This window comes from Pelodiscus sinensis, chromosome 2 (genome assembly GCF_049634645.1).
Source record: "Pelodiscus sinensis isolate JC-2024 chromosome 2, ASM4963464v1, whole genome shotgun sequence".
NCBI lineage: Eukaryota > Metazoa > Chordata > Testudines > Trionychidae > Pelodiscus > Pelodiscus sinensis.
Genome location: NC_134712.1, coordinates 136,020,054 through 136,123,586, shown reverse-complemented (window position 1 = coordinate 136,123,586; position 103,533 = coordinate 136,020,054). Strand labels below are relative to the sequence as shown.

Below are 103,533 nucleotides of genomic sequence, written 5' to 3'. Positions count from 1 at the left end.
ATACAGAATTTGAATTTTAGTTTCAGGCCTGACTCTTATAGTTTACAGAATGGGTTACATCTAGAGCAATAAAAACACAGATGGCCCAACACAGCCATACTATAAAATATGCGAGTCTTCCTTGACTATTAATGAGGCATTTCAAAAAATACAACTGTCCAGGCTCCAGTTGGGACAGCATGTGCGAGCAGCACAGATCCCAGGAATTAGTAAGGAAGCCCATCTCTGTAGGAGTGAAACATTCTGCAGATTTTATAGTGAACTCTATAAATTCCAAAGAATTAATGAGGAAATAGATGTTTCCTTTTCACTAGCAAGAAGAGGTTCTGAAAAGAGATGAACATATATATAGCAGCAGTAATGATTTTTGGCTCTTGTATAGCACCATCTATCAGAGGCTGTCAAAGTGCTTTACCAACACTATGTATCACAACTGTAACCCTTCTGCTGGGTAGGCCTGGCAGTAACTAGGGCTGCGTTCAATATCTTGGGATCCATCTCACACAGAACCGGCTCAAGCCCCCACCCAGTAATCTGGGAAATTCACACACCCCTGGGTGCCTCTGAGAGGCAATGCTTCCCCACTCGCAAGCACTGAGTCTGAGTGTAGGAAAGAAACATTTAATGAAACAGAGAGAGAAGTCATCCGGCATTAACTTGGGGGAAACACCACAAACAGAGTTCATAACCCAAACATGAGCTAAGCCACCCCCCCCCCCCAAGATTCACCTGAAGTCCAAAGAGTCCGACCACCCAAAAGTCTCTGTCACTGGTCCGTGCCACCCAGAGTCCCAAAGCTCACCCGCAGGGTTTCACCTCCCAACCTGGGTAGAAATGGGGATGGTGGGATAGATAGGGGGCACCTTACAACACTCCGCCATGCTCCACCAGCTGTCTCATCCCACGCCACTGGACACTCCGCTGGGAGCTTGCCGCCACTCCTCATCTGCTGCTGCTCTGCACCATGCCACTGGTCGCTGTGCCACGCTGCTGGTCACCGCTCCTTGTCTGCCGCTGCTCCATGCCACGTTATGCCACCAGCCAGTGATTCCCACCAGCCACTCTGCTGGTCACTGCCACTCCACTGGCTGCAATGGGTCTGGATCTCAGTGATTTCAGCTCTCCCTGATTTCAACTCTTTAGCCACCAGCTGGACTAGCAAAAGAAAAGACTCCTCAGGGAGTCTGCTTTAGGTCTGTCCTTAAAACAAAGGGGGAAAGGGGCAGGTTGGGCCAGTCTTATAGCTCACGCCTGGCAGCTGACTCAAGCCCTTTAACCCTTCCCCCCAGATCAGTTCACTCAACTCTGGAAGGGGGGAGGCCTGTTCCTACGAGACCTCTTACCATGATGGTGGTGTCTCTCCTGCAAGCACTGGTGGCATGTTTTACAGTTTCCACATTTATGGATAGCATGATTAGTGACCCCCACAACAGTCCCAAATTATTTACAATTCTCCACATTCCAGTCCAACACTGACCCTCCATCAGCCCTGGCTGAATGGGATTTACATAGCCACATCTTGTATTCTCTCCTGAGCTGTATTTACATGTCAACAGTTAACAGTTAATTACCTTGCAGAGCTAAACAATTGTAGTGGGCACACCCACCCCTCCTTTTAGCTGGCTGATAGCAAGCAGCAGCTCAGCCCCTGCTTACACAACATTAAAGGACAGATGGATCACTTTTCCCACCATTCTAATGCATTCACCTGGGCTACATCTAGACTGGCATGATTTTCGGCAAATGCTTTTAATGGAAACGTTTTTCCGTTAAAAGCATTTGCGGAAAAGAGCGTCTAGATTGGCACGGACACTTTTCCGCAAAAGCACGTTTTGCGGGAAAGTGTCCATGCCAATCTAGACGCGGTTTTGCACAAGAAAGCCCCGATCGCCATTTTTGCCATCTGAGCTTTTTTGCGCAAAACAGTTTTTAGCTGTCTACACTGGCCCTCTTGTGCAAAAACATTTCCGGAAAAGGGCTTTTGCCCTAACGGGAATGTCAAAGCATTTGCGCAAGAAGCACTGATTTCGGACAGTAGAATGTTAGTGCTTTTGCGCAAAATCAAGCAGACAGTGTAGACAGCTGGAAAGTTTTGCGCAAAAGCAACTGCTTTTACTGAAAAACTTTCCAGTCTTGACGCAGCCCTGGAGTACATTACAACCCTTCAGTAATACCACAGAGCAATCTTGCAGAAAAGCCTCATGAATATATATATTCAGGTGGAATTAAAAGGGAATTTACATGAGCAGATTGGAGTTACCTGAACTGGAATTTGGACAGGACTTGAGTGTTAACACCCTCTCTTTTACAGTATATATTGTACTATGGTGGCAGACACACAGTACATCATTGTATTTTGATCAATGAGCTTTTTTCTCTACGTAGATCTGTCCCAGTTGAGCCATGTAATAGCTTCCTAGGGATGTCACTTTGCTTTTTTGTGTCATGTTCATGGTCTTTAAAAGTGCTTGAGCTGTCCAGACGCAGGTGATAGTTTTAGCAGCTAAGGACTAGGCAGAAAAGGTGAGGACAGGGATTGATTGTTCATGGTGCTGCCTCTCTCACTTTCCCAAGAGGAATAATAATCTTTGCCCTATAGCTCAGTATTCAGACACTCATAAAGGATATTCACAATACTAAAAAGGAAACCCTGAAATCTCCTAATGTGGTTAATTATACTCATTAAATTATGATGTATCTGTTCAGATTACATTTTCCCTCAACCCTACCTTTGTTCTAGAAGCCCCTTCTCTTATTTACTAATATTTTGTAGTTTTAGCTAAACATAGAAGGCTAGTGAATGCATTAAACGACAGTTAGGAATGCTTTAAAATTTGGGGGCTTTATGACAGGGCATACTCTCTGCCCACTGAGCAGGACAGGGTTAACTCAGCCCTGAGAGCAGAGAAGGCCACACCCCCTTTATCTTACTGGGCATGCTCAGGCTGCACTGCTATAAAAGAAAGCAGCTCATCTCAGTTAGGGCTGGCAGCTGGAGGGAGAAGATGTACCTAGCCAGCTCCCTGCAAACCCCAATGAGTGCCCAAATGCTACCACATAGGCTGGAGACCCGACACATCTAGAGGCTGCACAGGTTCCAGAAGCAAGTGGAAATAGCCAGATCCCAGAAGAAGTGGGGGAGCCAGAGAACCACCAGCAAAAGAAGACATTTGAATCAGGAAACAGTCCAGGGATGGTGACAGCTACAGGGTGAGTGAGTTGATGTTGGAGAGTCAGCGTGTTGTGGCTGGAATTTCCCCATTGACCCAGTGGCTAGAGCAATCCCCTAACAAGACCCTGGGCTGGAGTCCAGTGGAGTGAGAGGGCCTGGATCCCCTAGCTGGGGATGTAAGCCTTTCCTCTATCTACTGCCCCTTAAATAGACTCTGACCATTAGGTTACATTGGGACTATTGAACTGTGCTGCCGTGCCAATAGGGGCTAGATATAGATTCTGACCAGGGGACTAGAGGCAAGGAGCAGACAGATTTTAGTATGTGAGATTAGAGACACCGGCTGAGGAGAAATGGGAGTGAACACAAGTGTGACAGATGTGAGAAGGGCACCCTCACCCCACCCTGGATGGGGGTCTTCACCTCAGTTGTGTGACAGGGCTTGAACTCAATTTCCTACTCCCAAAACCTTTAGCAACCAGTCACCCAGGGCTGGCCCACAACATTTTGGCACCTGAGGTGGGGAGCTCAAATGATGACCCCATGTCCCCTCACTTGGGCCAAAACTTTGAAAGGTCTCAGTTCTGCCTTCTTCCTGTTCTATTCCTTTCGTGGTACTGCAGAGAGAATACATATGCACCAGCAACAGACACAATTTTCTACACTCTGGATCCTAGTGGTGCGCGCACACACAGTCTGGCACCTGAGGCGGCCACCTCAGTTCACCTCATGGTAAGGCCAGCCCTGAAGTCACCCCATTGGCCACCATCCAAATATCCATCTCTCTGAATAAATCTATTAGCTGGATGTTTTTGCTGAATAATCAGCAGTGAAACAATAAACAAAATGTTGATATTGCCATGCCAGCATTAGAATTCAGAGTTCACATTTCTTAGAGACGAATGGGGCAGGTCATGCTTCACAACAACTAGTGTTACATGGGGGGTGCCTACGTTCAGAAAGATAATATTGCATCATTTTACATTTGGTTTAGATTTGGAAGGTTACCTTTGTAATCACTAGACTAAATTTTTAATTGAAGCATTAATTAGGGTCCCAATTCTGTGATGAGGAACTGAGCCTGTGACAAATTTTGCAGCTGCAAAACATCTGGACGTATTAATGCCAGCTGTTATAATGGTGATTTTGTGTGTGACCACTGATTACCCTCAGAAGACAGACTGACTCAGTTAATAGAGGCCACTGAACATCCATTAGCTAGTTATTACTTTGGTCATTCCCGATCTGAATTGAATTTAAACAAGCAACCTAGAAATGACTGGTTCCATAGCCCATTAACCACTCCTAACAACATCATGGAAAAAATAGTATATAGTGTAATGAGAAAGTAGAAAACCTGGCATGTCAGGTAAGAAACTGAAATATCAGCATTCTGATGATTACTGGAAAATAAAGTGCTCTTGTACATTGATATATTCATCAAAACCCTTATTCCAGCACTTCTAGACCAATTTACACAGTGAAGGATGGTCAAGGACATTGGGTATTTGGGGCAGCTATTATCAAGCTGTTGTCAGAGGCATAAGGTCGCTAGAGAATCATGAAGACAGAAAAAGTCAAAATCTATAGGTAGTGTAAGCAGGATCTGAAGGAATGCTTCCATTATATCCAGCTGGCATGGGAGAGAAACCTTGGGTGTGTCTATGTAAATACAGTTTGCTCCTGCTCTGCTTAGATTTGTTAGATATTCTGCTGATGGAGTGGTATTTAGCTCATGGAATCAACTTAATTTGTGATGGAGGGATAGCTAAAATATGGTTATGAATGTTTGTAATTTTGTGGGACTACAGAAAAGTAGGACTGTGCTAAATTGTTCTAAATGAAAGCGTTCACTTAGCAGAAGGACTCTTGCAAATGCAGGGAATCTAATTTCAGAGTTCTATGAGAGGTAAGGGGTGAGAGAAGGTTATTCTGGACTGAAGACTAAATGGCTTCCCCAGCTTGGATTGGTTTGACCTGTTTCACGCTCCCTCCTCCAACATACACACGCACACTATTCAAAAGAACAGAGCTAAATAGGCATCATTAGGTGCCTTTTTTGTTATGTTAATTATGTTGGAGTTGTGTTTCTGCTTTCTGCCTGCTGAGAGTGAAATCACTGGGAGCTGAAATCATCTGAGACTGATGGGCAGAAGTCAGAGCCAAGAAGTGGATGGCAGAGGATGGTGACTGAGAGCCAGCTGGGTGGTGGTGGAGAGATGCATTGAGCAGTTAGCAGAGTGGCAGTGGCACAACAATTTACCAGGGGAGTAGCCATGGAGAAGTATAATGAGTGGCCAGCAGGGTGGTGGCACAGAGGTGATATGAATGGTCAGCAGGGCAGCAGCAGAAAGCAGTGAGCATCTGGATGGCAAGTACCAGTGGATGCTTTTTTTTACTTCTCCCCACTCAGGATGCACCTCTGAACTCTGGGTCTTCCCTGACCAAGGGCAGCAGCTGTGCGTGGGGTGCAGAGAAGGGTTGGGCATGTGAAAGGGACATTTACATGGCTGGACTTGAGAACCTGAGAGGAAAAGGACATTGCCCAACCTACCTGGGGTGGAACTGTTACTCGTGGGTCTGGTTATGATTTGTGTGTGGTGTTTTCCCAAACTGATGCCACGTTACTTCCCTCCTTTTCATTACAAGTTTCTTTTCTACGCTCAGACTCTGTGCTTGCGCGTGGGGAAGCATTGCCTCTCAGAGGTGCCCAGGGCGGTGTTTGAATTTCCCAGGTTACTAGGTGGAGGTCTTAAGCCAGTTCTGTGTTGGACGGATGGAGAGGAACCCCTAAATATTGAACCTGGCCCTGGCTGCTGCTGGGTCCCTGAGGCAGGAAGATTACAGTAGAATCAGCCTTTTCTGTGTGGCCCAGCAGGAATGTGCTTTCTTCGGAAAGGCCAATCTTTGCAGGTAAACAAATAACTGTTTCTAAAGAGATGGGGACTTGAGCATTGCAGCGAAATTTTCACCTTCTGCTAGATCTTTCAAGCATCTACTGGAGAAAAGGAGGAAGAAACTGAAATTATTGTGGAGGATCCAGATAGTAAAAGAAGAAGGATGCAGACACTTAATTAGGGACATTTGCTTTACAATGGGCCCAACAAAGAGTGCTTCATTGTTTGTGTGCAGAAGACTTTCAACCGGATAGTGTAAAATACTTTGAAACACCTCACTTTGTATGTGAGCATGTTTCAAACATTATCATTACAACCTTGCTTAAAAGCTAAGGGCTATATTATGACTTTAAAGCACAAGCCTACATGGGAGCAGGAGCTCTCATGGGGACTGCACATGATTCTTAGTAACTCTGAAGGCAGAGTTGAGTTTCATGGGCCAAAGATGACCTGAAGCCACCCTTGTGCCTGTTGTATTCTGAGGGGGGTTGCCTAGCCCCCAATGCAAGTAAGGATTGACATCGGTTAGGTCTAACTTATGCTTGGCTTCCCATGAAACTCTCTGGGCCCTGAGAGTCAGAGAATAAATGAAGTGCCATGCACTCCAGCCACACTCCTGACACATTTTCTCTGCTGGGGCAGAGAAAAATGGGAATCGAATAGTTTAATATGAAGTTTACACTTCATTTTTTTTCTGTATCTTTCCATGTTAAATCTTGGCAAAACCAGTGGTAGGAACTGATTCTTTATGGTTGCTTTGGTCTGCCAATTTGGGTATGCTCTTCTTGTTGTAGCAATAAAGGGGGCACAACCACACTGGGATGAATGGCTTGCGGATGGCTTTCTGTTCATTTGCATTGATGATCTCCTCATCCCTTCAGATATGTATCTGACCACTAAAACAAAGCAATACAAAGTATTACTTTTACCATTCCAAAATATAGACATAGTGCCAAAGAAGAGATCTCTCCCCAGACTTCTGTTCTGTTTTGCATTGGTTTGATAAGTGTAGACAAGGCCTAAGTTAATCAGGAGACTGGCACTGCAGGGATTGATCCCCTGAGGTTGATTTACCGGATCTAGTAAAGACCCATTAAATTAACCACTGATTGTGCTCTCAGACTCTGGTACTGCACTGGATCAAAAAGTATAAGGGGAGTCAACTGGAGTGTTTCTCCCATCCACCTCCTACAGTGGAGATGCTGTGGTAACTCCGTCTCAGGTATATCAACGTTAGCTACGCTATTCAAATAACTGGAGTTGTGTACCTTAGTTCGATGTTGCCCCCTAGTGTAGAACTGTCTTTAGAAGGTGTTTACTGAAGTAGCCCATTCCCTTTGTCTTTTCTGAGAAGCATGCCTTTTCATTTAATCATTTGGGTCACATGTTGAAGAAAAACAATTTGTATTCCTTAGTCTTTGAAATTTGAGCGAGAGAAAGGAATCTTTGAGTGATATGTAAACTGAAAGTCCTTAAATGGGTTAGAATTAAAATTTACATTTAGTATGTGAAGGAAAAGGTTTGACCTTTTTGAGAGAGGATATTTTTGAACTGGAGTAATGAAAGCTATTTATTTTGGTTATCAGTGTTTCATCAGCGTATATTGAACAACATAATGATGATTTTACAGAGTATGAGATCTCCAGAAATGTGTGATGGGGCTTCAGAAGGTCAGGTGTCCTCGTTGTCCAGACCCACTGATTGGGCAAGGGGGGGCAATGGGGCCATTTGCCCTGGGGCCTGGTAATTCAAAGACACCTGGGCCTTTTAAATTGCTGTAGAGCATTATGCCAGATGCTCCGCATGGCTCTGAGGACTGGGAGGGGCACCAGGCTCTAAGTGACTGAGGACTAGCTGCTCCCGGCCCTATCCATTGCAGGGGCATGTTATCTTGCCCAGAGGTACATTGTGGCTGTAGGCCTTGCTGCCTCCAACCCTTTATCTCCCTTTAGACCTTCCTGGTGCCTGCACCCAGCCCAATGGAAAGATGAAGGTAAGAAGGACCAGAGGACAAGTTCAGTGCTCTAAGTACTAGCTTTTTTATTTTTCGATATTGAAGTTCAAACTTTGGCTTGTGTTCTAAGTACTAACTGCTCACGTGTGCCCTTCCGACCTTCCATTCTTTCCAAACAGATACCATTCAGTGAAACTAGGAGTCACTGTGCAGGTCTGTGACACAATGGCAAAGCTGCATGGGGAGCTTGCAAAGTGCCTTTTCCTGATCTCACATAGACTAGTTTAAAACTGGTAAAATTTCACTTTATACACGTATAAAGGGTGATCAAAGTCAGGACCACTGAATTTGAACAGGTGGACAGCCAGCCTGAAGAGATGTCAGAAGCACAGCTAGAGACCCCCGAATGAGGAAAAGAGGCCAGGTGTGGAGACAGAGATTAAGAGGCTACTGCATAAAGCTGATACGCAAAGCCTTGTGAGTCAATTTATGTTACTGATGGAAAAGTACAGATGGAAAAGGGAGAGGAGGGGGAGAAGGCCCAGAACAGAGCCCTGTAATTCTACAATAGATCCCATTTTGTATACATTTAGCTAGCTTAAAAGCATCTCCCTCTAACAAACATTAATTTAGAGAACAGTCAATAGCCATTTTGATTTTTCACAGTTGATGTTATAGAGCTAGAACTGCATAATAACCATCAACATATTAAGGCAATAACAGGAAGGATTATTTAATTTTGCACTTGCATAATAACTGACATTATAGAATCTAAAAGTGCTTTATTAACACAAAAGAATTAACCTCCCTAGCAAAACTGTGCAACAGGTTAAAAATTAATCCCAACTTCAGTATTGCCAACCCCAAATGTATCATAATCATGAGTCAAGCTTCAGAAAATGATGAGTTTGGATTGAAAAGCATGGAATTTTTTAAAAGAATAAATGTTAGTTTCTTTATTTCCTTTTTTATTTCTGAGCTTTGAGAGAAAATTTTTCATTTTTTTTCTCCATAACCATGAAGGCTAGATACTTTCTAAGAAAGACAGCTAAGATTCTCATATAACCAACTGAATCTATAAGCTGGGGTACCAAGTATCATGTCACAATAAAAACACAGTAACTGGTAACAATCCAACTTTACAAATGAGGGAACTGTAGGCACTGAAATACTGTGAGAATCTGGGCCTAAAGTATTTGTCCAGAAGGTCAGGGGAAAATGCATATCTCCAAAATGCCCCAACTAGTTCTCAGCTATCAAAAACCCTAACTGCATCCTGTATCCTTTTGGGTAGCAAATGCTCTTACTGTGCCAATAGTCCAGTCAGGGCCATCTTGAGGGGAGTGCGGGGCTTGGGACAACTCCCCTCAGTGCCCCAGAGGTGGGGTCCTGGGCAACCTCCCAGTGCAGCCCCCCCCCCCCCAACTCCACTTGTTTCCCAAACTCTGCCTCTGCTCCACCTGCTCTGTCCTCTTGGCCTGACCCCAAGCAACATGGCCTGGGGAATTATGGGAGGGGGTGCTGGTACTGTGGCAGTAGGGGTCCCTCTTCATCATATGGGTGGCAGGAGCTGGAGCAAGATGGGGGGGGGTGCAGGAATCAGTGCAGGGAGTGGGGTTGTGGGAGATGCAGGAGTCTGGGAAGGGGGTTGGCAGGTGTGGAGAGCTCAGGAAAGGGGGTGTAGGAGTCTAAGCAGGGTTGTGGGGCTCAAATGGGTGTGAGAAGTACAGAAGTCAAGGCAGAGGTGGGTGGGGAGTAGGTGGTGCAGAACTCAGGGCAGGAGTGTGTAGGGGCACCCAGAACAGGGAACTGGAGTATGGAGGGAGGTAGGAGGCAGGGAGTGTGTAGAGGGAACCCAGTGCTGGCTGGTGCAGCAGGGACCCCACTGTTTGGCTACAAGATCCCTGGTCCCCACCGCCCTGACCAGCCCCAGAGATCTAGTGGGCAAGCAGTGGGGACCGTGTTACCCAGCCATCCAAGCACTGGGGCTAAAGCCTGTGGCTGTACCACCAAGGGTGCTGGCAGTATCCAGACACCACCCACAACCAGCCAGTCTCTTACTGGTGGACTGCACCAGGACGCACCGACTTACATTCACCTTTGGTTGTGATACACCAAACAAATCAACCTTCTTGACAAGAATATTAATTAAATGTCTTTCACAAAATCCACCTTCCTGGCTTGACTGATGGAGCTTTTAGCTGAGGAAATACAACAGAGACATTGAGATTAACTCAAGGGAGCATCTTATTCTGGAGAGGAGAGGGTGCTTATTCATCAGATAATTAATGTCATAGCTTTCTTATATCAGATAGATTAGGGTTGTCTCTTGGCAACAGAAAAATTATGGGTCATGCTGGGAAATCTGGAAAATAGTAGAGATGCCCAAAATAATCCATTTTAAAAATAAGGCAAAGATATATTAGAACCAGGGGCCTGTTTATTAGACTAAATGGGCAATAATGCATGCTGCCTTCTCTATTATGACAAGAATCCCCTATTGTATAACAGTCACTTGGGACTTCAAAGCAGCGTTGTTTTTACATTGTGTGATGATGTAAAATAATGATGCCATCTTTCTTTGGCACTGCACACCAGGCTGTTACTATCTTTTCAAACAAAGCTATTTGTAATTTTTCTGAGCATAAAAACTTCTGAAAGTTCGTTGGCTGAACAACGTATTTTTCCTCATGCAAATAACTTCAGTACAAAACAATGGCCAAATGGGTAATTCTATTAAACTTTGCTAATGCTAATAAGATGAGAGCACATACAAGAACCTTCTGGTCTGAGGTTAATTTTCCTCAGAAAGTAAGCAATGTTTTCAAGTTGAGCAAGTGCATTTTGCCTTGCCAGCAATGGCTGTGCACTACATGCCTCAAGGCCTAGACCTGATGCCTCTTATCCCAGGATCCCAATGGCTCTGGCTGTTCCTGACCTGGCCTGCTGATAGCCACCATCTCTAAAAGGGTGATCATGGCTGGGTGAGAGACTTGCAGTTAATCACTCCCTCTGTAAACACTGGGGGCTGTGTCTAGACTGGCAAGTTTTTACGGAAAATCATCTGCTTTTCCGGAAAAACTTGCCAGCTGTCTACACTGGCCACTGAATTTCCGGAAAAGCACTGACGATTTCAGGTAAAATCATCAGTGCTTTTCCAGAAAAACTTTGCTGCTCCCGTTCGGGCAAAAGTCTTTTTCCGAAAGACTTTTTCGCAAAAGGGCCAGTGTAGACAGCACAGTACTGTTTTCCGCAAAAAAAGCCCTGATCGTGAAAAAGGCGATCGGGGCTTTTTTGCGGAAAACAGCATCCAGATTGGCCATGGACGCTTTTCCACAAAAAGTGCTTTTGCGGAAAAGCATCCTGCCAATCTAGACGCGCTTTTCCGAAAATGCTTTTAACAGAAAACTTTTCCATTAAAAGCATTTTCGGAAAATCATGCCAGTCTAGACGTAGCCGGGGAGTTTTCAAAGCTATAAATGGGAATCAGGTGCCCAACTTCTATTAGCTTTCCTATTTCAGAGAGCACCTGTACAGAGAAGTCTTGTCTCCAAGGCTACATCTAGACAGCAGAGCTAATTTGGGATACCTGAAGTGTCCTGAAATACCTATTCTGCATCTTTAAACATGCCCATTATTTTGAAATATATTTCAAAATAACGGGCACGGTATTCTGGCATCCCTGTTACTCTTGTTCCACGAGGGTTAAGGGACTTGTTGGACTAGCGCTTTATTTTAAAATTTGGCACTGTATAGACAGTGCCAAATTTTGAAATAAGCTATTTTGAAATTAGATCAAAATAAAATACTCAAATTGTGTAGCTTATTTTGAGCTACAGGTGCAGTGTAGACACATGCCCCAAGAGTCCAGATAGTAGCCATCAAAGCCCCCACAGATAAACAGTAGGTAGGGAGGGGTAACAGAAGGCAAAAATCATAGCAAGGGCTTTGTGGAGGAGATACAGATGTTTTTAGGGAAACATACAAATGCATTTTGGCAAGGGAGGCAGACCGATTCAGGAAAGAAAACATGGGGAAGTAAAAATGACTTCAGGAGAGAGGCTAAAGGGAGACAAGGAGGAAGACAAAGGACAACCTGAAGGTGAAGTCAGGTTGAAGGACAAAGGGATTTAGAGAAGGTGAAAGATGAAAGGAGGGACACTTTTGGGCACAGAAGGATGGACAGACCCAAAGAGCTGTTGGGGAGAGCGGATAGACGACAACAGGTGCAAAGAAGGCTTTACACAGAGTTCAAAACAGACTGAGAAAAGAAAGATGGGAATTGAATAGGGAAAAGTGCCATACAAAAACAGATATAATAGAAGAGATAGAAAAATGGTCTGAAAAGATGTCAAACATATTGTTATGGAGAAAAAATGGGGAAATATATTTAGAGATAGAAGGAGGGAGAAAGAGAAGAGAATAAAGTGGAAAGAGAAAAATGAAAGGAAATAAAAGACAATTTTAGTTATCATATATTATGTTAATGTACAGTAAACTTCTGATAATCCGGCACCTTTAGGACCCAGGGGGTGCCGGATTATCAGATATGCCGGACTATCAGAAGGGGGGGCTATGAGGGGTCTTGGGTGGGGTGAAGCTACCCCAGACCCCCTCATAGCCCTCCCTTCTGATAGTCCGGCTCTGCCCCAGGAGTCCCCGATTCAGCCGCTGCTGGTCAGTTTCAGCAGCAGCTGAATTGGGACGCCTGCAGCAGAGCAGCGGGGGTGCTGCTGGGTTGATCCGATAGAGCCGACCCTTGGTGCCGCAAGACCAACCCGTCAGCACCCCAGCTGCTCTTGGGGACGCCTGGGGCAGAGCAGCTGTGGTGCTGACGGGTTGGTCCCGCAGCGCCGCTCCTCGGTGCTACTGGACCAACCCAGCAGCCCCCCAGCTGCTCTGCCCCAGGTGTCCCCAAGTCAGCCACTGCTGATACTGATCAGCGGCTGACTCCAGAAAGCCAGAGGCAGAACTGCTCTGTCTCGGGCTTCCTGGAGTCAGCCGCTGGTCAATTTCAGCAGCAGCTGAATCCGGGACAGCTGGGGTGCTGCTGGGTTGGTCCCGCAGCCCCAAGGGGCAGCACTACTGGACCTACCCGGTAGCACTCCAGCTGTTCTGCCCCCTGCTTCCCGGATTCAGCGCTGGTCAGTTTTAGCAGCGGCTGAATTGGGGAAACTGGGGGCAGAGCAGCTCCAATGGTCTGGCTGCCCGGAGCACTTCCAGGTTCCTGATGGTGCTGGACCATCAGGAGTGCCGGACCGTCAGATGCTGGACCATCGGAGTTTTACTGTACTTTCTAGATTGGGATGGGCAGAGACTTTATTGGAGGGGAGTCTACTTTAAACCCTTGCACGTGTGGATTATGTTTGGGCTAAGTATGGACTGGGACTGTGGGACAGTTTTAACTGAAATCCTGATTATTAATTATGGAAAATATGAGCTATAATTAACAAAGAAAAAAGGGACTGATTGTTCTCTCAGGATGCAAGTTCACCTGTTCCCACGATGTGGTGTGCTCTGTAGCACAGTCTTTCCCTGCCTCAGGACTTGCAGCGGTTAGAAAATGAAGGGCAACAGAAAGCTGGGGGTTGGAGTGCAACGTCATCCTGGCAATCAGCAGTAAGTGTATTGAACAGCTAATGAAGTTTGAGGCAGTGGAGCTGCATTGACTGGAAACTGAAGGTAAGGTGGGGTGGGCTCTCCACACTATTGGGCCTCTGTCTCTATCAGATCCTGGGACATTTGCAGAGCTTGGGGCCAACCATTGATCACTCTGTATGGTGAGAGTGGGGGTGGGGAGCCCAGGTGGTAATGTTGGAAGTAGCAGCAGTAGCGAAGCAACCCTTCTGTTATAAGCTACCAGCATGGTAGGAAGTTAGATTTCTTTTTCTCTCAACCGCTCTTAGGGCACATCTAAACTTACCGGAAGAGTGACACTCTGGAGGTTGATCTTCTGGCATTCAATTTAGCGGGTCCAATTGAACACTGAGTAGCTCCTGACGGCATCCGGTACTCCCCACCCAGGCTTGGCTTAGGATAAGCCAACTTCAGCTACGCATTTTATGCTGCTGTAGTTGTGTATCTTAAGCTGACCTTCCTGGTCTAGTGTACAGAGGCCTTAGAGTCGCTATTCTAAGCATAGGCTTTATGGTGGGATAAGGACAGAATTTGGTCCTAAGTGCGAATGACTTCATGTATCTCAGTAGAATTGATATCTCTGAAGCCCAACAATGCTAATTTAAATCTTAACACTAGATCACATTTAGACAAGCATCTGACTATTTTGGGACTGTGGGTAGCAGGGCCAATTCTAGAAGTGGGCCAGCAGCATAGTAGCCAAGAGGGGCTCTTTCCAAAAGATGATGAATTGCAGTGCTGCTGCTGTTTTGCTTGTTCATTTGGTTGGTCTGGTTTTTTGTGTGGCCGCTCAAAAGGAGATGGTGTGTGCCAAAACATTTTCTGTGTGGCTGACTAAATGGCTGGGGCCACTCCTGATGGGTAAAACTTGTTTAAAGGATGAGTGCATTTTCACCCTTCTCCCTAAACCCTACATCTTCCCCTTTGCCCTCTCCTTAATACAGTGCTGTTCCTACAGTTTTCATAAGCTGACCAAAAAAACAAATAAGGAATGAAAACTGTGCAGTGACTAAAAAAAAAAACCCTCTAAATAATTGTATTCAAAGCACACATCCTCAGTTTCCTTGCCTAGCCTGCTGGGGCAGAAGCACAATGTATTTTCCATATCTTTGATTCAGTCTCTTCTTTAGGTAGAAACCTTTTCTTTTGTGGATTGCATACATGGCTGTTATTTGTTTTTACTTTGAATACAATCAACACACTTTTGAATATTCTATCAACAACAATCAAAAGGCTGGGTCTCACTTTCTGGAGTTCTGAGCACCTCCATTTCAGCTGAAGGCGATGGGAGACTTTTGCAGAGCTTTCAGATTCCTCAATGATTCCTATGGACTGAGATTCTAGTTACTGCAGGTACTCCTAGAGCTTGCAGCTCCCATAGGATGTGTCTACACTGCACCGTTATTTCAAGATAACTAGTGTTATTTCGAAATAACAATGCCATTCTACATAGCCATTCTGTTATTTCAAAATAATTTCAAAATAAAGGACGGCTTATTCTAAAATCTATAAACCTCATTCTACGAGGAATAATGCCTATTCCAAAATAGCTATTTCAAAATAAGGCCTGTGCAGATGCTCCACTGCTGCTATTTCAAAATAGCCCCTCCCTAGGGCCATTCTAAGTTATTCCTCCCTACTGCCTCCTGGGGCTCTAAATCGAGATAGCACGTCTACATTAGGGAAGCCTGCCTCGGACTAATTTTGAGGCTTCCCTGCAGTGCAGACATGCTATTTTGGAATAACTATTCTGGAATAGCTTATTTCGAAATAAGCGTGCAGTGTAGACATACCCATAGTGACTTCCAACTGCCCTCATGCAGGTACAGGGCTCGTGAAGAGATTCCTGTGGAACTTAAGCCACATACTATACTTTTTATTATGGTTCTAACATTCATATGTTCCCATTATAACTTCCATACTCAACATACTATTTACATACTACTCAATATAGCTTTTATTAGAAACCTTGAATGATGGGGATTCCACAGCCTCTTCCAGTGCTTCATTAGCCTGACAGTTAGAAAGATTTTCCTAAATCTAATCTAAATCTCCCTTGTTGGAAGCTAAGCTGATTACTTTGCAGCAAGGGAGGTTTAGGTTGGACATTAGGAAAATCTTCTTAACAATAGGGATAATTAAGCAGTGGAACAAGTCACCTAGGGAAGCTGTGGAATCCCCATCATTGGAGACTTTTTAGACAAACACCTGTCAAGGGTGGCCTTCGTATGCTTAATCCTACCTTAGCACCGGAGATTGAACTAGATGACCTCATGAAGTCTTTTATAGCCCTATCTTGCTATAATTCTATGACAATAAAGTATAAATAACATCCTTCCTTCATAGAAGCCATCTGTTTGGTCACAGAATCTTCTCTATTACACCATCCCTTTTATGAATCATCCAATTGACACTGCATCTTCTATGTTCTATAAACAGTTCAAATATCTCTGCCTCCCCCATACCAGAGTAGTAAAGAGGTAAGAATATTTTCTCATCTTAGTGTCTACATAATAGCACCAAAAATCTGCCACTGCCTACTATTTTCCTGTCATAAACCACACAATCAAACCACAAAGTTAAGATGGCCAAAACAGAATGAAGTCAATTGTACTAAACTAACCATTTCTACACAACAAAAACACTGCAATATTTGCTTGTTACTTCAGTTCTGCATTGTATTTATGCAGAGGAATTGATAGTGAATACAAAAATATTTTAATTAATTAACTCAGTTAAATATTAAATATATTTTTTCCATCCTGATGTGCATATGAGGCTCAGACATTTACACAGAACCAAACAGGCACTCTGGTCCCATCTACTGGCCAAATCATTATCTCTAGTGCTCTTGGAAAATAACTCTATTTAGATAAACCTTGCATATTGTTAATTCCATTTGATATGCAAATAAAATCTACAAAGAAGAAAAAATTGATGCAAAGATTTTTCTCTCTATCTCTTTAAGGAAACTGTAATGCGTCACTATTTTGTGTCAGTGATGCTCTTCCACCTTTAATATGCTCAAGGGGTCATGATAGATCATCATAAGATTTGAAAGATTAAAAACATTTTAAAATGATGATAAACCAATTAGGGAAGGGATTGTGCCAGGCTATGTATCTGTACAGAGCCTAGCACAATGGGGCCCTGATTCCACTGGAAGCTTTTACTGCTACCGTAATATGCATAGCCAAACACAAGTACATTGTTAATTCTCTTGCGTAAAGCTCTGATCCAAAACCTCTTAATATCACAGGAAACACTACCATTTACTTCAACAGACCTGGGAACAGGCCTCAAGAGAGCAAGACAGACTTGGTTGAATGGCATTAATTAAGGGCTCAAGTAAAAGCCAAAAAAGTCAATGGGACCCCTTTCCATTGACTTCCTTAGGCTTTGGCTCAGGCCCTAATGGAATACTGGTCAACATTTGCCAATAATTAGTGCACACAATCTAAGATTTCTTACTCTATTATATCTTCCGGACAAGCAGTCAACCTGTGGAATTCCTTACCAGAGGATGTTGTGAAGACCAGGACTTTAACAGGGTTCAAAAAAGAACTAGATAAATTCATGGAGGTTAGGTCCATAAATGCTTATGAGCAGGGCTCAACAAGCCACTGTTTCTACTCGCCACAGGCGAGTAGATATCAGCCGGTCACTCTGTGTGTCCCATTCGCCAGCGCTGTAGCGGTCTGGCGCATGCGCGGTGTGGGGTTGGCGAGAAGCTCTCGCCGCAGTTTGTTGAGCCCTGCTTATGAGCTAGGATGAGTAGGAATGGTATCCCTAGTCTCTGTCAGAGTTTGGCAATGCGAAGGATCACTCGGGGTGCATCTATACTGCACTGTTATTTTGAGATAACTAACCTTATTTCGAAATAACAATGCGAGCGTCTACACAGCAATTCCTTTATAGCAAAATAATTTTGAACTATCTGATGGCTTATTCCAAAATCTGTAAACCTCATTCTATGAGGAATAATGCCTATTCTGAAATAACTATTTTGAAATAAGGCATGTGTAGATGCTCCACTGCTGATATTTCAAAATAGCCCCTCACCAGGGCCATGCTAAGTTATTCCTCGCCAGTGCCTCTTGGCGCTCTAAATCAAGATAGCATGTCTACATTAGGGAAACCTGCCTCAGACTAATTTTGAGGCTTCCCTGCAGTGTAGACATGCTATTTCAGAATAATTATTCTGGAATAGTTTATTTTGAAATAGCCCTGCAGTGTAGATGTACCTTTGATTACCTGTTCTGTCTTTGCCTCTAGGACACCTAGCATTGGCCACTGTCAGAAGACAGGATACTGGGCTAGATGGACCTTTGGGCTGACCTGGTATGGCTGTTTTATGTCATGTTCTTAAGGGAAATAGTTTATTTGCTACCACTCTAGTAACTGCAGGTGGATGGAAGCTAAAAACTAGATCAAATTGCTCTAGTACATATTTTATGTTTATTTCTAAATACAGTTTTAAATGGCAATGCCATTATTTTCCTGCACTTGAAATTATAATAGACTATTTTATGATATATTAATGTTATACAGTTAAACTTTATTTTGTGCCTTTCATAATGCTGCATTGCAAAATGCTTTATAGAATGCTTTATAGAATTAAATAATGCAAGAGAATGGAAAGTAAAATGTTTTTAAGGGAACACGTATTAAGAAGCTTTTAGTTAATTACAGTCACATCAAAATGCATTAGAGGATTTGGACTGAATAGTTTATATATGTCCCATGGTCAAGGAGCCCTGCTAGCATCCATTTTATACTTAATAAAGGCATTTGAGTCAGAGCTGAGAATTTGAAGACTCAGTACAATTAGCCTACATCTACACTGTGGGTGTTTTTTGGAAGAGGAAATACAAATGGAGTGCTCATTTGCATATCTTCTTCCGATCCTTTTCATGGAAGAAGTTTTTGCGATAAAAAGCCCCCTGTAGATGGGGCCATTTGTCAGAAAAAAGATCTTTTGTGCAAGAGCCCTTATTCCTCAAAAAATGAAGTTTACAGGCTCTTGTGCAAAAGGGTTTTTTTTCCAACAAATGGTCACATCTACACAGGGCTTTTTATTGCAAAAACCTCTTCTGCAAAAAGGGTCAGAAGATATGCAAATTAGAGTGAGAGATATCCAAATGAGCGCTCCATTTGCATTTCCTCTTCTTCAAAACACCTGCAGTGTAGATGTAGCCACAGGGATTTCAATGAGCATTCAAACCAGTTCTTAAGATCCAATCAGGTGTTCAGAAGATTTACAGGAGATTACATAAGCAACCAATTGATAGTTAGAAAGGACTTCAAGGAGCAGATCTATGTACTTGCTTGTTACAGGACTAGTTGTAACCCAAGCTGGAGGGTTTCTGTTCGTTTTCTAGACTGATGAAGCAATTTTATTGTTGTTGTTACAATTACACTCCAAAACCTCAGAAGTGATGTTTGCTGACTGAAGGACTCTGGCTGCCAACTTTCTAATTGCACAAAACTGAATACCCTTGCCCAGCCCCTTCACCAAGGCCCCACCCCCTCTCCTAAGCTCCATCCCCACTCCTGCTATTGCTCGTTCTCCCCCATTTTCACTCACTTGCTCATTTTCACCAGGATGGGGTGGGTGTGTGTGTGAAATTGAGAGCATTGGTTGGGAGTGCAGGCTCTGGGGTTGGGGCTAGGGATGAGGGGCTTGGGGTGCAGGAAAAGAGTTTGCAGTGTGGGAGGTGGTCCAAGCTGAGGCAGGGGATTAGGGTATAGAGAGATGAGGGCACTGGCTTGGGGTGCAGGCTCTGCGGTGGGGTCAGGGTGTGGGCTGCAGGCAGCACTTACTTGAGGTTGCTCCTGGAGGTGGCGACACTTCCCTTCGCTCCTAGGTGGAGGCATAGACAGGAAGATCTGTGCACTGTCCACTGGCAAGCAATGCCCCTGCAGATTGCACTGGCCACAATTCCCAGCCAATGGGAGCTGCGGAGCTGGCACTTGGGGCATGACGGGGGCAGCACGTGGTGCTCCTGTGGCTATCTTTCTGCTTAGGAAACAAGGGATATAGTTAGGAAACAAGGGATATAGTGTCACTTCTGGGGAGCCATACAGAGCCAGGTAGGGAGCCTGCCAGCCACATGCCAACCAGACTTTTAATGGCCAGAGTCCATGACTGATGCTGACCAGAGTCACCCAGATCCCTTTTCAGTCTGGGGTTCCGGTCGAAGACTGGACACCTGGGAATTCTACGAAGGACTGTTCTTTTGCTGCTGCATTAGGTGATCCATTCACCAGATTGTATCATTTTTTCTGGACGCCTGTATATCAAGGCTGATTCTTTTTTATATAATGCATTCTATAGCCATGTAAAAATTCTAGGGTTCAAAAGGTAATTATAGCAACTTATTTATACTGAAGAAAATAATGTTTAAAGTACTCTAATGTTTTAGAGCAGGGGTCTCCAATCTTTTCAAGCATGAGATCACTTTTTGAATTTAAGAGCAATCCAAGGTCAACCTCAAACCCTTGCCCTGCCTCCTTTGTGCCTCTTCTCCAAGGTCTCGCCCCTGCTCACTCCTCCCTCCCCCATCCTCCCTCCCCTTCACCAGGCAGGGATAGCAGGAAGGCCTGGGTCTTGGATTAAGGGATTTGGAGAGTGAGAGGGGCTCTAAGCTGAGCTTGGGGCAGGCAGTTGAGGTGCCAGAGGGGGTTCTAGGTACAGGCTCTGGGAGGGTGTTTGGATGCAGGGGTGCTTGGGGCTAGGGCAGGAGCTTGGGGTGCAGGAGGGGAGTTCATGACTGGGGCAGGGTTTCAGAATGTGGGCTCCAGCTGGGCACTGCTTACCTCAGGTAGCTCCTGGGTGGAGGTGCAGTGGGGGTAAGGCAGGCTCACCTCTGCCCTGGCCCTGCACCACTCCCAAAAGCAGCCAGAAAACTCCATCCCAAGTCCTGTTGTTCCCCCCACTCTGCTCTGTGGAGATAGAATACAGGGAGGAACAGGGGGCACCTTACCATCAATGCCCCTCTTCTCCCTCCCCTGCCCAGCAAGCAGGAGGCTCCCAGGGGTGGGGGAGGCAGTTCTAAGGCAAAGGGCAGGGGTTGCACAGCAGTAGGGAGAGGGGCAGCTGAAGTGCTGGCACTTGATAGCCTCTGCGCCAAACCTGTCAGGATCACCTGTCAGAGGCTCCAAGATCTAGCAGTAGATCCCAATCCACTGGTTGGTGACCACTGCTCTAGAGGAATCTATGAATGCTGAAGGCTGGTTAAAAAAGTAGATTTTTAGAGATGTTAATAGAGATCTTTTCAACAATTGATTCTATCTTAACTGCACACAAACATGTTCTTAAACCCAGTCCTCGGCCAGTATTCATTTTGTTTTTTAAGGAACTGCCACAGTGGACCCTTCTTCAGCTCACACTTTTATTAGAAACCTGGGGAACAATGCAATGTAATAAAAGAAAGACATAATAGGGACATGAGACATTTTTATTCCTATTCTGTCACCCTTATTCACATCAAGTAGTGCTCACTCTCAGAAGTACCACTCAACAGGTGTAAGAGTGGCTGTAGTGGATACAAACTGAATAGTATAACCATTAAATAGTTTGTGAGACCTCTAGTGGCACTCACTGTGTCACTGCATGTCAAACGCTACCAAAACCCAGAGACAGCGGCAATGCATAAATATTATAGCTAAGCCTGGTACGTTGAATATAGTAAATGAGCCTGGTTATTTGCACAGCTTTATGCTGTAGGGATACCGTATTAATGTATTGAAAATGATTCCCCCAAATGGAAGTGACTCCCCATAATTTGTTCCCCACAACTTAAAGTGTTTAGATTTATTATTAATTCTTCTTATTATTATTTGTTAAGATTGTTAAATGTTTAGATTTATTATTATTATTGCCCCTTTAGAATATAATGTATTAGGTCATGTAACTTAGAACTGTTAAGAATATAATCCTATGTAGCCAGAAACAGCCCCCCCCCCCCCCCCCCCCCCCCGTCCCAGGGCATGCTCAAGCTTGTGCAAGGGGCTGCTTGAAATTGACATTGCAGAGATACATTGTAACAATGCATTGTCAAGCCACTAACTCTGCTATGGGAGCCAAGCCCTGTAATTGACTAAGGGCATTGTTACATAATTGAGCCTGTTCTCTTGAAAACATTGTAACTTTACTCAGCACTCAGAGAATGTTTTAAGCAATACCATCCAGAAACTTTTGTAACTACAACTCTTGAATATGTAAAGTTGTTGTTATACGAAATATTGCATGGGAAACATTAATTAGGGAATGTATGTAAGAGAGAGTGCTTGGATGATGAATGAATGGTTCTGAGAGGTGCCAGCCTGAGAATGCAGCAACAAAGGGCTGAAGAAGGCATCAGGTGCCAGTGCAACCAAAAGGTGTCAAGTGGAGAAAACCAAGTACTGGAGGTCCACCCGATGAGATCACTGACGAGCACCTGGCAGCCACTCTGAAGACATCAGCATGATGCAGCAATTCCTATAGACTGGCATAGGAAGAAATTCCTATAAGAACTGGACTAAAAAACTATGGAATCAGAGTCCAAGGTTCTGCTGCCAGCCTACCAGGAGCATCAGATGCGCATCTGATCAGGACTTCGCTCCCCACTCCCATCACTTGTGTACAGAATACCTGGCCAGTATTCTGTCACAAGCAACTTCCAGCCTGGTAACTATACACAGAACTTGGATGGATGTGTGTGTGTGTGTGTGTATATATATATATATATGTGTGTGTGTGTATAAGGGTTAAGTAGTGATAGGAATAAGTTGTTAAACAACGTTGTTTGCTTCTATCTTTTCTTTATTCTTTATTATTTTTACAATGAATGTGGCTTTTTGCTTTATCCCCCTCATAAGATCTTGCTTGCTTTTATTGGTACAACAATGCCTTTGTGGTCCCTATCTAATACATATGTAATGTAAAGAGCAAAAGACACAGCAGTGGCAGTACTGGTCCCACCAGAATTTCCTTACAGAGTCACAGAAATATTTCTAACAATTGCTATAACTGAAATAATTATTATTCTTCACATCCATGATCACTGAAGTCAAAAAGAGTCTTCAGATCGTAAATATGGTTTAAATTATTCTGATATGTACTGTATCCCGTAAAGCAGTGGTCACCCACCAGTTGATCATGATCTCAACACAGCATTCTCCCATCTTGCTCCCTCTGACCCACAAGGAGGAGCCTGCACTGGTGCTACAGCCTCCTATCCCTCACAAAATTGGTGCTAAAGCCAGCTTCCTGTGGCAGGGGAGGGAGGAGAAGTCCTGTGGCTCCTCCCCACAGGACTTCTCCTCCCTCCCCTGCCACAGCAATATGTGTGCTTTCTTTCTTTTCCAGCTTCTCAGGAAATGCATGCGTGATGCTCCTCCCCTCCTCACAGCAATATGTGTGCTTTCTTGCCTTGCCTTCCTTCCTCCATGCACTGGGGAGCTGGGGGTTTAAGATGGCAACAAAGGATCTGGAGTGACTGGATTTCTTAAAGATACCACATGTGCACTTCTTCCAGCACTGCTTGCAGATCTTTTCTGAAAGAGACTCATCCCTGGAGACCCCCAGGTACTGGTTGAGCTGCCCCTACCCCCTCTCCCCTGGCCAGACACCCACCAGCACCCTGCTCCTGCCCCCTTGCCCTGGCCAGATACCTACCCCCAGCTTGCTCCTGTACCCTACTTCCCACCCAGATTCTGCACCACCATTCTGCACCACCATCCCTATCCCACTCACTGGCAGCTCTGTCCCATACACTGGAGCCCTCATTGGCTTCACCTCAGGGCCTGGGGGGGCCACAAAATCCATTATTGCTGGAACTCCAGAAAAGTTAATCTGGCCTGAGGCCTTGAACCTCGGTCTTACCTACTCTCCCCACCACCACCATCATGTGGCTAGAGTGAGTGAGGTGTCTCAGTTGGAGCCACATCAGTGAGGGTTGGGGGTTTGTTTGTTTGTTTGGTTTTTTTGGAGGGGCTGGTTTTTTGCATCTCACTGTGTGGTCCCCAACTGATTTTTCTGTGGGTCAGTGCCCCTGATCCAAAGAAGGTTCCCATAAATAAAGACAATTTTGAAACAATTTAAGTTGGACATATTTTATTTTAAAATGAAGCCTGGTCAACAAGTCCCCAGTTGGGGCCAACCCCCCCCATCTGGCCGCAGCATCATAACAGTCCTGCGTCCTCCACATGCCCCAACCCTGAGCCCATCATACACTGGAACCCCCTGCCCTGAGTCCCCCATATCCCCAAACTCCTGCACCCTCACATCCTCAGTCTTGTGCCACAACACTCCTACACCACTGATACCCCACAATCCTGTGCCCTGAGCCCATATACACCCAACTCCCCTGCCCTGAGCCTCTCGTATAGCCCAACCAACATTCCTGCACCCCCACACTCACAAGCCTGTGGCTTGCTCAGCACCCCAACCCTCCACCTGACCCCAATACTCTCCAGCCTAGAGCCCCCTCCCCATCCCAGCATCCCCTTCTCCACCTCCTTCTGCACCCAAATTCCCTCCCAGAGCTTGCACCTCTCACCCCTTCCCACACCCAAATCCCTCATTCTCACACCAAAGCCTGCACCTCCTGTCTCAACCCAGTGAGAGTGAGTAAGGGCTGGGGACAGCAAGTAATAGAAAGGGGGAAATGAAGAGGATGGGACCTCAAGGAAGGGGTGGGGTCTTGGGGAAGAGATGGGGTAGATCTTGGCTTGCCTTGACATTTAAAAAGTGAACTTGGGTGTAAAAAGGTTGGAAACCACTGCTGTAAATTAATACCTAGAAACCCTTTTCGAGATTGAAGAAAGAGAACAAAGCACAGTTTTCAACAAAAGCCAATGAATAATGACCATATACCAGTACAGACTGAACACGTAATGTGGGGCAGAAGAAAAGCTGTATAACATGTATATTCATGGAATCATAGAACCATAAAATTTTTAGAACTGGAAGGGACCTCAAGAAGTCATTAAGTCCGGTCCTCTAAATCATCCCTGACAGATGTTTATCTAACCTGCTCTTAAATATCTCCAATGATGGAGATCCCACAATCTCCCTAGACAATTTATTCCAGAGCTGAACCACCCTGACAGGTAGGAAGATTTTTCTAATGTCTAGCCTAATATCCTCCCTTGCTGCAATTTAAGAGTATCATCAGAGGTTAAGGAGAATAATTTTTCTCCCTGCTCCTTGTAACACCCTTTTAGGTATTTGAAACCTATTCTATTGTTCCTTCTTTCAGGCTTCTCTTTTCCAAACTAAACAAATCCAATTCTTTCAGTCTTCCCTTAGTCATAGGTCATGTTTTCTTGACCTTTAATCATTTTTGTTGCTCTTCTCTGGACCTTCTCCAATTTCTCCACATCTTTCCTGAAATGTAATGCCCAGAACTGGACACAGTACTCCAGTTGAGGCTGAGTAGAGTGGAGGAATTACTTCTCATGGTTTGCTTCCAGAACCTCTGTTAATACATCTCTGAGGGTATGTCTACACTACAACATTAATTCGAACTAATTTAGTTTGAATTAGTTAATTCGAACTAAGCTAATTCGAACTAACGGATCTAGACTAAAAAACTAGTTCGAATTAGCGTTTTGCTAATCTGAACTAGCATGTCCATACAGAGTGGACCCTGAACCAGGGTTAAGGATGGCTGCAAGCAGTGCCGGCAGGGCATCAGAGGAGGACTTAGAGCGTGGAGATGCTGTCTCAGGCTAGCCGAGAGCTGCGCTTAAAGGGTCCCGACCTCCACCCCGGACAGACAGTTCTCAGGGGTGCCCCGCTTGCAAAGCAGTACTGGCTTGGAGTGCCCGGACTACCCACACTGGGCACATCACAGCACTCAGCCATCAGACCGGCTGCACTTGCCGCAGGCTGCCATCTGGGGAGAGGGGGCAATCGGGGGGCTGCAGGAGAGGTTCCACCCCAAAAGCCCGCAGAGCCAGCCCAGTCCTCCCCATCGGGGGCGCGTACCCCATTCCTCCCTCACCTCCTTCCACTTACCCCTCCCTAGCCCCTTTTCTTGGGCTATGTCTAGACTGCAGGCTTCTTTCGAAAGATGCTCTTTCGAAAGCATCTTTCGAAAGAGCATCTTTCGAAAGATCGCGTCTAGACTGCACGTGGATCTTTCGAAAGAAAAATCCGCTTTTTTGAAAGGGAGCACCCAGCGAGTCTGGATGCTCTCTTTCGAAGACGGCCTCTTTACATTGAAGAACGCCTTCCTTCGAAAGAGGAACTTTCGAAGGAAGGCGTTCTTCCTCGTGAAACGAGGTTTACCACCATCGAAAGAAAAGCCGCATTCTTTCGAAATAATTTCGAAAGAACGCGGCTTGAGTCTGGACGCAGGGGAAGTTTTTTTCAGGAAAAGGCTACTTTTCCTGAAAAAACCCCTGAGTCTGGACACGGCCTTGATGTACAAAATAAAGGACAATTGTGGTCAAAAATGGAATCTGTCTGTATTGAACAAAACTGGGGGAGACTGGGAAAAGGAGGTGGGAGAGGGGAAGAGAGAGGCTGGGAGAGGAGAGGGCAACTAAAATGATCAGGGGTTGGGAACAGGTCCCATATGAAGAGAGGCTAAAGAGACTGGGACTTCTCAGCTTAGAAAAGAGGAGATGGAGGGGGGACAGGATAGAGGTCTCTAAAAGCAGGAGTTGGGGGGAGAGGGTGCATACAGAAAAGTTCTTCATTAGTTCCCATAAAGAAGGACTAGAGGACACCAAAGGAAAGGAATGGGTAGCAGGCTTCAAACTAGTAACAGAAAGTTGTTCTTCACAAAGCAAAGAGTCAACCTGTGGAACTCCTTGCTGCAGGAGGCTGTGAAGGCTAGAACTACAACAGAGTTTAAAGGGAAGTGAGATAAAATGATGGAGGCTGGGTCCATGGAGTGGTATTAGCCAGGGGGTAGGAGTGGTGTCCCTGCCCAAGGTTTGTGGAAGGCTGGAGAGGGATGGCACGAGACAAATGGCTTGGTCACTGTCTTCGGTCCATCCCCCCCAGGGTTCCTAGGGTTGGTCGCTGTCGGCAGACAGGCTACTGGGCTAGATGGACCTTTGGTCTGACCCAGGACAGCCATTGTAAGCTCAGGGCTCAAGGTCGGGGGTCTCAGTGGACCACCTTGATTTTCATGCACACCTGCTCCTGGGTGGCCAGGCTGGCAGCTCTCCTGCCCTAGACGGCCACTTTCCTGTGCTAGTGCGGAGGTCGTGGACGAGGTCCACGATGTCCACACTAGACCAGGCGGGTGCCCGCCTCTTGCGGTCCCGGGCAAGCTCCCAGGAGCCGCCAGCCTGGTCCCGGGAAGGGGGGAGGGCTGGGGGGCATCAGGTGGCTGACTCGAGCCGTGCCAGGTGCAGGGTCTGCTAGCTGGGTGCTGGCAGGCTTGCACCTGGCACGGGCATCGTAGCCAGCCCATACCCCTTTAAGGGGTCCGGGGCCGGGAGGGGGGCAATAGAGTTTCCCTGGTGTTGGCCAGAGTGGCCACCAGGGAAAGCTGGGGAGGGCTAGCCTCCCACTAGTTCGAATTAAGGGGCTACACACCCCTTAATTTGAACTAGTAAGTTCGAACTAGGCTTAGTCCTCATAGAATGAGGTTTACCTAGTTCGAACTAAGCGCTCCGCTAGTTCGAATTAAGTTTGAACTAGCGAAGCGCTAGTGTAGCGCCTATCAAAGTTAATTCGAACTAACGTCCGTTAGTTCGAATTAACTTTGTAGCGTAGACATACCCTCAATGTTTGATTTAGCAGGTCTTACTAGACCCACTAAATTGGACACCAGAAGATGAATCTCTGTTGTGGCAAGTGAAGATGTGTCCTTAGTCTTGCTTCCTATGGGACTTTACCTAGCAACTCCCTGAGTTTACTGAAGTCTGCCTTCTTCAAATCCATTGTCTGTATTTTGCTGTTCTCCCTTCTACCACTCCATAGAATCATGAGCTTTATCATTTCACAATCACTTTCAACCAAGCTGCCTTCCACTTTCAAATTCTCAACCAGTTCCTCCCTATTTATTAAAATCAAATCTCGAACAGCTTTTCCCTAGTAGCTTTCTTCACTTTGTGAAATAAAAAATTGTCTCTATATTGTACTACTCGAATGGCTTATGTGATTCACCATTTTGACAAAGTTCACAGCTGCACTATTAGGCATATCTACAACAACTGCAACTGCTGAAATGTAGGTTTAAATATACCATGATGTTGAAACTATGGAAGTTTTACATGGAGTAAAATTACTAAAGGTATCAAAGTGAATTCAATCATTAATGGGAGGGAGGGCTTACAATATTTTCAATATTCTTTATTATAAACAATAACAAATCCCATATTCAGTCAAACTAAGTTTGTATTCCATATTTCTTGCCTAGAAGCCTGGCTTGCACAAATGGGCATTATTGAATCAGCTTCTTGTTTGCTTCATTACATTCTGATGATTCTGCATTGCTACAATTTTCAATTTGAAGGAAAATATTTTGAAAGAGCAATGCCCAGGGGATATTTGTGCTACATTTGCAGCATTTAGGGTATTTATAGAACCCTCAGAATGGGTAGTGATTCAAAATACTGTAAAAACAGTCAATGTACACGTCTCTAGTTGGCTCACAAGGAAAGCAGGTTACATCTGAATATTTGTTACTGGCATTTTAGGAGGTTGCAGCCAAACTAGAAGTTCCAGTATCAAAAAAATTTTTTTTTAAATTAAGGATTAAATTAATCCTTTGACACTGGGTACATCTTTCTTTCAGTACAATAGCAAGAGAAGGCAGACATATTGCCTCCCTCAGAGACCTATGCCTACCAACATTTGTCCAAACTAGTGATTTACTAAATGACTCTTCAATATTCCTTAGGCCCAAGTGATGAAACAGATTGTTTCATTTTAATGGGCTGGCGAATGAGTTTTAATCCAGCAGCCATGATCACATAAAAGCAGAATAAACATTATAAACTATGGTGTTACTTTTATTCTAGCACATATTGCCATTTTATAACAGCAAGAATAAACACAGAATGAACTGCGTTTTGCATATAAATAAGTTTAACATCTACTCCATCCTTACTTGGGAAAATTGTTATTGAGGGTTTGACATGAGGAGCAAAATCTGACAGTTACTCAGCTGTGGCAATGCTGTGGGAGGGAGATCAAATCATGCCAAGGGACAAGATGGGTCTGGTTGCAAAGGAAATCTTTGGGGTCGTTGATTAGAGGTTCCTAACAATCTTTTTGGCATTTTAAAGAGTAACCACTCAGGTTACAAATCTGGAGACATTTCTTCTTCTTCTTTTTTTCTAAAGCAGGCAGGCCCACTGACAAGGGAGGGACAAAGGGGACAGTTGCCTTTGGGCCCAGGAATTCAAAAGGGCCCAGGGCTCCCGGCCACTGCTGCAGAAGCAGCAGTGGCCAGGTGTCCTGGGCCCTTTAGCTATTTATTAGTAATAAATCCATCTTACTCTGTATAAAGTTTTAGACAGAGCAAGGTCATACAATGTTTGCCCCCTTTATCAACGAAATAGAGATATGCTTAGCTGTGTTCTCCCCTCCTCCTCAGATAACAATTATTTACAGTGGATTTTATTAATAAACAAAAGTGATTTTATTAAGTGTAAAAGGTAATAGTTAAGTGGTCATAAGAGATAGCAGACAGAACAATGTAGGTTACTAAACAAAATAAAAACAGAACATCTAAGCCTAGCTTAATATACTAAGAGAGCTTGTTACCAATCATCATTTCTCATCCTAGTTCTTATTTCAGATAAAGTCCTTCTCAGGCCAAAAATGTTCTTTCTCACTTGGTCCAGCAGTTGTCCTCCACCCTTACAGTCTTTTTTGTTTCCAGGTGTTTTCATGTATCCTCTTGGGGTGAGGAGGCAGTTTGTAAAGACAGCTGAGGACAATCATTGGTTACTTTCCTTGCCTCATACGGAATTTCCTTAGGGCAGGAAGCTTTTGTTTGATTTCCATCCCCACCCCACACACGTCTGTGGAAAAGTACAAAATTCAAGATGGATTTCAGCAACTGGTACATGGTTACAAGTTTACGTGAGTCAGTAGCAGTGTATCACATCTGCAGGAAGACAGTTCTCCCTGATTCAATTGTCTGGGGGCTCCTAGGGTACGTCTAGACTACATGCCTCTGTTGCCAGAGGCATGTAGATTAGGCTACCAGACATAGGAAAATGAAGCGGTGATTTAAATAATCGCTGCTTCATTTAAATTTACATGGCTGCCGCGCTGAGCCGACAAACAGCTGATCAGCTGTTTGTCGGCTCAGCGCGATAGTCTGGACGCGCGGGTGGCAACATCAAAGGTATCTGTCGACCACCCAGGTAAACCTCATCCCAGGAGGCATACCTGGGTGGTCGACAAATACCTTTGATGTCGACACCCGCACGTCCAGACTATCGCGCTGAGCCGACAAACAGCTGATCAGCTGTTTGTCGGCTCAGCACGGCAGCCATGTAAATTTAAATGAAGCGACGATTATTTAAATGGCCGCTTCATTTTCCTATGTCTGGTAGCCTAATCTACATGCCTCTGGCGACAGAGGCATGTAGTCTAGACGTACCCTTAGTTCTATGTCTGGCTCCTTCATTGTGTCTGGCTTCATTCTTCACTGAGAGCTAGCAATAGGCTTTTCCCAACATGAAAATAAATTGACAGTCAATATTCCCAATTTCAGATACAGAGATGATACACGCATACAAATAGAATATACACATTCAGTAGATTACAAGCTTTCCAATGATACCTTACAAGAATTATTTAGCATGAGGCATTTTCCAGTTATGCATATTCATAAACATATGTTCATAAAGTATAGGGAAGGCCCCATCACAGGGATCATCATTCAAAGAAGAATTTACTAATTACTGAAAAACATATCACACTGATCACTAAAATTCATTTGCTGACTATGTTCTGGGTAGTTAGAGCAGGAGAAAGGTGTCAGGAAACATGGGTTCTATTCCTAAAAATACCACAGACTCACTGTTGGATTTGCCCAAGTATAAATGTGTTTACATTTGCCAATGTCTCCCCATGTGGTTCTAGTGCATGTGTGTTGGGATTAATGCTTAGGATAACAGCTTAGCCTAATTAAAGGAAAGAGGGTTGATAGCGATGTATTTGCCTACAGACCCAGAGTCCATTAACCTTTCAGACAATTTATTTTCCAATCCCCTTTCTGGGGAGGATATACTGAAGAGTTCGTGAATGTATGCAGCCTGGGAAAGCAGAAGTCTTGATGAGTTAGCTGAGTAGGCATGGGTATGCAGACGATAAGTTTTTTGGGACAGACGCTATCTTTCACTATGGGTATGTCTACCCAGCTGGGCTACGTCTACACTGGCCCCTTTTCCGAAAGGGGCATGCTAATTTTCCAGGTCGTAATAGGGAAATCCGCAGGGGATTTAAATATCCCCCGCGGCATTTAAATAAAAATGTCCGCCGCTTTTTCCGGCTTGTAGAAAAGCCGGAAAAGAGCATCTACACTGGCCCCGATCCTCCGGAAAAAAGCCCTTTTCCGGAGGATCTCTTATTCCTCTTTGAAGTAGGAATAAGAGATCCTCCGGAAAAGGGCTTTTTTCCGGAGGATCGGAAACAGTTTTTAGCTGTCTACACTGGCCCTCTTGAATAAATACATTTGCGCAAGAGGGCTTTTTCCCGAAAGAGAGCAGCATAGTGTTTGCGGAAGAACACTGACAATCTTACATTAGATCGTCCGTGTTCTTGCGCAAATCCAAGCGGCCAGTGTAGACAGCAGTCGCTTTTGCGGAAAAACTTGCCAGTCTAGACGCAGCCCTGCAGTCTAGCCTTACCCTCACTGGGTTAAAGCAGGATGTGTAGGCTCTGGGGTGGGAATGAGGGATTTGGGTGTGGGAAGGGGTGAGAGATGCAAGCTCTGGGAAGAAATCTGGATGCAGGAGGAGGTAGAGAAGGGGATGCTGGGTCGGGGAGGGGGCTTCCGGCAGGCCAGTGTTGGGGTCAGATGTAGGGTTAGGGTACTAAGCAAGCCACAGGCTTGTGGATATGAGGGTGCAGAAATTTGGGTTTGGGTATGTGAGGGACTCAGGGAATGGGGTTCCAGTGTATGACAGGTTCAGCTTGAGGGTCTGGGGGAAGGGGGAGTGCAGGAGTGTTATGATGCTGTGGGCAGATGGGGGTTTGTTGGCCAGGCTTCATTTTTAAATAAAATACTATGTCAAACACAAAAAGTTTCTGCACTGTCTTTATTTATGAGAAGGGCAGGGAACCTGTTTTGAGTCAGGGGTCACTGACCCACAGAAAAGTCAGTTGAGGCCACACAAGTGAGATGCAAAATAAAAAACCCTCCAAACCCCCCACAAGCCTCACTAATGTGGCCCCAGCTGTACTGGTGGGAGCAGGGCAGATGGTATTGGGGGAGGGTGCCAGGGGTACCGGGACAAGGGACAGGGTGCTGGGTAGGGTGCCAATGGGTGCTGGGGCAGAGGACAGGGTGCTTGTAGGTGCTGAGGCAGGAGACTGGGTGCCAGGGCAGGGGACAGGGTGCTGGAGCAGAGTGCCAATGAGTGCTGGGGCAAGTGACAGGGGAATGGGGCAAGGGACAGAGGGCCAGTGGATTCCAGGGCAAGGGCCTGGGGCAGAGGACAGGGTGTCAGTGGAGGCAAGGGACAGGGTGCTGGGGTGGGGACAGGGTGCCACTGGGGGCAGAATGCCAGTGGGAACAGGGGACCGGGTGTTGGCTGGGGCACGGAATCCTTGGCACGTGCCTTCCCCCCAGAGGAGGGAAGCTCTGGCAAGAGCCTCTTCCCGGGACTCCTTTCCCCTCCCCTGCAAAGGAGGAACGTGCTGGTGCGTGTTTCCCCCCAGGACTCCTCCCTCCTCCCCGGCACGCGCTTGCCCTCAGGACTTCTACCTCCTCCCCTGCAGAGGAGGGAAGCCCCGGTGTGTGCCTCACTTCCCCTCCACCCCACCCCCCCGCGGAGGGAAGCCCTAGTGCGCGCTTCCCCACAGGATTCCTTCCCCCTCCCCAGCACGCACTTGCTCTCGGGACTCCTCCCTCCTTCTCCGCAGAGGAGGGGAGCCCCAGTGCATGCCTCCCCTCCCACTCTCTCCCCGCCAAGTCCCAGCACACGCCTTCCTCCAGGACTCCTACCTCCTCCCGGCACGCCATAGACCTGGAGGAGGGGAGCAGGCAACGCATTTCCGGAAACCCCCAAAGTGGCGCACAGCTGCCGGACTTCCCTCCACCCCACGGGAAGCTGGCACTACCTCCATTTTTGGAGGAAGGTAGTGGGGCTTCTTGGAGGTGGAGAGAATTGAGGGGGCCCCAAATGCCTTGCGATCGACTGGTCGAGCCCTTCCGATCGACCAGTTGATCACGATCGACGGGTTGGTGACCACGGACATAGACTACGAGAGCTGTGTGCTCATTCTGCATCCAATCAAAGCACTGCTACAGAATCAGAATACCTGGCACATTCTAGGCATGCCAGAGAGTTGCAAAACTACCCTATCCTGGGACACCATCTTGGTTATGACAATCTTGAGATACACTGAGATGAAGGAGGGTCACTCATGTGACCCATTCAATAGCTTAGGTTGCCCACTGCTGATTTAGAGGATTGGATAGGTGCATTTAATATAATGAAACAGGTAAAACCATCTGCTTTTGTCTTTTATTTAACTTTTGACTTTTTTATCAGTGACAAAAAGATAGGCTTCCTTAAACCTTTTTCATTGTGGAGAAACTAAAATTAATTCTTTGCATCAGTCTTCATGGACTTTAAATCAGCCTCTGTACCAGATGACTGGAGAATAGCTAATGTGCTAATATTTTTTTAAGGGCCCCCAGAGTGATCCTGTCAATTACAGGCTGGTAAGCCTAACTTCAGTACCAGGCAAACTGGTTGAAACTATAATAAAGAACAGAATTATCAGACACAGAGATGAGCATGATTTCTTGGGGGAAGAGTAAACAAGGCTTTTGTAATGGGAAATCATGCCTTACCAGTCTACTAGAATTCTTTAATGGAATCAACAAATATGTGGACAAGTGGGATCCAGTGGATACAGTGTACTTAGATTTTCAGAAAGCCTTTGACAACATCCCTCACCAAAGGCTCTTAAGCAAAGTAAGCTGTCATGGGATAAGAGAGAAGGTGCTCTCATGACTCAGAAACTGGTTAAAAAACAGGAAACAAAGGGTAGGAATAAATGGTCAGTTTTCATGATGGAGAGAGGTAAACAGTGGGGTCTTCTGTTTCTGTTTTACTAGAAACAGAGCTCTTCAAAGTATTTATAAATGATCTGGAAAAAGGGGTAATCAGTGAGGTGGCAAAATTTGCAGATGATACAAAACTATTCAAGACAGTTTCCTCTGAAGCAGAGTGTAAAATGTTACAAAGGGATCTCACAAAAATGGGTGACTGGGCAACAACATGGAAAAATAAATTGAATATTGATAAAAGCAAAGTAAATTGGAAAACATAATTCCAACTATACATATAAAATGATGGGGTCTAAATTAGCTGTTGCCATTCAAGAAAGATCTTGGAGTCAATATGGATCATTCTCTGAAATCATCCACTCAATTTGTAGTGGCAGTCAAAAAAAGCTAACAATGTTGGAAATCATTAGGAGAGGAATTGATAACACAGAAAATATCATATTGTCCCTATAGAAAAACATGGTATGCCCACATCTAGACTATTGGATGCAGATCTCGTTGCCCCATTTTAAAAATATATACTAAAACTGAAAAAGGTACAGAAAAGGGCATAAAATTATGGATACGGAACAGCTTCCATGTGAGGAGAGAGATTAAGATGAGTAGGACTTTTCAGCTTGGAAAAGAGAAAGCTAAGCCCAGAGGAATATGATAGACATCTATAAAATCATGACTGGTGAGGAGAAAATAGAGAAAATAACACCCTTTATATTTCTTATAGCACAAAGACTAGGGAGTCACCAAATGAAAGTAATAGGCAGCAGGTTTAAAACAAAGGGAAATATTTCTTCTTACAACGTACAGTCAGCCTGAAAAACTGTTTACCAAAGGATTTTATGAAGGCCACAACTATATCAGGATTACAAAAAAGAACTAGTAATTGCATATCTTATTTCAATTGTATTTGAAAATAGCTTATTTCAATATTTGGCGCATCTACACAGCGCCAAATTTTGAAAATGCGTTATTTCGACATATCCCTTAACCCTTGTGGAATGAGGGATACATGGGTGCCGAAGTAGTGTGCCCATTATTTCAAAAAATATTTCAAAATAACGGGCGCATTTAAAAGACGTAGAATAGCTATTTTGGGATACCTCTAGTATCCCAAAATAGCTTTGCTGTCTACACTTACCCTTATGGACAATAAGTCCATCAATGGCTCTTAGCCAGAATAGGCAGGGGTGCAAAACCATTTTCTGAAATGTCCCTAACCTCTATTTGCCAGAAGCTGGGAATGGCCACAGGAGATGGATCCCTTGATGATTACCCATTCTTTTCATTCAATCTGAAGCCCCTTGCATTGCCCACTGTCAGAAGACAGGATATTGAGCTAGACTGACCTTCCATCTGACCCATTATGTCTGTTTTTATGTTCTTATTTTCTATAGTGTTAATGCATATTCCAATTAATTTGGTAATCTCTCATTAAGGCAAAACCACCACACATAGAGCAATCCCACAGAGATCTTAAAACAAATCCATAAAACCTTTTCAGTTTTGTGCTAAAGGTAGTTCTTTGTATGCTATCAAGAAACAATATGATAAATGCTTTTTCCTTTCAATATTCGGGAATCTGGGATTACATTTATTAAAAATCTGATGTTTATTTTTAGCCATTTCCCCTCCTTCTATCCCTTTATGCTAAAGTTGTTAGTTTGAAGGTCACACAGAGTTCAGTACTACAGAGAAACTGTTAACTGCTGAACAGCTCTGTCAAACTCCTGTATTTAAGGAGACAGAATTGCATATTAGAAGAAAATGATTGTTCAGCTACCTTTTCATTAACAATTTGTCTAAAAAGAGACAGACTTAACTGCATCTATTGAAGCTTGGAAGGAACAAATTGAATGTCCTCCATAAGTATTATACCATACTTCAAACATATGGTAAGCTACAAATATTGTGAAAAATCAGTACTGAAGCAGTAAAGGACTCTGTATTGTTTTGTCACTCTTTAATTAAATGTCAATAAATAGTGCTTTTTTTTAAATACAAGATTTGCCAATGATATGAAGTTTCTCTCTGAATTATTGTAATAATTTTACTTTTCCAGCAAATTAAACTGTTGTTATTTCTAAAGGATCTCTGCTAAGCGTTGTTAAGTACAGACTGTAAACTATAGAACAGGATATTTATACCAGAGGTTTCACATTAACATCACAGAGAGAGAATACCAACATAAGAGGATGGGGGACTAGGTGGATGGGATGTCTTAAATTACCTAGATACATATGAAGCGAATAAATAGCACCACTGCAATTGTGCAATATTGATTCAGGATCTGTGTCTGCTCCTAGTTTCATTACATTCTGATGTACATAGGTGACAGTTATATACGTGCATATACCCATCTGTAAATCTGCATCTGCAAAAGCAATTCCTGGTGAGCTCAGAACTGATAATATCCAGATTTCCCACAAATCCAAACCCAAGGAAATGTTCAGACCTTTCAAGACTTACAGAGCTAAATCCAGACCAAATCAATACAGGAAGGTGCAATGGTACTGTCAGTCCCCGAAATACACAAGGTTCGAAGGGATACCGGAAAGGATGAGACCACAACTGGGGGTTTTAAAAAGCACAAACTGATTTTATTTTGATGGCGCCGGACAATCATCAGAACAAAAATTAAACAGATTGCCAGACAACACAAAACAATTCCCTGAGGCTTTTCTAAATCACAATAATTCCCAATAACTGCCCAGGGGTTAGGAACAGTTGAATTAACACTGGTATTGTCCATAGGGCTGATTATTTACACAACTTTATACAAGGAAACAGTAAAAAACCTAAACCACAACTATTTATAAACTAACTTAGTAACGTTTTAACCACTGTCACTTGACAAGCAATAAGGACAACTAAAAAATCAATTAGGATAGGGATGATGGTGGGGGGAGGGGGTTATACCAGTTCTGGAGACAGCAGGAACACAAGTACCAGTCACACGATCATAAACTGTCTCCACTCGGGTCGACCAACTCGGAGTACGCTCAGTAAGACTCAAGAGCAGGGGGTGCAAGGCATCTGGGTGATCAGGCCAGGCGCTCACTCGATGCGAATCCCCAGTGAGAGAGGGGCTGCCTGCCTGTTTTATTGCCTGTGAACTTATCACCCCATAGGTTGGTTTTTGCTGCAGTGGGTGGAGTAGCAGGCCTGAGCACAAGTCAGCCCATTGGCTGATCTTTCACTGCAATGGGTGGAGCGAGCAGGGAAAGATTATTAATTTACATGCCCTTATATGGAAAACACTCCACCTCACAGACAAAGCCCCCTATACCAGCCTTAGAGATATTACAGGCTATGGCTCCCTTCCAGGGCAGCCATTTCTGATGTTCTGTCTCGGACAGGTACAAGCTAAATCCAGACCCAATCAATACAGGGTTGTGCAAATCATGGATTTTTCAGTTCTCTGACAATTCCAAAAAATTGGGGAAAAATTATTTTTGGTCAAACTGAAAAAAAATTAATTTGAAAGTTGAGAAAATATTTTGTTTTGGGACAAATTATTTCATCCAGCCTTCAGTGTAACATTTTGTTTTAATTTATAGTATTTAAAAACAAATTTGAAGGAAATTTCTGAGCAAAGAGTCATTCTGAACCAAAACATTAAAATGTTTTACTTTAAAAAATGACAAAGTAAAACTCTGACTTTGTAAAAATTTTGCTTTGTTTCAACACAAACAACTCAGAGATGTCCACATGCATTTATGAAATATTATGGTGTTGCCAAACCTGCATTTTTCTCATAAACAAATGTTGGCAGAAAAATTTCTCCCAGCTGTACTGGAGGCCTCCGATTCTCAAGTTGGTATCCTATTAGCTACTCTTTCATAAAGACATGGATTTTTGTTTTCATGCAGAGCTCTTCTACTTTTGCAAGTACCACAGGATGCCTGCCTCTAGAGGATCAAACAAATCAAGGAGTCCCAAAGCACAGCTCAGAATAGAGGTTGAGGTAGCAATAGTCAAGAGACAGTCAATGGGCCTACGTTGTTGTTAGCCTAGGCTACTTGTAATGGCTGGCTACAACTCTGGGATGTCCATACCTGCTCAGCATGTAATGAGCTGTCTGCTTTAGCCTGCTGATGAGAGTGATAGGTGGGGCAGTGTCAATGCTTTGGTTTATGGACAGGATCTTGGGCTTTGGCTTGATGATAGAATAATGGTGTGTGGTCCAGGAATAGGAAACTCATTATGGACAGGAGCAGGAATGATTTGATGATGAAACAGCTCCGAGAAACTTTGTAGGATTCTATGGGCTTTGACAGGATTCCAGGGACTTTGTGAGATGCTGTGGATTCTGCAAATTATATCTAACATCTCGGAGACTATTTGAGCCATGTTTCCTACGGCTACTATGTATTATCTCTAGGCCATTCACAGTGGGTATGTCTACACATCACAGTTAATTCGAAATAACAGCCATTATTTCTAATTAACTTTAATAACATCTACACGGGCAAACCACTATTTCAAAATAAATTCGAAATAATGGAGCGCTTATTTTGAATTTGGTAAACCTCATTCTGTGAGGAATAACGCCAAATTCGAAATAGCTAATTCAAAATAAACACTGTGTAGACGCTTATTTTGAAATAGGGGGCGTCCAGTCCTTCCCAGTTTCCCCTGGTGGCCATTCTGGGCCAAACCAGGAAAACTCCTCTCCTCTCCCGTAGCCCTGGAGGCCTTAAAGGGGTAGACTCTGGCCACAGTGCACGTGCCAGAGCCAGGCCTGCCAGCAGCTGCTGCCCTGACCAAGTGGCTGAATAATGAGCCGGGCAGCCAGTGCCAGCCAGCTGTCCACCACCCAGTCCCCAGCTCCCAGGAGCCAACCAGGGGCCGGAGACAGCGGGCGCCCTTCTGGACTAGTGCAGAGATCATGGGCCTCATTAGCTTTGAAGGGAGGCCTCCAATGTCCATGATATCCGCACTAGACAGAGGAACGCCGCTGTTTACGGCCGCATAGCTGCCACCATGGTCACCAAAGGCCACATACGTACCCAGGAGCAGGTGCGCATGAAAATTAAAGCGCTGTGGCAGGCATACACCAGGGCCACACGGGGCAGCTCCCCAACAGAGGCAGACACCTGTCCCTATTTTGATGCCCTGGACCGCATCATGGGGGGCAGGATGGTCCGTGCCTCCCCGGGGGGCAGCGATCCGGGACCGGAGGGCCCTGACTAGGGCGCGGAGGAGGAGCAGCAGGAGCCACCACGCAGGGTGCCACGCCAACCGGACCCCCGAGCTATCCCAGCAGCGGAGTCACCAGGGTTTTCCGGGGAGGCTACACCAGGTAAGTGCCATCACTGTCCCCTTCCCAGGGTGGGGAAGTGGGAGGGAGACCAGGGACCACGCGCATGGGCCTTGCTTACCATGGATCATGCAGCAACCTGTGCACATGCGAGCATGTGCCGTGCCACCCCTGGGCAGGTGGCTCCAGTTGTGTGCCACACAGGGGCTGTGGCCTGATAGCCACACGCATGTGTGAAGAGACCTGACGTGCTCCTGACCCCGGGGTGGGACACAGCAGGATGCCCTCCCTTCACAGGCCCCCTCTACACAGAGGCAGGGGACATCTTGCCCCCACCTCGGCCGCACTATACACAGCACAGGGGCATGGGTGCGGTCTCGGGGCAGCTCCCAGCTGGACATTCCAAACATGGCCTCTGGGCAAGCACAGCGGCTCTGACGGTGCAGGGCACAGTCAATCCTCACCTCGCAGAAGGGGGCTGGGCTGCGTCCCCAGGGAGAACTGACCACTTTTCTTCTTTCTCCACAGCCGCACCAGCTGTGCGTGCAGGGCGCACCGCCCAGCCCAGGACATCCTCCCGCACCCGAGGGCTTAGCAGGTCCACCACAACACTGCAGGCCCTGCACCGCACCATGGAGCAGTGGGTGCAGGATGAACAGGAGTTCTGGCGGGAGCTGCTGGCCCAGGGTCGTGCCATCTGTGCCCATCTGCAGATCCTGGTGCAGACCGTGCTGCCTTGTGCTGCTCCAGCACCTGCTGACTCCCCAGCTCCCACTCCTCCTTCCCCTCCCGCCTCTCCCTCCTCAACCTCCACACCCTCCTCCTCAATCTTCACACCCCCCACCTCAATCTCCACACCCTCCTCCCCATCTCCCTGGGGACGCCAAGGCACCTGCACCTGCCGTGCTGGGAGACCCTCCACCCTTGAGCTTCCCCTCGCCCTTGTTCCCCTTGTGTAGGATATATTGAGGAAGTCCATGGTATCTTGCTGAGAACTGACAAACTCAAATCTCAAATGATTAGGCCAGCCCTGGGAAGCATACAGTACAGCAGTTACTGTGACCCTTGTTCCCCTGGCAACCACATTCCAAAACGGCCTCACTTTGATAAGGCCGGTACCAAACAACCACGTGGGATTGTTTTTTATTGTCTGCTTTGTTCCTAGAAAATAAGCGTGGATCCTAAAGATTACGCCAAGGCAATACCACTCCCACGGGAGATGCATTATATTTCCGGCCGACAAAATGACCATCAACATGCTTTTGTTTATGTTGGCTTATTTAGCTTGTTAGGAATAACTATTTGTATTAGTGATAACATGTTAAATTGGTAATGGGCAGAGATGCTGTGTAACTGTTGTAGACCATTGGCTTATGGGCATATCTCACTTCCGCTGCTAGACCTATCAAAGTATTTCTCCTCTGTCCATCTGCTACCTATATAATCTAAAGTATGTTTTGGTTAAGTTAGTGCTTATCAGGTTAACCCCTGATGAGTACTCCACCAGCTGTGTGAACCAATAAATCCTCTGCTTGTTTTCACCTGCACCCAGTGTGTCCAAGAATTATTCCCAACTCCTTGTTTCCCCTTTCCAGCTCCCTCCTCCCAGTTTTCCCCCTCCCCTCTTCCACCCTTTCCCACCGCCTTTATTTTTTATTAGTCTCTAAGCTGCTACTGGACTACTTTTTTTTCCCCTTTGTTAGGACTGTAAATCACCATCACTATCATTGCTCTCCTTGGCACACCTGTGCTAGGTGACACCTTGCAGCAAAATGGCATTCTGCACAAGAGAAAAACACTGAGATAGCGAAACAGTACCTTTTAAAATATCATGATGCTCGTGCTGTAATGAGATGTCTTAATTCTTCAGTCTTATCACTAGAGAAAGGAACTACTCTGCAACCCATTTTTGGGACTATTAAACTTGATTTGCAATAATATCTTCAATTATTTCTTCAATACACTTCAGACACAGAGAGCAAATTGTATATTTGAGACAACTTCCTAATTACTCTCCTCAATGACTCTCTGAATTTGCCATCCAGGGACTCTGAATTATTTTAATAAGGTTTCTCCATCTGATACTGTAGATGGGATAGATGACTTGAGGGTGACAACATGCTCTGATTTCAATTATTTTGTGCTGAGGGAGCATTTAACTCTCACAGCATCAAATATTTAAGGGACAGTGAATCTCTCATTGAACTATGATATTGGTCGGTCTAACCTTACATAAGATTTAATAACTCCTTTGATGAAGAAACTTCTTCAGTAGTCAAAGATACAGCAGGCGTGCTTCTCCTCCATTTTGTCCCTTACATAGCAATTTATACCGCTATAAAATGAGTGCTAAGGGAATGCAACATGCCAGCAGTAATGTTTAGCAATGTGTAAATGGCAACACCAGGGTATGGAGCAATGACCCAGGATATGTAATTTTGTCTTTTTTTCTCATTTGAGTTGCTTATGTGATGAACTTGAAGAGATGACGTTTTTTTGCTTCCACATGGATTTTTCATGGTTCAGCCATATGAGAAAAGAGTGGGGAAGGAAGACACATGCTAGGAAAGGGTAATATAAGAGAAATTAAAAAGTGGTAAAAGTGGCAAAAATAGACTATTTTGAATTACATAATAATGTAAAACATGGTCTCACCGCAAAATCAACAGTCCACACTTTTATTCAACAGTCCTAGGCAAGGCAACCCAAGAGCCAGGGGCAGCTGGGTTCTCATGGGGGTGCTGAGTGCCCTGACAGCTCCTCTTCGCTGTCTGGAAGCATTCCTCTGAGGACCTAAAATAGGTTGACTTAAGATTGTCATGTAGACTTGACTAAGGAAATCCAGAGTTATAAGTATACTTTACTAGCAGTCACTTATCACGTCAAGAATTATTTTTCCCCTGTGGAACTTGAAATCCACATGATTAACTACAGATGACAGGAGACTTCTTTCAGGTGTGATGAAGTTGCATCCCCTCACTACACTGTCTGAATTCACACATCCATCAGCATCTGAAGATTCAATACAAAAATGTCTGAAATTGCTGTTACATTATAATTGGACAAATTAAGACAAAAGAACTGATTGCAGATATGCCTTGCTGCAGAGAATTAATGTATAAGTGAATTGCATTTTACGTAAAAAATGTGCTAGCTCTTGAGGATTATATTTCCTTAGATTTTCTTTCTACATTTTCGCATCAAACCAGGATAATCATCTCCTTAATGTTGAGCAAACTTTTCCATTATCATAGTCAAATACCTAAGGCATGATCTAGGCATTCCATTTTGACTCAACAAAGGACACTTATTCAGTATTCCCTCTAAGATTTTCCATCCATGAGCTGAGTGAGTTTTGTCTTGTGCACCAATATTGAGGTCATGTGCACTTGTTCGGATGTGTGTCACTGTGGCACCCACCAGTTACTAACAAATGTCTCTCTCGCACGCATGCAAACACATTCACACAGGAATACAAAGAGCAAACTAAAACAAAAAAATTATAGCCCTGATTTCCAGTATCTTGTTCTACCTTCTAAACCATACTCTCTCCATTTCTCCTTGAAACAGTGTCCCTTAAGGAATGCACTTTTGAATGGTATCACGAAAGGCATTCTTTTTATACAATTTAAAGATAGCTTTTAGCTATCTTGAGTTATAAACAGGCTTGATACTCTTCTGATTTTAAAACTTTGTTGTTTGTAAAAATGTAAGTCTTATTAAAAACAATCACCAGCAAAGCAGCAAAGTCTTATTAAAAACAATCACCAGCAAATCTGAACACAGGATTTCTTTCATTTAACATCAGTGAAATTCATGAAGGGAAGTTCCCTGCGAGCCCCTGGCACAATAGGTCAGTGCCCACTTCTGCCAGCCCCAGGCTGCCCACATCCCACCCTGCTCCTGAGCTGGGAGCTGCAGGCTAGTGTCTTCCCAGCTCTGAGAGTGCAGACCGTCCCGCTACAGTTGGGAGAGCACCTTCTCTGGACTAGGAACTGGCCAGGCCACTCCCTGACACACGGCTCCAGCTCTGGCCCCAGCCTGAGCTGCCCCTGCCCAACACTCAGCAGCCCCAGGCCCGGAACAGCCTCGCTCAACCACATGGCTCCCAGCAGGGACAGCCTCACCATGGCCTGGTTCCAGCTATGGTACACTAGTAGCTGGGCTGCATGGCGTTCCGCCAAGCTGGAACCCACCACTCACTTTCCGGCAGGAAAGTGAATGGTGAGTGCTACTGCACAGCTCTGCAAATGAGGTGGACGGACCCAGAACTTTTTGTGTGCAGCTGTGAAGGCACGCACCTTAGAGGGAACTATGCTACTACTGTATTTTCATAGTAAACATTTTTGTTGGACACATTTCTCTCCTCTCAGTGAGTTATAACTATAACTTTATTCAGAATATTAACAATGTAAAGTTAGTCCAAGTGCATTACACATCAGTTTTATTGTCTGAATCTCTTGCGTGGTTAGGGAAACTCATTTCACAAGGTGGCATGCTTTCTTTTTAAAGAACATATTATTTTGATTAGTTTTTTGTCTCACTTTGTATAAACATCAAGAAAAGTTAATTAACTGGCTGGCTGTACAAGAAGATAGTTAAAGGGAAGCCAAAAGAGTATACAAGCATCTGCAAAGAAATGTAAACTTGGAATGCAGCTGTTTGTATTTTAGATGAAGTATCTATCTTGCACACAATTACAATTTAGTTGTTAGTGCTCCAAGCAGAAATAAATTTTCTGGTGAGGTGAGGCCCATCATTGACTGGACAATTTTGTGTAGATTACACACATACGAAAGTTCAAGAAATGAAACATACATAATATAATCTTTTATTAATGTGCTTGCAAAAAGGAAGTAAAAGACCAGTTTTAAATTTGTAGGATTTCAACTTCAAACACTATTCATTTTACTGAATAATTACCATACATAGTACATTTTAATCAGAAACTCGTAAAGCTTCCATTACTCTTTCTGTAACTTCTTTGAATTATTTTGTGATTTGCAACAGTAAAAATTTTCTTTGCACTAAAATAATAGTTGAATAGGTGACTCGATTTGAATGTTATTAGCAAATATTTTTTATTAATTCTAATAATAATAGTCATGACTTTTTTCCAATGAATAATTATTTAAACTAGTGTTTCTCAAAGTAGTCCATAGACCCACTCTGAGAAAGCTGCTGCCGGGCCACCCCGGTTTGTTTACTTACCAGCTCCGCAGCCACAGAGCCTCACAGCTCCCATTGGCTATGGTTCGCCATTTGAGAAACACTGATTAAAACCTTTTACTCAGCATATTCTGGCATAAAAAGTAGTGCATTCAGCTAATTTAAGTGGCAGGACTGTTTATCTGTAGATAATCCCAAAGTATGACCCTATTTGCACAAACAAATCCACAAACAAACAAACTCTTCAAAATATATAATAGGTATTTTAATGTTCTGCTTTTTAAACTATAATGGGAAAATGTGTTAATAAAGGATAGCTTGAAGAAATGGAAGATAATAAAGTGAAAATGTAATACATCTAATTTGCAGAAAGAAGACAGGAATATGAAGCATTAAATGGGACTAGTATCACTAATACTGTTTTTAAAGGCAAAATATCTGGTCCAAAGTCTCAAGATAATTGGACAAGAAAGTGAGGATGGATTTCATAGAATCACAGAAATGTAGGTCTGAAACTGTGCAATCCAGCCACTTGTGCTGAGGTAGGACTGTAAAAATTAACCATCTATGACAAGTGTTTGTCCATTTTCTTCTTGAAAACTTTCAGTGATGGCGATACTTATTCCAGCATTTATCTACTCCTATAGTTAGAAATATTTTTCTTAATGTCTAACCTAAATCTCCCTTGTTGTGGATTAAGACAATCATTTCTTGTCCTTGGGAAAAATATTAATAAAGGATAAAATGTTTAATACAATATAAGACAGGATCCGCAATTGTGCTATTACAAACCCATGTAGTTTTGAGATTAAATTATCCAAAAAGCCAATAAAGTCCTCTAGGCATGTTTCTAGAAGTGATATTTTTATATTACTCAGCACCTTCATATTTGTTAGGTGGCACTCATCTCCCTCTCTGGTGGTAATACACACTTTTGTTTTTGAAATATGCTTATTTGATTAACCTAACACAAAACTATAATGAACAATGCTGAAGCCACCTACCTACAAAGTAATCACTAAATTGATATATACGGAATCTTCTGGGATTATCAGATGTAACTAATCGATCTAGAGAAAAAAGACAATACAACAACTTGACGTTTATTTCTCTAAATATGAACTTTCCCAAAATTAAACAATTATTATTATTTTTTTACTGAGTAAGGAAGCAATGCACAACAAAAGAGGATGGTAGGGAACTGATTAGCTTCTTCATGGAAACGAAATCAATTCTCTGCCCATCACGTACACTTATAATCAGAGGTGAAAGTAACTTAAATGTCTTACGGGTACTGTCATACTGGCTTAGAGCAGCAGGTTGAGGATGTGAGATAGGACAGTACCTGTAAGAAATTTTAAGGGCACATCTTCACTCGTCATCCCAAAGGTTGTTCTCCTGGCGTTTGATTTAGCAGGTCTAGTTAAGACCTGTAAATCGACCACTGAGGGCAGCTCCAGCTGGTGCCTGTACGCCTTGCAGCCATGATGAATAAGGAAAGCTGATGGGAACATTTGCTTCTGTTGGCCTCCTGCTGTGGGGAAGGCACCAAGCTCAGCTTAAGGTAAACCAACTCCAGCTACCAATTTTATGTTGCTGGAGTTGCATACTTTAACCTGACTTTCCAGGTCTAGTGTAGACGTGGCTTAAGTGTGGGGTGGAATCCAAAAGGCTTAGGCCAGGGGATTGCGGTAGATGGGCATGTGGGAGGGGTACAGGAGTCAATACAGAGGGTTGGAGGTGTGGGGGCTCTAGGCAGGTGATTGGGATGTGTGCCTTGACCCCATTTCCCTGGCAGGAATGCGGGGGGAGGAGGGCTCCCCCCACTTGCTCTGGCCCAAGACCCCACAACACAGTAATCTGCTTCTGATAATGGCAAAGCAGAATGCTGCCAAATCTGAGTCCTGAGTTTCCTGGGTTGACAAAAGTTAGGAGTGCTGGACAGATCCATATCAGCCTCTGAAGGGGAAAAGGTGCGACCCTACTGAATGCCAGACAAACACACTTCTAGCCTATGTCACTAAAGAGGATTGCCTTGACATGCAGCATGTGAGGGAAAAGAGAGAGTAAAAGAAGGGAAAACAAGGAGACACCTTTGGAAATAATGAGGTCACTATGCCAAACATAAAGATACAGGACTATGTAGCACTTTAAAGACTAACAAGATGGTTTATTAGATGATGAGCTTTCGTGGGCCAGACCCACTTCCTCAGATCAAATAGTGGAAGAAAATAGTCACAACCATATATACCAAAGGATACAATTTAAAAAAATGAACACATATGAAAAGGACAAATCAAATTTTAGAACCGAAGGGGGATGCGGGGGGGGGGGGGGGGTAGATGTCTCTGAGCTAATGATATTAGAGGTGATAATTGGGGAAGCTATCTTTGTAATGGGTAAGATAACTAGATTGTTTGTTGAGACCAAGGCGTATATATACGCCTTGGTATATATGGTTGTAACTATTTTTTTCCACTATTTGATCTGAGGAAGTGGGTCTGGCCCACAAAAGCTCATCATCTAATAAACCATCTTGTTAGTCTTTAAAGTGCTACATAGTCCTGTATTTTGCTTCAGCTACACCAGACTAACACGGCTACATTTCTATCACTATTAAACATAAAGATGTGATTTAGTGACACGAGTTTATATATTAGGATCAAAGAACTTCCAAGTTTTAACTCTGGCTTTGCCTCTGATTTCCTTTGGCGGTCTTGGACAAGTGTCTTAAGCTCTCTGCTCCAGTTTTCCAGTTTATAAACAGGGGTGGTAACAGCTATTTACCATACAGGCATGTTGTGAGATTTAATTAAAGTTTGGAAAGTGCTCTGAAGATGGATAGTTCTATATAATTGTTAAGTACTATTGTTATGCAGCTGAGAACTAACTCTTTAGCTGCTAGCACTCCAGCTGTCTTGTTCAGCACCTATTTCCACTTAATGGTTCTATTTTCTTTCAATGCATACATGCACATACCTTTAGCATTACTGGGAATGATGCATGCTCATCTAGGGGAGAAAAGACTTGTACAGTTTTTCTTTCTTTGCTTATCAGAAATTCTAACTCAGTAACACTGGCTTATTCTCTGGCCAATGTGCTTGCATTGGATTACTTTTACATTTTCATCATATGAATGTGTTAACATAATAATCCCTTTTACATGGCAGTATCATGCATTGAAACAAGCCACAGAGAGCAAAGTCTGCTAAAAATAAAGAACAATTGTCTATAAATTCCTTGTCTTTCCTCCTGTTTACCTCTTTATCAGACCAATCGTGCAGATCAGAAGCATAAAACATGTTGACTTCATCAGTCTGATCAGTACAATTTCTAAGCTGTTTTAAAAACTAATCTATTATGAATTACAACAATGTATGCTTATCAGAATAAAACATGGATTCTAAAAGACCACGAGAGAACATTTTAAGAAACATGGCCAAGCAATGTTATTAGTGCTCTTATAACTATTAATGCAATCAATGTTCTTGTGTAGAAGTGTGAAATAATGTCAATGTCAAAAAACAAATATATGTCTAGCTACTCCCACATGTTACTGCCCATGTCAATCAAAGGAAGTACTGTCAACTCTATTGATCAAATTATGTTGCATATTGTATGGTCCATGTCATTGAACACTAAAGTAAAGTAACATGTAATGCAGAGTAAACTATATGCTTAAATACTGTGAGCACCTTGAAAAAGTTCCACTGGTTTGAAAGAGTCTACCTGATCTAAAGGATTTTCCCATTTTAAAAGCAGGGAATATGGCCAGTCCGACAAAGAATCATAGAATTGTATGAATGGAAGGGACCACAGGAGATCATCTAGTCCAGTGGTTCCCAACCTTTTAGATACTGGAGACCAGAAAACCCATTCACAAACTTTTGGCAGATCAGCAACATTTTATTGGCATATTTGCATATTCGTTATACAAATGATGAATATGCAAATAAAAAATTACCGGTCCTAACCTCTAGAGCCCTCCCACTCCTCTACTACCCCCACCCCCGCACCAGCCACTGATCCCAGAGTGCCCTGCACCCAACCCACTCAGTGCCAGCCTCCTGCCCTCAGAGTCCCGCAGTGCCAGCCCCCATCCCAAATGCCTCAGTGCCAGCCCTTCACCTGTTAAAGCCCACCAGCACCAGACCTCTCAGCACCAGTCTCCTGTTTCCAGAGCCCCACTGCACCCAACCCTCCCAGCTCACCACCCTCCAGGCCAGGCCAGTCCAGAGAGGTTACTCACCTTTGGTGCAGTAACAATGGTTCTTCGAGGTGTGTCCCCGTGGGTGCGCCATGTTTGGTGTCGGGCTGGTCCCGGCACCGCGAATCGGAGCTTGCCAGAGCTGTTATCAACCGGGTCGCACGTGCGCGAGCAGCTTTTGCGCCTTTGAACAGTCGCGCGTGACCCGGTCCCCGCCAGTTCCTCTCACTGCCCATCTGCAAGAGATAATTTAATGAGATTCCGTAGCGGGGAGGAGGGCGGGTCGTGGAGCACACATGGGGACACACCTCGAAGAACCATCGTTACTGCACCGAAGATGAGTAACCTCTCTTTCTTCTTTGGGTAGTCCCCCTGGGTGCTCCACGTTTGGTGACTCCGGAGCAGTAATCCACTAGATGTGGGCTACGGAATCACAATTCTGATGGTTTGGCAGCACTGCTGAGGCCAGGGCTGAATCGGAAGCCAGGTGCTGCACGATCGCATAATGCCTGGAGAAAGTCGTGTTGGAGGACCAAGTAGCTGCGCGGCATATGTCACGTAGAGGGACTCCTCTGACAAAGGCCGTTGACGTAGCCATTGCCCGCGTAGAGTGGGCTCTGGGCTGTGATAGAAGTGGCTTCTTACAAATGTCGTAGCAGGTCGTAATACAAGAGACGACGAGCTTCGAAATGCGTTGGGCAGATAAGGCCTGGCCCTTGGAATGCCCTGAGGTGGAAACAATAAGACGGTCCGTTTTCCTAATATCACGGGTTCTATCTATATAGAATACTAGTGCCCGACGGGCATCCAGAGTGTGCAGGAGAGCGTCATGCCGCGACGTGTGAGGTTCTGGATAAAAGCATGGTAGAACGATTGGCTCGTTGATATGAAACTCAGTGCAGACCTTTGGTAGAAAAGCTGGATGAGATCTCAATGTTACAGCGTCCTTAGTAAAAACTGTATAAGGGGGTGATGACATCAGTGCTGCGAGCTCACTCACCCTGCGTGCCAATGTTATAGCGAGGAGAAAGAGTACTTTCATTGTAAGGACGGGCATCGGTACAGTTGCTAGGGGTTCGAATGGTGGTCGTGTTAAGACATCTAAGACCAGGTCAAGACTCCATGCAGGTGGCGGGGGTCTGTATGGTAGGTTGAGGTTAATGAGACCCTTAAAGAATCTTGTCATCATGGGATGGAAAAACACTGACTTCCCTTCGATGTGGTGGTGGAAGGCTGCAATTGCTGCTGCATGAACTCTAAGCGATGATATGGACAGACCAGTAGCCTGCAGCTGGAGAATATATTCGAGTACGACATTCAGTGGTGAGATAAGAGGATCCAGGTCCTTAGGAGCGTGCCAGCGTGTGAATCTCGACCATTTAGATAGGTAGGTCTTTCTGGTAGAGTCTTTCCTGCTATATAGCAAGATGCCCTTTACCTGATCTGAGCAAAGCATCTTGGACGTGCTGAACCATCTACCATCCAGGCTGTTAGGTGTAGGGTGTCCAGCCTTGGATGAAGAAGGAAGCTGTCCCGTTGCGACAGCAGGTCTGGTAGGTGAGGAAATCGGTGCGGTGAATGCGTCGACAGCTGCAGGAGGGTTGAATACCACGGCTGTCTGGGCCAAGCAGGGGCTATGAGCAGCACTCGTGCCTTGTCTATGACAATCTTCTCTAGTACCCTGGGAATGAGTACAACAGGGGGGAATGCATATAACAGTGATGGTCCCCAGTGAAGAAGAAACGCATCTCCCAGGGAGTGAACGCCCACTCCTGCTCTGGAGCAGTAAGCTCTGCATTTCGCATTGGTGCGCGTGACAAAGAGATCTACCGCCGGGTGACCCCAGTGGTGGAAAAGAGGTAGGAGGACGTCCGTGCGAATTTCCCACTTGTGGTCTTGGTAAAAATGTCTGCTCAGCGCATCTGCGATGGTGTTGTTCGCCCCGGGTAAATATGAAGCCACGAGAAAGATGTCGTTTTGAATGCACCACTTCCATAAGCGAACCGCCTCTGCACAAAGAGACCAGTAGTGAGCACCCCCTTGCCTGTTCACATAGTACATTGTAACGATGTTGTCTGTGAGAATTCTTGTCGTTGTGCCTTTTATGTGCCTCTTGAACTGCCTGCATGCATGAAATACCGCTCGCAGCTCGAGAAGGTTGATATGCAGCAGCATCTCCGCCGAGGACCAGCGGCCTTGGGCCTTTTCGGTGCCCATGTGAGCACCCCATCCCATGAGAGACGCGTCTGTGGTTATCTCTCTTCATGTTTGAGCCGCGTGGAACGGGACTCCTGATAGCATGTTGCTGGGGTCGGTCCACCAGTGCAAGGATTCCTTGACCCGTGCGGGAAGCGCCACGGCCTTGAGAATACTGTGTCTGATGGGATTGTATACCGCGGTCAGCCAATGTTGCAGGCACCACACATGTAGTCTTGCGTGCCGCACGATGATCGTAGTAGCTGCCATATGACCCAAGAGCTGTAGGTATACACGGATTGGTATTATTGGGGACTGCAAGATTGTTCTTACTAAGTCTTTTATGGCTTAGAAACGCTCGACCGGTAGATGCGCTCGCTCCTCGAGGGAGTTCAGCCGAGCTGCTATAAAAGTAAGGGTCTGTGTCAGTTGTAGTCGGGATTTCTCCATGTTTACAACAAGGCCAAGGGATTCGAACAGAGCCCGAGTGACCGTCACCATGTGGGAGGTCTCTGCGTAAGTGTGACCTTTGATCAGGCAGTCATCTAGATAGGGGAAAATTGTGACTCCTGTTCTGCGTAGGTCGGCTGCTACGACTGCCAGCGTTTTGGAAAACACTCTCAGTGCCGAGACAAGGCCGAATGGGAGTACTTTGAACTGGAGATGGTCGTCCCCTACCACAAAGCGTAGAAATCGTCTGTGTGCTACATGTATTGAGATATGAAAGTATGCGTCCTGTAGATCTAGGACTGCGAACCAGTCTCCTTTGTTTAGTGCTGGTATGATCTTGACCAGCGTGGTCATTTTGAAGCGCTGCTTGTGGATGAAATGATTTAGACCTCTGAGGTCGAGAATCGGCCTCCAGCCCCCCCACTTTTTGGGAACCAGGAAGTACCTGGAGTAAAAGCCTCTTCCCCGAAACTCCCTTGGGACTCGTTCTATGGCACCTATGCTTAGAAGGTGGAGGACTTCTTTCCGAAGAACGGTCCTGTGAGATGGGTCCACGACACGGGCCGGAGTGGAAGGAGTATTGGGGGGAAGTGAAGTAAACAGAATCGAGAGGCCTGATGCTATCAGCTCTAAGACCCATCGGTCCGACGTAATGCTGGCCCACTGATGTAGGAAGGGCTTCAGCCGATGATTGAATATGCTGGAAACAGGCTTTTGTGTAATGACCACTGGAGGCATGTTCGAGTCCTTGACACAGGAGTCAAACCTGCTGCCTAGAAGCAGGCCGGGCTGGTGGGCGATTCTGTTGTTGGCGTTTGCGTTGCGGACACTATCAAAATTTGGGTTGGTCAGGTCCGCGTTGCTGTTGCTTATATGACGAATAATCGTACCTCCTTTGGAAAGGGTAGTATCTCCTTCGCCTGAAGGGCGGCATGTACATACCCAAAGTTCTAAGGGTAGTACGCGAGTCCTTCCCCGAGTGAAGAATTTCGTCAGTTGTGGAGGCAAACAGCTTTTGCCGATCGAAGGGCAAATCCTCGACTTTGGCCTGTAATTCCTTAGGAGCTCCTGCCGACAACAGCCATGAGGCTCTGCGCATGGCGACACCCGTTGCCATGGCTCGCGCCGCGGTGTCCGCTACATCAGCGGCGATTTGGAGAGATGTCCTGCACGCCACGAATCCTTCTTGAACTACAGCTTTCAAAAGAGGTCTCTTGCTGTCCGGAAGGTGCTGCATGAGTTCCGGGAGCTTGGAATAGTTGTCAAAATTATGGTTTGATAGGAGTGCAGCGTAGTTGGCAATTCGAAGGAGTAAGGTCGAGGAAGAATAGATCTTACGCCCGAATGAATCTAGCTTCTTAGAGTCCCTATCAGGCAAGGAGTTCTTGAAGTGAGGAGTCTTTGCCTTATGGCAGACTGCGTCGACGATCAGTGAGTTCAGCTGGGGGTGATTAAAAAGGAAGTCTAATCCTTTGGATGGTACGAAGTATTTCTTATCCACCCTTTTGTTAGTAGGTGGTACTGATGTTGGCGTTTGCCATATCTCTTCAGCCACCTCCATAATAGCTTCATCTATCGGTAGGGCAATCTTCCGCTGCTGCTAAGGGTGTAAATTTTTGAACAGTTTATGTTGCTTCCCTTGGGTCTCAGTAAATTGTACCTCTTGGGATTGTGCTACACGTCTAAAAAGGTCTTGGAACTCCTTGAGATCATCAGGGGTTGACATTTCGGCCGGAGTTACAGCTTCATCTGGTGAGGGCATGGAGGAGTGAGCATCAGGGGACATGTCTGGTTCTGTCTCAGATAGTTGTCCTTCCTCCGGGTCGGATTGCTGTGCTTGAAGGGCTGGGGATCGTGTAGGCAATGCAGGCCTGAGCGAAGACTGCTCTTGAGGTCTGGAGTGTATGGAACATGGGCTGATAGATCGGCAGGAGCATGGTGACCTATGGCGAGATCGCGACCGGCTATAGCAAGAGGACTCGCCATAGTAGCGAGTATGATAGCGCAAGTAATGTCGGTCAGAGGCTGTAGGTGACGAGTGTCTAGAAGACCTAGCGCTGCTGTGCCTGACATAGTACGTGCGCCGTGGTGAGTGCATTGGGGAATGTCTGGAAGGAGATTGAGATATGGAACACCTATGATGCGAGCAACTGCGGTCCCTATGGTAATGACGACGAGGTGATGCACTGCGGTTGTAGTGCTTCCTGCGTCCCACATTGTCGTCAGCATGAGTAGATGGGTGAGGGGATGCCTCTGGAGAGGGTGAAAGAGAGAGCTCCTGAACATCCAATCTGGATGCTGCTTTAGGAGGCTGCGGTGGTAGTTGCTCCTGGCATGAAGGCTGCAGGGTTGTAAGCTCAGCTGTGTGTAAAGAGGCAGGCATCTGCTCCGTAGCATGCATTCCCAGTGCGCACGGTGCTGAGGACAGCTCCTTGTGAGGAGGAGTGACTGCAGAGGCTGGTGGGGTCGGCACCGGGAGCGTAGGTGCCGACGGAGCTGGCCCTTTAAGAGGCTCCTCCGGTGCTTGCAGTGCCAGCGGCAGCCAAGGCTTGGATGTGCCTGATGGCTTTTTTGCTGCCGGTGCGCGGGCTGCCCTGGAACCAGAGGCACCCGGCTTGTCTCCTGCGCTCCCCCGCGATTGCGGGGCTATTGGCAGGGACTTAGTAGGAGAGGCTCTCTTCCTCTTTGGGGAAGGCACAGTCGGGGAAGGAGCCCTCCACTTTTCCATAGTGGGGTCTGAAGCAGAGGAGCCTGTTGAAGTAGAAGGCATCAGTGCCTTATCAAACAGGATTTCCTTAAGTCGCCTTTCTCGCTCTTTGCGAGCTCTAGTTGTAAGCTTTGCACAGTGGGCACATTTCTGAGGGATATGTGCCTCCCCATGGCAGCGAACACAGGCAGAGTGACCGTCAGAGAGTGGCACAGACTCTCTGCACATGCCACATTTTTTGAAACCGAGAGAACCCGGCATTTTAACAGATTGAGAGGGGTTTATTTCGCGCCTCTCTATTCTGACTTGCTCTCTTGTTCCCCGTTTCTCCTTTTTTTTTTGAAGAATGGACTTAAATGTAACAGAAACAGTAGCCATAAAGAACTAGAAAAAAACGGTAACTATATACAAATTGTAACTGTTTAACTTCCTAACGTTATTACCATGTGTCTCTTTTTTTTTTTTTTTTTGACAGGATGAGCCCGCGGGGCTGAGGGCTGTTGCGGCAGAAGTCGGAGAGCTACGCTTCCAACTATAACTCTAAGAAATTAAATATATATCATAGTTGTTTTGTTTTCTCTTTCTTTTGAAGAACGAAGCAGTAAACTGCAGAGGGTAAGAAATTATTTTGTAAGTCTTTCTTCAACTTATTGTGAGGTAAATAAGGAGATGAGGAGAGCTCCGTCCGCGACCAGGGGCGGATGAGAAGGAACTGGCGGGGACCGGGTCGCACGCGGCTGTTCAAAGGTGCGAAAGCTGCTCATGCACACGCAACCTGGTCGATAACAGCTCTGGCAAGCTCCGATTCGCGGCACCGGGACCAGCCCGACACCAAACGTGGAGCACCCATGGGGACTACCCGAAGAAGAACCAATATTAGCCCCATCTCCAGAGCCCCTCAGTGCCAGCCCAGCCCAGCCTCCATAACCCTCCCCCCTACCAGTTCAGCCTCCAGAGCCAGCCCCGCCCCCCTCACCTAACCCTGCGCTGCTGCCGTGGCTGTTGGGAGAGGTGTGTCCTGCCCCGGGGTCTCCTCCAGGCACAGAAGAGCGCTTCCCTTCATGGTGGGAGAGCCACACAGTACAGTGTCTCCTCCTGGCCATGGAAGAGTGCTTCCCTATGCAAAGGGAGGGCCACACAGAGCAGCTTCATGCAGCCCTCCCGCCACACAGGGAAGTGAACTTCTGCAGCCGGGAAGAGACCGTGCCCCAGCCTCTCCCAACAGCCGTGGCGAAAGCAATGTACCCCACCCTCCAGAGCTGTCGCAGCCAGGCAGCTAGAGGTCTGCGGCCTAGCAACGGGCCATGGCCCGACAGTTGAGAACTGCTGATCTCGTCTAGTCCCCTGCACTCACAGCAGAACTAAGTATTACCCAGACTTGATGCTGATGGGGCTACCTGCTTGCTTAAACTACACACCTGTACATAAGACCATAAGAGGATCAGGGTGTGTCTGATCTAATCAGGATCTAATCTCTGGATGTGTCTGCACAGCAAAGTAATTTTGGAATAATGGCCATGATTCCGAAATAACTATGCAAGGGTCTATACAGCAATTCTGTTATTTTGAAATAATTTTGAAATAACGGGGCCAGCTTATTCCAACTTCTGCAAACCCCATTCTACGAAGAATAACACCTATTCCAAAATAGCTATTTCAAAATAAGATGTGTGTAGACACTCCACTTCTGCTATTTTGAAATAGCCCCTCACCAGGGCCATTCTAAGTTATTCCTCCTGGGGCTCTAAATCAAGAGAGCACGTCTACATTAGGAAAGCCTGCCTCAGACTAATTCTGAGGCTTCCCTAACGTGTAGATGTGCTATTTCAGAATAACTATTCCAGAATAGCTTATTCCGAAATAACTGTGCAGTGTAGACATAGCCTCAGCAAATACTGTTACTCTGGTGGAATCTTTTAAATGTATTCCTCCCCACCACTGCACCAAAGTGATAGACATTAGAAATACCTAAGACAAGCAGAACTGATAAATCATGATGGAAAACCTAAAGTTTGGACCAAAGTAATATGTCAGATTTAATCAGCAATGTAGTGATAATGCCATAATCAGACACTTACAGAAGCAACAAAGCTTAAGCGAAGTTCATCTGGTCATTTTCTACTTATTTTAGCATGAAAAAGCGTAATTTTAAAAAAATGCTTTAAATCTTTTTTCAAGGGGTTGGAGTTGTTGGTAGGTTTTGGGTTTTGTGTTGTTCTTGTAAGTTCAAACTTAATGATACATATTTGTCTGAGGAAAGCATGGTGTGCGTACTATATCATTATTCTTATTAATTAAAGTGCACTTCAAGTGCCAAATTTTCTCAGTGGGTTGACACAGCTGTAAGTGAGGAGAATTTTGCATGAATTGATATTGCACTGCTTCTCCCCACAATGGAACGAACACATTTGCAGCCCACACACACTGAATTTATTAGAATGTTATTTTTCTTTTTAAAGTGTAAATGCAATAAATGAAGCCTATAGACTAGATTGTGCTCTGGAGCACACGACGGAGCAAGGAAAAAGAGGAACCTACTGATACCCAGGCATACTGAGCCTTAGCTCACAATGGGGACACACTCACTGTGGGGAGCAGACAGATGTTGGATGGGCTGAGTCTTGACTCTACCGACTCTACCTGCAGCCAGCACAGCTGTGCAAATGAGAGGCATGATGTAAATTGCTATTCATTTAAACAAGCAATAAAGTATCACTCCCTGAAACAAGGAGGAAACAGGAAAGGAATTGTGACTGAGAGGCACAATGCCTCTTAGTGCTATCTTTGGGCAGTTCCATTTTTTCAGGGCCTTGCCTAATGTGCAATCTAGCCTTATGTTAATACAGATATATGGATCAGATTTTACGCTGACAGGCACCATAGAGAAGTTTTTAAAAAATCTTGTAATAACTATTCCCTGGTCAAGCTGCATTTGTATCAAAGGAAAACTACTGATTTTTTCTCTAAAATTTCAGAACGATACAGTCTTGTATGAGCAACAATAGAATGGTCTTAAAGTTATCATCATCCCTGGGAACATACTAACCAAGACGGAAAGAAATTAATTGATATCTATGAGCACAGCCAGTGACTTTGAATACATTGAAAAAATGTTCAGATATTTTATGTGGATAAAATTTACTTTGCTTTAAATTCACCTTTTTATTGAGTTTGTTGTTTTAAACACTAAGCTGATGGGATCTGATATTTCTAAATAAAGATACATGAACCTCTCTTCCCCCAAGGCAACCAGAACAGAAGCTACTGTTCCAATGTTGCCTACCGCAGGTGGAGGGCTGTTCCAGCCCCACCAGTGCCACGGGCTGGAGCTCAGAGGTAGTCCGGAAGTGGTTAAGCACTTAATCGGTTAACTTGCTAGTGCTTCTGCCTCATATTATAGGGCTTTATTTTGATCTTTCAGGTACTGCAAGAGTGACATGATTTACAGTTTTTCCTTGAATGTTCCTTTAGTACCATTATCATACAGTGGCCTCGTTCCTTGTTTCCTGCTACTGATGTATTTAAATTGTTAGTTTTTGTGTCTTTTGCAAGTTGCCATTCAAACTATTTCTTGGCTGGCATTATATATATATGGTATTCCAGAGTTCATGCTTTTTTTCTATTTTCCTCACTTTTTGCATCATTTTCCTCCATACCAGCTTGATGTTCTCCTTCATGACTTTCCCCTCAACAGCTCTAGAGCGTTCTGGAAAGTTTCATCTATGTCCTTTTCTCTCTCCCTTAGCTCCTTCTGTTCACCCACTGTGTGCTCAAGACCCCATATTTGGTCTTTGAGGATCATGAGTTGCTTGCAACATGCACACATACTCTACCCGTCCACAATATAGGTAATTGTATATGCTGCATGCGGTGCAAAAAAATTGGATAGATACCACTCTGCTATTGAACCATTGCCTGCATTATTTTTACTCTTGTAAGAAGTTTTTGTCTGTTTGTTTGTTTCCTCTGGAGAGTATAGGTTATTGTCCTAAGTCGACCTATTTGCTCCTCCTGTTTACTAGCTTCTTTAGTTACTTAGGAGCTTGGGGTTTTGTACTCCTGCACTAACTGTAATGGAAAGAGATACATCAAAATCCAAAAAACATACAGCAGTAATTGCAAGGAAATGTGTTTATCGCTACCCCAAGCTAACCCAGACTTGCAGATGAAGTCTCCATAAAAGAACTAAGAGGTGACTATACTTTCTTTGGAAAGGGAAAAAAGGGGAGGAAGACAAAAAAAACATTGGCAGTGGTCTTGCCACTAAAAACAACTTCCTGAAATCCATTGAAACAATGACCTCTGGGCAAAAATTAATGCCTAATGAATTTACTCATTGGAAAAATGCTTGTTTTCCAACCATGAACAATACAGAAGAAAAAATAAGCAGTTCTATCATAATTGGGTGACATAATTAAATCTATATTCCCCGAACACATGCTCATATCTCTCGTGGACTTTAATTCCAGAACTGGAAAAAGATAGTGAGGCTTGGAGTGATCCATGGCATCAGAGAAACAGCACTGGCTACCTCTTTTCAGTACATGTGCTGAGAATTTAAACCAACAAATATAAGCCTCTTGCATGCAGCCGAGGTCAAAGCACTAATAGTTGATTGACTGTGTCATTATAAGGCAAAGGGATTTTGAGATCACCAGAGCAATGCAAGAGGCAAAGTTTTGGACTGACCATAGGATGGTCAGAAATGTTATTTCATTACATGCTGCTGCCTGTCAACAAAAACAAGACTGAACAGATTAAACCGAAATTAAACAAAGCAAAGCTAAAGTATCTATTTGTTCAAGAAAAACTGAAGGAAAACTTAGAAGAAAAAATAGTATTATATCATCATCCAATAACACAATCAAAAAATGGAATATATCCAAGTCAATCTCTTTTCAAGCCTCAGAAAAAACTCTGGGCAAAAATCAAAGACAGTGTCAGGTGTGGTTCGATGAAAGTGGCAATGAAATCAAAAAGATCTTCAAGGAAAATAATGTATTTATGTCTTGGCAAAATTACAAAGAATTAACATCAAATAAAGATAAAGTCAAATACCTGGGGACCAAAGATCAAAGAGAGGGTTGTGTCCTAGAGGGTGACTGGTGGGGAAAAAACAGAAGAAACAGTGTTGTGTGGATACTAGCAATACAAAAATATTATGATTCTCTGGAGACTATTTATATGCCCATCAATACTGGGACCAGCTTCATTAAAGAGTTCAGATGGATCTACCTTAATTCAGGATGAGAGAGGCATCTCTAAAAAATAGCTGCAGCATTGTACTGAGCTACTTAACCATCCCTCTCCTGTCAACCCACACATCTTGACACACCATCCCATATATAAAGAAATTGCCCTGCCAAGGATGTTTGGGATATAGGAGAGGTAATACCTCTGTAAATCAGAGAAATCACATTCTCAATGTGGTCTTCGTTCATTGATCCTTACTTTGCATCCTCACTTCACAATCCTCTTCTTACACAGTTTACTTGTAAAGAACTGGTCTTCATAACCATGCTGCATTATTAAGGAGTAGCAACATATAAAATGTATTTAACAATATTAATGTGCAATTTGAAACAGTGGTTTAATTTAAAGTGCTGATTAATCTACACACAATCCATTGGATTGTATTACAGTGACTAGATGTTGTTAACACAAGCTGCATAGCACATTACTATGCTAAAACTGAAACATCAGCATTGCACTTCAACAGGAAGTCTCTAAATAGACAGACACAAATTACTTTAAAAGGAAAATCGGCAAAAATCCACCTGAACAAATAACAAACCCACAAAACTACTGAATAGATAAAAATCTTGGATGAACTTGCCAACTGATAAAATATAATAATAATGTAAAATCATTAAGTACTTAAATTTCCAAAGCATTCAGAATTGCTGTAGCCTGAAGCTATTTTTTAGTCTAAATATTATGTGGGTAGATGTATTTTTCTTTCATTTACTGGAAACAAAGTGGTACTGTATCAGCATATAGAATGCTAAATGAAATAGGGAGGTAACTTAAATACATGCTAAAATACAAAAATAGGGACATTTCTAAAATGTATTTTAGCCTTTAAAAATTGCAAAAAAAGTTTGTTGGCAGAAGGAGGCAGTTGCTTTATATGAAAAAACTAAAATATTTAACAGGCATTGCTCAAATCCTTAACTCAAACAGGTTTTGTTTTTCTTCATTTAAATCATTGTTCTGGGATAGGCTGGGGATGAGGGTTTCAGTGTGCCAGCTGCTTTGGGGAGAGAAGACTCCCCCAACCACCTCTCACTGCAGCAGCTTGGGGTCAGGTGAAAAGTATCTCTCCATGGCTGTTGCAACTGCAGAGGACAAAACTTGGGAGAGGGGTGCACGACTCCCAGCTGAGGGGACAGACAGACAAACTCTGAAATATATGATAGATTGCTGTCCCTTTCTCCATGCCTACTTCTGATGGCCCAATGGGATTATAGCTTTCCTGGTCCCAATCTCTTGCTGCCCCCTGTGGTCATTCTACAGTATAATCATTCCTCCTACCAGATCCCTCCCTTTCAATTTTATGAAGAACAATCGAATTCCAGGCACATCCCATTGTCTTGGCACAATCAAACCCCTTCCTTGCTTTAAGTTATGACAAGAGAAAGCTGCATACCAAATTTGGTGGTCCTAGCTCTTACCATTTAGGAGGAGCTCTTGAACAAATGTATTCATAGATAGACAGACAGACAGATAGGCAGACGCACTTTTCTAAATATATAAGATAAAGGGGATGGATATGAGAGAGATGAGAAATTGAGATGAGTCTATGAAGAAAAAGGATCAGTTCACAGACAAAGAAGCAGTTAGAGAATCCAAATAAGATCCAAGTCAGAAATCAAATTCTAAAATAGGCATGAGAGAGAATTCAAACAAAGGATGGCATTTTAAAAACAGAAAGGTAAAAATGGAAACTGTAGTTGTAAAAAAATGAAATTCAATATAAATTAAGAGACGGAAAGAATAGAAACAAAAATAATTTCTACTGAGAAAAGTACTATTTCATCTATATAATAATTCTGTAGTTTTCACAACCCTGAAATAAAATCTCTCTAGGAAATTACTCAAGTACCGGTATTATCATTCTTCTCCTACTTCCCTCTAAAACACAAGAATCCTCTGGGCACTAAAACTAACCACTTTATGTTAAAAAAAAATGCATATAATGGCTGCAACATTAAACCACAGGCACAAAGCTTTCACTGAACTGAAAAAGTCACACAGGGCTAACTATAGAGCAGAATTGGTTCACTCAACTGGAAATGGCAACACTATATATTTTCAATGGAAACTCCCATTGTAGTAGAATTACTCATGGAAGAATCAGAATCCTGAATTTCTATGGTTGGAGAGGATAGAGGAAGGACAGCCTGCCTCAAAAAATGAAGCTACATGTCCAGCTGGCGTACCCAGAATCAGGAATGCGCTGGAATTTAAGCTGACAGTCTGGAAATAAGAATTACTCTACATGGTTGACCACACAGATTTCATTCTTGAAGTGCATATGCCCTGTGCATGCAAGATCAAATTTTGTTCAACATCAGTGTCTGTTGAGACCCCACCTGCATCCTTAAAGGAACAGCTATACTTACCGGGAGATTGACACTTTGGAGGTCGATCTTCTGGTGTTTAAGTGAGTCTGGTATAGACCTGTAAAGCAAACGCTGGGGGCAGCTCCCACTGGCGTCCAGTACTCCTCCTTTTGCGAGGAGTAAGGGAAGCCAATGTGAGCACTTGCTCCCATTGGCCTCCCACAGTGTGGACGCTGCAATGGCTCAGCCTAAGGTAAGTCGACTCCAGCTACGCATTTTACATAACTGGAGTTGCGTACTTTAAGCTGACCTTCCTGGTCTAGTGTAGACCAGGCCTGAGTGCCTTGTGTTGTTCTTTGTTGGGGATCAAGATAAGCAGTCTGGGCCTAGCAGCCACAGTGAGGCTGAGGTTCACAAATCAAATATGGTGGTCAGTAAGCAAGAGTAGGGTCAGAGTCAGGTTGGGGTCAGAGATCACAGGCAGTATCAGGCTGGAATCAGGGAAAAAGTCAGTCAGAGAACAGACATCACGAGACAAGCTGAGGTCTGGAGTAATTTCCTGAGCTTCATTTGCATATTTGCTTTATGGCGCTATTTCAAAATAGCGCTATTTCGAAAAAAGAAACGCTGTCTAGATGCGGTTATTTTGAAAGAAAACCCTTCTTCTGAAATAACTGGTAAACCTTGTTGTAGGAGGAATACGGGTTATTTCAGAAGAAGGATTTTCTTTCGAAATAAACGCATCTAGACAGTGTTTCTTTCTTTGAAATAGCACTGTTTCGAAATAGCGCCATAACGTGAATATGCAAATGAAGTGTGGGAAATTCAAATCTGTGCTTCATTTGCAATTTCGCTCAGCTGCATTTGCATCCCTCTCTCTAAAGACAGTGCAAGTGTAGACATACCCTTAGCCTATAAGGTAAATAAGTTTCCACACAGCCTACCAGCCACTGGTTAAATGCTAGCTATCCTACTTCTGGGCAATATAAGCCCATAAACACACTGGTACTACTACTACCCCTTAGAATCCAAAGGCTGTAGTAACTTTACTCTGAAGCTCTATCTGCACTAAAGAAAGCAACTAAAGCACTGTGAGGCATTACCAGCAAAGAAGCCTCTGGAAACACAGCTCTAATGCTGGGACAGTCATAGGGATTCAGAAGCCAGTACAGAAAAGCAGTGTGTCCATAAAGGAAAGCATTTGTGCCTGCAGAGATTTTCAAGGGATCTGCAGAGTGTAGAAGCAGAGAACCAAAGGTTCTTCCATGCAACGCCCCTCCTCCCACCGCAGATTTTCACATAGAAAAGTACTATTAGAGGCTGATAACTCAGTGGAGGGAGGAGTATGTCTAGCAACAGCAGACACAACTTTATCAATGTTATAGACCCTCACAATTCACAGAATTGCTATTTGAGGTTCTGCATATTCCCAGGGATCTCTTGTCCCAACTTGGGGAGTACTGGAGGCCAGGAGCTGTGGGGAACTCACTATAGATTCCCTGCAGCTCCTGGCACCTGTGATGAATTCCCTGTGGTTCTGACAACTGCAGTGAGTTCCCAGTATTTACGAATTTTACCATTTGCAGTAGATGCTGAAATGTATTCACCATAAATGGCAAGGGTTTCCTGTATTATCAATTAACCTAATTACTGAAGCTATTTACATTCATATTACTTTCTTTGCAATCATACTCCTGCCTTGCTCCTTCTACAGCCATAAGCCCGTGCAAAATGAGTGTAAAACACTAACAAATCAGAATGGTAGTATTCTGTACACATTTTGCGCAGGAGTAAATGATGCCACAAGGGGCAAGGCAATGAAAAATCAGACTCATAATATATTTTTATGTGTGACCTGGTAGCAATTGAGGGAGCAAACTGCACTAGTCAGAAGTGTCAGGTTCTTTTTCAGGAGGCATCTTAACATTAGACTAGATAGCCACAAACCTTTTTCTATTCCTTCTATATATAACAAATCATACTTGATATAGTTCTAGCCCCTGCCCAAAGACCTGTGATTTTCCTTCCATACCTACAGGAAAACCCAGTTTATAGGGAAAATCCCTATATTTGGCAGGTCTGCGAACATGGTATTCAATCCCCTCAAGAGCATATAAACTTATACCGACCACGCAGAGAAATTGAATCTGTAACATGTGCAAACTCCACCACCTGAAAACAGTTTGGGTCAAAAGAGTTCACGAACCCTGTAGTGAGACTTAAAACTTATACAACTTCCATCAGCTATACTGTCTGGACTGAAGGACTTTTGTTTAAACTTGCAACATGCTAATTTCCTGACTTTCATATGTTTGTTTTCTATATAACTATAATGTTCACGTAAATTTATTGCAAATTAATGAGTTTCTATCCACAGCCAGCTCTCTTGCCGGGATGATTTGCTTTTGACTGTGCTATAGACATAGCAAGGGTTTCTTCATTCTCCAGAAATACCATAGATTTCACTGCTATTCCTCTAGAGAAATGCTTTTGTGTCCAACAGACACATGTATGTGTAAAACCGTATTGGCATTTGAGCCTGCAACTGACATAATGTATTATCTAATTGTGGCTGTCCCTGGTGTGAGAGTAACATAAATGACTTGTATCCTTTTTTAGTTAGTGAGTGCCAAAACACTGTTCATTGCAATAACAGAGCACATCTCAGGGGATCTAATAGCTGATGAACAATTTTTTCCCAGCAATAAAAAGCTGCTGTAACTGGCTACATTATTCTTTAATCCTGCTGTAACTAGATATTTCATATATGAATATCTTTGCTTGGTTTAGTTTGAAAAATACTTTTTCCCTTAGTACAGTAAAACTCCATTAGTCCGGCATCCAATGCTCCGGCACTCCTGATGGTCCGGCACCATCGGGAACCCAGAAGTGCTCCAGACAGCCGGACAATTGGAGCTGCTCTGCGCCCAGCTTCCCCAATTCAGCGGCTGCTGAAACTGACCAGCAGCTGAATCGGGAAAGCCGGGGGCAGAGCAGCTGGGGTGCTGCCAGGTTGGTCCCATAGCGCTGCCCCTCGGGGCTGTGGGACCAACCTGGCAGCACCCCAGCTGCTCTTGGGGATGACTGAGGCAGAGCAGCTGAAGTGCTGCCAGGTTGGTCCCGCAGTGCTGAGGGGTGGCGCTTCGGGACCAACCCGGCAACACCCCAGCTGCTGTGTCCCAGGCGTCCCCGATTCAGCCGCTACTGAAACTGATCAGCGGCTGACTCCAGGAAGCCCGGGGCAGAGCTTCCAGGAAGCACATAGCTGCGGGACCAACCCAGCTGCTCTGTCCCAGGCGTCCCCAAGAGCAGCTGGGGTGCTGCCAGGTTGGTGTCTCAAGGCCAAGGGGTGGCGCTACCAGAGCAACCCAGCAGCATCCCAGCTGCTCTGCCGCAGGCGACCCTGATTCAGCCGCTGCTGAAACTGACCAGCAGCAGCTGAATCGGGGACGCCTGGGGCAGAGCCGGACTATCAGATAATCTGGCACCCCTTGGGTCCTAAAGGTGCCGGATTATTGAAAGTTTACTGTATATTCTCCAGTCACAGAACATATTACTGGCCCTTCTGATCAGGAGTTGGGGGAGGGTACCTAAATACCCTCATCAAGATCTCCACTCATTAGGCCTTCCTGTTAAGAAATTATCTTATATAGTTTGAGCATAAGAAGGGGCACAATGGATCAGACTAATGGTTCTTCTAGATCAGCATCCTGTCTTCTGAAAACGGCCACTGCCAAGTGCCTCAGAAGAACAAACAAAGCAGGGCAATTGAGTGATTCATCCACTGTTGTCCAGACCCATCTTTTGGCAATTGAAGACTGAAGCACGGAATAAATCTGTCAGTGCCAGTTCCAAGCCCAGATCACAAAGGAGGAGAGTTAGTCAATGTGGTAGCTTCCCATCATCATCAAAATATTTTCTAGCTATAAAAACTAGTCAAATACACCATATATCATAGCCTGAGGAGGACAGAAAGTGTTCAGATGCGCATATGATAGCGGATGATCAAGTCCATCAAGAAAATACCTACTTGATTATCCAGATTCTGGTGACCAAAAAGAATACGTACCTAGCTACCTGGAATGTATCAACTCTAGTGCAGAAAAATTAGCATAATCAAAGAAATGAACAGATATAAACTTGACATCCTAGGATTTCTGTGAAGTTAGATGGAAAGATCAAGGTATGATAACATCTGGAGAAAAAACAATATTATATTCAGATGGAACCAAGTAAGAGAGATGTGGGGATCATCACGAATAGTGCTGCAAAGAAATCACTTATGAATTGGCAGCCAAGATCAGATAAGCTACTAGCAGCCAATTCTCAGCACATTAAGTGCACTATAGTCCAGGCATATGCTCCAATAAATGATGCAGGTGAAGAGGATAAAGAGAGATTCTACACAAAAACAAATGATGTAATGAAAGAAATACCAAACCACGATCTTGTCTTGGTCATGGCAGATTTTAATGTCCACACTGGAAATGAAAGAAGAGGTTGGGAAACATCAGCCCACATATAACCGGAATAATGACAGAAAATGGCACAAGACTTCTTGAATTTTGTGCTGAAAAAAAGCATTGTATCTGCAATTCTTTCTTCCGACATAAAACATATACAAAAGGACATGGATTTCACCAGATGGTCATACATCAAATGAGATTGACTATATCTGTGTTAGTTAGAGGTGGAAAATATCAGTGCTAGACAACAGAGTATCCAGAAGAGCAGATATAGAGAGCGATCGTTACTTGTTGAAAGCAAACATCAAATTGAAGTTCGAAATGCACAAAAATGAAGAATGCAAACTCAGAGCTTTCAATACACATAAACTATAAGATTGCAGGATATGAAAGGAGTAACAGAGGTCAGGAACAGCTTTGAGATTCTTAAAGATCTTGAACAAAATTAAGTGGAAAAATATTGGGATCTTTTCAAAATAGATATGCTAAAAGCAGCTGAAAAGATAATTGGTAGAAAGAGAGGAAGCCACAAAGAACAGTGGATCTCAGAAAAGACATGGAATACTATAGCCAAAAAAAGAAAACAGTGAGTTCTCCTAGTACAACATGCAACTGAAGAAACATAATAAACCTACAGGCACCTTGACAAACCACTAAGGAAACAGTGCAAAAAAATATGTAAAATTAGACAGAAAGCAAGGATAGTGAATCTGAAAAAGCAGTGGAAAAAACAACATAAAACCATCTACATGATCCTGAAACAGTTAACAGGATATGGATCAAAATTCAGAAGTGTCCCAGTGAAAGGGAAATAAGGAGAAATTCTGAAAACACAGGAGGAACAAGAAAATAGATGGATGTAACATTTCAAAGAACTGCTAAACCAACCAGAACCAATTACAAGACTAGAATTTAACAATGATAAACCATCAGACCTAAATATAGATGTGTCTAAGGTAAAAATCAAAGAAGTAAAAAAAAAATCATTGCTGGAGTTTGAAAATAACAAGGCACCTGGTTTGGATGGCATTATTCCTGAGATGTTTAAATATGGAGGTGAAGATGTGAAATTAGTCATCTGTTTGCAGTACAAAATATGGACAGAGGAGAAAGTGTAGGAAATATGGACCATTGGTATCATAATCAAATCATCAAAAAACAATATGATTTAAACAACTGCTCAAATTGTAGGGGAGTAGCACTTCTATCTGCAGGAAAAAATATTAGCAATAGTCTCCTGAACATAATGAAAGGAAAAATGGATACCATCCTACATGAACAACAATCTGGATTTAAACAACGTGCTATCTTCACCCAGAGACAAATTATTGAGAATACAATTGAATTCCAAAGCAGTCTTGCCATCAATTTTGTGGACTTTCAAAAGGCATTTGATAGTGTAAATAGAGAAACAATATGGAAAACTATGGAACAATATGGAATTGCAACCAAATTAATCAACATTTATGAAGGCATTTTATGTCAACTCAAAATGTTGCTTTGAAATGGATTGCATCAACTATTCAGCATCAAGGCAGGTGCAAGGCAGGAGTGCATCCTGTCTCCTCTTCTGTTCATGCTAGTCACTGACTAGAGATTAAAGCAATGCAACACTGATGTATATGGCCTAAAATGGAACAATTCAAGGCTATTTGAACTAGACTTCGCTGATGACATCACTCTTACCAATGAAGATACCAACAGACTACAAAAATGCACACACAAAGTAAAAAATAATGGAAAAGATAGGTCTGAGATTCAATGCAAAGATATGCAAAGTCATGTTAATGGAGGCTACAGAGACAGAAATCAAAACTGAAGAGGAGAATCTGGAGAAGGTGGATAATTGTATGTATCTTAGAAGTACCATCAGCCAATATAGTTCAAGTTCCAAGGAAATAAGAAGAATTGGGAGGCAAATGCTGAATTTGGAAGACTCACAACAACGTGGCAACTCAAACATGTCTTCCACAAGAAAAATCTGAATGTGTACAAAGCAACTTTTATCACCAATCACAACAAATAGTAGTGTAATATGGCAACATACCAAGAAAGATACACAAAAGCTAGATGCATTTAATCACAAATGGCTCAGAAAAATATTCAGAATAATATATAGAGATAAGAAGACTAATGAAGAAGTTAGAAAAATTACTGGACAAGCCACCCTTTCACAAATTATCTACAAAAGAAGACATCAATTGCAGATACATATGCTGAGGATGGAAAAAGATCACTTACTAAATACTGCCCTTGAGCAGAAACCAGAAATTCACAGAGAGGAAGACCACAAATAACATGGAAACAGTTCTGAACAATATCAAGCACCTCAACATAAAATGGGAAGATTTGGAGAGAAAGGCAGTTGATAGGTAAGGATGACAAATGTGGATAGTCCAATGTACAGCAAAGCACAGTGTGGACTAAAGCCTAAGGTATGGAGCATGGGATTGCATCTTGACTAAGCCACTGATGACCTCTCCTCCATTAATGTATCTCTCTCTTTTTTAAAATCAAGGTAAACTTTTGACCTTCCCAATATCCTCTAGCAACAAGCTCTATAGGCTGACCATGTGTTGTGTAAAGGGGTAGTTCCTTTTATGTGTTTCAAAATGCTCTGCCTACTAATTTCATTGGGTTATCCCTAATTTTTGAGTTATGTGAAGGAGTAAATAAAACTTCCTTATTCTGCCTCTCTACCAGTCACGATTGTATAGATCCTCTGTAATATCGCCCTTAGTCATCTCTTTTCCAAGAGGACCAGTCCTACTCTTTTTAATCTCTGTTTAAGCTGTTCCATACCCCCTAATCATTTTTTTCATATATATATTTCTGAAGGGTGACAAAACTATCACAAAATATATGACATAGATGTACCACAGATTATTCAGTGGCATATTTTCTGTTATGTTCTCTAATCCTTTCCGGATGGCTTCTAACATTGTTGATTTTTTTGCTGCTGCACAAGGAGTGGATGGTTTTGGAAACTATCCAAAGTGACTCCAAGATTTCTTTCTTGAGTGAAAACAGCTAATTTAGACCCTATCATTTTGCATGCATAGTTGGGATTTTTTCCAGTGTGCATTACTTTGCTCTTATTATCGTTGAATTTCATCTTTCATTTTGTCATCCAATGTAGTGAGATCTTTTTGTAACTCTTTGTGATCAGCTTTGAACTTAACTATTTGATTAATGTTGTATTGGTTGCAAATTTTGCCACCTCATTGCCAGTGTTCCCTCTTTTTATGTTAATGTGTGGAATGTCTTCCATTATGTGCACCAAGATGAAGATGATGCATCACAAGTCATTCTGCACGTGGACAGTGTGTGGCAAGGATGGGGCTGAGGGCTCTAAATGGGGGTAAGGGATGTGCGAGGCCTCTGGCAGGTAGTTGAGATACTGGTAGGGGATGAGGGTTCTGGCTGAGGCTGTGGACCTTGAGTGGATAGTAGGACTGGGGATGAGGGGTTTGGGGTACAGAAGGGTGCTCCAGGCTTGAGGGGTGGGGCCAAGGGATTCCAAATGCAGGAGGAGGCTGTGAGTTGAGACATGGGTTTGGAGTGCCTGAGGTGGAACCAGGGATGAGGGGTTTGGGATGCAAGAGGGGCTTGAGATTTGGGGAGGGGCTCAGGCCTGGGAACTGTGATGTAGGAGAGGGTACAGGCTCGGACTGAGGGAGGACTTTGGGGTGGGACATGAGATGAGAGGTTTGGGGTACAAGAAGTGGCTCCAGGTTTGGGGGCAGCTCCTGGTCAGCAGCACTAAGGCAGGCAACTTGGTACCTACCTGTCCTAATATTCCATGCTGGACCCAGTTCAGAATGGGGATAAGGTGAGAGAAACAGACAATGGGAGTGTGGAGTTGGTGCTCAGAGAGGCAGTGTGTGGAGCCCTGCTGTGCCCTGCTTAGGAGCCAGACCTACTGCTGGCCACTTCCCACAAGTCCCAACACACAGCTCCCTACTGAGAGCAGCTTTGGGGCTTAGGGAAAGACATCGATCTCTGATGCAGCCGTGAGCCAATAGTCAGTGCACTGGACTTAACAGAAAGCTGCATGGTCACACAACTTCGAGCAAACTGGTCACTTACTCCTGGCCTTGGTTTCCCAATTAATAACTTATTTCTTTTATAAAAGGAAAAGTCCCAAAGTAGGTTTTCACATTTTTGTTACATTTCACAACAGGAATTCTCTGTCTTGTGTCCTCTATTCTTCAGAAACATTTTGCCTTTTCTCTGCCCACCTTAAACATCACCTGCTGTCACCAGTACTGCCTTTTCACAAAACAGTCTTATTGGTCCAGATTCTCATCTCTATTGAGCAGAGCTGTAATAGAGGGGATCACAAAGGAGCTGGTTGATCATGGTATTGATTCTAGATTGGCTCTGGTATACTTTAGAGCAAGGGTGGGCAAAAATTTTTGAAGTGGCCCCGGGCCGCCCGAAAAGGACAGGGCCAGGATGCTTCTGGGCTACCCCACCTACAGACCATGATTGGTCTAAGGGTGGGGGAGCCTCTTTGCCTCCCCTTCCCACTAGGCACACATGCCCCTGGCAGGGCGGGAAGAGGCTTCACACACTCCCCCACCTCCTGGCTAATCAGGGCCTGGGGTAGGGAGAGTGTGTGAAGCCTCCTCCCACCCTGTGAGGAGCATGTGGCACTTTGAAGTGCTGTGTGCTCCTCGCAGGAGCGGGGCAGGGCAAAGGAAGCTTCACGCAGCTCCCCCACCCTAGGCCCTGATTGGCCTGGGGAGCATGCGAAGCCTCCTCCCGCCCTACGAGGAACACTTCAAAGGCCTGGGCACAAGAGAGCTGTGCCAAGCTTCTTTCGTCCTGCCCCCACCCTGCATGAGAGTATGGCACTTTGAAGTGCCGCACACTCCCCGCGGGGCAGGGGGAGGGCAGAGGAAACTTCATGCACTCCTCCTGCCCCCCAGGCCAATCAGGGTTTGGGGGCAAAGGAGCACATGACGTCTTCTCCTGCCCAGCAAGGAGCGCATGGTGCTTCAAAGCGTTGCATGGTTATGCCAGGGCAGGAGGACGTTTTGTGCGCTCCCCCGTCCCCAAGCCCTAATTGGCCTGGGGGGCAGGGAGTGGCAGGGCCTCCATGGGCCAGATCAACCTGCTTGGTGGGCTGGATCCATTCCGCGGAGGCCCTTTTGCCCACCCCTGCTTTAGAGCATCCTTAGGCCTCTCTGATTGGCCTACTATGGCCCTTCAGGAGCTGTTATGCCAGCCCAGAAAAGCTGTAGTATTGTACCCTTCCAGCCACACTCAACTATCCCAGGGGCTGCAAGTGGTTGGTGTGGGTACCAGCTATAGAAGCTTTACTGTAACTGGGGAGTTCTTCATGTCAGAATACCAAACAGGGAAAGTCAGTAGCCTTTTCAGTGCATTTGTGCCACCAGATGTAGGCACAGAGGCTGCAGTGAAGAAAATAACTTGATTCAATATGAGACCCCTTATTTATGAGCATTACCCTTTAAATTAACCATTAGACACAATCTAACTTTTGTTTACAGTGTGGACAACAACTGCAGATTTATCTTCCAGCAGCCTGTAAATAAGAGCCCTAAGTCTGTTCCTATAGCCAAATGTCCAAGATAGTAAGAATCATGCATTGCATTTTATGAAGCTAGCTGACAATGAACTCATTGCATACAAGTAGACTGGGTCAAAAATCAAGAGCAAAGATCAAGGGCTATCACAAAACTTTGGGTGTAAAATAAATGTGTGAAATGCTAAGTAAATATTACATATGCTATTAAGAGGTTAATCTGTCCAATCATATTTGAAAAGAATAGAATATTAATATTTTTTAAAACTGTATAAGCTGGTTTCTAAAAATATTCTAAAATTACACACTCATCTAAAAGAATTAACATGCCAATGCATGGTCCTGAACAGGGATGTAAAGGAGTCGTCAACTACCCAATAAGCAGGAGCTTATCAGGAAGCACTATCAACTACTTGACTGCTCCCCCTCCCCACCCCCAGCACTCTTAAAAGAGACAGAGAGATGCCTGCGTGCAAAGACGCTGGCTCATTCTCCGGTCCCCCGCCAGATCTCAGGACAACCCTCATGCTACCACTCTGTACTTTTAAAACGGAGGCAGCAGTGGCAGCTGGCCCCCCTGCCCCCGATCCCTCGTGCTGTGTCCCTTTAAAAATGCAGAGGAGCAGCGGGAGGGTTATCCTAAGACCTGGAGGGGGACTAGAGACTGAGCCAGCGTCTTTGCACGCCAGCTCCTCTCTGTCCCTTTAAGAGTGCAGAGTGCCACACGGCAGCCTGAGCCGGAAGTGAGCACTTAAAGTGCCCTTCCTTAACGACTAGTCAATCAACTAATAAAATAATTGATACTTAATATCCTCAGTCCTGAGGGGCAGCAGAAAGAGCACTCTTTTAGGGATGGGATTTTCTTTAAAAGATGGGAAGGAGGAACAAGAAAACAGAACTGAAAATCTTTATCCAAAACCATAAGTGAGAGAATAAAAGCCTTTTTCTCTTTATAAGAACTAAAATTGCTAAGGCAAATCTATCTGGCTTAGTTTTTAAACAGAGTACAGGTTGAACCGCTGTAAACCAGGATTCTCTGGTCCGGCAACATCTGTGGTCTAGAACCAGAGAATCCTGGTGGAGTACTGGTGCCTAAGAACCCTGAGGACTGGCAGGGTTGTGGGCTGCTGGCAAGCTGCCAGTGGGACCAGGACCCTAGATCCCCACAGCTGAGAAGTCGGGGATCTTGGGCCGTGAGGCTGCTCGATGGGGTTGGGAGCCCAATGTGCCAAAGCAGGGCTGCTCAGCGTGCCCCAACTGGGCTGCCCAGAAGGGCCGGAAGTTCGGCGCACTGCAGCAGAGCTGCCTGGAAGAGCCGGGAGTTGCACACCATAGCAGGGCTCCTCAGCTGATCTGCACTGCTCAGCATGGCAGGAGCCCAGCAAGCTGCGAGCTAGGTTGCCCGGCATGGCAGGCAAAGGGTGGGGACGGGGACCTGCAGGGCAGCAGGACCTGCGGCCAATCTAGTGTTGTGGAGCCAGTAGCAGTGGGGGCCAGATATGACCTACCCTGGGCCAGCAAGTCCTGAGGGTGCCAGACTAGGGAAGTCCAACCTGTACTGTGATATGATGGACATAGATGAAAATATGACCATAAATGAGAATCATGTTTAAGGACCATAGTAACTGATATAGAAAGAGAGTCTGAATATTTTGTAGGGAGAAATGGGATGGGCTTCTGATTGTGTTTTGCATTTGCATCCAGGTCTTGTGTTCCATTCTGGCTCCAGCCTTCCTTGACCTTGGAGGACTAGAAACTAGCTGCTTGGGCCTCAAACATACAGCTTTGCCAAGTCTCTTAAAAAAAGCTCTTCTTTTAAGTGTATTATAAAAGTTTAAGTGTTAACAAAACTAAATTCAGAGTTTCAGATAGTGACTAAAATTTTTCTTTCCCCCTCAATTACAGATTTCAATCTCCTCTGGTTTCATACTAGCTCTTGTCTCCCAAAAGGCCCTTCTACAAAAATGGTGGGAGGGGCTCAGACCTTTCTGATAAGCAGAAGAACAGGGATAATTCTTTTCCTCCACGGATTACCTTTATGTTTGTTTTCTCTCATTTGTCAGCAGAGGTAGAGTGACTCTTGTGTAAAGTCAATTTGCAAACACCTATAACCAGTAGAAATCTCTCCTCAATCATTGTTTCTGCAATTCTACCTAAAAGGAGTTGATTAAAATAATTCAATTTAACGAGGCTAAGTAGCTGTGTTATCTTGCTATTATAACACAGATCCTTCCTTTTCCCTCTATGACTCTTACATGTTTGTCAATATGGCTACGTCTAGAATGGCCCCTTCTCCGGAAGAGGCATGCAAAGCAGGCAAGTCAGAATAGGGAAATCCGCGGGGGATTTAAATATCCCCCGCGGGATTTAAATAAACATGGCCGCCGCTTTTTTTCCGGCTTGGGGAAAAGCCGGAAAAGAGCGTCTAGACTGGCGAGTAGGAATAAGAGATCCTCCGGAAAAGGGCTTTATTCCGGAGGATCGCGCCAGTCTAGACGCTCTTTTCCGGCTTTTCCCCAAGCCGGAAAAAAAGCGGCGGCCATGTTTATTTAAATCCCCCGCGGATTTCCCTATTCTGACTTGCCTGCTTTGCATGCCTCTTCCGGAGAAGGGGCCAGTCTAGACGTAGCCTATGAATTTAGAATGTAAACTACTTAAGGCCAGGACTAATTCTGCACTGCCTTGAACAATGAAATACAAGTCAAAGTAAGGCAGATGCCACTGACTGACAGATCAGAATGCTATCATTTTATACTAATCTTATAGATCTATAAATGACTTCTCTGCCTTGCACTTTTGAATTTCAAGTTCCAAGTCATTACTTGTTTCTGTAAAGCAGCTTGCATACCACATCAGACTACCCAAAAGAATAAGTTTCTGAGCACAAATGTTGAAAAGTCAAAATAAGGTCAGACAAGAAACAGTCAAAACAACAACTTTAATAGAGCATTTAGTTTTTGCATGTGTCCTTAACGTTACTGTACCCTGTCTACATCTTACCACTATTCATATTAAAAGTAATTTTTAAAATATCTACTTTTTTTTTTTACTTTCTTCTTGTAATCAATGCATACAAGCTTTTTGCATGTTTCCTTTGCATACCTTTAGTTTTGCATGTTCACCAGCCTTGTCTTTGCTGTCCCATAAGATTACACTGCAATTTTGCTTAACACCACAGGACATCCTGACAATGAAACGGGTTTGAAAAACATTTAATGTTACTTACTGTTATCCTCCCACCACTTTCATAAATACTAAGAACAAAATGATAAATTTTGGTATGCTAACAACCAAATCAGATGATCACCATTTAAAGTAGCTAACAATATTTCTTTAACCTGAAATCTTACACAGGATGCGTACTTTGCACAGTTTCTGAGTATCGTTTAGAATTTCCTTTGAAAGTTTTTGAGTCATATGCCCACACCATGTCTATTCCTTCTCCAGTAGTATGATCTGGCATCCAATGCGGGAAAGGAAAACGGCAAGCAACAATTCTGGCATTGTGATCAAGTTCTTCTTCAAGCTTCTTCTCCAACTGTGGCATCTGCCGAGCAACACAAAAGCCTTTCAGATAATGTACAAGACAGAAGTGTTCACTCTTGAAACTACGTCAGGCCCCCAAAACAAATCTAAGGTTTGAAGATTGCTGTTTTATTTTTAGAAAGCTTCTATGATACATGGTCATATGTTAACTCTGATGTGCAAATACAGAGTAAATGAAGCCAAAACATAGTCTTTAATTTATTCCAAATATTGCAAAGATCAAGAACATTTTAAGTTTATATAAAACTTTTTACAACTTATATCTATCACATTTGTGGAGAGCTATATTGTACTTGAAACAGAAAATCTTGTGTAGGGAACATACTTCACAAGTTTTGACTCTTAAATTTCTCTAGATCCGTGGATCCCAAACTTTTTTATACCATAGACCAGCAAACCCATTCACAAACTTTTGGAGTACTGATAACATTATTTGCATATTCGAATTAAAGATCCTAATTCGAACTACCGTTACTCCTCATAGAATGAGGAGTAACGGTAGTTCGAATTAGGATCTTTAATCAAACTACCTACTCCATGCAGCGTGTAGCTGCGGGCACGGAGTTTGGTCTAAGGGGGATTTAAAAATGGCGGCACCCGGGAACATGCAAATGAAGCCCAGGCTATTTAAATCCCGGGCTTCATTTGCAACGCCGCTTGCCCTAAATATCCTACTACCTCAAACTAACGAGCTAGAGTAGACGTACCCTTAGAGGCTACTGCTTCTATGTTGCTTCATGCCTTTATCACAGCTCTTAAGGAAGTCAATGCATCGCTGATGGCTAATGACCCAAATCAATAGGAATGGTGCTAGAAGGTGGAGTCGCTGAATAATTTCATGATTGAAAAGGAAACAATGCTACAGAGAGGTCAGTCTCCTTGGCTCTATCCCAAAAGGATTTGACAGACCAGACCAATGATACATGTAAGTGGTTGTTTTATCTTCAATAACTTACACCAGATGCTCAAATGAACGTGAAAGAGTTCCATAAGGTATCTAGACCTGAAAAAAAAATTTCTAATCCCAAATGCTCACTGCTTTATGACCTGAAACATGAAGGCTGACAGGCCTTCTAATTTGTATCCTGGCTCAGTAAAGGGATCACAGTATGCTTATACATGTTAATGTTTAACCATTTAGATTTCTGACTCAAAAACTGCTTATGGCAGTGAATTCCACAGACTAGTTGTAAGTGTCGTATGAAGATATATTTCCTTTTGTCTACTATGATTTTTTTAAAATTCTAAATAAAAGACCATGTAATAAAGAAAAAAACTAATTTTTGCACATAAACCCATTTTAAAATAAGTCAGATATATCAAGTAACAATTCTGTTAAAAGGAACCAGAGTTTCTTAAAACTACATCAAATTGTTTATATGGGATTCTCCATGTCATCAGTGGCCTCAGACCACAAGACATTTTTTTCACTATGGCCAGAAGACAAATGTAGAGAAACATTATCAAAGGCTGCAAAATGGATTCCACTTTGAAAAATTTATCTAGTTGTACAATACTGTTACATATCATTCTATTAATAGCTATATTAAAGTTTCAAAAGGATTCCTTTTCAGATAATGAAATTACATTTTACCAAAAATAACTTTAAACTAATGAAGTGTCCAATGCTCTTAATGTTTTCCATAAAGAAAGAAAGACTGTAAATATCCACATTGATATTTCTTTATTTCTTATAGAGCCAAGATAAACCTGAAAATGAAACTAATTCTGTATAGAAATTAAATTACTAAAGCACGCATAAATAGGCATCTAATCTAATTCTTAATATACAAAACATAAAGTGGTTGTGTCTCATGTCTACATTATCAGGGATAATTACATTTGATATTTATACATGTTCATTATAATCCTGTTATAACTTTAATCCCTCAGTCGACAAACTAGAAATATAAAAAAAATCTTAAAATAAATTAGTTTACCTATAAAATTATGAGTAACAATAAATGTCTTAGACATATTGATATCCACCACAGATAAGATCCTCTCCCTTCAATCCACTCACAAAATACAGAGATCAATCCTCTCCTTCAGAGAAAGCTCCTGAGAACAAAGATCTTACAGTACGGCCTAAAAGTCAATAAATCTGGGCTCTGTCTTCGTAAATTAGTCTTAGATGTTCAATATAAAAAAGCAGAACTGTATGTTTATGGCTTCAAACTAGGCCAATGCTCTAACTGATCTTCCTACAAGTAATAAAATACATTCATCCACAGAAAAAAGGATAGAGAAAATGTGTTATAAAGCATCCTGAGGCTGAGCTCTTAAAACCACTACACTTCTGTCAATAGGCCATTCCACAAACGGAGACCTTCAAAACTTACTTAGTTTTTGGTATGGTTACAAATGTTTCCCTAAATGCAATGGGCCCAAATGTCTGAAGTATTTTATTACTAGAAGGACTCAGAAAAAAAATACCATCTCAATAATTAGATGAAGTAAAATACTTTTTCTTTGCAAAGGTTAAGACTCTTTCTTCTACCTCATCAGGATAGATAACTAATTTACCCCATCTTAGGCTGCTACTAATTCTGAAGTTTGTTCCAAACCAGTATGTCTGATCAAGTTGCTCACATTTGTTTTTCTGTGTAACCATTTACTTATTTACTTCTGCACCTTTGCCCTTGGAGATTCTGCAATGCGGCTACAGAATTTCTAACTGCATATATATCTGTATGAGCAAGTGAGCCAGAGTGTGATCATGGTATCATTCTGTTCAGAAAGGGTGGTCTAATTTCCTCACACATTAACTGCTTCAAAGAACAATTATTACATGACAGTCTTGTCAAAATCATGCAATTGAACACTTTGTTTTGTAATTACAGATATTGCTGTAACAAAGGCATCTACTGCCCTCTTCTGGAATAAAGATTGCTACACTGCAGTAAATCAACCAAAATGGTTGGTTTAATCACTGAGTCTCTTGGGAATGCATCCAATAAAACTGCTGGAACACTTGATAATGCAGACTTTCCTTCAATATACCAAATACAACAGTGTTTAATCCTACACTCTACAAGAAGAGCAAAATGAATGAAAAAAGTAAAAGGGAGCTGAGTGCATTCGTAACATACAAAAAAATCAGTTATAAATGTAAATATAATATTCTGTTTTCTTAACATGAGAAGGAAAAATGGGAAAAATATAACCAAATAACATTTGAAAAAAAGACAAAAATATTCTTTCAAAGCTTGAATAAGTCCATGTACTGTAACATTAAAAGTGATCTCTCTTGAAGTGCCGTTTTTGCAGCAATTTTAAACGGCCATACAATTTCATTTGAAAGTCACATTTTATAGGTGATACACAACTTCCTCAAAGTGAAAAACAACTTCCCTGTATGCTTTGTGAACTAGCAACTATATTAATCTTTACAAAGGCAACTGTAGATTACTGCAGTACTATGAACTGATACTAGGGATGTGAAAGTGTAACCATGTACTGTACTTGGTTAACCAATGATCCTGGGCTCATTGATTAACCCTCATAGTTACAAGCAGGCCCCCAGTACACATGGATACAGAGGCAGCAGCACAGGGGAGGGGATAGGCAAGAGCCGGTCCGCATGGGGAGCCAGCTTTAAATTTCAGCACTTCCACGGTTACGTTAAACATACTTTAACATCTCTAACTGATGTTAAACAATTCAATAGTTGAGGTATTTTCAGTTTTTAAAGAGTATATAAACAATGTTCGATACTCTATTCTTTGCCATGTAAGTCCACAAAAGTGAGTTGAAACTAGTCAATATTCATCCTCCCTATTTTACTGAAAAAATTTTTCTGAAAAACTATTTTACTGAAAATTTGCTACACATCAATTTCAGCTGAACATTCCATTAACTTTTCCAAATAATTTAAGTAAGAGTTTATAAGAGTTCACAAAATTATGGTTCTGATTATATTGGAATTGGGACTTCATGAGGCAGAGCACAAACCGAAATTTCAAAAGAACAAAATTGAGGTTTATATCTTCTCCACAAGTTTCAAGATGTGACAACAGGTTGTGTTATTTCAATGTTATTAAACTATTATCATCATTTTGTCAAACCAATGACATAAATGTCAAAAGTATTGATAAGTGGACTCACTTTATAGATCAGTATCCTAATGCTGACTACCTTGCTAATATAGTCATAAAACCACAATATAGACAATAAAATACAATGAAAAAAACTTACCATTTGAGGTACCCCAAAAACAACAACATTTGTATACTGGGAAAAACTAACCTATAAAAAAATATATATATTATTGCCATTGTGGAGAATGAACATTCACAATATGAGAGGATACTGGGAGATGTGGGGGGGGGGGGGGGGGTGTTGGTAATTGTCTTCCCTTTATTACAGCCATGCTTCCCACAACAGGAACAAGGAATGATACAGAAGCCACTTAACGCAGCCCTAGTATTAATGTAGCTTAATTTAGCTTACCAGCTTAACATAGCCCTAGTATTCCCCAACATGGGGTAGATTTGCACTGATCAAGTAGCACAAAACTGGTTCAATGTCACCAAGGCTCTGGACCCAAATTCATGAATATACTCATTTTTACTGTTCTTATGACTAAGAAAAACTTTTTTTCCCATTTAACATCCTAAACTTGCCACCTGTCAATATAGCTAGAGTTAAAATTGCCTAACCATTTCTATTATGTTTTGAGTCCTTCACAACTTTCTGGAATTCTTAATTATTGGGAAGAAAATGTCTAGGTCAGTTCTCTGCCTTAGCATGAATATTTTTAAAAACAAACCAAAAAAAGCTTTCGAACACAGCTTATCTGTTTTTGAACATAAGGAGATGGGGGGGAGGAGATATGCTTTTCTCATTATATAAAATTCTTGCCAATCTTTATCACTCAATGGCTGAAATAGCAGGAAGAAGGTAAGTTGAAATCCTGCAGAGAATTAATCATCAACAAAGTCTGATAAAAGAATATTTTGATTCATCTGCATTATGAGACTTCGGAAAACAATATCAAGCTGCACAATGTTGCTTTAAAAATTGTATGCATACATATTATACACACACACAGAATGAAAGAAGGCTACATGACATGAATGCACAATAAGGAAGCTGCATATGAACATACATATCCTGCCAATGATTTCAATTATGCAGGTTCAAACTCTGACGGAGGTAGGCTTTCTAGCACCAAGCCTCAAAGTACTCAATGAATCGGGGTTCCAAAGGAACTCTTGACTGAGTATGTTCCTTGTAAGGGGAATATATCTGAGGACCAAAAAATTAAAAGCAAAACATTTAAGCTAGTGAAGTCACAGCTAGCATATACTTGTGTACTTTGCTAGATCAGGGCTTGAAAGAGCAAATCATTCTAGCTGAATCTAAAAAAATAATTCCAATTAGGAAAATTTATTCTTTCCTTTAAAAGAAATGCATGGGACTTCCATTATTTAAAAAAAATATTGTAATAAGGCAATGCTGAGGCTGTACAGTAGCATACTCAAGAAAATAAATACTGTAATAAAGTTGAACTTGCCAGTGAAACCATAACTCTTCCCTTGAGCACATAAATCAGTTACATAACACCATAAAACCACACTAGTCTCAAATACAAAAAAAAACTAATTAAAGTTTCATGAACTATATATTTTATACACTAGCATAGTTAAAGTTGTAGAAAATGTTATATCATTATTTGAGAAAGTGTAATTATCTAATTACAGAAAACTCTAATAGTCCGGCATCCAATAGTCCAGCACTCCTGACAGTTTGGCATCAAAATGGCAAAAACCTAGTGAGTGAGCTTTGGCAAAAAATGAGTCACAAGGTAACACCGGCAGCAGCTGAACTGAGCAAAAAGCGTAAAAATACGCTTAAAAAAACTAAAACATTACAGTATACTGTATACAGTATGTACAATAAAAAGGGTTAAGAACACTTTATATATAGTATATAATGTATACAGTATATATATATAACCATCTTATAGTACCTCCTGATAGTCCGGCATATCTGATAATCCGGCACCACCTAGGTCCCATAAATTCCGGATTATCGAAAGTCTACTGTAATAGCTTCCTCATAATACATGAGCACCTCAGCTTTGCATTACCTTTGATATTTCCTGACTTTTGAATGCCTATGTGTGTAATGTTAACATTGTTTTAGTATAGTTGAGTTTTTTTAATATTATCCACAGCACTGTGTTTTAAAATTGATCACTTCTGATTCACTAGTGAAATTGTTATGTACTTTGATTTCTAGATGTGTGAAAAAAAAATCAACACATACCTTCCACAAATCTGAAATGTAAAATTTGGTATTATGATGCATCCCTTCTCTCCAGGCACAGTATCTGGAGTACCAGACTAGCCAGGGATTTAATTCATAGCCAACAGCTTTGAAGCCTTCTTTTGCAGCTGCTATCACCTACAAAAAAAGATGAAATAGTCTTCATTCAGGGCCAGAGTAAACTGTAGTATGGAACTATGAATGTGGTTACAGGAAACATGACAAAACAGTGCAATTTTATCAATGGCATAAGCCAAAAGAAAAGTGGCATATGTCTTTATTGATTAAGTTTATCCACCTTTGGCTGCTTCAACACAAAGCCCCAGTCTGCAAAACATTAGCACACATACATGCTTAACTTGAGAATCATGAGAAGTCCTACTGAAATCAACATAACTACTTACCATTAATGAAGTTAAGCACAGGAGTAAGTATTTGCAGGATCAGAGCATAAGGCCCCAATACTGCCATGACATATTAATGTGCTTAATTTTAAGCATTCAAGTAGTTTCAATGACTTACCTGTAAAATAAATGTGAAACAACTGCCTGGGGTACAGCAGTACACAACACTAAATACACCCTCTCATCTACAATCAGAAATACAAAATGACCCCCAAAATGGGTAAAGTGCCACAGTAAAAAAATTTGAGTACATGACCTTTCTGACACAGGCAAGTACAAGGTATTTTCTTAATTCATTATACAGCACTCTGCAAAGCCATATGGATATGCAATTAAGTTATGATAAAACTAACTTCAAACACACACTAGCTAATGTTTAAACAGTTTGCTTATTTTTTTAAAATAAGAGTTTTAGACAATATATTTCCAAGATTTAAATAATAATTTAGTAAATTTCTTTGAATTCTGAGTTATATCAATACACCAAGCAGTTTAAGTAATCCAACTGAACTCAGTTGGGCAAATTAATCTAGCAAAGAAAAAAAAAGTTTTGTTCCCAAATGTGTATTTATTAATCTATAGCACAAATCACTCTTACTCTCCATGTTTTTTAAATAAAGAAATAGCTTGCAAATCCCACATATAAATAAAAGTGTGCATCCACTCCTCTGTATTTCAGAAGATCATTAAAAACAATAGACTCATGAGACTACAGTATATGGTAACAAAATTAGCAACTTTCAAGATGTCAAGTAGTTTAAAACCTACAGACTGGAAAAGTATCTTTAAACAATAAAAAAATCAAATCATATAAAACTAAAATTAAAAAAAACTGTATTGGAGAAGTATAGAAAAGTAGAAAAAGGTAAAGTAAATATTTTTGTTCCTGAATAAAACTGGTCAAATATTCAAACTGTTTATACCACACATTTTGAATTTTCCATGGGAATTAATCAATGGACATGTTTTCCATTATACACTATAAGAAAAACCCTCAAACATATTCAAACAACTTCACATTAGTTGAAGAATTTTTTTTTCATTATTTGCCCAAAGGTATTCCTGAACAAGTGTTAAACATTTGAAAGCCTGAAATATATACACTTAAAAACAGCAATCCAATTGATTTTGTCTGAATTTATTCGGGGCAGGGAGGAAAACTTTTAACACAGGATAGAGAACCTACACAAATACCAAGAAAAGGGGTGAATAATGGAAAATATTTACTATTGTAGAAGTAGTTCATTTCTATAACATAGTATCATGCACATGAATTTAGAGGAGACAGCACTCACTATACGTCCATCACCGCTACCTATGTCAACTAGGGATCCACTTCTGTGTTGTAACATTTTCAAAACATTTTCAATCTGAGTTGAAGTTGCAGGTACAAAAGGCAGGCAAATTTTTCTCAGTGCTGGAGTTATGAATGGAGTGACAACAGCATATAGTACCACCAATGTCCCACCAACAATGCCTGTGACAAACAATCCCCAATTTCTTTTCCTTGGGCTGTCATTATCGAGATTGATATGCAAGATGTCCTGGGTATGGTTTTCTCCTTGAAGTACTTTTGACATTGACAAAATATGCCTGAAGAAAGGGAAACATATGTAACAATTCCTTTGAAATGCCAACTATATATCTATTTATTTCTTGCTGGTGAACAGCAAACAATAATAAAATCACATACTAAATCTCTAAGGCTTATGTTACACTTAATATATTAAGACACCTTGGAGAAAATCATCAGAAACTAACTGAATTTTAAAAAACAACAACAATTAGACTATAAAGTGCTACCAGACCAACAAAACATGCAGATTAGGGGTTCCCAAACTTTTTGATACGGGGACCAGTAAATCCATTCATGAGATTTTGGAGGACTGATAACATTTATTTGCATATTCAGTAGGCAAATGAAGAATATGTAAAGAAACTGTTTCTGGTCCTCCCAAAGCCCCCAGTGCCAGCATTAGCAAAGCTTTTGATACTCACAATATTCTTGCCAGCAAGTTAAGGGAATATGGATTGGATAAATGGACTGTAAGATGATGAGAAAAAGCTAGACCAGGGTTTCCCAACTTTTTACTTTAGTTGGAACCCGTTTTTTTAGTACTATTTTTTGCAGCCCAAAAATATAAACGCACATAAAAAAAGAATGAAAAATGAATAAATGTTCACTGTTTCACCTGGCTGCATCCTTCGCCCAGCCCGGACTTGGGGGACCTTGAGGCACAGGCACTCTGGGAGGCAGGAGCAGATTAGGGGTGGGGTGTCTGGATAGGAGGGAGGGTACAAGGAGGGGACGGTACAAGGAGGGGACTTGGGTAGGAATTGGACCTCCCTGGTCCAGCACTCTCTGGACCTGACTGGTCCCAAATGACGGATTTTTTGGACATGGGGAGATCATTTCAGGGCTCCTGGTTCCCCCCCTGGCCACTAGGCTTCTTTGCACCTCCCTCCCCTGCAACCCAACTGAGCTGCTCACCGCCACTGGTTCCCTGCGCCTCTCCCAAAAGCATTCTCTCAATCCAAGGGAGTGCAGCACCAGTTCCCTGCAGCCCCTCACAGCCCAGCTGAGCTGCCCTTCTATTCCCTATGCCTTCCCCCATTCACCTCAGCCCAGTTGAGGCCTGCACTGGTTCCCTGCATGTTCCCTGCACAGCACAGCTGAGCCCCGTTCCTGCACCTACCCCCAAGCCCCACAGAACTGCTGAGCCCAGCTCTGATTTCCTGCCCCTCCCGTGGGGCTCGTCTACACTGGCCCCTTTTCCGGAAGGGGCATGTTAATTTCACCTATTGTAGTAGGGAAATCCGCGGGGGATTTAAATATCCCCCGCGGCATTTAAATAAAAATGTCCGCCGCTTTTTTCCGGCTTTTAAAAAAGCCGGAAAAGAGCGTCTACACTGGCCCCGATCCTCCGGAAAAAGCGCCCTTTTCCGGAGGCTCTTATTCCTAGTAGGAATAAGAGCCTCCGGAATAAGAGGAATAAGAGCCTCCGGAAAAGGGCGCTTTTTCCGGAGGATCGGGGCCAGTGTAGACGCTCTTTTCCGGCTTTTTTAAAAGCTGGAAAAAAGCGGCGGACATTTTTATTTAAATGCCGCGGGGGATATTTAAATCCCCCGCGGATTTCCCTACTACGATAGGTGAAATTAACATGCCCCTTCCGGAAAAGGGGCCAGTGTAGACGTAGCCCTTGAGTCTAGCCCCAGGGTCCCGGCACCTTCCTCCTCCTGCAGCCAAACTGAGCTCTCAGCTCCTCACCTCCCACCCCCCCCACAGTTCAGCCCAGCACCCTGCACCTCCCCACTCCCACAGCCCAGTACCCCTTCACTCTCACAGCCCAGCTGAGTTCCGTTTCCCTGCACCTCCCCCCAACCTGCGCAGATATACTGAGCCGATCACTGATTCCCTGCCCTTCTCTCCCTCCCCTTGAATCTAGCACCAGGTTCCTGGCACATCCCTCCTCCTGCAGCCCAGACGAGCCCAGCGCCCCGCACCTCCCCCCTCCCCGCAGCCCAGCCTGGAACCCCCCAGCGTGGTGCCCAGGGGCAACTGTCCCTCTTGTTCCCCCCTCGCTACGCCTCTGCCAGGAGTCTGGAACATCCAGCTGAATCCTCCACCCAGCCCGGCCCAGGGCTTGGGGGACCCAGTGCCACACGGACACTCCAGGAGCCTGCAACACCCCCACAGCCACGCTAAGGCCCGTTATTTTTTCCCCGCAGACCGGTACTGGGCCATGGCCCATGGTTTGGGAAACGCTGATATAGATGGTACCATGAGCTTTCATGGGCACAGCACACTTCTTCAGAGGTTTTGTTAGTCTATAAAGTGCTACCAGACCAACTATTTGTTTTTCCTATAACAGACTAACTTGGCTACCCCCTGACGCTTCTGAATTTTAAAATTTATTCTACCATAATTGACTTTTTGGCTCATCCAAGGCCCCCATACTTGTGTTGGAGAACAAGGAATAAATACAAAAAAGCAAACAGCCTATTTTTATTGAGAAGAAATTTATATATGAATGCTCATTAATATAAACAGAAGCCAAATAAAAAAGTTGCAATAATAAATGAACATTTTTGGTGGCAGTGTCTTATTTCTCTGTATGTAGAATTTAAGTATGAATAGCTTTTCTCATCAAAACTGAACTGTTTTCAGTCCTGAAAGGAACAGCTAATCTTTTTCATTTAGAAAGAAAGTAACAAAACAAGTAGTTAAGAAACTAAAGGGCATAGCCTGCTAATAAAACTATGGTTCAATTTAAAGAATACAACACATTCTTTATGTACTTCATTTATTGGCCATCTTTGGAATACTATGGTAGTACCCTTGTCCTGAAAGAACAATTTCTGTACAAATGTTTAATTCTTTCAAATCACTATCATGTATTAACATCACAGGCACAATGTGCCTTTAAAATCTTAAAGGGAAACTGAATTTCATATTTTCATGTAAAATGAATGTAATCATTATGGAAGGCGTTGGCCTGACAGTCCTGAGTTCTTCTACTTAGACTATTATAGCAAAAGCTTCAGAGGGGTAGCCAAGTTAGTCTAACAGAAAAAACAAACGAATAATCTGGTAGTAATTTAAAGACTAACAAAACATGTACATAAAAACAAATGATCTGGCAGCACTTTATAGAGACTAACGAAACATGCAGAAGGTATCATGAGGTTTCGTGGGCACTGTTATCTGAAGAAGTGGGTTGTGCCCACGAAAGCTCAAGATACCAGCTACATATTGTGTTAGTCTTTAAAGTGCTACCAGACTATTTGTTGTTTTTAAAGTTTTTACAATAGCAAAGACAGTGCAAGTGCAAGTGCAGGTGCAGGTTTCCCTCCCTTGTTCCACTTCCGTGCTTCCATCTTGACCAACATCTTCGAGAAGACGAGCACAGCAGCTCACACGCGAAATTCGCGCACACAAGTGGCCGCTCCCCCGCCCTGCAAGTGTGACATGCACCACGCGGGATCCAGCGCCGCTGGGTGGGGCCTGGTGCCAGAGGAGCCATGTGGGCGCGAGACAAGCGCGTGGCCGTTGCGCGAGCAGCGCCCGAGACTGTTAGGACGGCCAGTGTCTAAGCGCCGCACCCGGCTGCCCAGCGCTGCTGACAGTGGTCGGGGCAGGGGGGTGGACAAGGCGACCTGCCCCAGGCCAGCGCCGCCGCCTCACTCACCAGCGCGAGCCTTCAGTAGGCGGGAAATCCCCTTTCGTCCGGAACTCGGCCCGACGCAGGCGCAATGGAGTGGACGATACCACCCGAAACGCGGGGGGCGAGGGGCTGACTTGTGGCAGGCCGTACAGCACTGTAGGGTACCGCGCCCTACATCTCACCGGTAAGTCTCGTTCTGCTCTCGCTGCCGCGCCATGGACACTGCGAATAGGATGTGTGTCGGAGTTCCGTTTAGTGGTCTCTTCCAGTCTAACTTGCGCCCTTCTTTCCGTTAGACGCTTCCAGAAGGGGTCGGCGAGGGCGCCATATTGGTCCCAACTGAGAAATCCTTCCTGCGGTAGCCTACTGCGCGTGCGCGACGCCGACAGGCGGTCACCCGTTACGTTGCGTTACGTTGGGTGTGGGAGCAGCGAGGGGCTAGTGCTCTGTCGGTTGGTGCGAGAGCGGCGCTGAGTGCTTGGCCGCTTGTGGTGGGACCATGTCGGCGATGGGGACTCTCGCGTTCGATGAGTACGGGCGGCCCTTCCTGATCCTCAAGGACCAGGATCGCAAGAGCCGCCTCATGGGGCCGGAGGCCCTCAAGGTAACTGCGCATGCGCCACTGGGGCCCGCCGGCCCCATGTGCTTCCCCCCATCCCGGGCCCGAGCCGCGCCTCCCCCCCCGCCCGCCGGTCGCTAAGCCCCCCCCCCCCGTAAGTTTGGGGCCGCCGGCCCTTCGCGCGTTTCCCTCCCGTAGTCGGGCGGGGCCGGGTCAGGCGGGCGCGGAGCTCCCCCCCCCCACTCCCTGCGCCCCATCATGGCCGCCGCGCCGGGCCCAGCTCCCCGAGCGAAGCCTTTGGTGAAGCCGGGCCAGGCTCTTGCATCGGGAGACCTGCGACGTTCGCTCCTCTGCTGGGGCAGAGACACGCGAAGCCCTTTCGTGTCGGGCCTCCCTTCGTGTCCCTCCTACTGGCTTCCTCTTCCCAGTCTCTTCAAACATCAGCTACTTCAAAGCCACATCTGCTAGCTCGCCTGCTCCTTGAACTGTCCATACTCCCCGCCAGTCAGCCCCATGGAGTCGGATTACATTGCCCACTTATTACCTATTTTAAACAAGCGCCCTTTTACTTTTGGTCATGCTGCCCCATGTTAAACTCTATCAGTTACATGGTTAAACATTTAATCTAGGTACTAGGGATGTGGGGGTATGCTACAGTATCTCTGTGTTTTACATTGGGGGAGTCCCAGCCCTATATACTGTGGATCCCAGTTGCTGGCCCTGCCATTCTGGTGCACCCGGGGTCCTCACAGTGGGCAGAAGCTCGGACCCCAAGCATAGTTGAATCATTAACAGATGTCAATAAGCATGAAGCTTACCAGTTAACTGGTTATACTTTTACATCCCTAGTTATAGCATTGCACTTAATAACTTAGGGTACGTCTAGACTACATGCCTCTGTCGCCAGAGGCATGTAGATTAGGCTACCAGACATAGAAAAATGAAGCGGCGATTTAAATAATCGCCGCTTCATTTAAATTTACATGGCTGCCACGCTGAGCCGACAAACAGCTAATCAGCTGTTTGTCGGCTCAGCGTGATACTCTGGACGCGCGGGTGTCGACATCAAAGGCATTTGTCGACCACACAGGTATGCCTCCTGGGATGAGGTATACCTGGGTGGTCGACAAATGCCTTTGATGTCAACACCCGCGCGTCCAGACTATTGCGCTGAGCCGACAAACAGCTGATCAGCTGTTTGTCAGCTCAGCGCGGCAGCCATGTAAATTTAAATGAAGCGGCGATTATTTAAATCGCCGCTTCATTTTTCTATGTCTGGTAGCCTAATCTACATGCCTCTGGCGACAGAGGCATGTAGTCTAGACGTACCCTAAGTGTAGACCAGAGGTGAGCAAAAGTCTTTCAGTGGGCCGGATTTGGCCCGTCTTGGGCTCTGACCTGGCCTGTGAGGCAATTACAGGCTCTGCCCCCAACAGGCATATGAGGGGGTATCAGGGAGAAAGAGGGCAAGGAGGTCAGGGGCAGTAAAGGAAGGGAGAGGAACCAGGAAGGTTATGGGGTAGGGGTAAGGGAAGGTGCAGGTGCCAGGGGATTGTGGGGTGAAGTTGAAGGGCAAACATGTAGAGAGTAGAGACGGGCACCAGAGAAGAGAGGTAGGGCAGGTGTGTAGTGGAAGGTGTTAGGAGAGGGGATGGGGAGGAGTAGCTACAGATGATCAAAGTGAGGCTAGAGGAGGAGTGGGCACTGGGGGAGAAGAGATGGGTGGGTGCAGAGGAGGGGGTCAGGTTCCAGAAGGACTGAGGGGAGTGGGAAGGGTGGAGCCAGGACAGCAGAGGAGGGTTGAGGGGTGGAGAGAGAGCAAGCATCAGGGGAGCAGATGGGAGGAGGAGAGGGGACATGGCAGCAGAGGGAAAAGGGAGAGGATTATAAGATATTTATTAATAGTGGCCACGCATCTGAACAAGCGCACGTGACCTCAATACTGCTGCACAGGATGAAGTTTGCTCCGCTCATGGGAGGGAAATCTTAGAAGGAACACTTTTCCCAGCTTCTCCCCCCAAGTTAATACAATGCAAATTAAATTAATGCAATTGCAGGATAGTGGCATGGGGGAGTCCTTTGGGAGCCAACCCCATCCCTATTGGTAGGACGGTGGGAGGAGTTCTTAGAGGGGTCACACAACACCCTTTACTTCTGGTCATCTGTCCACCTTGACCCCAGGAGTACTACCTCCAGGGGTGGGACATCTTGTGGCAGGGGCATGGCTAGCATGTCCCTAATTTTGGTTTGGAAAATATGGTCCCCACATCCATGTGGCTCTCCTCTCCGGGAGGGGGAAAGGCTTGCACCGCCCTTGTTCCCCAGGCCAGTCTCTCAGCTCCTATTGTCTGGTTGTTTCTGGCTAGTAGGAGTTGAGGATTGGGCGGGGAGATTACAGGAAACTTCTCCCTCCAGAGCACACAGAGAAGCCCTGCACTGCTGCATCCTGAGGGTCCCGGCAACTGTGAGACTTATCTTGCCCACCCATGACATATCTGTTTGCTGGCTCTTGTTTCATGCTTAGGCTATGTCTACATTGCGCTCTCTTGCACAAGAACATATGCAAATCAGGCATGGCAATGAATATCGCTGTGCCTCATTTGCATATGTTCTTGCTCAAGAGAGCGCAATGTAGACGTAGCCTTAGGGTATATCTTAAAATGTTATAGCAGCACAACTACCATGCTACAGTGGAGCTATGTACTGCTTAAGCATACACACACTCTACAGTAATGAGATGGGTTCTCTCATTGTAATTAATCAGTCTGCTAGAGGAGTGCAGAATTCTTCCATCAACCTAGTACTGTGTACATTGAGAGTTGGATTGGCATAACTATGTCTCTAGTGTGAAGTTTGCAGTGATCAGTCCTTAAGTTATAAATGTTTGAGAGGGGCCGTCTTTTCTTTGGTGTCTGTACATTATTAAGGCTTCTAAGCACTTCAGTAATGCAAATAATAAATGTGTTACATTTTAATAATTCACACCTTGCATCATTGGAAGAGGAGAAAATTTTAATTCTAAAAATCCAGGATTTGTAGTGTCTTTCACCAGCTGAGGTGGGATGCTCTTCTTGTATTCTTGTGGATTATTTGAGCAGTATGGATATACAGGCAGTCCCCGAGTTACGCGGATCCGCAGTTACGAACGGGGCCCGTCTCCCGCAGACCAGGGAGAGGAAGCAAAGCGGCGGAGCACGCGGGCAGCGGACATCCACCAGGGAGACGGGGAGCAAAGCAGAGCAAAGCCACGGAGCCCGAGGGCAGCAGGACAGCCACGGCGCGTCTGGGCTGTCCCGCTGCCCCCGTGCTCCGCGGCTTTGCTCCGGACGCCTGTGGTACAGCAGCTGGGGCGCTGCCGGTTGGTCCCGTAGCGCCGCTCTGGGCGCTACTGGACCAACCCGGCAGCACCCCAGCTGCTCTGCCCCAGGCGTCCCCAAGTCAGCCGCTGCTGAAACTGACCAGTGGCTGACTACAGGAAGCCCCTACTCCGGGCTGATCAGTTTCAGCAGCAGCTGACTTGGGGATGCCTGGGGCGTCCAGATTCAGCCGCTGTTGAAACTGATCAGTTTCAGCAGCAGCTGAATCTGGACGCCAGTTCCAACTTACATACAGATTCAACTTAAGAACAAACCTACAGTCCCTATCTTGTACGTAACCCGGGGACTGCCTGTAGTAGGAATGCAATGGTAGGTTATAAGGTGAACAGATTTTTAAAGAGTGGCTTAATGTCAATAATCCTTTGTCTGGTGAAAGTCCTTGCCATACCATCACTTTTATATACGAGAGCTTGTGTTCACAGGCAAAGGTCTAGCCCACTATTCAGATGCTTTTAATGTATCTGCTAGATCAGAGATGGGCAAAATACGGCCTATGGGCGGAATCCAGACTGCTCAGCTGATTATTAGAGTGTGCATACTTTACAGCCCACACCAGTGTGTTCAGCTGCCCCTTCCCCCACCTTGCTCCATTCTGTAGGCAACTTCTGCAAGGGCATTACTGCTGGGTAGCTGTGCCACAGGGGAGGGGAGACAGGAGTGCTGAAGTTAGGGTCCCCTGGCCCTTGTACCCCATCTCTGCAGAGCAGTGAGAGGGGGGAGAGAGAATGGAGTTGCTCCAGTCTAAGATCTGGTGAGTTACTGAGATGCATGCCTTGTCTTAGGAAGCTTCGGGGGGGGGGTAGCCGAGTTAGTCTGTACAGGATAAACTTAAACAACAACAAATGGTCTGGTAGCACTTTATAGACTTAACAAAACACGTAAATGGTATCATGAGCTTTCATGGGCACAGCCCACTTCTTCAGAGGACCGGAGTTAAAACACCTGTCTTAAGAGGCAGTGCACGTGTATTGCATCTCTCAGAAACTTGCCCACGGCAGCCAACACCCCCCACCCTCTATTACCCTCCTCCCTCCTTCTAGGAGTGTGGAGCTGGTCCCTGAGGATTTAACCAAAAATCATGACATCTCCCCCTCTCCCTGCAAAACTTTTTGCCCACCCCTGTGCTACAGAAAAGTCAAAAGGAAAAATTGGGCTACGTCAGTGGTGATGGCAATACACACAACATTTGCCTGATGTAGGTAATGTTATAGTATAAAATTTCACATAAGTTTAGCTTCTGTTGTTTTTTTTAAAGATGGGGAGAAGAAGCTGTTACTTTGCATTTTTCATTACCATTGCAAGTTTTATTCATATTTGCACCAATGGAAACCATTGGTGACGAGAATGGCTGATGGTTAAGCAATGACCTTCAAAGACACAACTGTGTCTATGAACAACTAGAATGAAAGGACTTTCTTTTTATTATTGATTGGCATAGTGCAGGGATGGCCAACCTGTGGCTTCAGAGCCACATGTGGCTCTTCCATAGTTAATATGAGGCTCCTTACATGGGTACCAAATCCAGGGCTGGAGCTCATGCGCCAACTTTCCACTGGGCCGGAAAGTGCTCACTGTTCAACCCCTAGTTCTGCTCTAGGCCCTTTCCTCCTAGGATCCTGCCACTTCCCACCCTCTCCACTCGGGTGTTTAATAGGGCTCACAGATCACTCACTGCCCGGACCACTGGCTGACAGCCTGTCACACTCATTCTTCCATCCTCCTGTGTCTCCTACTGAGAACTGATCACTGTGGGTAGAAGGAAAAAGAGGAGGTGGCACTGACTGGTGGGGCTGCCAGTGGGCAGGATGTGCTGAGAGCGGTGGTGGGGAGATGATATGGGCTGGTGACATACAACTGTTGCTTTTTGTCAATGTGTTTTGGTAAATTCTGGCTCCTTCTCAGGTTTAGGTTGGCCACTTGGCATAGTATTATTAACAAAGCATTGCATTTTTAAGAATACATCATAATGATTATATACTTGCATTTTTTTTGTTTCATAGTCTCACATAATGGCAGCAAAGGCTGTGGCAAATACACTGAGAACATCACTAGGGCCAAATGGTAAGTATGTATGAGCATGTTCATTTAATTCCCCCCCCCCCCTTTTTTTGGTAAGGTTTCTTTGATTATTTATAATTTGTATACTTTTTGAACACTTCTTTTAGGTCTTGATAAAATGATGGTGGACAAGGATGGTGAGGTGACTGTCACAAATGATGGGGCCACCATTCTGAGTATGATGGATGTGGATCATCAAATAGCGAAGCTTATGGTAGAATTGGCCAAATCGCAGGATGATGAGATTGGGGATGGAACTACAGGGGTTGTTGGTAAGAGACATCTCTGATCTTACCATCTCAGGTTATTTAAAAACCAAGAGTTGGCCCTACAGAAAAAGTTAGCATTTCAAACAAATTTAGTAAGTAGCTAGCATTTTAGTTCCCTTGAAGCTCCTGTATTGTGGGCTCTGTCAGAAGGATCGAGGGGGTAAGTTTGTATTTTTGTTTTTAAATTTGCAGGCAATTTTGAAACACCATCCCTTGTATTAAGTGCATCCAAATAGTTATTTGCTTGCATATGTCAAATAGTTGTCTTCCAATTCATCTAAACTCCTTAAGAAAAAGTAGTAACTGAGTTAGTTTCCTCACAAAGGGTGTGTATACTCTACAGAGACGCTATCAATCTTCCAGAGTTCCAATTAGCGGGTCTAGTGAAGAAATACTAATTCGAACTGAGAGGGGCACGCCGGTCGATGTTGGTAATCCTGCTTCCATGAGGAGTTAAGGGAAGTCAAAGAGAGAGTGTTCTCCCTTAAACTTCCTGTAGTAGGGAAGTGTCAAAAGTCAACTTAAGATACTTCACCTATGCAGTTAATGTCACTGAAGTTGCATATCTTTATTTGACCTTATCCCATAGTGTAGACATACCCTAATATTGGTTAACTTCTAAAATTGTTGGTCAATTTTAGAAACTTGTGTCTGATATAGTGTAAGCCTTCAAGGGCAAATGTGTCAAATACACTTTCTGTGCTTTAGCAAAATCTCAAATAACTTAGAAAATTGATGGAAGAAAGTAAATTCTTGTTTTTGTTTTGTAGTTCTGGCTGGTGCATTATTAGAACAGGCTGAGCAGTTGTTAGATCGTGGTATTCACCCTATGAGAATAGCAGATGGTTATGAGCAGGCTGCACGCATTGCCATTGAGAATCTAGACAAAATCAGTGACAGTTTTCCAGTTGATCCACAGAACAAGGAACCTCTCATCCAGACTGCAAAGACAACTCTAGGCTCTAAAGTGTAAGTTTATACTGGAAATAAACAAATTAATGTCGTTTTGTACTTGAAAGTGTTTCGGGGGAAAATCCTTGACAATTTGGTTTTTTTTAGGTGGACTATAAAGTGTATTGCATTCCTCAGTGAAATTGTTGCTCAAAGTTAAACATCACTTTTTTTTTAACCTGTTAAATTCTTTACTCTAACTCCCTGATATAGCAAGTTTAAGAGGAGGCATTCTCTTTACAGTTTACAGAATGGCATGATACAAGCAGCTGAATAGAAATTCTTCGCATAATTCCTTTCTTTTTCACTTCTCTTTTTCACTTCTCTTTCCTTTCTTTTTCACCTTTTATATATTTCTATGTGGCTGTTTCCCTCATTTTTAAAAGATTATCTTTTCTTTAAAAAAATTATTATACTAGGTGGATTTCACATGTGATAATTTTATTATTATAGGGCATGTCTACATAGCAGAGCTAAAGCTGAAATAAGCTACACAGCTTGAGCTATGTCAATTGTGTAGCTTAAATAAAAAAGCTTATTTCGGCTTTTGGCTCTGTCTATGCAGCAGGAAGTCTAAGACAGCACTCTTCCTCCAACTTCCCTTACTCCTTGTACAATGAGGGTTACAGGAATTGGAGTAAGAAGTCCTCCAGCTCGACATTATTTTGATGTGTCAAAATAACTGCTTGTAGTGTAGATGCAGCCTATGTTATTTCAGAATAACATCTGTTGTTTCAAAAATAACACTGCTGTGTAGACAGACCCATAGTCTTATTTTCTACCTTTATTTATTTAAACAAACTTGTTACACTAGGTGAATTTCATATGTGATAACTAATGTTGTTATAGTCTTCTACCTTTATTTCTATTAATCTGTCATGTCACTGCTCTTTTGGGGAGAGGAGTTGTAATAAAATAGCATTTAGGTAATTAATGTGCTAATCATCATGGATTAATCAATGAAATACAGTGTTGATCAGACTTACAATTAAGTCAGACATCACTAATAGTTTATCCTTTGTTCCAATAGGTACAGGATAAAACAACAGGATTACTTTTGTTTTAGAGCATCTGGCAGCCTAGCACACATGATAACTCACACCTACTATTTTAAAGGGAAATGAGAAAAATAGTCCATGATCAACTGATTTGTTGAATACTCGCTGGTCATGTGTTTAATTTGTTGGACTAGTGATTTGATGGTATAATACAGTTTCACCCTTTAGTCAGCAAACCAGCCCAAAGTGGTGCCTGCATTTTAAGCGAAAGTCTCTCAGCCTTTTCAGGTGTTCAGCCCCTTGTCTGAAGTCAGAGTTTTTTTGCTACCCCCTTACATTTAATATATGTTGATGATAAATCTATATGATTTGTGTATGTTTTGAGCGGGTGACAGATTCATTAACTTTGAAGGGTAATGGGGTGGGAAGAGTGAAATGTCCTTTGTTTTGGGCTGTTAATAAATGTTAGTGACCCCTTGATTGCTGTGTTGGACCAGCTAATTAAGACAGACTAAGGTAGACCAGCAAGTAGACCAGGATAAGGTAGACCAGCAAGTATTCAACAAATCAGTTGATCATGGACTATTTTTCTCATTTCCCTTTAAAATAGTAGGTGTGAGTTATCATGTGTGCCAGGCTGCTAGATGCTCTAAAACAAAAGTAATCCTGTTGTTCCATCCTGTCCCTATTGGTACAAGGGATAAGCTATTAGTGATGTTTGACTTAATTGTAAGTCTGATCAACACTGTATTGTTTGTTCTTAATGTAGAGTAGTTAAGAACAATGGCACTGAAAAAAAGTTTAAAAAACTGACATTTGCTCCGTATGTCAAAATTTACATATGGTCCTGCAACAGTTGTATACTGCAGCATGCTATAGACTAAGTATATGTAATTACGTTAAAAGAGGTCCTTCTCCAAGTGGAGCTTTAATGTTGTTTAGAATGCAGCTTATAGATCTCTTGCTGGTTATAACTCACTTGTAATCAATTAAGAATAGTGATAGAAATGTAGCCATGTTAGTCTGGTGTAGCTGAAACAAAATACAGGACTATGTAGCACTTTAAAGACTGACAAGATGGTTTATTAATAAAGTGCTACATAGTCCTGTATTTTGTAATCAATTAAGTGTGATGAGAACCCAAATCTGTGTCTTTGTAAGATATCCAAGAAGAGGTGTCTGTCTGTACTATACGGGCATACACATTAAATTCTTTGTTGCCTGTTTTGTAGTTTAACTGCAATTTTCGCCCATTTTCCTGCAATGAACAAACATTCAGAGCTTGTGTGTTTATTGTTCTCTGTTAATTTAGTTGCCCTCCTGGACAGATTTTGAACAATCTTAACTAATTTAATTATGTTTTGCTTAAATTTAGAATTAATCGTTGCAACAGACAAATGGCAGAAATTGCTGTGAATGCTGTACTGACAGTGGCTGATATGGAACGCAAAGATGTGGATTTTGAGCTAATCAAAGTGCAAGGCAAAGTGGGAGGAAGGCTGGAAGATACCCAGTTGGTCAAAGGAGTGATTGTGGATAAAGATTTCAGCCATCCACAGATGCCTAAAGTAAGCAAGTCTTTTCTGGTGGTGTCTGTTAGGCTTTATTTAAATGATCAGAGAACTTTCTTTGCTCCTCTAACTACTTCAGGACTACTCAGCTTTGGAAACTCCAGGGGCCACAATGATATTCGCAACATATGCGCAGTGCCGCAACTTAAATGTGGTTGCAGAGACATGCAAATAGCTTCTTTCACGCTGACCACATGAATACAAAGACTAAGGCAAGACTATACAACGCACAGGCCCCGTTTAAGTCAGTTCTGCTGATATTAATAAAATGCAATATTTACCTGACTTCTACCCTTATGACAGCACTTTTAATGAGCAATGACAGTGCATGAATTTAACTACTAAAACACATATCAACAGAAGACCATTATATTGTTTACTTGCTTGTTTTGGCTCCCAATCATGGGCCGCGTGTTGAGCCCTGCGTAAACCCAAACTTCACCGCAAGCCGCAAATTTCCCTTTCCTAGCTTGTAGGGAAAATAGTTTTATTTGAATGGTGTTGAGAGGAGTGGGGAGAGAGTGCAGATATTATTGAGGTCAAAATAATTAATTTTAATCTTTATTTTAACATGTAGGAAGTTAAAGATGCTAAAATTGCAATTCTCACTTGTCCATTTGAGCCACCTAAGCCTAAAACTAAGCACAAGCTTGATGTCACATCTGTGGAAGATTACAAGGCACTGCAGAACTATGAAAAGGATAAATTTGAAGAGATGGTGAAGCAGGTTAGAATTTTTATATGTATTTATCCCTGATTACCTTTTTCCCCGGTGTATACAAGATTGAAATATTTTGCTTTTCATATTTGGTTTGGCTAGTAATTTCGTAAGAAGCTGATCTGGTTGCATACATATACTTTTCTAAAGATTACGACTGAATGACAAACCATTCAACAAAAAATAGCTGTAATTAACAGACTCCAGTTGGCAATTCAGTGTTATTGTCTTTAGGGGTCATCTTTTGTATCTACAGTATTGGTACTTGTGATTTCAAATTAAATCTATTGTCTTGCTTTAATTGCTTTCAGATTAAAGACACTGGTGCAAACCTAGCTATTTGCCAGTGGGGTTTCGATGATGAGGCAAACCACTTACTGCTTCAGAATGAGCTGCCTGCTGTTCGTTGGGTTGGCGGACCTGAAATAGAAGTAAGTAAACTTCCCTCAGACTTCATTTTGCATCTGTCATGATTGGCTGACAAAAAATATAACACACAATTGCTGTGGAAACTCTGGCTTTCAGGAGGAGAGCAGCACAACTAATCTATATGAGTCTCAGTCACTGACTGTAAAATAGCACTTCTGAGTGGGGCCATGATCCACTATTGAATTCTCTAAACAGTACCCCAGTACAAACAAGCAAAGGATGGTAGTTGAAATTGAGCTAGAAAAGTATGATAGGTAACATAAAGGTGATCTAAGATTCCACATTTTAAAATTTCATTCCTTGCTCTGCAGATGCAACTTATTGTCTAATGTACTCTGAAGGAGGGGAAGTATCCATTTGAACCGAGGCCATAAGCTGGCTTCTTTCCACCTACGTCCCATAATTTTAAAAAGCCCATGAGGAAAAAATTCTATTCAAAATGTCTTTGATCTTTTTTATTTTTAGTTGATTGCTATTGCAACTGGAGGGCGCATCGTTCCTCGTTTTTGTGAACTGACATCTGAGAAACTAGGCTTTGCTGGCATTGTCAGGGAGATTTCATTTGGAACAACGAAGGATAAAATGCTTGTTATTGAGCAATGTAAGAATTCCAGAGCGGTGACCATCTTCATTAGAGGAGGAAATAAGATGGTGAGATGTTCAATATGTAAATGAGAGTTTGAATGAATGTGTTTTCTGCTAATTCTTAATCGGTTTGCAAAATCAAGAGGTGCATCCAAAAGAAGCCTCACCGATCTGAAGTGTGTGATTTGGTTAGGAGTGAACCAGTCAATAGCCCACTTGACTGGGACAGACTGCTGTGATTTTTTTTTTTTTTAAGAGTGACAATTTATGTAAAGTATTGCTTAGATTCACATTGATTGGTGTTGAGTAAGATTGACAATCCTTTGTTATATACTGTAAGTAACTTTACCCTTGTGCCATGTCCCTTTTACTTTTAATGGATTGCTCGTGTGAATAAAATTATATTGAATAATATGGATGATCAGACCTTTACCCATTTTCACATAGCAGTAGGTATGTACATATATAAGTCTTGGCCTGACATTTAAATAAGAAAGGTATCTTCTGTACAGAGAAACAGAATGTCAGAACTTTGCATTAAATTGGTTTGGTGTGTAGTGTGTTGCTCTTATCCCCTTGATACTTAAGTCCTATTTGTAGCCAAAAGAAGGGGAAAACAAAGAGAGTACACATAGAGTTAAAAACAGACTTGTAATATTTTAAAAATACAAAACAAAACTGTTTTTGAGTCTTGCTTAGCTGGGTTTTTTTAAAACAAGATAAAGTGGGTTTTCTGAAGTATGAACTGTAAGTATTTTAGTGTAAAAACCTTTGTATCTTCTCTCTAGACAAGTGATTTGTGTTTTTAAGTGAAAGATTGAAAATCTTTAAAAGGTGTCCATGTAATTTCTAAGTATTGAAAAGCTGCTGATTTTAAAATATAAAATTTAATGAAAACAGTGAACTTAAAATTCTAGGCCATTGCAACAATAAATTTCTATTCAGCTATTACTTGGCTAGATGGAATTTCTAATTCTGTATTAGGGGATATTGGTGATGACAGATTTTTGGCACTTTCTGAACTTTACATATTGTAACATAATTTGTATTCTAAAATTCAAGATTATCGAAGAAGCAAAACGATCTCTTCATGACGCATTGTGTGTAATTCGGAACCTGGTTCGTGATAACCGCATTGTATATGGAGGTGGTGCTGCTGAGATCTCTTGTGCTTTGGCAGTTAGTGAAACAGCAGATAAGGTGAAAAAATTTCTTCTTTTTCCCATTCAAGAAAAACATCAAGTTTAGTGTTTATAGGTATATAACAAGTGTAAAGGAACTGCATACAAGCACAGTATTATATAGTTTTAGTTTTGCACATAGTAATTGCTGCTGGTGCAGCATAGAAGAAGAAAAGCTGGTGTGCTTTAGTAATGTTTGTGCTAAGCAAAAACGTGCTATTAAAAATAATGGAAAAGTTGGGGGTTGCGTTTCAAGTGGTGGTGGCAAACTCAATTTTTTGTTAGTGCTGGGTCGTCAATGTCAACATTAGACATCTAGCAACACAAGTCGCCACAGTTTGTTAAAAACACAAAGATAAACACATGAGTGAACGGAGGAGCGCTGTGACCACGTGTATTCAACTGCTCATGCATATTACCACTGTTTTCACCAACTTATACCGCCGCGTGAAGTAGTCCACGACTTGATTATTTTCGTGTTATTTCGGGGACAGTCGTGTTATTCGAAAAACGTTCCCTAAAAAAAATTGTGCTATTGCGAAAACGAGTTAAGCGGGCACGTGTTAAATGAGTAATTACTGTACTGAAATTGTCTTTGAAAGATGAAATAGGGCAACTTAAAATACAAATCTTAGGGTATGGTTTTAAAAAGTTGTCAGCTTAGGTCAAAATCTGCAGCCTCTAGAACATAAACTATGGTTGTGGACGGGGGCGTTCAGTGGCACATGACTCCATCCCCTATCCTTAGGCCTTTGTTTCAATATGGTAATTAAATTGCAGTCACTCCTATCACTTCATGCCAGGATTTTTACTGCATTGTAGCAGCTCTATGTGGTGAGCTACTGAGCAGCCAGCTGATGATTTGTAGATTCACACTGAAATCTACATGGCTGGCTTGTCCTTAGGACTGATGTAATATATTGGGTAGGGTTGAGCCATGTTTTTAAGGAACACTTGCAACTCTATTATTTAGATAAATTTTCTTACTATTTCAGTGTGATACCTTGGTTCTGCCTACAGACTAATATAATCCTGTACTCTCCTAGTGCCCCTCTTTGGAACAGTATGCTATGCGGGCTTTTGCTGATGCCCTAGAAGTAATTCCCATGGCGCTTTCTGAAAACAGTGGAATGAACCCCATACAGACTATGACTGAAGTGCGAGCAAGGCAAGTGAAAGAAAACAATCCTGCTCTTGGGATCGACTGTTCGCGCAAAGGAACAAATGGTAAGAAATTCTTGATACACTGACAATATTGTGGAGAGGAGATAAATAAAAGGCATTTCTCAACAAATGTGGGGAAAAAAACATAGTAGAGCTTTGTAGCCTTGGCATTACAAACACTTCAGAAAATGTCCTATAAACTTTTAATTTTCATTTACCTCTAACTGTATGAACTTTATGAAGTTACTGTGTATAATGAAGTTCTTGTTTGCAGCTGCTTACTGGACTAATGTGGCTCCTAATTTTTCTGGTAATTTTGTATTGGTTTAGAAAGACCTGTTCTATGTAATAGAAAACTGTGGTTCTAACTTTTCTTCATTCTTTTCTCCTAACACACCTTGTGTAGCTATTACTGTTCTCCCTCCTCTAAGAAAATGGTGCTATTTATCTCATCAAATGTCCAGTTTGGGTTACTAGAACAGAGTTAAGAATAGTTATCTTCCCTGTTCAGCAGTTTTAACACTGGACCCCAGAATTGAATAGTGTAAACATAATGATTTTCACAGCCGTATTATGGTTCAAAACTTTTTTAAATGGCATTGTGAAAATAAAAATATCCACTATTACCTCTTTTATATTAACAACCAAGTCTGGGTCTGCACTATGAGCCAGGGTTGTGATTCCCATATGCAGGCACACATGGTAGTGGTAGTTTGATGAGAGTTAACCCACCTGAAATGTATGTACCCTTCATAGCTCAGCCATGCCTCTGTTGCCATAATCCATGCAACTATATCTGTGCTACAACATTGTTTCCCCTGTGCAGTTTTCCTACTTAAGACACATCTTTCAGAGAAGAAAGCAGTACAGTAATTTGAACAAGTGAGCTTACAGCACAGTTGGAAGCCCTTCATAGGGGGTATGTCTAAACTACATCCCTTTTTTGATAGTTTAGACATACCCAAGATGGCATATGCACATTTATCCATACAAAATATACTGCGTAATTTTCTTTATGCCTAGTTAACTTGGTTGATTACAGTTCTTCAATATTTACGAAAAGGACTCTTGTCAGTCTATCACAAGCACATGAAAGCTGCCTTTATTCTTATCTATGAAGTTAAAAATCATGCTAGAGGGGCAAGAGATCAGAATATTGAATAACAGAAAAAGATATCAGTCAGTCACCTTTTGACCCTAAAGGTCAAAGTAGTGAAAGAAGTAATCTAAATATGTTATAGGTGATCACATAGAAAATTACTCCGCTTAATCCAAGAAATTATTTAAGAGCATTTTATGACATGTTAATAAAAGTTAAAAATTTTGAGCAATATGTTTTGATTCAGAAGTCTTCTGTAGGCTTTTTTATTGCTCAGCTGAGCATTTTTGCTATTTTTTTTGTTTTAATTTAGCTCAATTATGTATACTGTTTTTAAACTAATTTATGTGTGATCTCCTACAACATGTAAAAAAATCAAGGTTGCACCAAACAGGTGAATTTCCAATAGGGATGTAGTTGATTACAAGATCAGAGCCAGCAAAGAGGAGTGGGGAGGAGCCATTATGTGTGGGGAGCCAGCTCCATCAGGGCCCGCCCCCCCCCCCCCGCCCCCCCACACACACACCCACTGCCTCCCACAGAGGTAGTGGGGGGAGAGCAGGTGGAAGCCAGCTCTCTGCGCATGCTGGCTTCCACGGAGTTGCCTCCCACAGAGGCAGCAGCTTGAAGTGGGAAGGAGCAGGAGGGAGCCAATGCTCAGGGGAGCTGGATTAAAAGCTTTAAAATGCTGATCTCCAAGTTGGGTACTTGCTGTGCTTTTTTTTTTTGTTTATATATTTTTTTAAAGTGCCAGTACTCCAGGGGAAAAGTTGTTGAGCTCTGACTGGAGGTGATGGTACTACGTACTGAGCAGTACCATCACAAAAAAAGCCCTGGGTACTTGTCAGCTCAAAGCAATTGTTATGACTGATGTAAATCCTGATGTTTTAAGGAAACGTCGCAGCTGTAGTAAGAGCACTTCACTGTCCAAAATGTACAATATCAGAGAAATAAGTCAGCTGCTCATACTAGCACTTTTTTTTCCCCCCACCAATCATCACAGTGATCTCTGAACTGGTCAAAGAATAATATGCTTGTAGGATAAAATTCTGGGTTTTGGTAGAAAGGCGTGATTGGTTGATATAATTTTAAACCTGAAATGTGATTTCTTTCATTTGGTGAGATTTGACTTTTGGAGGGGAATGTCTAAATATTTTCTATCTTTTGACAGATATGAAGGAACAACATGTCATAGAAACTTTAATTGGTAAAAAACAACAGATTGCTCTGGCTACACAGATGGTTAGAATGATTCTGAAGATTGATGATATTCGTAGGCCAGGAGAATCTGAAGAATGAAGGCTGTAGAACAAGGAATAAAATGTAATGAAACCATTGCAGTAACAAATATTCAGATGTTGTATCTCTAAAGTTCATCTTCAGCTATTTATTTCTTGACAATTTTTGTTTAAATACTGTAACAGCTAGTTGTTGAAGACAATAAAGTACCATTTAGCAACTGTCTTGAAGACTTATTTCAGACATTATTGTATGTTCTTATGTGTTTCCTAGCAAATATTTACATCCTTTTATAGTGACGTTGCAAAAATAGTAGCTTCGTCCATTGCCACTGCAGCAGAATCCTGCTGTTGCCTGTGGGCAAAATCTCTTACCATTGAATGTCTAATGGTCTGGATTTCGCTCTTCAGTGCAGCAGACTGGAAATTGTCAATTTACATAAACTTTTAAAATGGAGTCTTGTATGGAATTAAGTATGCAAATGAATGATAGAGTACTCT

At 43.4% G+C, this 103,533-nt stretch overlaps 2 protein-coding genes across 6 annotated transcripts; one reads left to right on the top strand and one right to left on the bottom strand.

Moving 5' to 3' along the window:
* Positions 1 to 29,163: 29,163 nt before the first annotated feature.
* On the bottom strand, positions 29,164 to 87,193 carry ATPSCKMT (ATP synthase c subunit lysine N-methyltransferase). Of its 5 annotated transcripts, none has more exons than XM_006111036.4 (7): positions 87,018 to 87,193; positions 82,966 to 83,263; positions 81,267 to 81,404; positions 79,191 to 79,241; positions 74,811 to 74,994; positions 74,550 to 74,631; positions 29,164 to 29,644 (listed from the first exon to the last, which is right to left on the bottom strand). In XM_006111036.4, the coding sequence occupies exons 1-6, from the start codon at positions 87,050 to 87,052 to the stop codon at positions 74,597 to 74,599; spliced, it is 741 nt and encodes a 246-aa protein (XP_006111098.2). In that variant the 5' UTR covers positions 87,053 to 87,193; the 3' UTR covers positions 29,164 to 29,644; positions 74,550 to 74,596. The 5 variants fall into 5 exon arrangements, with proteins under 5 accessions (XP_006111098.2, XP_006111097.2, XP_006111096.2 ...); XM_006111035.4 differs by lacking the exon at positions 29,164 to 29,644 and adding an exon at positions 40,804 to 41,926; XM_006111034.4 differs by lacking the exon at positions 29,164 to 29,644 and having other exon boundaries at positions 74,367 to 74,631.
* Positions 87,194 to 87,303: 110 nt separating this feature from the next.
* CCT5 (chaperonin containing TCP1 subunit 5) lies at positions 87,304 to 103,258 on the top strand. Its single transcript, XM_006111032.4, has 11 exons — positions 87,304 to 87,439; positions 92,772 to 92,832; positions 92,937 to 93,101; positions 93,869 to 94,067; positions 96,423 to 96,615; positions 97,196 to 97,345; positions 97,648 to 97,767; positions 98,231 to 98,416; positions 99,413 to 99,550; positions 100,578 to 100,758; positions 102,966 to 103,258. Exons 1-11 carry the CDS (start codon positions 87,335 to 87,337, stop codon positions 103,091 to 103,093), a joined length of 1,626 nt encoding a protein of 541 aa, XP_006111094.2. The 5' UTR covers positions 87,304 to 87,334; the 3' UTR covers positions 103,094 to 103,258.
* Positions 103,259 to 103,533: the final 275 nt, after the last annotated feature.

Bases quoted from the DNA above. Each gene is read 5' to 3' on its own strand.
- CCT5 (XM_006111032.4), top strand. From the start codon at position 87,335: ATGTCGGCGATGGGGACTCTCGCGTTCGATGAGTACGGGCGGCCCTTC. The intron at 93,102-93,868 runs GTAAGAGACATC...TTTGTTTTGTAG, and splicing joins TGGAACTACAGGGGTTGTTG to TTCTGGCTGGTGCATTATTA. The intron at 99,551-100,577 runs GTGAAAAAATTT...GTACTCTCCTAG, and splicing joins TTAGTGAAACAGCAGATAAG to TGCCCCTCTTTGGAACAGTA.
- ATPSCKMT (XM_006111036.4), bottom strand. From the start codon at position 87,052: ATGGCGCGGCAGCGAGAGCAGAACGAGACTTACCG. The intron at 79,242-81,266 runs GTATGTGTTGAT...ATTTTTTTATAG, and splicing joins ACATTTCAGATTTGTGGAAG to GTTAGTTTTTCCCAGTATAC. The intron at 74,995-79,190 runs GTAAGTTTTTTT...GTTGCTCGGCAG, and splicing joins TTTTTGGGGTACCTCAAATG to ATGCCACAGTTGGAGAAGAA.